Genomic DNA, 139,543 nt, shown 5'->3' with positions numbered 1-139,543 from the left:
ACCCCAATCACAGGATCTGGTGTAGTGCTCCTTTTCTGTTCTCAGAGGAGGACTTGGTGTTCAAAAGGAAGTGCACTGTGAAATCCATCAGCACACAAGCACTCATCCACTGCACACAACTCATTCTCTGGTCAGTTATCTGTTTTCACTCTTTTGGGGTGAAGATAGGTCCAAGCACCAGCTTGCTGAAGTCGTTAACTCATTGGGTTTATCTTTCCCCGTGTCCCAATAGCAGCCTGAACAACTGTCACAACATATGACACTATAGCAGAGGTGCAGGGACTCCTACTCTGTGACTAGACTCCTAGAAGGACCTGGTCAGACTTTCAAGATCAGGCAGGGGTATTATTTGTTGAATGCTCTTCAGAAGCTGCATTTTCAGCTTCTGCTCAGGAACTAAAGTTATCACACCTAGGGAGTAGTGCTAAGCACAACAGGTCAGGAGCATTGTGTGGTCCCTCTCCATAAATGCAAAGGCCAGCTTTCCTGTGAAGATATTTAAATAACATTTTCCCCCTGTGCCAGATTGTGAGCTGTATGTCATTCTGTCAAGGCTAGCAATCAGCCTGATTGTTGCAGACTTGACAAACAGGCTTATTTTTAGAACTACTAGATATTACACATTGCACTGGATCTCTCTTTCATGTTAAAGACTTTAATCTTCTGCTGGAGTTTCTTATTGGACATCTGCCCAGAATATAAAGACCGATCTTTCTTCTCCCCCCACCCCCCTTTGATAAGGTGTCAGAGCCTCACTGAAAGGTGTAGATGGCAGTCAAAGGATCTCAGCTGAAGTCATGCCTCTCCCACCTCTCATCCAAATTATATGTAAGGATTATTGGCAGTATGTTGAAATAACTTTACCTTGGGATAATAGCCTTTTGCTTATCTTCCATCTATCTGTCACACTGTCTAACTTCTGTATTAACAGAGTCTACCTTTGGGCAGCTCACACAGTACAGTAGCTGTCATTCTGTCCTCACTCCTGGGTATTTAATGTAAACTGAGCCAAAGTATGTTAAAGGTGTACCAGGAAAGACAGTCATTTTTCCATCTCTCTCCCCAGCAAAGTGAGAGGTAGCCAAAAGAACGGCCCTGCAGCACTCCAGATGTGAAGTAGCATAGTACATATCATTACAGAAGAAACATTTTCTGCCTCAGGGGTCTATTAGTAATTTTGACAGCAGAGGCACTCTAATCCCACACAGAAGAGAACAAGGCTAAAATAAGCTGAGACCTAGTGAGTTCCCAAAATTAAGCCCCAATTGAGTTACCCTGGCCCTGCTGTCAGGCCAGAGATGGCTGCAGACTATATTCTGGAGTGGAGGGCTCAATATTGCCTGACTGTGATGGCTGGGAATAAAGTGAGAGTTAGAAGAGACAGGGAACTTCACTTAAAATGCACAACTAGGTGGCAAATGTCCTACAAGGACAATGTTCTCAGATGTTGAGGCCACAGCAGGCATGTGCACACCCCCTTAACCAGGACACTTCCCTCTCACTGCAGAAGGTACTATCCAAAAACAACAAGAGAAGGCAGAAAGAAGATTACCTAAGAACATAACCTGACTGGAACACTAAGATGAGCCATTTCTGAGAAGCAATAATCCACATGGCTTAGCATCCTCCTCCTGTTCACTTCTGCTTTGCAAGCCTGTGCCACAAGCTCAATCTTTGCCTTGCCTGAAAGTTAAAAGAATAAAAAAGGGTACCCAAATAGGAAAAAATGTGGTTCACATAAGAACAAGCCAAGATGCTTACCACTTAGCTTCCATAAGTTACTTTTTTCTTTCCCCTATTATTTCTGATCTCATTTTTTCTTAAACACCATTCAGACATTGTTCTATTTTTTGATCCATGCCCTTGTTCCATGGGGGTGATGGCCTTGAGTTTTGATCCCATTTAACTGATTTTAATTTCAAAAGTCAAGAAGCACAAGAAGCCTGTGGCATCTGAGTGAAAATACAAAGCTTCCATGTTCAAAAGAGTCTAAAACTCATGGCAACTACTGTCCAAACATGGCATAACTTTTCCATGGGATAGACTATGTCCAGTGCTTCAAAGAAGAAATATATGGAAATATCCTTAAAGGCGAGTCATTATTCTTTTACAAGGTATATAAGCTTGAGAACTGCAAAGCTAAAGCCCCATAAGCCTTTGTGCATTTAATCACATCTAAACCTCACCACAAGTGTATTTGTCACTCCTAGCTGACAACACAAGCTGCTAAGGACATGATCAGTGGCTAAACTCCACACAGAACAGCTATCGGTGTCATTGCCTCATGAGCAAGTGTGAGAAAAGGTAGGAGAGTCACAAACAAGGAACTGGCCTAAGGCAGTTCAGCTTCTTAGCAGAAAGAGGAGCAGCCCTGAAACAGATGTAGCCAACACCCTTTGTCTTTAGTCACTGTACAGTTCTCATGTCAGGAGAGTCTGGGCAACATGAGAATCTCAACTGCTGTCAACGTCCACTCCATGAGAAAACAGAAGATGTGGCAGACTTCCAAGCGCAGCTTGCCTTGAAGGTCCAGCAAGTTAGTGCTATCCTGGAGAGACACTTGCTTTCCAGCTACTGATCTCAGAACCACTTTTTTTTTAGTGACAGATGGGGATTAGTGTAGCTAGCCAATACCCTTAATCTCTGGAGAACAGGAAACATTTCATGCCACTCAACAGGAGGCTTTACGGATTCTAGGGGTCAAATTCACAATGATATCTGAAAACCTAAATCCTGTAGGGGCACTTGACTTCCCTCTGGCCTCGGTGGGAAATTAGCCATTGGAGAGTTAGGCCTTAAATACCCTTGGGAAACTAAGCCTAGACAGCTGACATTCAAACAGTTTCTTCAGGAGCTACTTCTTGAAACGTTATGAAGTTTCAAGGATCTCTTCTTCAGCTATAAAGCTGGAGGGGCAGAACAGATTACAACAGTATTTAGTGAGTCAATATTCCTGTAAGTAGGAAGACAGCTACCTGCTGTAGAAAAAGTATAGGCAAGATTGCCTTTTTAAGCATAACATTAGCCTTTTCCCATTAACTGTATATCTGGGAAACTGTTTGTGAATGATACAGTGGTAGTCACAGATCCTGAGAGGCTTAACATGCCATTCATTCTGTTTACCTAGGATGGTATTGGAGAATTTTATATCTGACTTGTCAGTAATCCCACAGCTGGCATTTTTCCACAGAGTACAGTGCCTCTCTGCTACACCACAGGCATCATTTTAAAACATTTGCTAAGTCACCTCACCTGCACAAAAAAAAAACCCAAGCCCCTGGATTTCACTTTGAAATCTGGATGTCCAATATGTGTAAAAACACGGTGCTTCTTTTGTTAATTCCTTCCCATAAGCATTTCAACAGCCACAGTTTCAATTAAAATTCATGAGTGAAACATCTTAGAATAAAGGTTTCACTGGTACCTGCAAGGACACTGTCCCTTTAAGTCCTTGAAGCCAGCCTCAATTAACATTCCACTTTTATTGCATCTACCTGGTCTGAAGAGAATCAGTAGCCACTGGGTGTAGCATAAATTGTTGGCCTTCAGCAAAATGAACAGCTGAAATGCATGCAGTACCTGACCATGCTTGTTAGGCTATTTGCTCTTTTTATCATCCACTGTACTCATGAATGCTTGCCATTCAATTACCTTCAAACTTTCCTCGTGTCACTAGACAACAAAACGTGACAAGGCAGGTACTACTGTGTAAAGGTCATCTGATACCTAGAAGTGTCTCATTATTCCCTTCAGTGATTAGCTACAATTACTGGTTTAACCAAAGTATTCAAAGCCATAACAAAGTGCTTCAAATATTCATTATCATAAGATACCTTACAAGCTGAAGTGGTCATGGAGGAACAAGTGGGTCCTAGCTGGCTATCCCCAGAACGAGCCACCAAAAGTATTTTGACTCCCAGTTTGCACCCAAGACAAAGCACTCACTAGCCTAAGGGTAGATAAGCAGCCTACATCTTGCCTGTGCTGATTGCAAGTGATATCAGACCTTTTGGGAAGGATCCATGTGCAAGACTGACCTTGAGACATCTTTCTTGCACTAAATCATTCCAGGCAGAGCTGACAGGATAGTTGGGAGTCCAGAGATTAATCTGAAGCACTCAAAACATCTTCCACAGAAGGTGCCACAGAAACCACCACAGAAGCCATTGGAAGGCTGCAGCTGTGTATGCAGGTTATGTTAGCCCCAAGGAAGTAGTGTTACCAGTCTCTGCTAACACCAGCATACCTGCCCCTGAAGTTACTGCAGTTTCTGTATCTCAGTTAAGAATGTACTATTAGATTCAAGATTAGGTTTATTAAGACAGCGCAGTTCTACCCTAACAAACCCCCTGCAATCAATTTAAGACTGGGACAGATTTTTGTTCCTGACATCAGCAAGCTGTAAGAGTGAGAATCAATAAAAGATTACACAATCCCACATTCCTTGAGTAAATTAGGTAACTCCTTCAATTGAAATTCTGGTTTTTCCCTTCAGGCCACACCATTTATGGTGAGCAACAGGCAATGGAGAGTTCCCTCCAAGAAGGGAGAGTCCTTGAGGAAAGCAGAGGTGAAGAAAGCAGGGCTGGCATTTGTGCAGTAGGAACACTGCTTGTCAAGGAGAGATGCAGGGTTTAACATTTCTCAGTAAATAACTGCATCCAGCATCAAACTAAGGCTTCTTCTCTCCTTCTCACCCTGCCCAGCCTAAGTCAAACTCTGTTGGAGGTGCGAATTTGTCCTGATCTTAAAGTTCAAAGGCATGATCCACATTTCACAGCGGTGCTGCAGGAGGCAGAAACAATACCTGCATGAAGCAGTAAACAACAGCAGCCAGCCTTTTACTGGGGGAAAGGCAGTTTTAAAGGCACACTGACAATCAAATACTTCCCACTGCAGCTCACAGTGGTCCCAGTATTCACTCTGCCTTTCACATTGTGTTCAACATGACACTCTAATAACCACAGCTGGCACTGCTGCTGGCAAAGTCAGCAATTACCTCAAGCAGATGACTGGTAGAAATGGCAAAATAGCTTTTGTGTTACCTACCAGCAGAGCCCTGGATAGTCAAGTAAGGGAATGTGGCAGATGTCTCATCCCAATGGCACGGGAGCAGCAAGCCTGGCTCTCCAGGACTCACGTCTGTTCCAGCCCTTCCTTTGTCCTTCCCCATCCAACAGCAGGACAAGACTAGTCCTCCATCCTTGGGATTTCAGTCCTGCCAACACCCCCGAGAATCTCTGAGCCGGCCCTGCAGACAGCATGGCTCATTGCAAGGGAATGAGTTGCCAGTTTTGTTTCTTGTGGTACAATGAAACTTATTTAAATAAAATCCTGATTAAGACCAAAAGCCACGGACATGATTCACAGCAGGGAAAGCTGAAAACTGCTTGCTGCATGCCGTTAAATTGCCGATTTCTACCATTTTATTTTGAAAGCAGAGCGCTGCTGCTTTGATCTGGGAACAACACGGCATGCACATCATTGTGGGAAACGTGCATGCAAGGTCACTCTGTCCATCTGAGGTTATTGAGCCCAAAAGTAAGAATCAGAGAGGATTATTGCCTCTCCAGTTCGGTAGTGTCTTTTGATATGTGGAAGTCAATGACCCTGAGACAGGAGAAGATCTGTCAAGGGGTACAAATGGTAACAAAAGATGGCCTGCTCCACCATGAGGATCATGCAGCTTTCACCAGTCCTTGTCCTACACCAGGGATACATCAATGAGGAAAAAACAAACTTTGTAGCTCTGCCCTCTGTTCCTCGTGTTCAAGTCATAACTGCTACAGGGCACAGGTAGCATTTGCAGATCATTGCTTTCTGTCTCAATTACAGAGGACCTGTTACACATACTAGGAGCAGCTGGCAGAAGTTCAATTAGAGACACATTAAGATAGCCTGTAACAATGCAGCAAACATTTAATGTAGTGCTAACTGAATAAATTGGCTCTTTTTGGCCCCATTTCATTCTAAATCTCATTCACCTACTCTCATACCAACTTTTTCATTGCCTGGCTGTAACTATTCTGTTAGTCCATGCAACTCTGTTGTAGCTGATCATTTCCTATTGGGATAAGCACGAGAGCAAATCCTAAGCAAATACTCAAATGTACTTCATATAGATACCATATCTAGAGACAGGAACACAAGAACTTCCACAAGAGTGGCTATAAACAGTGTCTGATTGTGATAAAGAAAATACTGGAATTCATACTTGCTCATCCTTTGAGGTCTTTTCTTAGATCTTTAAATAAATGGCTTCTCTCCCACCAGCTAGTCCAGGTATGAGTTTAGGGCACTGTATCAGCTTACACCATCTGAGAGAGAATCTGATCCTTTTATGTACTGTCTGTATTCAGCTACAACAGAAAGTCACAGAAAGCATGTCCAGTACATAACTACTTTGTTCTGCACATCACTGGAATGTATCACACATTAACCAGTATAAATGTTGTTTGTTTTGTTTGTTCTTAGCACCCAGACAGAGAATTAATGGCATTGATTTTTAGGAATCTACATTTTAGATGAGGGTGCACTGCACAGCACAGATGAGTTTGCATCATTGTGAGAAAGATCATTCAGCCATTTTAGAGCATCCCTTTGAAATTTGTCTCTGGCCTTCTATAATGGCAACAGCTTATAGATAAAAATTCTCAATAAAACCATCTTCCTTCAGCAACGCCCAGTTTTTAGGGATCTAGCTAGGTTAACGACATTCCCTTCCTCTGCAGAGCTACAAGGGAGCAGTGATAGTTCACTATCACTATTCTGCTGCAATCCCACTTTAGGCTGTGATGGAGAACAGTCAGCCCTAGCAGCTGCTACCAGGATAAGCTTTCATGTTTCAATCACATTAGATCTTTCAGCAGCTATACCCAAGGCTGCCTGAACATGCTGGAAAAATCTAAGGCAGGTAAATTAGGAAGCTCAGTGCTGAAAGTGTTCCTGCTTATCAGGTGGTGGTTTTTTGAACTGGATTTTGAGAAGTATCTGAGAGTCCATTCTCTGGTGCAAGGCACTGTTGCCTTGTTAACTGCCCAATACACATCCCCACCCCTCTGCCCCAGCCTTTATCTCCAAGCAATCTTACATAGCTGTCACTGTCATTTATTCTACACCAAAAGTGCTCAGGTGGCATGCAACTATATATCCATCATCCTCTCTTCCTCACTCAAAATGCCTCTACATTTGTATAAGATAGACAGATGGAGGGATGAGAACAAGAAGTTGACCTACGAAAGCAGAGAGGGTGAGGTAAAGAAGACAGATTAACTTGCTAATGCATTGATCTATTAGCCCAGAGGCCAATACAGCATTGAAAAGCCTCCAGGTCCTTCTAGACACCTGGGCATAGGTCACTGCTTAGTGAGAAAAGTTGTTTTCAGATGACTGCACTGTGTCTTCTCCTCTTTACCATAAACACCAGTATAGTAGCAGCAGTGGTTATGAGTAGATTATTTCAATATAGAATAGAATAATATCAGTTATTTAGTTTCTGTGGCCAGGTGTTTGGCCATGATGAACCTTGTGTTTTCTGTACCCAGCTATCTATATGGTCATACGAGCTCCCTGGACAGGCTGAATCACAGAATCAGCCATGCTGGAAGAGACCTCCAAGAACATCAAATCCAAGTGATCACCCAACCCTATCTAATCAACTATATCATGGCACTAAGTGCCTCATCCAGTCTTTTCTTAAAGACCTCCAGGGACATCAACCCCATCACCTCTTTGGACAGCCCATTCCAAAGGGCAGTCTCGCTTTCTGTGAAGAGTTTCTTCCTAAGATCAAGCCTGTGCAGCTTGAGACTGTCCTCTTATTCTGCTGCTGGTTAGCTTCCAAAGCAGACCACAACCAAATTCATGCAACTCAGCATGGGTAAGGTTTACTGAATTCTTTGTTATAGTAGTCCTTCAGTGAGACCCTGAAGCATTAAATGATACTCAGCTATGGACTCTGCTTATATGTCACTACTGAGACTTGTATTACAGTAATCCATTGGAGATATTATTCATTGTATGTAATTAAGACGTTTGTTAACCATGGCCTCCAGAATGAGCATTAGAGCAAAGACATTTTGCTAAATCTGCAGCAGTATTCCAAGCCATCAAGATACCACTTTGATTGGCAGATTGGATAATCTTTTCCATAATGCTCTGAATTCTAAACACCAAAACCCCGTAAGTCATCATCAGTTAAGATTATGTTGCAGTCACACTCTGCAGTAATGGAGAGTGGAGTTTCAGCTGGCTGAGTTTATCCACACACTGATTGCACACAGTTCTTAGGGTGCCTCTGTTTCAACATACAGTTTATCTTTAACTTTGCTAAATCCAGGCTTATTCATTAACATCCATGACACATCTTTACAGGGGTTCTGATTTTTTTTGTTGTTTTACATGTCACTAATGAAGTAATAAAGATTAATTAGTGTAAGTTATAGAGTCTGAAGTGTATACCTTCAAGCTGTTAAATGTATCAGTGGAGATCCATTATGACAACAACAGGCATATTATTCTCAATGGGGATTGCTCTATTTGCCAGTATGAGATGCACGCTCATTACTAAAACAAAACCAGTGAGAAGAGCCCAGATTTGGATGCAGCTGAAATAAGAGCCTTTACACAGCATGATAAGCCTTGATTTTGTAAACACTATTACTTTGCTTTCATTACACATGCATGCTGGTATTCCTTCCTTCATGGCAGCAGCTATTTCACAGGCTTTTACTTGTCATCACACAAAAATCAGGCCAACAGATTAGCACTTTACGGCTTAGAAAAACAAAATCAACTGGCTGATACATGAAGGATGAGTATTTATGTTTCAAATAGAATCTGTGTATCCCTATCAATACCTGCCCAAGTCTACGTGGCCCATCAGGTGGAAAAAGTTAAAGCACACCAAGTTTCCACAATAAAGAGCACACAATGGATTGTTGTGGCTCAGAGCACATCTGTGTCCTCAGGCATCCTTTTACCTGATTAAGCAGTCACACTCCACTCACTACTGGATCAGAGAGGAATGGTTACCCCAAAAACCAAAGCCCAAATCCATCTATGCCTGAGAATCCATATTGGCAATTGAGAGATTCTTCACTTCACTATCTCTTTAGCATGCCAAAAGATTTTAATTGATTTTAAGGCCACTATCAATGTCTTTTGAGTGCATAAGCCAGTTAACAAAATTCAGTGTTTGGTATCTTTTTCAAAAATGCTTGTAGTAAAATGGGATGGGCAAGTCATAGGACGTTAGGGGTTGGTAGGGACCAACCACTCTGCCAGAGCAGAGCCATGAATCTAGCAATGGTTGCGTCCAGTTCTGGTCTCCCTAGTTCAGGAGGGACAGGGATCTGCCCTCCAAGGGAGGGTTACAAGGATGAGGAAGGGACAGGAGCACTGCCCTATGAGGAAAGTCTGAAAGACCTGGGGCCATTCAGTCTGGAGAAGAGACAACTGAGAGGGAATTTAATAAGTGTTTATAAATATCAGAGGGCTGGATGTCAAGAGGGAGGGGACAGGCTCTGCTCAGTAGCACATGGTGATAAGACAAGTACCCCAGCAACACAGAGTATCACTTCATCCAGCAAAGGATTCAGTGACCAACAGCTCAGAATCATATACCTGTGGGAGACCTACAGAGCACCCAGCTGCATCAGCTTGGATGAATCCAGCAGGATCCCTCTGCCAAATGGTGACATGAACAGGCCCCACCGGGTAATCCCCAAGCTTACCATGGAAGTTGGGAAGTATTGCTTCAACTTCATAGTCTCCTTTGCAGATACCTCATTGTCCAAGTGCAACTTTGCCAGTGCCACTGTGATACCAAGCAGGCTGGTGCTAGTCATTGATGTGGGCTCCCACTGGGTGTGGTCCAACACCCAGGACTGGAACCTGGATGGGAAGAAGTCCTATAACCCCAACTTGGATGAAGGTGAACAGACTCCACTGCTGTACGAGTGGTCTTGCACCTACTCCTCAAAGCTCCTGCTCCACCACCATTCTTGAACCCATCTTAGAGCCTGAGACAAGACCCTCAACCAGCCAAGATAACCACACAGAGGAGCTCAGCCCCAGTAAGGAGGCCCAGACAGCACCCGTGGATGATATTGGATTAGTCATCAACTCTCTTCCTACCTAACCGGGGGGCCACCAGGCCCCCCGGCCTTTGTTGTCACCACCACCATCACCCAGTGTGCACCAGGGAGACTGGACTCACCAGTGATGAGAGGAGGATCCCTCAGCCCAGATGGGCTCAGCTTAGAGCTTCTGCCTTTCCTGGGGGGCATTAAAAAGGGGAGTGGGTGGGGAGGGCCAAGTGGCCACACCTGGGGTGGGAGGAGACTGCAACAGAGCCCAGGTGCTCTGGGATTTGAGGGGAAAAAGGGGGGAAATGGTGTGGGTGGGTAGAAAACTGGCAGATATGTTGGGAAAGGGGAGGTGGTGGTGAAAGAAGGGGATTTAAAAACAACTTTATTTTCCATCAGACTTCCCTAATGCACAACTGCAGTTCATGATTTGCTTTGCCCCCATGCAAAAAAGAACAAACTCATCAGTACTTCATAAAATAAAGCACAATGGTGGTTATTGCAATGAAACCTTTCCATAAGTTATCATTTTGCCTGGCAGGAAAATCTGTGCTTTTCAGATCAAAATAACAAGATTTAACAACAACCACAACAACAAAAGAAGTTCTCCAAGAGTGAATTTTCTCCCTGGATACCAGCAGAAAACACCAGGATGATGAAGGGACTGGAGCATGTGCCCAGTGAGGAGAGGATGAAAGCCCTGGGACTTTTTAGTTGGGAGAAGAGAAGGCTGAGGGGAGGCTTCATAAATGTTTATAAATATCTGAGGGCTGGGGGGCAAGAGGGAGAGGTCAGACTCTGCTCAGTTGTACCCTGGGATAGGACAAGGGGTAAGGGGTATAAACTACAGCACAGGAAGTTCCACCTTGATATGAGGAGGAACTTCTTCACTGTGAGGGTCACAGAGCACTGGAACAGGCTGCTCAGAGAGGTGGTGGAGTCTCCTTCTCTGGAGACTTTCAAGACCCATCTGGATGCATTCCTGTGCCAGATTCTATGGTCCTGCTCTGGCAGGGGAGTTGGACTCAATGATCTCTGGAGGTTCTCTTCCAACCCCTAACATCCTGTGAGCCTGTGATCTTTCCTTCCCCTCCTAAACGTGAGTGAATGACAGTGCTGAACCCAGCCCACAAATGGTCACCTTATCCACTCTGGTAGACAATTCATAGTCCAAGGGGACTTTTCAATAGATTTGAGGTGTTCACAGCACCCTGCTTCTCTCTGAAGTCCTTTTCTCTTGCAGTCATTGTGGTCTAGACCTGAACTCAGCTTCCCACCTGAGGAGTCAGCTGGCATTGAAGCAGCAAGAAGATTGTTCATAGCTTTGCTCTGATCCTACAAATCCAGAGTAATGCCTCTGCTTAGCTTTCTTTATCTGGAACAGAATCACACATGCATGTAATATCAGAGCCTAAGCAAGTCAGTAATACTGGCTAGCACACCAATATCTGTTTCCCAGTGCTGTCAGGGCTTGAAATACTAGTGGGCTATGTCTCAGGAGAGTCATGAAAACCCAAAGCATTGTCCATATATCACTGACAGATCTGCTTCTTTGATCAAGATCTCAAAATTAAAGTTGGATAAGGCAGAAAATCCTTTCCACAAAACCTCTACTTTTCTCAGAAACAAAGACAGTATTCTGCCCAATATCTAATGGAATCACAATTTCCTGAAACAACATCACATCAGGGCAACCCATCCTCCAGGAACACAGACAGCTACACTGAGAGAGCATCAGCTTTTGTAGCTGAGGTAAGGTTTTGCTCTGCATCTTCAGTCACAGCTCCTGCTAATGACCCCTGTTCTACAGAGCAGGACTACTACTTAAGTGCTGGTGTCTGGTTTTGCCTTCTGTGCATAAAAAACAATACTAATTACCACAGTCCTGATGATCAGCATCACATTTCACAGAATCCCAGAATCACCAAGGTTGGAAGACACCTCAAAGATCATAAAGTCCAACCTGTCACCACAGACCTCATGCCATGTCCTATCCCCTCTTGAACACCTCCAGGGATGGTGACTCCACCACCTCCCTGGGCAGCCCATTCCAATGGCGAACGACTCTCTCAGTGAAGAACTTTCTCCTCACCTCGAGCCTAAACCTCCCCTGGTGCAGCTTGAGACTGTGTCCTCTTGTTCTGGTGCTGGTTGCCTGGGAGAAGAGACCAACCCCCTCCTGGCTACAACCACCCTTCAGGCAGTTGTAGACAGCAAAAAGGTCACCCCTGAGCCTCCTCTTCTCCAGGCTAAACAATCCCAGCTCCCTCAGCCTCTCCTCGTAGGGCTTGTGCTCAAAGAAGGAGAACTAAAGACCCTCTGCTTCAGAGGTCTGAAAAAAAGAATGAAGACTAAGCAATCATCAGGTTTTTTTAACTGGGAATCCTAAGTCTGGAACTTAACACATCTAATCCCCAGCTCATGTTATCGTCCATACATTAATCATTCCTAGGGCTCAAAATATGTTCATTTGCTTAATATGAATCCATTAAATGTGCTGTATGTGCTTGTATTTAGTGAAGATCACATGATCACATCTGTGTTTTGGCATATTTATAATTAGATGCACAGTTTATCAGGCAAGCTACAGAAGATGTGTATCTGCTGTGGCTCACTTAAAGATTCCAGACATGGGGGGGAGGAGGGAGGGTTAACTTTTATTTTAAACTAATCACTGATAATGTTTGGAACTATATATTAAAATACCTCAATTATGTGCATTACACTATGAATGAACCTTTATGTAATAACAACACTGCTCCTGAAATAATGATATAGCTGTAGGGCTTATAATCACAACAGAAATTGAATTCTCAGTTGACATTTTCAAAGGCCTGTTGATGGAGATCCCTACTGATTACGCTCCCTATTGATTGAAAGTGATTTTAATCAGTTCAGTTGTTTTTTTAGAGGATTGACTACAATATAAATAATCTTTTCCCATCTGAGAATATTTGCATTACCAGGACCCATACAAGGATGAAGCTTAAAAATCAGTCTTGGTTTCCTTTGCCTAGCTGTTTCCCCTTGAAGGACAAAAACAACTCTTGTTTGAAGACACTCAGCACCGTAATTTTACATGCATGGGCATATGCATCTCCTGTGGATAAGGCATTAGAAAGCTTTTTGAATTCCACATCTGATACTTCCATACAGCTCAGCCAGGTCAAACATCTACTTTCTGGGGTTCTGTGCAAGTGTGGGAGTAATGTTTTCCATTGTTCATTCTTTCTTTCTTTCTTTCTTCCTTCCTTCTTTCTTTCTCTTCTTTCTTTCTTTCTTTTTTCTTTTTTCTTTCTTTCTTTCTTTCTTTCTTTCTTTCTTTCTTTCTTTCTTTCTTTCTTTCTTTCTTTCTCTTTCTTTCTTCCTTTCTTTCTTCCTTTCTTTCTTCCTTCCTTCCTTTCTTTTTCTTTTCTTTCTTTCTTTCTTTCTTCCTTTCTTTCTTTCTTCCTTTCTTTCTTTCTTTTTCTTCCTTCCTTCCTTCCTTCCTTTCTTTCTTCCTTCCTTCCTTTCTTTCTTCCCTCCTTTCTTCCTTCCTTCCTTTCTTCCTTTCTTCCTTTCTTTCTTCCTTTCATCCTTTCTTTCTTCCTTTCTTCCTTTCTTTCTTCCTTTCTTTCTTCTTTTCTTCCTTTTCTCTTTCTTTCCTTCCTTCTTCCCTTTCTCTTTCTTTGTTTCTCTTTCTTTCTCTCTTTCTTTCTTTCTCTCTTTCTCTTTCTTTCTTTCTCTTTCTTTCTCTCTTTCTTTCTTTCTCTCTTTCTCTTTCTTTCTTCCTTTCTTCCTTTCTTTCTTCCTTCCCTCCTTTCTTCTTTTTTTTTCTGTCTTCCTTCCTTTTTTTGTTCCTTCCCTCCTTTCTTCCTTTCTTTTTTCCCTGAGGTATATAAACCTTATAGCAAAGTTAACCAGTGATGTGGAATAACTAATGTGATCCATTCAGACTGCCTCAGCCTTCGCATGGGTTATGGTCTAGGATTGCTCAAACCTCATATCAATGGCAGCCTCAGCCAGATCGTGTAGGTTTATCCATGATTCCACCCCAGAGTGGTTATTGCTATTTTACCACAGATTTGAGTGATCTAAAGGAGAATTTCAGTGGGGATGACATGAGCTAGTGTCTCTAAAGGCATCACTGTGGCCTTGCGCAAACCAAACAGCTCTCTGGGTAGGGACTGAGAGAAAACCAGCTACTGTCTTCACTCCAGAGGCACGAATTTCACCCCAGGAGTAGAAGTCCTACCAGCAGCCTGCTTTTTCAGGGATGCATCGCAATGACCTGTATTAAAATCATTACAGACCCAACACTGAAGTCTCCATCCTAACAAAAATTTGACTGCAAGTCCATCAGGTCTGCCCTGTGGAGCATAAGAGCATAGTAGCTGAGTCTATATTGTCCTATACTACATCACCTTCCTAATTTTTACATGACCCATCAGAGCATAGTCAAGTCAGAATTCCATCACAGCAGGGAGTACTCACTCTCTTTCACGCCTAGTATGGAAAGGCTTACCAAAAAAAAACCCCCAGCTGTAACTGGAGGCATGAATGCCTGAACTTCAATAAAAAGCAACTGTAAAAATGATTGTAAATTCATCATCCAATCCAATATCTTAAATTGTTCCTTTGCACGGGTCCCTTCCAACCCCTAATGTACTGTGATGCTGTGAAATATCCTTTCTTATTATTATAGTGTACAAGTCTTCCTAGAAGGCTCTAGGTCAAGATGAGCTGGTGTTCTACCTTTTGATGGTTTAGCCCTTTGACTCTGTATGTTGCTGTTTGCCACTTCCAGAATTCGGCAATATTGTGACTTCACCTCAGGTGGGGGATGCTCTTTGTTCCCCTGGCATTGTGATGCTATAGCCTGAGAACACAATCTATAACACCTCCAAGTGTTTTGATAACCTAAAGATTTTTTTGGGGGGTTTTAATTAAAAGTGTGAATTAGAGATAAATTATCGAAGTAATTGCAACACACAGAAAAGATTCAGGACCCAGGCTCCGGCAATTTCTTTAGAATTTCACACAAGTCGAGATGATAAACAGATGGCACAGTTAAGAAAATCTAGAAGGCAAAAATATAGCCCCCATGTCACTTTAATGGCACCTCTGCTTATCACAGTCTATATTTTAGATCAACTTATAAAGTATTTTTCTAAATCATGAAACTCTCTTGAGCTCTATTTTCTAAAGACAAACTGGCCTGTAAAGATGCATCAGTCAAGCAGAAGATTAATTCCCCTTGTACCAAGTTGTTGTTTTTGGCACAGAAGTCAATATTTATAAGACAGAAAGCAGCTGTAGTACGCAAGTTAGGATAGTGCATAAATCTTAGCAGCAGGTTATAGCAAGATGATGATGCTATCCACAGGTAACACGATGGAAGCGCTGCCACAACAGAGCCTTTCTAATGGTGGTCATCCATTTACCAGTGTGAGCCACACTAATGAGGTCACACTGATTCACTTCGTGTCATTTCCCCTTTGGAAGCAATCAGCCCAAAAATAAACCAGTAATACATTAGAAGAGGTCACCCAGCGCAGTAGCTCTGTAAAGAGTGAGCTATTTGTATAGGACTCGGAGCCAGATCCAGCCCTGCCCAGAGCAACAGGACATGCTGCTGCTGACAACAGGGCCTGGGAAGAAGATTAACCCCCTGTCCCCTTGAAAGCTGGCTGAGGTAAAGCACTGCTCTCAGCTTTGCCTGCGGTATGGTACTTCATCCCACCTCTCTCATCACCCTGCCACATCAGTGTAGGGGCAGCAGGGAAGGCAGGAGGCTAACTCTCAGTTTTCCTTTTGCTGATTGAAGCTTTTGCCTCCTGCGCACTGATGTCAGCCCCGTGGCGGCTCTGAGGAAGCAGAGAGTTCAGGGCACAGCACTGCCAGGAGCTGTGGCAGATGTAGTCCTGTCTCCCTGGCAGGGGGACAAGAGACTTGTCCTCTGACAGACATACTACCTCCCTTCCCCATCTCTCCATCTCTTTTGCCCACCACACCCGCAGTTTAACAGCTGGAGGCATGGAAATGTGTTGCTAACCAGGCTGTTTTGGGATTGGAGTTTTTTTTAGGAGATAAAACGTGATATGAGGCCCATTGAGGCAAACAGGACCATCCCCTTTCTTGCAAAGTGTTTCTCACCAGTTCCAGAGCTCCTGGGTGCAACCAAGCAGCTTGGCAGGGACTATGAGGCAGTGCACTCCTCCTCAGTGCAGACCACTGCCTCTGGGGCAATGTGACACCCATCCAACCTTTCCACCACATCAGAGACCTGGTGTGATTAGCAGCAGGGTCAGGGTTCAAAGGTTGATGACTGACCAGCCAAGTGGCTCAGGCAAACCCTTTCCATTCTTAGCCTCAGCTTCTATGGCTCCAGCCCAGCAATCATTCCTTTCCATGATATACAATGAGTTCAATGAAGGAGATGCTTAGAGATGATCTAATTTTTGATGCACAAGGTTATCCAGAATCTCCATCAGCCTTCCCTTATCCCCACCTGGGGTTCACCCAAAACCCCAGGGCTCTTTTTTTACCCCCTCATCCCCCATATTGATAGGCTGGTTTCAGGCTGGCCAGGCCAGAACTGCCCCCCACTTTTACCCTGGCATTTGGCCTAAATAAGCCAAGATTGCACAGGGGAAAAAAAGGTTATTCAGGCCAAAGAGGTCTGGGATACTCCCCCATCATTACCAGATGAGAGAGGGTCTATATCCCACGTGAGCAGAGAGGGAAGATAGAGACAATAACTTTGCAGACAGATTTATAAGGATGCAGGATTTATGGGTAACAATACACTGTTGCCTGAGTCCACCCTCTGGGCTGGACACCCTAAACACTGGAGGTCGTGACTCTGTGGCTTCTCTGTTTGAAGGCACCCAGCCTAAATGGCCACACCTGTGTTGAAATGGCAGCTATCAGATTCTTTGCCACAGTGTTTTCCCTGAACTAGTTGTGAAGGAAGTTCAACCTGGAAAGGTACTTGTGTTTTTTCTTCCATCTAGAGAGACATATCACACCTGGTTTTGGTCTCCCAGAGCAGTTCACATGAGTGCACCTACTCACATACAGGCCATATAGGATCAGAGGATGTTAAGTGTTGGAAGAGAACCTCCAGAGATCATTGAGTCCAACTCCCCTACCAGAGCAGGACCATAGAATCTGGCACAGGAATGAATCCAGATGGATCTTGAAAGTCTCCAGAGAAGGAGACTCCACCACCTCGGTGAGCAGCCTGTTCCAGTGCTCTGTGACCCTCACAGTGAAGAAGTTCCTCCTCATATCAAGGTGGAACTTCCTGTGCTGTAGTTTATACCCCTTACCCCTTGTCCTATCCCAGGGTACAACCCCATCCCTCTTGCCCCCCAGCCCTCAGATATTTATAAACATTTATTAAACCTCAGCCTTCTCTTCTCCCTACTAAAAAGTCCCAGGGCTTTCATCCTCTCCTCACAGGGCACATTCTCCAGTGTTTTCATCATCCTGGTGTTTTCTGCTGGTATCCAGGATCTAGGTATCACTCCTGGAGAACTTGTTTTGTTGTGGTTGTTGTTAAAACTTGCTGTTTTGATCTGAAAAGCACAGATTTTCCTGCCAGGCAAAATGATAACTTATGAAAGGTTTCATTGCAGTAGCCACAATTGTGTTTTATTTTATGAAGTACTGATGAGTTTGTTCTTTTTGCATGGGGGCAAAGCAAACCATGAACTGCAGTTGTGCATTATGAAAGTCTGATGGAAAATAAAGTCATTTTTAAATCCCCTTCTTTCACTACCACCTCCCCTTGCCCAACATATCTGCCAGTTTTCTACCCACCCACACCATTTCCACCCTTTTTCCTCTCAAATCCCAGAACACCTGGGCTCTATTGCAGTCTCCTCCCACCCCAGGTGTGGCCACTTGGCCCTCCCCACCCACTCCCCTTTTTAATGCCCCCCAGGAAAGGCAGAAGCTCTAAGCTGAGCCCATCTGGGCTGAGGGATCCTCCTCTCATCACTGGTGAGTCCAGTCTCCCTGGTGCACACTGGGTGATGGTGGTGGTGACAACAAAGGCCGGGGGGCCTGGTGGCCCCCCGGTTAGGTAGGAAGAGAGTTGGTGACTAATCCAATATCATCCACGGGTGCTGTCTGGGCCTCCTTACTGGGGCTGGGCTCTTCTGTGTGGTTATCTTGGCTGGTTGAGGGTCTTGCCCCTGGCTCTGGGATGGGTGCAAAAATTGTGATGGTGGTGGAGCAGGAGCTTTGAGGAGTAGGTGCAAGACCACTCGTACAGCAGTGGAGTCTGTTCACCCTCATCCAAGTTGGGGTTATAGGATTTCTTCCCATCCAGGTTCCAGTCCTGGGTGTTGGACCACACCCAGTGGGAGCCCACATCAATGACTAGCACCAGCCTGCTTGGTATCACAGTGGCACTGGCAAAGATGCACTTGGACAATGAGGTATCTGCAAAGGAGACTATGAAGTTTGAAGCAATACTTCCCAACTTCCATGGCAAGCTTGGGGATCACCAGGTGGGGCCTGTTCATGTCAACATTGGCAGATGGATCCTGCTGGAGTCATCCAAGCTGATGCAGCTGGGTGCTCTGTAGGTCTCCCACAGGTATATGATTCTGAGCTGTTAATCACTGAATCCTTTGCTGGATGAAGTGATACTCCAAGTTGCAATTTGTAATCCAAAAGGTAGAGGCTTTCCCTAGCATGGCGTTCTCTCTAACCCCTCATTCTGATATTTCCAGCCTCACTTGACCAAATTATATGTGTTTTTGGACAAAGATGTTAAAAATTTAATGTTGAATAGAGGCAGATTGAGCCCACATGGGAAGCAGGAAATACAATGGAAATGTGCAGCTCTATTATGTGAATTTATCAATGTACATTCTGCATGCTTTATAAATTTCACTAGCATGATCATCTATTTCATTCCTAGAAGACAAAAAGCTTGCAAAGAGGAATGTCTTGAAATAGGCAGCAGAAAGAGATTGACTTGAAATAAACAAAATAGTTGAAATTAAATTTTCTTGGCAAGATTTGCTTGTGTTCTTCATCAAATAAATGTACATTATGTCTTGCACTGTTACTCAGCTGTGATCCTATAATGTGTTCTCTGCATCCTGTCAGACATATGATCCTTTGTCCCATAATAGACCCGACTATCTCGCAACCAGCTGAGCTCAGGGTCATCCCAGGGTCAGGCTGGTTAAAGATGGCTGTCAGTTCCCTGCCTGACTCACAGATGCACTTTAAATCACCTTTATCTTACTTGTGCTGATGCTTTCCAGCCATCACTGTAGCAGGAGCTGTAGCATCTATGTACAACGCGGGGGAAATGCCTTGTAGCCCCTCTGAAAATTTCTCTGTGGATATGAGATGTGCAATGTACCAAATATAAAGATAGTGCAGCTTATGTAACATGAAATGAGAACTGTTTCAAATACCTTTATGCATAGATGGCTAAACAACGTGGTTCTCATCCATCTTGCAAATGAAACAAAAATTCAGAGGGTGAAATATCGCCTCTCAAATCAGAAATACAATTATTACTGAGCCTGAAATTCCCAGAAAAAAACAGCATTTGCAGAAGAAGGACAGATAATCTGGGAAATGCATCACCTGATGTTTTCATTGTGATAAATACCTCCCTTCAGCTCCTGATGCTATGGAACTTCTTAATGTTTGGCACTAGTCTCCAAGGTATAGAAGAAAGACAGGCCTTAATTGTAAATTTACACATGCTTTATTGCCAGTGCAATGGCATGAACACATTTAACAGGATTGTCATTCCAGTTAATTATGCTGATTCTGACATGTACCTATCATGTCTGAAATTGATAGTGCTTTTCGGCCAGTTAGTAGCATCGCAATGCTGTGTCTTTGTCTCTAAGGTTAAGTGTGTTGGAGGCCAGAGAATGGCAGGAGGAAAGAGTCCCTGCATACTAAGTGCTGCGAGCTCAGCAGCCAAACCTCCTGTTAAGAGAACTGTAAGTAGTTCAACCCAAGCACATGTTCTGCATTTCTGTCTGTGCTCCAGTCCCAGGCCACCTGCCCCAGGCCAAGACAACAATCTTCATTATGCTTAATAGTAAACAACACTGTCCCAAACCCTCAGAAACTCTTAGCCTTGTTCACAGCGTGAGATACCAGGCACCCAAGCAGATGGTAACACTTATTAAAGATATTAAAGCCAAGAAAAGAGGGCAGAGAAGGAGGCAACTATTAGAAAACACTTTGCAGCAAAGGAGGAAAAAAAAAAAACATTTCCATGTTTTCCCTGCAGCAGAAGTCTGAGTCTGTGAATTCCAGAATGGAGAAATTGAGGGAAGACTTGAAATCAACAGCAAACCACAAACAATTATCAAATGAGAGTTAAACACCATTCTTACCCTTAGCAGAGTTATTGTTGCCTAGATCAAAGCCTCATTTCAAAACCTCACTCTGAAAAGGCAGATAGAAATCTAGGGAAACAGTACATCTCCTTTCCTTCCTACACATCCCAGTTTAAATCTTGTGGAGCACTCCAGAAGGAAGGTGGAGGTACATATATCTTGCAGTCACACCTGGCTGACGAGGCTAACATTTTCAGATTGTCAGGAAGGAAGCAAGCAAGGGAGGAAGGATTGCCTTTGGAGGAAAAAAATAAATGGATTTGAATATCTTCAAGTCATTCATTTTCTATCATGTGAGCCACATACCTCTCAAAGAAAAGCAAGCTTTTGTGCTACACCCACCTAAAAGCATAGAACAATGGGTGATGGGATCCAAGCTAATGTAAACAGTGCAGCAACCTAGAAGAAAGAACCTGGAGGAATTATGAAACACATAAAGGAACAGCAGTCCTGTTGGATGGTCATGCGAGTTGTGACCTGGAATAACTCTCCATGCATTATAGCAATTCCACATTGTGCCCAGGAACCAAAGACATCATCACTGAAATTTCTGCGTTGTCCCCTGCTCCTGCCCCACCTGGGCAGCAGTCTCTCCTTCCAGCTACCCCACTGTCCTGTGCCAAATACCTTCAGGGACAGTCACAGTAATGGTCAGCAGAGCCCCTGCAATGTTGTCCCTCTTCTTTCTGTACATCAGCCTTGCCCTTTTGATCACCCTAATGCTACCCTGGATTACAACAGAAGGGCTGCAGCAAGGGTTGGAGAAATTAAGATCACGAGGTCTGGAAAACTGGAAAGGCTTGGAGCACCAGTGAGCAGATCCTGAAGAGATTGTCTTGTAAAGGTGGATAAGCATCTGGAAAACATCTAGATAAAGCTTTATTTCTTTAAATTCTTTTAAATAAGAGAGTAAACATTGTGCAAGGAGGAATTCCTTACCCTCATTCTAGTAAGAACTTTTTCACTTGTGACATGCTGGCTAAGCACATACTCTTAACTCACAATTAAAGTGATGTCCTTCAGATACAGCTGACAGAATCTCTGGTGCAGAGCGTGGTGCCTGCCTTTGGACAAATTCACATCAAGCAGATATATCTCAAGACAGGACTGCTGACAGACTTAATTCCTTTCTCCCTTTTCTCTTTGAGCTCAAATATCTCTCACCCCACAGATAGTGACTTCTGGGGCTACTTCAACATTCCTTTCTGATAAACTCCACTTTGAAACAACTAGGACACTCCATATAGCAAAAGTATAGCATGAGTTAATACATTTTGTGATGGAAGAGGGTTTTCTATTTGATGTCTGCTGGCATTTTTCTTACTTTAAATGTTTTACTATGTTAATAATGAATTTTATAAAGTCATACCTTCTGAGATATGAATGATAAATCTTTGATTATTTAATCCTCACTTCAGTGGGGAGTGATATTTTTATTATTATTTTTCCTAAAAGGATAAAATATATATATATTCCTTAACCTGAAGAATATTTGGGGACAAACAAAGCTAATTTTAAGGCTCAGGCTGGACTCCATCACCTTCAGCGCCGCTGCCCTGAGCTGATACAGAATTGCACTGAACAAAAGATCTACTTTATGATTTAAAACATGAAAAAAGTGTGCCTCATCCTCATGAATCCTAAAGGACACACCCCTGCACCCATAGATCACTTTCTTCCTTCAATATGGGCATCTCGGATTCATTAGCATGAAGGCAGCTCTCAAAGGTGAATGGCTATTTGAATTTCCTATATGAGGTAACAACATCCTTCTCAAGCTGAGGTTACAGACTGAATGCAGCATTAGAGGTACAGGAGACCCTGTACAGCTGTGCAGGACCACCATCCCACGTGGCTGAACATGCTTGCTGCCCTCGAGGAAGGGGCCAGGTTCCTTTCTCCTCTCAGCCAAACACACACCTGAATGCAGTTAATATTGTTCAGCTCTTCCATTCATCTCCTGTCTGTTTTGTGGGGATTTTTTGGCTCTCAGAGGAATGGAATTTTATGAAATAAAGATCTAAGGGGGAGTGTGACAAACCTCATGGCCCATGTGAGAGGTTGTTTTGCCTCTAGACCAAAGGGGAGGAGACCTGATCCCGCTCCCGTGCTAGATAAGCAGATATCCTGCAGGCAAGCAAAGCTGGCAACAGGCTGAATTCATGGTGAGAGTTGAAAAGCTTGTTTTTCTGTATGCACAACAAACCAGAAATGTTGACAGAAAAGCAAAAGAACATCTGCTCATGCTGATCTATGAATGCTTTCCCTGGCTCCATTAACCTTCCTTCTTTTTCTCTGGGTTGCTTTTTTTTTTCCCCCTAAACTGAAAATTATCATTTTAAATGTTCAAGGCTTTCATTTCTCTATTAATCAAATTAAATCTCCTTAGCCACAGTTAAAATACCGTGTGAGGTGCTTCGACCAAAGATCATTTGCCTTGCAATTAGAACTCATTTTTAATACAATGGGGGGTGGGGGGGAAAGAGAGAACCACAGCTTTAGAATCGATATCGCTATAAATTATATGGAAAAGGAAACAGCAGCATCCTAGCTTGAAACAACAGATTTATTATCCAAGTGGGTAGTATTGTATCGACAGAGTACATAAGTTTTATAAAGAAAGAGAGAAGGAGATGCACAGAGAGAAATCAATGTTAACATGGGCTCACTGTTGCTTTAAATGCTGCATTTGTGGTAACTAATTTTCACTTATTATTTTAAATTGCAAAATGTCACACTGAAAAATGGTTAGAGGCTTAAAAAAAAATCCTGTCTGCAGTATCTTCTAAGGCAAAACTCCACTGTTTTTAATGAAAAATGCCTGCAAAAGGATTGTTCCGTTTCGCGTCCTGTATTAAATCCTGGTTAAGAAGGGTTACTAAAGGATCTCCTCCACTCCTGTGTTTTGAACAGAATCGTAGTTAAGGTTTCAGTGAAATTATTTGCATCGTTTTTCATTCACACCTACTCGATAGGGTGAGCAGAGCTGTTCTTTCTGAAAGCAGTAAATATTTTTAATTCATCATATCTCCTTCCACAAGCAGGATTTCCTTGTGGTTGCTTACATATGCTACACACACAAAAAAAAAAAAAAACCACTGTTACTGTTTGACCAGAGGATTTCTTGTTAGATTTCCACTGCTTTCAGCATGCAGTCTGCCGTGCCATCATCTCAGTGAAAAGCAGAGGGGAAATTTTTGCCCATTGTTGAGTAGAGAATTTGCAGTTAGGGCCTGATCCGGAGCCCAGGGTACTGGGTGTGTCTTCTCCTGTTGAAGCTCCAGTGAAAGTGGGAGTCAGCCTGGATGGTTGACCTGTCTCAAAACGCATCATTGTGCTAAAAAAAAAGGGTGATTACATGCAGATTATCTGGATTTCTAGAGTCTCTTGTCTGATTTGCAACCAAACCAGTTTGGTAGAGCAACCTCAGCAGAATTTCCAGCATTTTTTGTCTATTTTCTTTATAAGATTTACTGTGTCATCCAGACCCTCAGCAGAGAAAGGGGAGGGGGAAAATATTTTCACTAGTGGATTACCAGGTTTAATGAGCCTAATATTTTCATTTGAATACCTGTGGGTCTATAGTGAGCTGAATCTCTCAGGGAATGAGTCACAATAGGTCCTACTCAAAGCCGATGCATGTGTGAGGTCAGGTGCAAGTCTCTGCTAATGCTCAAATCTTTCAGTTGTGAAAGAAGTGGATAATGTCTCTTTACATGGATTTAAGTTCTGGGGAAACATACATGTTCCTAAGGCTGAAGGCATTAAAGGCATTGCATATTTGCTGTTCAGTGGAAGCTGAAATGCGTTATCAGGGGTAGGTCTTCACACACCCTCTTATTTTCATGATCATTGCCTTGCCTCCTAGCATTGTCAGAAAGACTGGGGGGGGGGGGGGGAGACACGGAAATAAAAGGAAGGTAAAAAGGTTCTGCCTGTCTGCAATGCTCACTTCCATATCTGAACATATTGTTCATGCCAATATTGATTGCTGGAAAGTGTTTCTCCAAGATAACATTTTTACATAGTGAAGTGTGTGCAGCTCTTCAATCGCTCACCTCATCCGGGATCACCTTTCAGTTTCTAGAGAGTGGTTTGTTTGGGGTTTTTACTTTCTTTTTCTTCCCAGGACAGCATGAGGAACAGAACACTACTCCAACCAATGCATTTTGGTTTGACCCATCTGTCTCTCATCCATGCATGGATGTTAAATCCACTGATACCACAAAGCAGTGCTGCAGGGGTACTATTTCTCACAAAATAGACTAGTCTGGGACTAGTGGGAATAGACTAATCCAAAGGTTAGTTCAGCTCTTTTGCTGGGGACTAGTGAGAATTTTTTACAGACACACCAAGAAAATAAACTGGGGTTTAGATGGCATTTCCATTGCAACTGATGCTTTGCACAGGAGTTAGTTGAGGAAGTAGACCCACAGCAAAAGCTTTGCTTTGCTGGTACAGAGGAGTTTCAATTAAAACTGCAGAAATACCCACCACGGTGGCTTAGCTCCTTCCATAATCTTCACTTTCTCATGAAGGCAGTGAAAAGTCTGGACAAATGGTTATTTTCTGAGGCTCCTCCAACGTTCTACCCCGGATCTGTCCCCAGATGGAGTTTGTGGTTTACACAAATGTGCTTTGAACCTGAAGGCTTAGTGGTGTACAGTGAAGAAGAGATACCTACTACCCACTATCCTGGGATTCCACTGTCAGCCTCATCCTCACACCCATCTTTTCATTACTTAACGAACCTGCTCTCCTGTGTTTTCTCTGCTCTTCATTCCATGTCACTGAGGCTGAGTGGCTACTGAAGATGAGAGGGTACAAGGGGTGTGAAGAGGGAAGCTTCTGCCTTTGGTCTCAGCCTGACGGGGAATGATGAAAACCACATGGGCTATGAAATAGTCCAGTCCAACTTTCTGTTTACTGAGCTCCCTACAAACGTCAACATCTGTCACCGAATTACCCCTAAAAGGGGCACCCCCTTGCTACAGAACCCCGATGGCAGGTCCCATCCCTCTTGCCCAGCACCGGCTGGAGCGGAGGGGTGTTGACAGAGGAAAAGGGAGGTTATCCGGGATTTGATGATGGCTGTATCAGTAGACAAAGGAGATCAGAAGCGATAACCCTGGCTCAGGGCTGCAATGCCACCACAGACGCGGCCAGCCGACCCGCAACCTCTCTCCCCTCATCTCGCAGCCAACCTGCAGCGCTTGGGGTCCTCGGGAGGCAGCCCGGGCTGAGCTCGGTGTCTGCCCTCCCTGCAGCCGGGGCCCCTGCGGGGCAGCCCGCAGAACTGGGTTCAGAGGAGTGCAGCCACCGGGCACCGCGCCCCCGCCTCACCGGACTAGGCGCGGAACAGTGCGGAGAGCAGCCCGGAGGCCGCAGCCCCACTTTGCAGTTTTTACTATGCACACAACGAATTTTCCTCGTATTACTCATTTCCCAATGATCAGACACGAAGACAGCTGCGAATGCAATCGATTGCTATAAAATGCGTTAGCGCAGCGCTCAATCAAAGTAGATATTTCCTTGGATTTATTTCCCTCTTTTATTTTAAAATAATCGATAGCATATTACTGTTGCGTTTCAGCTCTTTCTTTTTTTTTTTTCTTTTTTTTTTTTTCCCTTTTTTTTTTTTTTTTCTTCCATGGCAGAGGGGGCCCCCTCCGAGGTACAGCACGACGTAGACTAGAATTAGAAAACGTATCAATACTTATGAGCAAAACCAAGCGTACAGAATGCAAAGAGCAACCTCTGCGCAACACCGGGAAGCAGGGCGTGAGGGTCCCCAGATCCCGATTGCTCGGATAATTCCTGCAACTGTTGCAAGCGAAACGCTCCATGAGTCCCTGCATTTTCCTAATCCCTCTGCTTCCCACTGGCTACACCACATCTCAGACCCATGTGAACATAGGCAAAAAGAGTTATGTCTGAGATGGGTTTCGGGTCCTCTCGCCTTCCCTCTTTTGAGCTTCTCTTTGATTTGTGGGGTTTTTTTTTCCCTTTTTGTTACTTGTACTTTCATGGACAGGGAGAATTTTTGCAATACGTCGAGTTCATATTTATAAACTGAGCAGTGGAAAAGTCGTGAGCTGGATCTTGGTTTCCCCGTGATCGAAGTTCATCTTTATTTGGCCACATTTTAATACTAAACGATACTTCCGATCTAACTTTACAAGATAGACATTTTCAAGGGAAGTCGATCGGAAAGCAAAAATAATTGCAAGAGTAGCTGAAACATTCTCCTTGTGGAACAAATGCTTAAAATATGTCACTGCCCCGTAAAAAAAATTAGTGCGGAAGCATTTTTCCGCGCCAATTTCTGCTCGTGTTATTGAAATGTGTAAATCTTTTGAAGTTTTATGGCAAAGAGGACTCTTCGCATGGTCAAAATCAACAAAGTTTTCCCCTAGATTCTTAGGCACGAGGGAACACTTCGTTTCCCCAGAGCTCACATTTATTTCAATGGTCTTTCTGAGCTTGCAGCCAGGGTTAACCTGTAATATTTTATGGCACATAAACCATAAAAGAATGATTGTTAACAGTGAAAGTCGGCCAAGTGACATGCCTGGGGAAAAAAAATGCTTGACTTGGAAAGGGAGAAAGAGAGGGGGGAGAAAAATAAGAGAGAGAGGGTGAAAAGGGGAAAGATAGAGAAACAAGTGAGAAAAAGAAAGAAGAAAATAAGGAAATGCTTTGGTTTGGCTTAAGATATGATGCTGCTATTTAATAATATATTATTGATTTATTCGTGTGTTCACCAATTTACTGCGATCTCACAGAACTAGTTGCTAAAAGAAAACAAACACGAGATGCCACTCCCAAACTTGCGCGGGTATGCATTCCAATACGATCATTTTCCCCAAAAGGGCTACAGCCCCTCAGCTCTCCGCCGGGCCCCGCTGTGCAGCTGTCAGGGAGCGGCCTCCCCTGGGTGTCTTACCCAGGGCCCCCCAGGTTCTTCCGCGACGGCCCCGAGACCCGGCCCAGCCCAGAGCCTTCCCGGGTCCCGGCCGGTAGCTCATCGCCTTGCGGGCCTGGGGTCCCGGCAATGCCGAAGTGAGAGCGGGGTAGCTCTGAGAAGCAATTTGCTGCTGCAGAGCCGCTCGAGTCTATAGCCTAAACGTGAGCTGTCATGAAAGAAGTGCTAATAAATCCTATTGAGCATGCATTTATTCACTGATTGCGTGAACTCTGGCCTTTGAAGAGTCCCTGCAATTAGCAACGACGTTCATCGCGTCTTGCCCAGATTTCTCTCTAGTCTTTTCTCATGAAGGATGTAGCAGAGGGTACAGCCCTGCTGCTACGCCAGCACCTCCAGCTGTAGAGCGCGTCTCCAGCCGCTCCGGGCCATCCCGCATCGCTGAAAGCCCCAAGCATCCTTCCCTTTCCCCCGCACACTCCCTTAGAAATGCCGGATCCCTTGCGAGAGGGTTCGTTCCCTTCACTCCCGGTACCTCTCGCCGGGGCTACCCGCCTTTACAGTGGCTTCGGATGGTAGCGCGGTTGTGGGGGAGATCCTGGAGTTTTGATGTCTCCGCGAAACAGAGGAAAGCGATTAAGATTTAGTAAAAACTGATGGGCAAAAATGAGAGTAAAGTTGCCGATGCTGGGGAGACAGCGAGAGGGAGAGAGGGAGAAGGATGACTCTGTAATTGTTGCCTTTACCAAGGCTGTGAGATTAACCACTGGGACTTATTCTAAAGCGACCCATCACCGAATTCATTTCTGTTTGAACTTTCGGTGAACCTGAGATTAAAGAGGGGAGAGCAGCTAAGCAGTTTGTTGTTAGCTGCCTTTTCAACAGCCCTTTCAGACTGAGTAAATATTGATCGGTTTCAATCTGATTGCCCCAGAGGAAAACACCAAAGCATCTCAATAGCCTCCAAAAGTAAACTTTAAAGGTGAACAGCAGAAATGGCCTTAAGTATGATAGGAAGATGCTGAACTCGGTTTGACATTTGGACGCGGTTTGGGTTGTGGGGTTTTTTTTTGGGGGGGGGGGGGAAGAGGTGTTTCTTCATGCTTTCCTCTTGAGAATCTAGCCAGAAAAATCAAAACAACTTTTACAAAGTGTAGAAACAACAGAATTTCTGCGAGATGAAGGCCAAATTAGTGTCTCAGTCGGACCAAAGCAGTCTGTGATTTTTATTTCAATTTTTTGCCACTTTTTAATGTAGAAACTCTAAGCTAAGGGGTTTCTTTTATCTTCACCACAGCCCTTGACCCGAAAAGCTGATCGTGTCGAAATTATAACAACGGCAACAGAATAACCCAGGATCGGGAGGTTTGCAGTGTCTTTAGTGTCTTTGCTAGAAATCGATCACGGCCTCGCGGGGAGAAGGGAAGGAAGGAAAAAAAAAAATAAAGGGGAAAAAAAAAGATTTTGGTTTGGAAGGAGACGGCATTCTTTGCCGATGAATCGCTCACCGCAGACTGACGCACTGACAAGTTGTCTTGTCTCTCGCATTTAGGCTATAATTTATGGCCACTCTTTCTAACACATTAAGTCAGCACCGGGGGAGCCGGGTTGCGGATCCGGATTTCAGCAATGTTTAGATCCAGATTTCGATATTGAAATGCCCTCATTGGCATGCAAATGCCACTTTAACACATCCAAGTCTCTGGAAGAAGGCCATCTGTTTTGCTTTGTGGCTTTACACTAATAAACAAAAGGTAAAGTATATGGCAGGCGGGAAAATGAAAGAAATAGAGGCATCGGCGGGAGCCTTTGGAGACAGCCCTGTTCCCTTGCAGATAGCTTGGCTCTTGATATGGCCGCCGAGCCTTGCAAATCAGGGCTTGTCTCTTTTGACACCAAAGTGAAGAATATTTCGTTGATTCTCTGCGGATCCCGCAAAGTAAAGCCTGACGTGGGCAGCCCAGCCACGGGAGAAGCCCAGGAGTGCTCCCCCGCAGCTAGACTGGGTGAAGGAGATGTTACGCATGTTTGTTCTGAAATTTAAGAGGCACCAGTGACTTAAGACACCTCCATCCAGCTGATCATGTATCTGCCCCGTCCTGCCACCTGGTTTCTACACACACAAACACGCCATGTTCGTTTGATCCATCTTCTAAATCTTGAGATATTTGCCTGTCACAACGTGCTCTTCTTCGCGATAAAGAAAGAAAGAAAGAAGAAAGGAAGAAAGGAAGAAAGGAAGAAAGGAAGAAAGGAAGAAAGGAAGAAAGGAAGAAAGAAAGAAAGAAAGAAAGAAAGAAAGAAAGAAAGAAAGAAAGAAAGAAAGAAAGAAAGAAAGAAAGAAAGAAAGAAAGAAAGAAAGAAAGAAAGAAAGAAAGAAAGAAAGAAAGAAAGAAAGAAAGAAAGAAAGAAAGAAAGAAAGAAAGAAAGAAAGAAAGAAAGAAAGAAAGAAAGAAAGAAAGAAAGAAAGAAAGAAAGAAAGAAAGAAAGAAAGAAAGAAAGAAAGAAAGAAAGAAAGAAAGAAAGAAAGAAAGAAAGAAAGAAAGAAAGAAAGAAAGAAAGAAAGAAAGAAAGAAAGAAAGAAAGAAAGAAGAAAGGAAGAAAGGAAGAAAAGAAAATAAAAAAATAAAGGAAGAAGAAAAAAACAAACACCAAAGGTGGTGGTAGTGGTGAATGGGCTGGGGTTAACGCTAGTAAGCACACTACCAAGAGTCTGGGAGCCATCTCCCAGCTGCTGGCACCCATCAGCCGCTGGAGATGGCAGCCTGGAGTGGGTTGAGGGACAGAAGCTGGACCATCTTAGTGCCGGGCTGATTAAACGTGCAGAGATTGTTGAGGGGCCTGGGATGTGAGGAAAGACTGGCTGAAGACAGTTTCTGCTTTTGGAGGGTGCTCTGTTTATTTAAGTGTCAGTATCTACCCCGAGGTGAAAAGGTTAGCACTTGACCCAGGAAGTTCTCGTGTTTGTGCTTCAGAAATAGATCAGGATCATAAATTCCTCCCAGTTATGGAGGACTGAGAGAAGTGCCTTGTGTCTTCTAAAAATAATATTAATTGAGCATAGGAAAAGGAAGAAGCTTTGTGTTGAGTCAGGCTGGGCAACCGGAGCTCTGACCCCAGCAAACAACGCATGAAGAGTAATGTTGGGAGACTCTTCCTCCCTTTCCCCCCTGCAAAGGCACCAGCAGTAGAAACTAAGGGAAACCAAGCTACTGAGCCCAACCTGTGACTCAGCGCTGACGTCACGCAGCAGTAGGCAGAGGAGGGCTACATGAATGTGGGATATATTTATTACAGACATTGTAAGGACCCGTAAATCCTGCCCTGGCTTCCATCACCAGCGGAATCCCAGAGCCTTTCATGATTGTACAGAAAATCAGGAGGACATTTCGCTCACACACGACAACTGATAGAACTCAGTGTACCTGCAGTACAGAAAGCACGGAGTGTCATGCAATGGTCCGGACACCAACCACAGAAATTATACATTCATTTGGCCATTCGTCACATTCGCGAGTAGGTTGAAAAGACATCGAGTCTAAAGGAAGTTTAATAATATGAAAATAGGAAGAGATGAGGTCTTTTGATGGTTATACTCTTCTGCTGAGTATAATCCAGCACAGCTTTTGGGAGGGGGAGGGAAAGGGGGTGTAGAGCACACCGGGTAAGGTTTACAAAACCTAGTGCAATTGAAGCCTTGTTTGTCACATTTAAAGAAATAGCGCCAGTTATTTATTTTTACCTTTGAGGTATCTGCTTGATCTTAAGATATTTGCATGATACATCAACTTTACCAATATAAAACTGGATCCACTTTGGCGAATTGCGCTCACCCTGCTTAACCAGATAATCGAAACATCATTTCTAGAAAATTCTGTAAAAAGATAAATCTCTCGGACAAAGTATTTACAAGCAACAAATTCATAGACAGGAACAAAGAATACATTAAATTAAGGGGGTGAAAGTCCTATAGGTCGTGTAAACACTGGCAATAGTGCATCTCTTCGTGAGGTTATGTACCCTAGATGACTTGTGTTTCACTCAGGGATACTCAGAGGAGCGTCCTTGCAGCGGAGGAGGGAGACCCTTACACTTGTGCCAACACAGCTGCTCCAGCAAAATTTTTTTTGGGGGGAGAGGGAGAGTGGGCGCGCAAAAGAGTCCCCTGGCAGCAAGGTGCCGGGACCCAGCGGCTGAGAGGCTAGCGGGCGCAGAGCCGGAACTCCCGAGAAGTGGGGAGACGGGACGCCGGAGTGCTGGGACCTCTCGGGGACCGACCCAGGGACCAGTATAACCGCGGAGAACGGATGCGAGCTGTGCTGGCGGGAGCATCGCGATGGGCGGACGTAGGGAGGGCCGGGGCTCAGTTCGGGGCAGCGAGGGTGTCCGACGTGGAGGATGCGGGCGAGGCGCTGCAGGGCGACGAGCAGGACTTCTCCGAGGAGTCCTCTGCCTTCTCCTCGCAGCTCGTAGGGGTGGAGGGGGAAATAGGCAGAAGTCCCTCTTTCTCCCGTTTCTTTTGCTTCATCCGCCGGTTCTGGAACCAGATCTTCACCTGTGTCTCGTTGAGCTGGAGGGAGGCAGCGATTTCCACCCTTCTGGCTCTGGTCAGGTACTTGTTGAAATGAAACTCCTTCTCTAGTTCGGTGAGCTGCTTGGTGGTGAAGTTAGTTCTGACAGTATTGGGCTGTCCCACGAAGCCGTACTCGCCAACCTTGCCTGCAAGGGGGCATGCAGAGGTAAGTAAGCGCAAATGATTTATAGGCGACGTAATCAATATGTTCACACCCGCGAAGCGATAGTGAGCAAGAACTTCTTAGGATAAGAGGGAAGCCCCAGCAGAGTGAATGATGGAGTGCGAGGTGCTAAACCGGAGTCAGCCTCTAGTGTCAGAGGAAACTTGATAAGTGGTTTATGAATTACAAGAAATATGACTGCGGGAGAGGCGAAGAGGGGGAGTTCGGAATACGCGGCGCTGGTTTCAAGTGCTGCGGCAGAAGGCTTGCGGCCGCTGCCAGAGGTGCGGGCCGCCCGACCTGACCAGCACCCTGAGGGGCACCGCGCCGCTGCCCCCTCGCCCGCTGCAGAGAGAGAGAGGGAGGAGCGGCCCCCGCTCTGGCCCCCGCGCCGGCCACTGACCTGTTTTGGGTGGGTTTCTTTTCACTTTCATCCAGTCAAAGGTTTGCGCCGCCGGCGAGGTCTCAGCGGAGGGAGAGCGGGCGTTTTCCCGGTGGCTGGCGTGGAGGGGAGACAGGGCATGGTTATAGGTGCTCAGGGGCAGGTTCTGCTGCTCCTGCCCGTAGTGGGGAGGCACGTACTGAGCAGGACCCCCCGCGTAGCCCTGGTGCGGGTGCTGAGCAGCGGCGGAGGAAGAGATGCTTCCCGAGTACACGGCGGGGGCGCAGGGGGGGAAGCCCCCGCCCAGCTCCGCGTCCTGCCCGAGTGGGTAGGGGCTGTACGCCGCTCCGAAGCCTTGCGCGCCGTAGGTCGGGCCGCAGCCAGGGTGCGCGTAGGACACCCCCAGGCCGCCGTGGTGCTGGTAGGTGGCAGGCTGGGCCGGGGGATGGTGATGGTGGCGGTGGGGGCTAATAGGCACCCCGCGGCCCCCGAGGAAGCGGTCCTCTCCGCTGCAGCTGCCGGCGCTGACGGCGCAGGGCTGAAAAGTTGTAATCCCGTGCTCTGGGTGGTAGGCGCGGGCGGCGCAGCCCCCCGCCTCGCCGCCGAGAACGGGGTACTCGAGGAAGGAGCTCATCCTCGCCGCGTCCCTCTGTCACGCCGCCACCGGGTCTTCAGCGTCCGGCGGGGCCGCGCCAACTTTCCCACTTCCTCCATGGGGCCGGCAGGAAAATGACACGAAGGTGCAGGCAGCGGGCAGGCACGTGGGGGGCGGCAGCCAATGGCTGTGGCGCCTGCGGGACTTTCCCGGCTCCTGCCGATGATAGATAGATCGTCGCGTCGGGGGCATTTAAACGCCGAGCGCTCCGACGGCGTGGCACGGCAAGGCGCTGTACCGTGGGGCAGGGCAGCGGCGGCCCCCCGTGGGGGCAAGGGGGGACGGGCCAGGCTGTCGCGCTGCCGCCGAGGTCCCGCCCGGCGGCTGAGAGGGGAAGGCAGGAGACACGCGGAGGCTGCTCCCGGCCTGCGGAGCCCGCTGGCCCTCCCCTTCAGGGTGAGTGCTGCTGCAGACAGAGTGCCCCGGCTCCTCCCCTGCTGTCGGCACTGCCAGGCCGGTGCTGGGCATCTCCGCCGTCCCCTCCCCTCATCCTCATGCCATGGTAACGAAGGGGCGGCTGGATCCGCGTTACGGATGGGGGGTGTGGGGGAAGACGACAGGAGCAGGGCTGAAAGCATCAGCCCTGGGGGTCGGGGATGAGGGTGGGACCGCGTTTGCAGCTGCAGGCTGCTGTAGAGTCGGCGATGGAGACAAGAACAGGGATGAGGATAAGGCGGATAATAGGGATGGGGCAAAAGACACGGATGGCGATGGGGATGGGAAACGGATGGAGCTGCGATTGGGATTGCGATTGGGATAGGGCCGAGGGATCCCGCTGCTCCTACCCAGCCACAGTCTCAGCGCGACGCCAAGAGTTAAAGGGGCTCGTCCAGGCGCATGACCAGGCGGCCGCGGGCATTAACATGGAAATGAGTCGCTTTGGGGACTGACTGCCATTGTGCTCACCCAGGTCCACTGGCCTCGCCCTGGACCGCATCCCTGCTCCCCCCGCACCTCCACCGGGCTCACCCGCGCCAGACCAGGGCTGGGGTAGGGGGGGAGGAGCCGGAGACAAGGGGACGGATGACTGGGCGGAGACCCGCGAGCTTCGCAGCCCATCTGCTGGGTCCCTGCCGTGTCGCGGCCAACCGCCCGTCCTGGGACCAGACGGGGGAAAGGCTGCCCAGGGTGCCGCGGGTTGCAGCCCAGCGGCCCGACGACGCGGCCCGGGGCAGGGGCGCAGCGGGAGGCACAAGGGCCCGCTGCCACAGCCCCTTTGTCCGTGCACTCCTCCACCCGGGCTGGCAGTGGCGGAAGGTGGCAGATGGCCAGTGACAGAGGAGGCCCAGGACCCTTGGGAGCGGAACTGAGCATCGACTCAAACCTACCCCTCCCTACCCCAACGGAAAAAAAAAGAGTCCGTGGACAGTGAAGATGGGAGAGCAGTGGGATGTGGGCGGCGAGCTCATGGCAGGTTTGCATCTGTGGAAAAGCAAAGGGAGGGTAAAGACGGTATCCGTCCATCCCGGGCCACGGCTCGTCTGCAGGGAGAGAAGACAGCACCAACATACTTCCAAGAGGCATCCTGCAAAACATTAACCTTGGGGATACATGGATGGAAAGGCACATCCCCTGCCACCAGTCCCGGGAGGAACTGCCTTCTCCATTTCTGCAGGTGCATTTCCAGGCTCGCCTAAGTCATTCTCTTCTCACACTCGGTTCTCACTTGCTTTGAAATCCAAAAGGTTCTTCTACCCCTCCACCTCTTCTTGCTCACGAACAAACAAACACACACAAATCCTCAAGCTCCTCCCTCCCCCATGAACTACAACATCCTCTCCTGGGGCAAAGCTCTCTTACTGCTAATTCAGCTCTCATTCCATGTCACCTCCACAGCATTTCTACTGCCAACCAAAACTGAAGTGCTGCTCTCTCCACCACGCATCTCTCCATACGTCCTCTGCATTTTAATTTGTTCCGATTTACTACATAGACACAGCTGGGTTTCTTAAACTCCAGGGAGGCAGGGTGGAGGACAAGAGCAACACTCCAGAGGCATTTATGGCATTATGCTGCACCAATTTTGGCTATGGATACAGATGTAAACACATCTATTTCATTATCGTAACACAGTTGTGGTAAATACTGCAAAAGGCAGAGGAAAAAAAGGCAGGTCGCTGGGACTGTTTAATAACAAAAAGGCTTGTACCTTTTCGGGTTTGTCAGCCAGCCAAGAAAATAATGTATCTGTTCCTATAAATAGGTCCAGTTTACCCGTAAAATCCGCCGAATCACAGCGCCTCTCACAGAGTCTGCAGCATCGTGGAAACCCTTTTTCTCTCCCTTTTTCGTGCCATTGTCTCCTTTGTTGCATTGTCTTTCTGGCGAGGCATTGGGGTTTGCTGCCTGTACTGTGCATGGGAGCAGCACCATGAGAAGGGCCGGAGCAAAGGAGAACACACCGCCCCTTCCTTCTGTCCACAGGCAGGTCTGGCCCCTCCGCGCTCATCCGCGGCTCTGCTCCGCGTTTCTTGGCCCTAATGGCGATTCCGGGACTTTTCCGTGGGAGTGCGCCCCTGCTGTGGCCTCAGGGCTCTCCGGGAGACTTGGAAGCGGCTCCTGTTCACTAAATTCCACCATTTATTTAAATGGAATTTAAGATAAGTTTAAATCTAACTTCCCCCCCCCTTTTTTTTCCCCCCTTTTTTACGCATTGTCATCATCCAAAAATCTGGGCACACAAAACAATCGAACAAAAAAAGTCTCAACCCGTACGTGCACGTTGCTGTCCAATTTAACCCGGTGGCCGAGGAGTTAAAATGCCAGTAAGGCGGCTCACTTTCCACAGGGACAAGGCTGGGGCGGAGAGAAGAAGCAGGGCCGAGATTTCCCTGCGTCCGCAGCTCAGCCAAGCTGTTGTTTTAAAAGAGCAATAAAAATGAATTATGACTAAACGCCTTCTCACTTAATGGTTTTAGACGGGGATCCCCAGCCCTGGCAAATACGTAAGAGGATTTTTATTTGTGCATGTGTTCCTGCAATTGATCTCTTTGATGACATTCTCATTCATAGAAAGAGTTTGATTTATGGCTTTCGGAAGAATTGCGTTCAGCCCTTCCAGCTATAACCCACGCATCCCAGATCCACAACGTGCTGCAAGGCTGAGAGACCACAATTCTCACACGGACGGACAGCAGAGCCCAATCCACAAAACCTTCGCTCAAGCTCCGCTCGCTTCCCCAGGCTCACACGCGCTAACGCTCACTGGGAGCCGCGATCGCACCGGCCCGGCACTCCTCGGGCCCGAAGCGGTAGAGCCCCGCTGGCATCTGTTGCTGGGTTTTAACCCGAAGAACGGGGCTCGCCCTCTGCTTTGGGGTCTGGAATCCCGCTAGCCGGGTTACAGGCAATTTGATGAAGATTTCTGAAAGCCCATCTTTGCTACCACCAGCAGAGTAGAGATCCGGGAAAAATAATACCTTCAAATATAGTTTTCCCTTTTCATTATCATTCCTTCACCCCGTAAAAAAGATTTAAAGAGAAAAATATCTCTGTGCCCCCGCACCACCCCTCAGAAGGACCGAGTGGAAGGGCTGATTGCTTCCTAAACGCTTTTTTCCCCTCTGCATTTCTGCTACCCTTTTGATTTTACGGGCACTAACTTCTCCATTTCTTCTCCTTCTAGGGCTGATTTCTTGGACCTCTCAGCACGTGAGAAGTAACCCAGACGCATTCTCTCTGAGCTCTTGTATTTTTTAAGATGTGCTTTGTGAGACAGCTTGCTGGCTGCTAAGCACTACTTTCTAGAAAAACAGGATTGGTCTTCCTTCTCCACCAAAAAAATAACGAAATCAAGAGCCTTTCGTGTATGTAACTGACTAGCTTCTGCAGGAGACCCTTATCCTACTGAGTCTCTCTCGTTTGTCCTATAACAGAGAAAGTGCTTTTGTTACAGCTCAGCATTTCCAAGCTTTGTATCCTCACGGAGAAAAGAAGCTACGTTTATACATTAAAGGAAGAGATCTCCATCAAAGCTGTGAATGGTTTTGGTTTCTGTGGTTTGTTGTTGGTTTGGGGTTTGTTTTGTTTTGTTTTGTTTTTAACTTGTGAAAACCCATAAAATAAAGCATTGGAATGTGGTTTTCCTCTGTAATAAATGCCCTAAAATGCCAAAAGGGCAGAGACCGTAGTCAGAATGCTGGATTTTGATTATTAGTACATTAAGAGTAGAATAGAGGAGGAGAAATACCCATCGTGTTATCAGTCTTGGAAGGAGAGAAAAAGAGAGAGAAACAGAAAAAAGAGAAAGCTCCTTGTAGCAAACAAGAATTTATTCTACCAAAAATACTTATGACAACGCATCCTAATGCAATACAAAAATAAAAAGAAAGTGAAGATACAATTCCTATATGATCACTTTCTTACAGACCTCATATATTGCTTTCATAGAAGAACCTAGGATGTGGCTAGGTTAAAATTGAACACAACTAAAACTTCGTAAGAAATGACAAAATGGCACAGCAGAGGGAGGTAATAAACAGAAAATACTGACCAGGAAAAGGGAGGGGGGAAATTAATTCACAGGAAAATTAAAGAAGAATAAGGAGAAGAAAGCAGGACCCTTGATGAGGACGTCTTTACTTTCTCAGTAATTCAGATGCTGCAAGTCAATTGTAGTGAGTGTGTCTGTAAAAAAGTCAAAACTGTCAGCAGAAATATCTACGGGACTGTCCAGAGATCCTGGCAAACTGGGGGAAACTGCATCCGAAAGCTGTAGGCAAGAATCTGTAGAGAAGACGCTAAAGTCCTGTAAAGAAGGGACATCTAGGGCCTCAGGACTGTCATTGTTCAGGCCAGCTGCACAGTTCTGGGCCATTGTTGAGAGGCAGTTTTGAACAGTGGGTGACTGGTGTTGAAAATGTTTCAGATTTTTCTCATTGCTCGTTAAAGGCGAAACGGGGAAAGTTTGAGACTCGCCATTGTGCGTATTCTGTGCCTGCTGCTGGGAGAGGGCATTCTGCTGGAAAGCGTAGCCTTCCCGCTCCAAGAGAGCGCCGGAGACGTTGTTGAGGGCTTGCTCGAAGAGGGATTTCTCTTCCTCTTCCTCCTCCACCGATTTCTCGGTGTCCTCTAGGCTCTTAAATTTCCCCTCGCTGTTTTGGTTCTCCTTGCACTGGGTTTGTCTCTTGTGCTTCATCCTTCTGTTTTGGAACCAGACTTTGACTTGTCTCTCAGTCAGATCCAGCAAGGCTGCAATCTCAACCCTTCTTGGTCTACAGAGATACTTGTTGAAATGAAATTCTTTCTCTAGCTCCAAAAGCTGGGTGTTGGTGTAAGCCGTCCTCAGCCGCCTAGATCCACCGCTACTGCTATCAGGGATTTCAAGGGGATCTGTTAAAAAGAAAAAAAGAGAGGAAAAAAAAAAGAAAAAACACCACCACCATACATACCCCAAAGCACCACCACCAGAACAGCAAAGGCAAAAACACACACACGCACACACAAAACAGATAAATGCATGGATTGAATTTCAGCACCGAGCACATCGCATCCCGCGGGGTGGGGAGGGTGGGGGTGTGGGTGTAGGGGGGAGTGCTCTCTGTGCGCGTATGTGTCTATATCTATATGTCCATATAGCATAAAATAGCAACTGCAACAAAATGGCCGCCTTTGGATGCAGTAAACCCATTGTGTTGCACTGCTGAGTGCCCGGTGCTGCGTGCCCCTCGGCCACCCTCGCAAAATTACCGCCTCCAGCTCCCCAACCTCCCCACACCAGAGCAAACTTTATATTAGCCATACCGCAATTTATAATTAATGCATCAGCTGCTTAGCTGAGCGGGAGCAATCTATCACTCTTCATTACTGTCAAATATCCCAACTCTAGGACGGCGAGACAAGAGAGGTCAGCTCCAACTCAAATAAATCATCCCGCATTAAGCAAGTTTGGGGAAAGTTTGGGTTTCCAGAGAGCCCCGCCAGCTCCGTCCTCCCTGCCCGCCCGTCCCTCCGCCTCGTCTCTCCGCGAAGCCGGGGGAATGTGGGCAGCCAAAAAAGCGGCCCGGCGGGGCCGTCGGCAAGTCTTTGGACTGACCTTTGTGGCTGAGGCAGGCAGGTCCAGCGGCTGAGGCGGAGGCCGAAGCGGGCGGCAGCGCGGATCGCTTGGACGCCTTTTTCTCTTTCATCCAGGGGTACTCCGGGGGCGGCGGGGCGCCGGCGGGGCCCGGGCTGCCGCTGCGACCGCGGGGGCTCGCCTTGGGGCGACCGCCGCCGCTGTGGCGAGGGTGGCTGCCGGGGTTCAGGCTGGGGATGGTCTGCTCGAAAGGAGGTGGAATCAGTGTCGAGTGTGAAAGCGTCGAGTTCTTGATTGATGAACTTTGAAATGTATCACCGACAGGGGGAAAAGATGTCAGGCACTCAGCAAGCGATGGCTGGCTATTGATAAAACCGATCTCTCGCTCAAATGCGAAATTCATGGCCTTCAACTGGCAGCCCCCGCGGAGAAAAAGTTCCCTCGGATTCAGGGGGCTCGGGGGGGGGAAGGCCCAGGAAAAAGGAGAGAGAGGAGAAAAAAATATAGCATAGAAGATCGCTGGTGGGGTGTTTTTTTTCTAATTCACTGATTACAGCCGTATGGGGACCGTGCTACTATTAAACTATTGAATTCATGGAGACAAGGTTGAAATTGGACCGAATTGCCTGTCACATGATTGCCTCTGCCCAATGACAATTTGGGCTTTAATCAAAAGAAGCCACTGTCTGTTTGATTGATCCAAAAAAGTCGGGAAGGAACGCCTCATTGGGGGCCAGAAAGGCTTTATTTACACTTTTTTAAAGAGGGAAATGATATCTCGAGTATCTATCCCCTCGGCGTCCTAATCTGAAATGATCTGGGCTAGGGGGGGAGGGTGCGTGTGCGTGGATATGTTTGTGAAAGAGGCTGCGAGTGTGTGTGTGCGAGTGTGTGTGTGAGTGTGTGTGTGGCTGCTTGTCCTGCAGCCTGCTGCCTCCCTCTCCTCCACCCGCACACTCTTCTCTCATTGTTTGGGACTGTCAGGAAAACGCTTTGCACCTCACAAATCATTTAAGCACCTCAATCTGACGCCTTGAGTCATTAACAAAGTAATCCATTAATCTTCAAAGTTTTGACATCGCCAGGCCCTCGCATAAGAAGTTGCACCCAGGCAGGATTCTGAAGCAGAGAGTCTTGATTTTTTCCCTAGGAATAGCACTTCCTCCAAAACTAGTTTCTCCTTCCCGACTCAGCCTCGTGGGTTTCTTTCCTTCCCTTTGATTTCCGCTGTTTTCCTTTTTTTATTTTTCTTTTTTTTTTTTTTAATATATTTTTTTTTTCTGGCTATCGAGTGTACAGTAAGGAGAACAATTGGCCGCCGGTGCCGAGGCATTGTTTAACAGGATCTTCCTCAGCAACCTCTCTTCTAGGGGAAGAGTCACATAGGCAGCAGCCCTTGTGCTTCATGACTTCCCTCTCCAGTTGGCTTCCCGGGATTGGACCATAAAACATAACCCTAGGAGTACCTCTCTGGCCGAGCCAAACAGCGAAGCTTCAAAAGCGTCTAGCTCTTGCCTTTTTTTTTTTCTTTTTCTTTTTTTTTTTTTCCTTTTAAATAAACCAACAAACCCCAAACACACCACCACCACCAAAAATCCCGTGCCTTAGCTTGCAAACGATACTCCTGTCTGCTGGCATAATTTGCTTAATAACCGTAGTAGACTGGGTCTGGTGAGTATTTTCGATTACCAGGAAATATATGGGCTCGTAGCGGGTTTGTTTTCACGGGGCCAGGCAGAGCGAAAATGGTGCGGGGCTACGACTTGAGAGACGACACTCGCCTCCGACGCTTGGCTCATGCCGCCGCCGTCGTCTCCAGTCGCCCCGGATAGGTCGAGGCAAGTCCCGAATTTGGATGCTTTGAGCACAATTTTCCAAACAGACTGAGGCGAGAGGGAGAGCGATGACAATGGTGGCCGCAATCAGCAGCCTGGTAAATCCTGTGGTCACAGCCGCCCAGAGCAGCCCGGACGGGGCTTGCCTTCGCGCAGAGCCCGGGGTGCCCGGCGGGGTGGGCTGCGCCTGGGGCCGGGGTGGGAAGGCGCTTCGAGCTGCTCTCCGCGTCCTCAAGGAGTCCGGGACCATCTATTTCCAGCGTGATGCCATGCCGTCTCTCTTTATTTTCCCAGTTGCCAAAAAGGCTTCTCCGTAATTAAAAAAAAAAAAAAAAAAAGGAAAGGTGAAAAAAAAAAAAAGGGGGGGGGGGGAAGGGGGGGGAGGGAAAGAAAGAGAGAGAAAGGAAAGAAGGACAGAACAAGACCCCAAGCACTGAGCAGACCATTCTGCTTCCAGACCGGAGGAAGTGCATTTTTAAAATCGGGTTTAAGTTAATGCACCCACAAGATGTAACATATCTGCGAAAGCATTGGAGAGAGGGGGAGGGGCCGGGAGGCTTTAAATGAGCTTTTTGGTGGTCGCTTGTTTAAATAAAATATAGAACGAGAGTTGTCATTTAATCCCTCAAAAGGGATGCCTTACAAATATCGATGCTGCTGGAAAATGCGAGGGGTTTAATTTTCTTGCTTTTAGTCCAAACAAAGCTCTGGTGGTGTCTGGGCGCGATCAATCTTGGCCGCCAAAAGGTTTGACAGCTACTGGCCCTTAAGAACACATTTAAAGCTTCTTGCTCTTTCCAAGATCAAATGTGGCTGAGAAAAGAGGCAGAGCAAGAAACGCAAGTAAACAAGGAAAAAAGCTGCTTTTAAAATATGCTGGCAGAGGACTAGGCTGCCTGTGGGAAAAGTCCGGTTTTATTTTGCTTCTCACTGACTACCTTAGGGTCGGGCTGCCTTTTTTTCCTCCTTTTTCTTTTCTTTCTTTCTTCTTTTTTTTTTTTTTTTCTTTTTTCTTCTCCCCTCTGGAAAATATTGGGACTAACAGCAGGCTGGCAAATAATAAAATGAGAGCTTTGGACTTTAACCAGGCTTTGTGAGTAAAACCTGTGTGGGTGTCTCTATTCTGCACATTTGTTTCTTGTGGTCAGTCTAATACAAAAACCACCTGGAACAAAACCTTTGGAGAGAGGAGGCAAAATTCTTGGGCAAATCAATCACTTCTGCTTTCAGTGGGATCTTTTAATCGGGTGAATCTTAAATGTATAAATACGAATTCTTATTTTCAACATACAGGCTCGAAATAAGGGGTTGAGTACGGTTTCCGGGAAAAAGTTGGGGAAAACCGCATGTATTTTTCTTTATTAAGGGTGGGAGGGGTGTGAAACGCCAAATTCCTTCTCTTTGAACATTTCCTACATGTAATTCGTAGCGTTAAAGGAGCCACACAGTAAGAATCATCGACTGTACCGTTACCTTTTGTTGTATCTAACCTAGCTGATGCGAGGGGGGGGGGGGGGGGGGGCGGCTTGAGTTTTATGGGGTGGATTATTTGAATCTAGCAATGTCTTCCAATGTTGAAAAAATGTTTCCTTCACCTACAAAATAATAATCAGTCGGTTTGGGTCTGTATTGAGTAATAATCAGGTTTCAATGTAAAATATCAGACTACATAACATTCCTTCCACAGTTACATATCTATATATACAATAAACAGCACGGTATAAACATATTTGCAATCCCTTTCTTTGAGCATGCTTTATCTATTTATGCAGAAAAGCTCTATATACTTTCATGGATGCATGGCAATGTTTCAGCATCAGGCAAGGATGGTTCTGGGAACAAGATAAAGACCAGAGATTAATAATATTTCAGCATGAGACCAAAATGGCGACATTTTTTTTTCCCTGTGTTCTAAAACATACAGATGGTGAACAGCGTGTGTTATTATCTACACAGCATAGGAATATGTCTTTATAAACGTGCAGGGGTATATTTTACCTAGTCTATTAAGGTCCATTTTGATTTATCTTTCAAGTTTCAATCTAAAAATTACGGACATTTTGCCTGAAAGTAAGAAAAATCGGATTTAAGCACACGCATGCGGGTTTCTGCCTTCCACCTCTAGCTGGTTCAGAACGAAGACCCCCGCGGGTGCCCATTTGGGGTCGGAACAGTCGTCTTTCTCCCCCACCACCACCACACACGCACACACATCCACACCCCCGCAGGAGAAGGAACACAAGGCTCCCCTCCCCCACAGCTTCAGGATGTCGTGCGGAGGGAAGGCGGATCAGGAAAAATAAAGCTGACCCAAAACAAAATACACAATTATATAAAAACCAAAATCAAATTAAAAAAAAAAAAAAAAAAGAAAAAAAAAAAAAAGTGGAGGGGACAACATGAAGGCAAACCAATTAAAAAAAAAAAAAAAACACAAAAAAAACACGTAAGATCTACCTCTTAAAGGAAAAAAAGTGCAGCGGGGGCGCGGTGTGTGGAAAGAGCCGTGTTCACAGGCAGCACTGCTCGGCATCCCCTCAATCCAGCCACATCTGGGCTTTGGTCGGGGGCCTTCTCTACCCTCTTTGCTCCCTACTGCCGGCCTGGCTGTCGCCCGCCCTCCAGCCCTGGGACGAGGCAGTCCCTCTGCGCCCACGCGGGGCTTGATCCTGAGATCCCATGTGCTGCTCCCATGTGCTTCACATACAGACCGGGAGGCCTGACCGGGAGCCGGGGACCGCTCCCTGCGCTGCTTCGCGACCAATGCCACACCGGGCCTTTAGGCGGGGGCGATTCGAGCGCGCATGACCCCCTCGAGGGGCAGGCAGGATGCGGGTGCCATGAAACCCCGATGGTAAATAAATAAATAACATAAATAAATAAATAAATATCTAGATAGATAAATAAATAAATAACTCCATCCCTCTCCCTGCCTATGAAATGCTGAAGAGGTGTTCTGGGGCCCTCGGGTGGGTGAGTGGATCCTCATGTGAGTTTCCTATCTCCCCACACCATGAAGGGCTCTGCCTTCCCTTCAGCTGCAAAAAACATGTTCTTAACTCCTTATTATTCAGAATAAAAACTTTATTTTTTGTTTTTTTCTTTTTCAGAATGTGAGCAGCAAGGAATGTATAACTTTCAAAACAAATCTAGCCTTTTCAGCTTCACACGCTTTCCCACCTAAGCTGGATCTTACAAGCATAAAGTATTCAAACCATTACCTTTTTTCCCAGATTTTATTGCATCATCATCATCATCATCATCATCATCATCACCACCATTTTTAATAAAAGGAGTTATAGCTTCCTTTCAAATGAGATTTCCTATGCGTGCCGATATGCCATCTAACATATGGCCAGGTAAATACCTCCTGAATATTCAGGGTACAGGGTTTATTTTTTATATATATATATAAATATGAACAAATGGGGATAAATAAAATTTTAAACACTTAGATTATTCAATGTTTGCAAAAAAAAAAAAAACCAAACAAAAACAACAAATATAAATAAATCTGAATGTTCACCAGCATACACACATTGAAAGACTTACACGTATTAATAATTGTCCAGGGAGTCCCTGTCCAAGAGCTCTTGATGTCTTTCTCGCTATTTAAAAGAAGTGCAATAAAAAAAATTGCTTCCCCATGGGATCAATCATGTACGAACAAATTCACATTTAAGAATTCCCTTTATAGAAAATTTGTTCATATACCCTGTTTTGTTTAAAAGCGTAGAAGGTAAAGTATAAAGCCTCTGCATACTCTCAAAGTGAGACACAAGGCTACAGTTCGAGAAGATAAATATCCACTAGTGAAACTATAGAGCAATTCAAGCAACAAATATTGCTACGTCACATAAACTAGAAAACGCTTTTACCAAAGGAAGGAAAACAAACCAAAACGAACAAAAGAAACAAGAAGGGGAGGTCACATGGAGGGAGAAGGAGAGAATGAAGGGAAGGAGAGAGTACTTTCCAAAAGTTGGGGGGCTTGGTGTTCCACTTAGTGACTACTGTCTTTTACAGATGGGTGAGTTTGGGTGCTTCCTGAATTCTTCCCTGAGAAGGATGGTGAGTGGTAAGGTCTGTGTATGTTGGGTGTGGATCACAAGGTCCATGGTGGTGATTGTTGGCCATTGGCCCAGCCCCACTGTAGTCCATGTTGGCAGAGGGAGGATGAGGGAGATGAGTTAGACCAAAGATGGAAGGCCCAGAATTGGTCATGGTCTCCACGTAGTTGCCCCCTACATAGACGGGGCTTCCCTGTATATGTGGATTCCCATAACCGTTGCCTTGAAGAGGATGAGTATCATATTCAGATGTCACAGTTGCTGTCCCCGTGTATCTTTTTTGAGGAGGTGGGCAATTATTAAGAGGAGCGGTATACGACGCAGGGATGCCATAGGTGTTTTGATGAGGCTTGTTAAACGGTGGAGGTGACTGGGGCTCATAGGGAACGCTGTTTACTAAAGAATGCATAGAGTTTAGATATCCCCCAGCAGCTGGTGGGACAGGGCTTCTGCTTGGGGACTGTCCTCCTGAAGAGGTCATCATGCCCTTGCCCTTTTGATCCTTTTTGTATTTCATTCTGCGGTTCTGAAACCAGATTTTGATCTGTCTTTCTGTGAGATTGAGCAAATTAGCCATCTCTACCCTTCGTGGTCTGCAAAGGTACCTATTGAAGTGGAACTCCTTTTCCAGTTCTACCAGCTGGGCACTTGTGTAAGCTGTACGAGCTCGCTTAGAGGAGGCTTGCCCCGGAGGGCTTTTATCACCAGCACAACTCTCACCTATGTAAATCACACAAAGAACACAATCAGCATGGCAAACCCAGACACAGCAACCAGAATCAACAGCCAACAACACCAGCACCTGGAGAGTTCAGCTCTCAAATGCGAGATAGATGCTCATGTAAGCGAGGAGTACTCCCTCTTGGCCCAAACTCAGTCATGCTAAGATATGAGCCTCGACAGACTTATTTCACGTCATTAGTGTCACTGTAAGACTATACTTACTTCCTTTAAGAATGACAATGCACACCATATCCTGAACTTTGCATAAAGGAATAAGCAAGGTTCAGAGAAACGCACTGGAGTTTAGAAATTCTGAAGATCAATCTATGGCTCTGCTAACACACTGAGACCAGGGTCTTAAAGAATTAGCTGTTTGCCATTGTTGTAAAGATCAGCAACCCCCCTTTTCTGAAAACCCTTATATATACACATCGGTTAGAGATGCCTGAAAGTTAGGTATCTACAATATAACATCATAATTTATAAGCAGAGAATTGGCAGTACTGTGTGTCTATCACATTTAGCATATAATACAAACATGTGGTAGTGATTGGGAAGTATAGTATACATAAGAAGAACATGCAGTGCCTAGGTTTGTGTATAAGCATACAGATGTATTTAAATGTTACTGCTTTTTAATAAAATAAATACACCATATGGGAGGTTGTAAACAGCAGTGTTACCAGGTCTTTAAAAAGCAGGCTGGCAAAAACATTTGCTAAAATTTTGGACTTTTGTTTCCAAGGCACATTAAGGAGAAAAAAAGTAAAAGCTTAATACAAGCCCGACTCCTGGGCATTGGAGCTAGCGCTGGTCTTATTGATTTGGGTTTCTTCGAGTAATAAAAGCATTAATAAATACTTCCATCTCTCAAATACTGTTTTATGGGCCAAAGTTTATGGTATTCCAGAACGATTTTTGTTTACTAGGCTTGTAACTTTGCCAATCAGATTGTTAAAATAGGAAGAGCTTTTGACTGAATGCAGGTCATTGATCCTGCCTGCACATGATTATGAGCTATTTTATTCCTGTTACACTTCAGCAGAGATAGGTCACTGTCTTATTAGTCTAACAGCACCAACAAAGTACTTGGGACAGGCCTCTGGGTTAAGGCCTGGGCTGCTCCGCAGTGTCATGATACACTGGAAGGGGGATTACTTATGAAATGTGATAGATGCAGGAGGGCCCAAGTGCTTTAGCCATGAGGAAACAAAATCACTTTGGACCCGCCCTGCAAGACTGGGAATGTTTTGTAGGGATTGATTCATTCACTGAGTTCCCCTTGTGAGTGCTGACAGCCCCTTTCCAAAAGCTCAAGAGAAAAAGCCCCCTCCCTCCCCAAAGTGAAGGTGGGTAGCATTGCCTTTGTCCACACAAGATATGTGGCTAGCTCAGGGGTACCCAGGGAGAGGGAGACTGTGTTTCATACCTGAACTGGAACTGCTGTTTTTCTGCTTTGTGTTTTGCCGAGACTCTTTCATCCATGGGAATATCTGTTTGGACATAGTGGGCGAGTTAAGAGCCGGGCTCTTGGTGGGGTTGGCTGGGGCAGGGTTGTTGCTGGCATTTTGAGATGGTGAGGCAGAAGACGGAGGTGGAGGTTGCGCCTGCTGGGCTGGAGGTGGCTGCGGTGGGGCCTGTGTGTCAGTGAGGCCAGGGGTCTGGAGAGGCTGGCTGGGGAGGGTCCTCATGCAACTCTCACTGATGTCATTGGCCTTGTGGTGGGACACAGAGCTGCCAGGGGACTGGAGGGAGCACGCAGGGCGGTGGTACTCAGTTTCCACAAGTGATGAAGATGGAGGATATTGCTGCTGACTTGCATTATAAGTGAAACCATTTGCTCCTTGGTAGGGGTAGGCACCATAGATTGCAGAGCTGTCGTAGTAGGTCGTTTTTTGCATTTCGTTGTTTCCCAATATTTATTTCGCAAACTGACAGGGTCTTGACACCCTCGGAGAATAACATTGGCACCCCTCTGTCACGTGGCACTCTTCCTCCAATGGCCTCTCCGGGCAGACCTGGGGTGTGGGGAGAGCAGAGCAGGGTGAAGAAATGGTACAAATCCATCTTACTTTCAATAGCTAAGTGACATGAAAGCCATAAAAGAAAAAGTGGTCAGCAATATTTAGCAGCATGACTTGGCCTCAGGCACAGAGCATTTCGATATAAGAGCTGCCCGGACTTACTGGCAGCTACAAATACACAGTTTGCTGCACTGGGATAGGAGCTTTCCAGGTTTTTTTCTTTATTTATTCTTAAGAAATAGAGCAGGGCACCACATAGCAAGGGGGTTGATGGCTTATCACTGAGAGGCTGTTTTAATACCAGCCTCTGCAATAAGGTTGATAGAGGGACAGGGAATGTGAAGGGATTGGGCTGCTCCTTCAGATCAAACCCTTCCCTGTAAGTGGCATCATTTTATTTTTAGCCTTTCTCTCCGGGTTACAGCTCTCCATGCAACTTCAAAGGAATACATGAGATTGTTCCTGTCTACGTGTGGCAGGGGCAGGAGCAGGGTGGAAAGATTTCCTAGCCATGGATATTCACACTCCCCGATCCATTCAAGTGATGGATTTTAGCTTGTTTATGAAATTCTCGATAGGAAAATAAACAAAGCCAGCGCCTTCTTCCCTCTGCGCTCTCACACCACCCCGAGCCGCCCAGGTCACGCACCCCTGAAGAAGCGGTTTCTGACCGTGCAAGTCCCTGCCGCTGCCCTCAGCGTCTCCCACTCGGCCCCGCAGCGCGGCCGGGGCCGCCCCACGCAACCCCCGCACCCGCTTCCCATCCGCGACCCCAAAGCCCCTTCAGCGAGGCCAGCAGGGGCGAGCTAGGTGCTTTGGCGGTTGTTTGTTTGTTTTTATCAGGAGTTCTTTTCAAGACACTAACTTTTCGTGGAATCAGCCAGATCCTACCTGTTAAAACATGATGGATTGGGAAAAAAAAAAACAACACACCAGGAACCTGAAAAACCAGCGTTCATCTCCATGACCACGGCTTGAACTTTCCTTCCAACTTAGCGATAATAGGTTCTGTCTTGGAAACTGCTATGTAATTTGATGTATGAGGGTCACTTGGCTGGGGAGAGGGTGGACACAAACCCAGAGAATGCTTCTCCTGCTAGGGCGAATCCTTTTCCTCCCCCCCCTTTTTTGTCCAACATCCTTACTTCTTTCTGAGTTTGGGATTTGTTGTGTTGTTGTTTTGGTTGGTTGGTTGGTTTTCCGATCAAAGCTACTAATCACTTGCCTAAAAACAACCAGTTCAAGAATCGCCCGCATTAATGACAAATGAGACCCGTGTGCAATCTCCGATCTAGAAGCTATTTCCACACCCACTCACATTGTCCTCGGAAATTAAAGTATGTTCCTCAACATCTTCTTACCCCTTGCTGACAAACAACCGTGTCTTTTCGAAACAGAAGAGCTCTCGTTTCTTTTGCCACTTTCCTTGTACTTAAGCAATTGTGTATTCCCTCCAAAACATTTAAGGAGGACAAATGTTTAGGGGCGGAAAGCCTTACACAACATAGGCACCAAACGAGCTCGTTCATTGCCTTTCAAGTTACACAAGTTCTTAGAAAACACTATCACTTTTGTTCGATCGTAACAAAATGAAGGTAACACACCTACAGCAGGGCGGCCGCCCTGTTATTGCACTAATCAAGCTGCTTGGATGTTATTAAGCTAATAAGGCAATGGAGATCTGAGGCACGCACACAATTTCCAGCTCCTCGCCTCCCCTTCCTGAAGCTGTCGAGGCCTGGTGTGATTTTTCTCAATTCCTTTGAAAGAGAGAATATAGACACCACTACCAGAGGAGAAAGAAGAGATAATGAGGCAATGGTGATTTCACAAAGGCATCCGCCTTTCATGATCGCGACATCAAATATTTTGCCTTCCCCTGGCCACTTGGAAGTTTGCTAGGATGGGCAGAGCTGTGCAGGGATGCGGAGCTGGGATGCACACGCAGCCGGCTGCCCGCAAACAATAGGCAACTTTGCTCGGAAGGCAAAATATCACTGAAGCTTCGGCCGACTGCCAGCAAGTGAAAAAAAAAACCAAAACGGGTACCGCTTTTAGCTTCTCCAAGTTAATCACTTCCTACAAAGTTATGCAAAAGCAGGGGCAACCTCCGGAGCGCCTGTCCATTCCTGGTGGAAGTGGGAATAGCGGGATTAAGAGCGACCACAATCAGGATAATAAGAGTGTCCTAACGAGGGAGGCGAAAAAGAAAGTTTCCCACCTCAACCGATGCCTGGGGTGGGAAGAGCTTTCCTCTCCCCCCCTCGAAGACAAAAAGCCAAGCCTCATAAACACGGATCAGCCCTCAATTTTTCCAGTGCCCGTTTAATCGACTCAATTTCCACTTGTGCACTACACCTCTATGCCCTTTACCAATTTCTCTCCCCCAATCCAGACAGCCCGGAGACAGCAGATGAAAGGTACTAGAGGAGGCAAGTCCCCTCCTCTCCGCTTACCCCAACTCCACATCAGCTCTCCCCTACCCTGTCCTTCCCCCTGCACCCTTCCCAAGCACACCAGATCTTTGCCCTATAACTCCCATCTGAGCCCCAAACTCTGACGGAAGAAAATCCAGGCAAACCCCCCCCGAAAGATTTCCTGAAAGATAAAGACAAAGCTGAGATAAAAGGGGGGGAGAGGGGGGAAGGCGGGGAGGGGGGGTGGAAAGAGAGGAGAGAGAGCTGCCTGAACACGAAGTGTAAGGGTATCATTCACTGCCTGGAAGGAAGCCCCAGCTTGTGAACTCTTCTTGAACCGACATTTAAGTCTACGGTCATAAATCACTGGGACATAAACTCCACCATTCACGACTGATAGCAGCGTATTTGTGGCCTGCTTACCTTAACTTCTGACGACTGAGGCGGAAGCCAGCATGCTCTCGCGCTCTCTCTTTTTTTTTTTTTTCCCTTTTTTTTTTTCTTTTCTCCTTTTTTTTTTTTTTTTTTTTTTTTTTTGAAGCGACACAACCCAGGGCGCAGGGGCTGTCTGTCCCAGCCCAGTCCCTGTGCCCGCGGGGGGGGCACTGGCTCAACTCCTTCGGACCCAGCACCCCTCGTCCGGGAGGGGCAAGCCCTGTCCCGCACGGGATGGAGATGGGTTCTCCGAACACTCAATTCCCTGGCTTCCCCCCGGCTTCAGGCTACCCACCCTGCCCCGAAACAGTCCCCGGCGTGCCTGGCTCCCCCTGCGCGGGGCACGGAGGACGGGGATGTTTCCCAGGGCTGCTCTGGGAAGGAAAGGAGAGAGACGAAAGGAGAAAGGGGGATGTGGGGGTGGGGTGGAGGGGAATTAAAAAAAAAAAAAAAAAAAAAAGGGAAAAAAAAAAGAAAGAAAAAAGAAAGGCGGCCGCCTGAGGAAGCCTGGGGCAGAGTGGGGGCTGGGGAGGGAGCAGAGGAGTGTGGCAGTGAAGGAGTGAGCCTCCTTCCTCCCCCCCTCCCGCACCCGGGCGTCACCAAAGTCCAGGAAAATTATGCTAATGAAGACAAACGGCGCTCACAAAGGGTCGCTCTCACCAGCCTCCGGGGGTGCTGCTGGAGGGGGGCTTGGATTTGTCCCTCTTACCGGTGGCCTTGGGGGGCAGCTGCGGAATAGCCCCTCTGCTGCTCCCCGCCGCCGGGAGCCCCTCAAAGTCCCGGCTGAGTCCCGGGAAGGGAAGCAAAGCCCTGAGAGCCGGAGCTGGGTCCTGAGAGCCAACCGAAGCCCACCAGGATCCCCGCTCTGGGCAATGCTTTCAGAGCCACGCTGGAAATCATTAGAGTTACTAATTATTAACTCATGCATGCGTGAGCGCACACACACACAGATGTACACACAGGCACCCCTCCGCCCCCCAGATATCCCCAGCGCCCGGGTCGGGCACAGGGGCTCTCACACACGTATGTGTGCTGCATAGGAGGGTCGGGGTACCCGCAGTCACTCGTGGGGACAGGGGTCCGTGGGCAACAGCCCCGCGTGGACGCGGGCCCGCTGCCCCCACAACTCTCCTTCGCTTCTTGCTCCTCGGCAACGCTGACGAAAGCACTCGCCTCTTTCTGCAGGGGCCTGGGCATTTCCCCCCCCCCCCTTCTTTTTTCTTTCCCGGGGTGAGGGGGGTGTCTCCCCTTTTTCCTATAACAGAAACATATCTGCGACCGTGCAAACGAGAACTTAAATAAAGTTGCATCTCTTGCCCCTGTGGCAGACAGTAGCTGGACTATGGGTTCCGCGCATTAAGTGGAGGCTCTGAATAATGCCTAGGTGTAAATTTGACGTTACTTCGTTAATTAAGGCATTAAAAATATAACCAGTCCGTTTAAAGCATGAGGGAGCCCGGCGTCATCTCAAAGCACAAACAAAGCAAGGCGAAAGAGAGAAATAAAAAGCACTCTAAGGCTGAGGTGGCCTCTTACGCATACCAATGGTTTTTGTCATTTATGGCTATGCAAGATTTATGACTTCATGCACCAAAGCTGTAAACAGAGCACTAAAACAGAAAACACTTGCTCCTTATGGCATAAGTGAGAAGGCACCACATGAAAGGGGAAGCGGGCAGCGTAGGAGGAGAGAAGAGGCAAAAATCCCGCGTATGCGTTTTGCTTCAAACAATCCCTTGAATGTTGCATCGGAAGGGAAAAAAAAACCACCAAAGTCTTTTTAGTCAATAATCAACCCCACACTTTTTTCTGAAACCGCTGATCTGCCAATTCCCCCTCTTGTCCGACCAAATAGTGAGAGGCAGCGCTGCGCCCCGACGGAGCCCCCCGGACCGGAGAAGAGGATTTGGCAAGAGAGAGAGAGATGGATACTGCAGGAGCCTGCGGACGCCGAGGAGCTTGCTGGTTTGGGAAGCCCTGCCGAAATCCTGGGCAGTCTTTTCCTAGGAGTGCCTTTTAAATTTTGAAGCAGTGTCCAGCGGGATATTCTGACTACATGTCTGTATTTATGAGCGGGGACTGGGTCGGGGGGAAAGGATCTTTTAAAAACTGAAGAGATTTGCAAAGGACTTTAATTATGAGAACCGAAGTGGTTCATAGGAATACTGAAGTGTTTCCTCTATTCGTCTTACCTCCTGCAAAGAGTATTTTGCGAATTTTTGCCTGCTAGTCCCGTTTCCCCACGCCCCCTCTCTCCCCAAAGAGGTCATTTTAAACAGGAGATGATATTTTTTTTTAATGTCTCCTATGATATTGGGATAAGTGTCCCAGCACACAGAACCCCGCTGCTTTTATCTGTCTTTTCCTCCCAGAGGCCGAATATTTTCTTTCTGCTCCATTCCACAGAGAGTGATAGAACTTAGCTCGGGGAGAGACCGTCAGCGTTTGGGGCTGATACCTAGGTCAAAATTGAGCTGCCTTTTCTGCCCGAAGGGTTCCACTCTGCGGACTCCTCCACTTTCCTGGAAATATTATTAGTTTTTGAATAAAATAATATCTGTAAAGCACATTGTCCTTGGATGCTCCGAAATTAAAGCAGGCAGCACCATAATTCAAGGCTGATTTGGGGGAATCTCTCAGGGACGATATAACAAGGCGGGGAGTGCTGGAGAAAGGGACCAATTCTGAAAGTGATGCCTGTCCAAGTCGTTAGAGAGTTAGGAGGCAATAATAGCTGCCTTAGAGAAGGGCTGGACTATCGAAGAGAACCGTGGTTAACGTGAATCACTGTTTATGTTCTCTAACACTGAAAAATGGCAACAGAGTCTTTGCTATTTGCTCAGAAGACTGAGATTATTTAACACGACTCACCAAAATCCCTCTCTCCTCCAAAACTCTTCTTGCTTTCTTCTGCTCTGGAGCAGGACTATATTATTTATGAGTCTTTTAACTGGGTCAATATGCATCCGAACTGGGTCATAAATCAGAGAAAACGCTGCCAAGTAATTGAGCTGCAATTAAAGCTTGCACTTTATTTTCGAGGTGTGTTTTGGCCCATTTCGAAATACAACAAAGCCAGTCTTGGCTTATAGACACACAGCTGGGAGCGAAACAGCTCTCCTCCCCTCGCCCAAGAGAGTCTAGGAAAGGACAACGTGCTTCAGTATGGAGAGAAGGGGAAATACCATTTCTTTGGGTCAGTTCTGCTCTGAGAGCAGCTTAAAGAGCAGGAAAGCGAGAAACCACATCCAACATCTCCTCCCTGTAGGTCTCTGCAGAACGGCCGCAAATAGCTCCGAGTGAAAAAAATTTTGTTTTTTGTTGGTTGGTTTCAGAGGAGTTTTTGATCGTCGTTCGCTTTTCTTCCTCTCTCCCTCTCTTTCTGACCTCAGAAGACGAGTCATTACAAGCACCCGCTAACTGGACACAGAATGGTATCGAAGGAACAGGCGAGACGCGGAGCGAACAGGAGGAAAGAGCCACACCAACAAGACCTTTCCCAAAGCCGAGACACACCAGAGAAATGTCGTTTTATACAGCCTTTTGCCGTCCTTGGATGGCCAAATAATCACTTATTTTTGTCATGTAAAGGGCTCTCTTTATATATAGCTATGCACACATATTTGTAAGTATATGCAAATACTTACATATGTATACGTACCTATATATATATATCTGTATTTATGTAGACGACGGTATAGATATGGATTTTGGAATAGTATATGTTCTGCTAGCAGATAATTTCCACTCCTCCCCTTTTCACTCTCGCTTTCCAGATCCCCAGTCAAAGAGAGAAAGAGAGAGAAACAAAACCAAAAAGCCCCAAAAACCACACAATTCCAAGGCTGGTTTATTGTTAGAAGCCATACCCGGCTCTTGGTTGAGCTCCTTCTCATCTCGGAGAAATAGAGGAGGGTCTTGGCTCATTTGGGAAGGGGAAGCTTTGCCACATTGCTGAGTGCTCATGAAGCCCTCAGCGAACAGAAAACAAAGTACCACTAAAGCTTCATAAATAAAATGGCAGCACAATCGCACACTCATCGATTTACGGAGCAGCAGAGGCCGAGCAAACACCCATAAAACAACTACCGCGGCCGCCACCGCACATTCGAGCACGACCCCGACCAAAGAGCTTCCCCCCCCACCGCCCCCCGCATCATTTTCTCCGTCTTCCCCAAAACCGTACATAAATAAACACACAAATAAAATATAATAAAACAATAACATCGTGGGGGGAAATCCAAACACGACAACAAAAGATGCTTCCCATCTCTAGCCGATCATAAATAATGATATAGATGGTAATCGAGGGGCCGGGGTGGAGGCAGCCGGCCATCAACAGCAGTATGGGATCTCTATGGAGAAAAATAAATAAAGAAGCAAACTCTCCTTGCTCTGCTCGCTGAGAGGGGAGAGTTGACTATTTACCGCAGCAAATTGAAACAAAGGGGGAAGCAGCCTGGCTCCGGGTGCGCACACACCCGCACACACACACACACGCACTTACTCCAGCCTCTGCTACTGACCTTTGCCTCGAACAGCAATAACTCACCACAGAAATGAACAATCAACGGAAATACCTTAAAATAAAATCCATCCTTTCTAACGAAGCATCTCGTCCTCTCGGCTCGACAATAACCTTTCCATAAGGAACGAAAGCTGTCAGCGAAATGGCCAGCTCTTGAGGGGATGGTGATGGGGGTAGGAGGAAAAAAAAAATAAATAATAGAAAGCAGTGCTTGCTCTGAACAGAAACTGGAAAAGCGTAATCGCAGACGGAGCCAGACCGGGTCTCCACTCCAAATGCCACAATAATGCGCTGTATTATGTGCTCACGTGGTCATACGTCAACTTAAATCCTTTTATTTGAAATAGGGAATCACTGAAGAAACAGGGTTTCTTAGTGCGAGCCTTTGCTTTTTAAAGCCTTAACCCAATACGTTAAAGAAGAGGTGAAGGGGGGGGTGGGGATCCAAAAGATGCAGATGACTAGGAGGGGAGATTGGTTTGATTCTTTTTCCTCCCACACCAATATTTCTTTAGACAAAGCCCATTAGAAGGTAAGAGGAATTTTTATAATATGGGATTACGCTGCACTTTGATACTTAGCCTAATTAACCAGCATTTGCTCCCCAGGCCCGCCACTCTGCTCCACGTCGCATGTCCTCTGCAACCCCCGAAGAAAGCCCAAACCTTAATACTATTATTTCCAGTCCCCTTGTAAATGGGACAATTACCAGCCTTCCCCCCACCCCCAGATGCCTCTACCCTACCATTGTACAGGGCTTGCTCAACTCCCACACGCTACATCAGGGCTCCTGTAGAAACTAAAAAGACCCATAATTACCTGACAAAGGCCAAAAAAGAGTCTCTTCTAAGAAGCTAGTTGATTTTTATCCTTGTAACACACTTTGAAGAATACACCTTCCTTCACTGGCGTGTCTCTGAATTTCGCAAAATCTTCTGGGACCTTGCTGTTAAACCTGTGCTTACGCATTTCCTATACGGATAGTTTGAGTGATGCACAAAATTATAGGTTTCTAACTATGAGAGGGGGAAAAAAAAAAAATGAGGAGGGGGAGCTCTTTGCCTAAGGAAAAAAAAAAAAAATATGGAGGGAAGGAAAGGAAAAAAAAAAAAAAAAAGAAAAAAAAAAAGGAGCAAAGTTGTATGTGGCCCCCAAGCCAGGCAGCTTCGCTATGTGCGAGCAGACCACATCTTCCCTTCAAGATTGTTTAACTTGTCCTATTGACACAATAAGCTAAGCAAACAAAAGAAAACCTCAGCTCACATAACTTTTTCTGGAAGGAGTCAAAGAAAATCAGGTAGTTCATGCTTTTAATGTGTTCCTGGTCCAGTTTTGTGACTCCAGCATTTTGCAGGGCAATACACATGCAGCTTTGCCTAAATTTTTTTCACCACCCCTCATGAGCTCAAATGAATTTTTCAGCTAACTGCATATCCTATTTACTGTTTCACCTGCAATTCATTGAACAGAATGGGAGGATATTTCTTTTTAAAGATGATCTTTAGTGTCAGGAACAAACTCTAATACTCTATACTGTATACTCTATACTCTATACTCTGTACTCTAATTTGGACTGCAGAAGTAGGCCAGTTGAATTTAAACCCATCAGAAACATTGTACAGTGGTGGACATCGCAACAAAGCCAGCATTACATTACAAAAGAGGAGGATTATACAATATTTCACATAGAAGTCACTAAACTAGTAGCAGGACATACATAAATGATCCCTCTCACTAAGAACTGGAATAAAACCCATAAAGCTTTGAAAAAGAGAGTGCATTAGCCACACACAACGTGCCCAAGTCTGCAACCACCATCACAACTGGTAGCTCCACAGCCCTCGTACTCAACGTAAACTGAGACTGATATTTACTCGAGATGGATTCACGACTCTTAAACAGACCCCATGAAAGAAACACATAGAGAAGTTCTTCTGCAACAATGAAACCGAAATTAATGGGGAATGAAGCAGATACTGAAAAAAACAGAGCAAGACTTCTTGGGGCTGTTGTAAAAAGTTATCGACTGCTTTGTGTCAAAAGCAGAAAGATGGCTTTAGAAGTTACAGTCCTGAGCAAATAGAAACTACAAAAGCAATAAATCACAATCATAAGTCAACTTAAATGCCTTAACGCTAGCTATGGCTATTGGCTTCAAAACTGTGTTTCTATGAACATCTTTATTAGTATTAATGGTCAAGTTAATGCTAAAACTACTGTTTAACAATTAACTTCATGTATGTAGTGGGGAAACTAATTAATTCTTAAGAAAAGTAACTTCTTGACGTGTAAATACCTTCCACAGGGTGTGCTTTGGGAGGGCAGATGGGGGAGTCTGCCTAACTTTATGCTGTCTGGGATCACAGCTGTAAATTATTCTCTTCCACCGATTTTGAATAAAACTTACTTTGGTTTAGTATCGTGATTACAAGTTTTCGAATACAGATGCAAATGATCTTGGGAATCACAGAAGCTAGATTTCCCCCACCACACCATATATTGCTTTGTTCCTGTTCCTGGATATTCAACATTGTGTTTTATTACCTCCATGATTTGGAGACCTGAAACACGATTTCTAGCAGAAAAATGTGGAATTTATCAGCAGGTCTGCTACTGATTTTCCTGGATTTTATACATGTGTCTTCGAGCTGAAATTCCAGGATCAGTAACAACAAACAGATCTGAATTCATAACGTGCCTTCATTAAGAGAGACCCTTTGTGCCATCTCTGGCACTAATAGCCACTCTTAGAATTAATGCTATTAAAAGTTACCTTCAGTATAACCAGATATAGAATTTTTGCTGTCTTTCAAGCTTACTTTTATGCCAGTTGCTAAGAGGTAAACCTATCACTCCCATGTGGAGAAGAAATGGGAAATCACTGTACGATATAAGTATTTATTTCCTCTTTCCTAGCTTCCTCAAAAGATCTGAAATCTGCTGGGACACAGAACAGTTCACCTACATCTGTGCAACTGATTAAGATAAAGCTTGGTTTTGATAATTTCCAAACAGATACAAGAACAGAGGCTGTGCCCTTGTGGGAGAAGTTCTGCTCAGAGTCAGCTGAGGTTTCCAGTATTAGGTCTGTTTAGGAATCCCAAATATCTCCGCACGCAGTGGTGTGGGTGCATGCCGCCGGAGGAAGGCTCACTCGTACCGTATTTTCGCTTTTAATTTCCTAACACAAGCATGAATAGACATTTGCAGCCCCTTTTTGTAGTTAAGATTTAAGCAGCTCATTAAGCCAACACAAAGAGCCCTTGTAGTCCAGTAATTTATGGCCGCTTTTAAAAGGTAGTAAAATACACTAATTGTACATCAGCGTCCAAAAATAAGCAGGTAAATCTAGTAGGAATTTAAGACAATTCTCTGTAATCCTTCCCTCTCGATGGCCAGCATAAGAAAACGGTCACTATGAAAAGCACTGCATTTCTGTTGCCAAAGAACCAAGAGCATGAAGGAACTCCAACAACTCTGACCCACCAAACACAGACCTCCGCCCAGTGGAAAGCAAACCAGGACAGACAAATACCCGAAACTTATTCGCGAATCATTCTGGTGCATGCACTCGGACAAAAATCAGGTTTTGCAGCATCCCCACACGCACTCCATGTTTGCAGGACTGGCTGGGGGACTCTTAAATGAAGAGGCAAACAAACAAGCCCGATAAGCCATTCAACACCGACATGGCTCCAAGCCGCTCTCCCTCGCCTGACTCCTTTGGTTTGGGAAGGAGCTAAGAATGGACAAAGAAATTCTCAACCTCTCTCGCTCTTCAGATGACTTTGCATCCTTCCTGTCCCCAATGCCTTTATAGAGATGGCGATCACTTAGGTCCCATACACTCTTTGTCTGCCCAGACACGCGCATTCACTACCCACGGAAGATGAATAGAGCCACTTCAGCGGGGGGAAAAAAAAAATCCAGCTAGGTTAAATATTTATCACAACAACAAAAATCCCATTTCAGAAGTCTTGTTCTGCATGCAGGTACTAGACAAATGGCTTTCCTACAGCTGCGATCGGCGCAAAAGCAGCTTCCCGGATCTTACCTCCTCCAGCAGCGCAGAGTTGGGCTGAGTGCTCCCAGCTTCCACCGCCCCAGCCCAGCGGCTTTTTTTCGGGGCTCCCTGTAAACAAGCAACAAACAGTGCCTTACCGGGGAGTGAAGGGGGAGGTATTTTGCTTCTTCATAGGCAACACATGGTTTGCCGGGTGCGCTGGGAGAGCCCCTGAGCGGGGCGGGAGGGGATGGAGCGGGAGCGGACTCCCGGCGCAGATCGTGGGCTCCCACTCGGGTAAAGAGCACGGGGAGCTGAGAAATAAGTGTGTGGTTGGGTCGGTGTTTTTTTTCTTGCTTTCTTTTTTCCCCCCCTCCTCTCTTAGACAGCTATGCCTTCTGTCTCCAAGTGTTTGGAAATATTGTCATTCCAAACTCTTGTTACATGAATGTCTGCTTTATTTTCCTCTGGGAAACCTTTGTTTAGGATCATTTAATCAAGAACAGGCATTAAACACAAGTCGTGGTGTTCATCTCTGCTGAATAAAACGCGGATAGGGTTCCAGTTTAAAAGCAGGGAGTATTGTGGTTGGGCTTTTATTCAAACGGTTAGCCGGGACCCGATCCTGCCACCACGAGCGCAATAAGAGACTAACAACTGACCTCACTAATGTGAGATCGGGCCCAAAGCCTTTTTTTTTCTTTCTTTCTTTTAACCCTTTTAAAACACAAATGAACAAGCAAACAAAAAAATCCAATCAACCTCTACACTGTAGCCCGTTGAAGGGGGGGGGGGGGGGGGGGGGGGGCGGAATGGACGACTTCTATTCCCCTAAAATAAACAATATTACACAATCCGAAAAGACAATAGATTACTCGCATGCCACTTACTGAATCACGTTTACTATAGGCATTTGTCAGATATAATAATGTAACCCCCGTATTCATTCTTGCTAATAAAAGCCTTCTAACGCATCTTAAATTTGTCAGTAAATGTAAATGCTAATAATTAAATAACACAGTTCTTGCATAAGGGTGTCATCTGAGCCTTGGAAATATTAAGTCTGTCTTGGGAGAACTTTTCTAGCAGAGACTTTGCTTTGGTAATTTAGTAGTTCTATAATTACGCTAATAATTTTAAATTTGGTGTTGAACTCCATTCTACATAAAATCGTGCAATAATAGCCCACTAAGCTGTTTACTGCCGTCTCATAAATTTGAGAGCGCTGACTGGCAAACACGAAAGAAATGTAAGTTCAATCTGCAGTCTCAGAGCTGCTGCCTGGAGTTATTTTTTAACTCTACCTTTCCTTCCATTCTGCTTCAGCACAGAGGGAAACCCTTGGCATTTTAGGCTCAAGTCGTATCTTAGCCGTTTTGATCCCTAATCAATAGTCATGTTACAAACGGCAATAACAATTGATCAAGCGTGTGGTGACTGGACTGCCCCACTCGTGTTAAATATGGAGCGTGTATCTGAAAACGGTGCCAGCTACTTTTAGTTATTTATTTTGGAGCTATTAAGTCACGTCACCATATTTTACACTGACACAGTCCTTTAAACTATGCTGCTTCTTGAAAGAGTTGCTAAGTAGCAGTAAAGCACTTTACAAACGCTATGACTTTTTATTGTTATTATTATTATTATTATTATTTGTTGTTACCCCAAACTCTAATATTCATTGCGGCACTTTAAGTTCGTACATAAATCGTTCAGACTAATGAGTCATGGAGAAATTCGCCCATGACTTTTCCTTTACAATGCTCACTGCCTTTCCAGCGCTTTTTTGGCCCTGCTTTAGGAGCTGGTGATTTATTAACGCCACGAAAATTGAACAAAGCAGGTCCTCCTGCACTGTGGCACCCAGCCTTCCACAGCGTGAATTAGAACATTATCAACTGTGTTTGCCTCGGTAACACTTAATCACCAAAAGCAGTAATGTGACCACAAGGCAGCTAAAACAAAGATTTAATATTTCTAAATATTAAACTTGTTAAGGAAACGCTCATCAGACAAAGCAAGCACAAACAATTAAAGTCATCAAGCTAGAAATACACACTACCTACTTACCAACACAGACCCTACTGCTTGCTTAAGGAGTTTAGAATCTTTCAAGATAAGTCAGGTGGGCTTTTTTTTTTTTTTTAAAGGGAAAAAAAAAATAAAAGGAAAATAAAACCAAACTCCAGTAATAAGGAGTTGAGTTTCACTTCTGAGAGAATCACTCCTAGTGAGGACTGACGGCCACAGATCCATTCCTGACTATCTGCATTAATTATTTAATGAGTCACGTGACTCTAAAGATTAAAATTTCAATATCTCCCCAGAACAGACGCAACACCTTTATCTGCGAGAACAGGGATCCTCGTGCTTGTGTCGCCTAATCTTTGCTGGCTTTGACAGCTCCTCAGTTTCTGCAGAGAGCGTTTGGGCATTAATTATATTACTTGCTCTTTACAGCGAGATGGGGCAGCTTACACCCACCACTCATCCCCCCCAAAGTAGACAGTTGAATCCAGATCCCCATTGTCTGCAGCTCTGGGCGCTTCTGGCAAGGGAACAGGGGAGCATCAGGGGCGGCATCCTCCGGGCTGCCCTCCAAGGGTCAGTACTGCTTGCCTGCGGGCCCGGGCGGAGCTAGGAGGGCTGCCCGGAGCCGGGGGGAGGCGGCCACAGAGCTTCCTCTGCCCACGCGGGAAGCCCCTGCCCCACCGGGACCCGCTTGGGCCCCCGCGAGATGGAAGGGACGGCCCCAGGGCGACCCCCGGGGGTCCTACCCTGCACGTCGCGTCCCGGTCAGGCCGTGAGGCTCCCGTCACAGACAGAGCCTCCGCCTCTCTGGGGCCGCGGCGTGCGGGGGCCCCCGGGACCGTGGAGGTGTGGGTACGGACCTCATCGCGGGGCGGGGAGGGGAATTGGAGAAGAACTGGAGGGGCTGGAGTTTCACGGCAAGCCTGTCATGATCTCTGCCTGTGTGAGGGCTCCCCCCATCCCTTCCTAGTTTACAAACACTGGGTGAGAAGGCCACGGGATGGCAAGAGCCCTCAAGGGGGAAAAAAAAAAAAAAAAAGAGTCCCAGCACTGGGTCATCTTCCAACGCAGGGTGGCTTTGGCTATTAAATACCACAAGACGCTTGTCACAGCTCAATTCCTCGTGTAATGAAACACCAGGTATAGCAAAAGCTTACAGGGGGGTTCTTGGAAAAGGGGCATCTTTCTTGGTGGGTGGAGGGGCGGTGGTGGATAGCGGGGTTAACGCCTTGGCGTTCCCTGCGGCCAGCAAATTGACTCTGAGGTGATTTAGCCTTTCTTTGAAATATTGACAAACTTCCACATCCAGCGTTTTGGGCCGCGCTCGCCTTTGTGGCCGGAGCAGATAAATTCGTGTGTGAGAGACACCAGGAGAGGGAGAGAGAGGGAAGGGGAGAAAGAAACATTTAGGTCCAAGTGCCGGATTAAAAAGAATACTGTCTTTAAAGGTCAAGGGTTTGAAGGGTCAGTCTGCTCCTCTAAAAAAAACAATTAATGGGATAGAAAATTTGTCCTCTCGGTGAACTCCCGGTTGCCTTAGCAAAGGGAGCACAATGCGAGAATTTAAACTGGACGGTGTAATTTTTGAAGTTATTGTAAAGACTGGCGGTATTGGACGGGGAGCAGAAGGCTCCCAACCCGGGAGCAGCATCCCGCTCCCAGCACAGGCAGAAGGGGAAGGGGGGGGTGGGGGTGGGGGGAAAGAAAATTTACCTTAAATGACGATAATCTGCCATGGGGTATTTTGCAGTCCGCCGTTCAATCTCCAGCGAGAGAATGTACATTTTTTTAGCAGACAGCCAAGATGTTGTGTCTTTACACATGATCACCTTTCTTTTCTTTTTATTTTAATGTTTTTTTTTTCCAACCAGGAAAATCCTTTGCGTCTTCACAGACTTTTCCAAGAGAATGCCTTTCAGAACCGCTGTTGAATTACAAAGAAGTATTTATTGTAAGAAGTGATTAATGATTCTCCCTAAAATTGCTATTTGCAGCGTGATTTCATTTCTCTTTACAATGGGAGAAAACCAGGTTTATACACATAGGCTGCACATAAAGAAACCTTGCATCGCCAGTTAATATGTTTCAGCTGGAATTTTGCTCGGTTGTACTAATTTTGGACCTAAACGTATTGCGGGCTTCTCAAGCAATAAACCGAAGAGTTGCACCCTTGTGGAGAGTAGATGCCTCACTTCTAGCTGTATTTTTTCTCCCTCTGTAGGGAGGCTGCTGGTAATTCAGGATTTAGCAAGCAGGAATATGTGAGTGGAAGGCGGTTTTTTTAAGCCTGCTGCTTGACCAGGCTTGGACACAGCAGCGTTTGCTGAGGGCATTTACGGCCGCCGCCTCCCTGATGCTGAACGTACTCTGCATTTTTCTCCAGTACAATCCATGTTCCATGGGCAAGCAGGGGTGCTGGCAACCAGACAGTTGGGGCCTGGTACTACCTCACTCAGGGGCTGACGATGCTCCCGATCGTGACAGCCTCACTCTCGAAAAGAGAAGCACTGACTCCAAAAATCACTGCTGCATGTATTTGGCCTTAAGGCTATCCCTGGAATATTTACTGGCACTCGGACTTCTTTCGAAGGCTTCCCCTACCCTGCCCGGTGCCACTCTTTCGTGTAGAAGCCCTGAACAAGGCTCCCAGTTAGCAACTCCGTTTTGCCTGAGCTTCTTATCTGCCTCGAAGCAGTGAGATTCGCAGCCTTGAGCTGGAACCACTTGAACCCCATTTTGCTATAGTCTTTTCGACAATCTGGGTCAAATAAACCTCTTGACACGTACCCAAATTCGTATTTCTGCAGAAGCTTTCTCAACGCATTTCGAAACAGTCTTAAAGAGAAAAACAGAAAGAGAAACAGAAACAGAAAAGGGAGCTTGAAGAAACTTTAAGTTACCGCCCATGTATTCCCTTTCAGAAGTGCTAGCCAATTGAGAAATCATAATATGGCGAAAATGAGTAAATAAATCACAAGTGCCTAAAGATTTAAAGTGTTATCACGCAAAGCATGTGTGACTTCTCCTCCAGCAAAACCCGTCATGGGAGCTTATTGGTTCCTAGTAGAAGCACAGTTTCTCTGTAACGTATCTGAAAACAGTCTTGCAGACATCGATGGAGAGCTGGACTGATTCTGCCATAAATCCGCTGAAGCGAATGCCATTCACCTATACAATGAAGCAAGACCTTTCCTCGTCCTACAGTGGTGGGGTTTTGTTGGTTGTTTTGTTGGTGGCGGTGTTGGTGGTTTTGTTTTTTTCTTCCCCAGTCAGGCAATTAGGAATCAGGATCTTTTTCAAGATACTTAAAGCAATCATTACCTTACTGACAAAACGAATCCAAGTTAAAACAATACGTTAAACCATTGTTTTCCATTCCTGGTGCAAACACCAGACAGAGCACAAGGTGGATGAAACAGCACTAAGTGGACTTGTGTTTCAAACATTTAATTCTTTTGTACAGAATAACCTTTATTACCAACAGTTGGCACTGTTATACATTACACCAAAAATCCACAAATTGTACATGGTCCCAAACGATTTAGACGGTGCCAAATATGAAGACAGCAACAGCCTTTATAGCAATATTTCTTTACATAAATGCAATAGGGAACATGGAGAAAAACTAATAGAACACAGCTACCGCAGGGTCTACACTTAAAACCAGTTAAGTTACCTTTGATACATAAAATGTTTTCCTTTAGACGGCGTAAAGGGGGACATTTTTCATGTCTTTAACCTCCCCTGGACGTGAACGTTCTCTCTCCCGTGTTGGTGTGTGTGCATACGTGCATGTGCACCCTCACACACACACACGGGAATCCACAAACACAACACGCAACAGCGCTGTTCAAGTCAATGCCTTACACAAGCGTCTTACGAGGTCTTTGTTTCAACCGTCCTTTATTTTTAAAGTGTTCTAATAAAAATAATAATAATAATAATAATAAAAAAAAAAAAGAAGTCCGTCTTAGGTACAGAGAATTCGTCCATAACAACATCCAGCTCTCTCTTACATCGAGGGCAAGAAAGCGTTTCCATAAATAGAAAAAAAATGATGGGTATGACACCATTATCTATATACAATGTAGACAATCGTCCGGCTTTTGGTTTAAACATGTGCCCGTTCTTGGGCACGTCTCGTCTTCGTCTTCTGCTCCTGTTTTGTTTTACACAGTTGTTTGGTCCAAACGGCCAGCCTCCACCACGGGGCAGCTGGAAAACCCCAATAGATAGGTAAATATATATATATATATATAAACAAAGAAACAAACAACAAACCCGTATTTATAGAGCGGCCGCGTTGGGTGTAGCCCCATCGAGAGGATGGGGGTGGCCCTGTGTCTGTGCTTTGGACTGCTGGCTCAATGTGGACTGGTTTGAGGAGCGCATCTTTGTGTTAGGCAGTTTATGGTCTTTCTTCCACTTCATGCGCCTGTTCTGGAACCAGATCTTGACCTGGCGCTCGGAGAGGCAGAGGGTGTGTGCGATCTCGATGCGTCGCCTTCTGGTCAGGTAGCGGTTGAAGTGGAACTCTTTCTCCAGCTCCAGGACCTGCTGTCTGGTGTAGGCAGTGCGAGACCTCTTGGGCTCCCCTCCGTTGTAATTGGGATTGACTGAACGTGCACACACAGGCACACAAACACACGCGGAGGGGAAAGAAAGGGAGGGAGTGGGGGGGAAGCGATGGAACATAATCATTATATAATAACTTGACACCAGGTTCACATAAGATACTTAGACGGCAAGAAAAATTGTTTAACAGCCTATCGAAAGTGGGGACAATCGAGGAGCAATAAAAAATGGTGATGGGCATTTGGGTTAGAAGAAAAGCTTCAAAGACACATGGCCCAGAGCCACTGCAGGGCAATTAAATTTATGGGGGCTATAATTACTGCCCTAACAGTTTGGCGTCTCGTAAATCTTTTGATAAAGGACCCCGGATACAAAAGGTTTCTCACTTTTTCTCTTTTTAATTTTTTTCCCTTTAAAAAAAATAAATATTTATTTATTAGGAAACGTGGAGCAAGAAGGAGGGGGGGAAAAAAAAAAACAACCGACACATGCAAAGACACATCCCGGCCCCGGGAGCACCCTCCCCACTTCCGTCCTCTGCAGGCACATCCCCACCTCCCCCTGGCAAGGGCAACTCACCCGTGCTCACATGGATCTTCTTCATCCAGGGGTAGACCACCGGCTCCTTCCCCTTCATCCCGGGCAGGGTCTTGTCAGGCAGCAGCGGGCAGCCGGGCCCGGTGCCGGCCCCGGCGGCGGGGGCCGCTTCGCAGCGGCGCTGCAGGGCATGGCCTGGTAGCAGGGGCTGGGGCGGGCCGGGGTGGCCCTTGGCGGGCGGCGGCGGCGAGGCGCCCGGGGGCGGCTGCTCGGGGCCCGGGGCGGCGCTGCCGGCGCTGCTGTAGCTGTAGGGCGCCTGGGGGTAGGAGGGTGCCTGCGCCTGGTAAAGCGTCTCGGGAGGAGGTCCCGGCGGCCCCGGGGGCGCCGCGGGAGCCTGGTAGCCCGGTTCCCGGCGCGGCCGCGGGAAGTACTCGGGCAGCGCCGGGCCCGGGTGCGCGGCGTGCAGGTGCGGCGGCGGCGGCGGGGCGTGCGGGTGCGGGTGCGGGTGGTGCGGGTGGTAGCTGGCGGAGCTGCCGGTGCTGCCGCTGTGCTGCGTGTACTCCTCGCAGGGAGGGAATTTGGGCTCGATGTAGTTGGAGTTTATCAAAAACGAACTCATGGTCATTAATTTGTGAAGTGCAAAAATACTAATTTTTCTCGCGTTGTCGTTTTTCTGGGCTCGGCGAGGCCCCTCCCCTTCCCCCCCTCCCTCTCCTCCCTCCCTCTCCCCCTCCCGCTGCTGTCAAGTGCTCGCCGCTGCCAAAGTTTGGGCCTCTAGCTTCCCCCTCCCCGCCGCACTCCCCTCCCTTCCTCTCTTCCCACCCCTGGAGCGCCTACAACACACACAACACACACCCGCACCCCCCCGCGCCCCCCGCCACCCCGCCACCACCTGACCGCCAGCGCCAATTACCGCGCGGGGCCGCGGACCCCGGATCAGGAAATGGAAGGCGGGCGAGCGGCCGCGGGGCAGCTCCGCGCCCGATGACCCACCGTGGGGCGCGCTCCTAGGGACAACTGCCGCCGCGCCTCCTGCCCGAGACGCGGCTTCTCGACCACGGCGTGCCCTGTCTGGAGATGCCGGACGCCCACGTCCGCTCCTCACCAGCATCCCCGGCTCCCTCGAGCCGCGTCCGGCGGTCGCGGTGTCAAGCGAGATAAAAGTGATCCAGCTCTGACAGTCTTTCTCCCCCCGCCCCCACCTCCAGCACTTTTTGTTCCTACGTTCCTCCGCTGAGCGCGGGGGAGGGGGTGAAGCGGAAAGCGGGGCGAGGAAGCGGAGCGCAGCCTGGCTGCGTGATCCAGAGGGAGGCAGGCATTGCACAAGGCGTTGCACAATCCTGTTAAACAAGTCCATCTCCAAGTGCCTGGAGCCGGGGCTGCTCGCAGGCAGAGGGCGGCGGCAGCTTCTGGGCACAGGCCACCGGCAGCCCTCGGGGTCTGGCCCCCAGCGCCCCGCCGCTGCGGACCGCGGCCGGCAGCTCTGGGCTTAGCCCTTGGCACGTTTGAAACCGTCCTGACCGGAGGAATAGATGAAAAGTTAGTATGGAGGTGGTGGGGAGGCCGAGGAGGGTCCTCGAGTGGCGCGCGGGATGCGATAGCTCTAGCGAGCCTGAGAATAACGGGGAGGAGCGGAGACAGGGAACCGGGGAAAGGCGGACACAGCCGCATCAAATACTTCCTATCGACGTTCGCAGGACTCGCTGCGAGCATCCTTCCCCTGTGGGGAACGGTTTCCAAACTACGAATTTAAGTCCGTGGTATTGGTGTGCCTCGCCTTGGGCTTATTTCTTAATGTTTCTGTTCCATGATAAATTATTAGAGTCTTCGCAGAAGTCACTGGCAAACCCTGGCGTAGGAGGGAGAGGGCACTCGGGCACTTCTGTCTTGCTAAAGCTGGGACTGTTAACGATAATTTGCAGCTCAGAGGGAAAAGAGGCAACCGCCCTGACCTTAGGTAATTGAAATTTGATGGCTAAACTAATTACACTCTTATTCTAAGGGTGGAAAAACAAAACAAAACAAAACAAAAAAAAAGCCAACAAACCCAACCACACAAAACCAAACAACAATACACCCCAAAAAATCAAAACAACCCACAAAACAAAACAGAAAAACCCCACCCACTTAAGTGGATGTCAGATAATCTGATACACTCTGAGTTAGAAGCGAACTTTTGGGATGATTTCCACCCCCCACCCCCACCCCCTTTTCAGGAAAGCATATAAACATATAGAAATGTTTACCGCACCCTCCGAGAGTATAATTGCTGAGTGGGTAATCTCATCTGCTGGTATAGGAAAACACATCTAATATATCAAGCGTAAATAAGATATATTTTAGAACTTGCCCTCCTAAAGATGTTACATTAACAGTTGCCCTGGTTTAAATTCAGATTATTGTCTTTTGCAGTTTTATAGATAATGGATACATGCAATAAAATTCTATTTGAATATATATTCTATCTAACAAGACACACATAGTATCGATTTATATTTTACCCACACACACAAGCACGCACATTGCAGGCGGCTTGTAATATGTTAGAACATTTCCAGCACTTGGGTATACTGGAGTACTTATCTAAACAATCACTCATTTCCTCCTCCTATCGAATGTCTAATTTGTAAAGAGAGTTAAAACACATTTACTTACTCATTTCCAACATCACCTCTATGGAACTCTTTAACTGGGGTAATAGATAAGTTTCTCTATTTACTTTGCATGTAGAGGAAATGCGGTTACACACACAGACAGCCGCAACTGTTCAACAGCACACATTTGACAGGAAAGGAGAGACTATTTTATTTATGTTTAAAAAAAAAAAAAAAGACTCAATTTAAAATAAAAAGGAAAATAACTGCAATCTATATTGTAAAAGAATAAATCTCCCATCTACATAACTGTAACAAATAAAAGATTGCCAAAGCCCACCACAAGCAGAAAGCAGTTTCCCGGCGTGAAGAAACACATGCATACAGACAGACACATACGTACAAATACCTGCCGGCCAGCACCAGATGAATTACACTGGGTTCTCGTAAATATTATCCTCGGCATAAGTCCTGAGACACTATGGACAGAGCACTACAGCAGGGTGCCCTGCTCCCAAACCTCGGTAAAACACAACGAAAAGTGGTGTTCCCTGTTTGAGTGCTCAGCGCTATATTGGGCTAGCTGATCGTGCTCTGGTTTGTATTATTTGTGATTAGATCTCAAAGTATACTTGTCTCACTACGCCTCGCTCTACCGTGGGACTCTGGCACTTGGTTACAGCGAGAAGGATGCAATTTTTATACGACTGTAAATCTGCAAGGTGACCTGAGCTGCTCAGCTGAAGTCTGTTTTTTTGGTGTGGTTCTATTAGTCTGCGAAGATGTGCTGAGGCAGGACCTCCAAAAGGCCTGTTCCATGTCTTTGTGGTTTTGTTATCATAAACAAGAACTCAGCCAAGACCACCAAGTGTTATCTTGCACACGGCCATTTCGACATTTTACTGCAAGATTTATGACTGTAATAAACAATCTCCGAAACCTTTTTTCCCCTCGATACTTCCCTTCAACCAACTTGTAGCATCATCCTAAGATCTCAAAGAAAAGGAGAGGAAAAAATAGGCCAGATACCTTTCTTCTTTTTTTTTTTTTTTTCCCCCTTTCCCCACCCCCCACCCCCACCCCCCGACCTTTTTTTCTTTTTTTTAACCCCCAAAAGGACCAAAGGCTCGATTTCACTGGAGGAGACTTTAATCAGCTAATAAAGGAGCAAAAGTTTCCTGGCCCAGGCTAGCCTAGGAGGAGGAGATGGGGACCCCACCGGTATTAAGTTGAGAGGGAGAGAGTCAATTTTCATGCACCAAGAAGAGGCAAACTCATACATACCCAAAGAGGGGAGGAAAGAGAGATTTCCCCTTTTTTCTTGTGAAATAAGCAAGCACTCCTGATAACCCTCCACACGCGCAGCTAAAACGTAATTATTCCGAAAGGACAAAAAAAAAATCAAGTCAATCTTTCTCGGTGCCCGTGCATCCTCCACCGGGAGCGGTAGGAAGAAGAATCGCACTAGCAGCCTGGTTTGAATTTGATTTAAACCATTTTGAATATGTTTAGCCCCAGCTTTCTCTCTTGAATGCGAGGCTGTCCCAAGTTTCAAAGTGACCGAAAAGTGACACCGTGTGCATTTTGTTTCTTATTAATCTTACACATTGACAGTCTTTGTTAAATAACAAGGCGTGCCCTTCACCAGGCGACATTTTCATATTTGTTAGACGCGGTGACCTGAAGTTCACCTCGGCCTTGGACTTAGTTTTTCTAAAAGGTCCATAACAGTGTCTTTTAGATAGCAGGGTGCTTTGCCCAGGTCACTACTTCTGAGGGAAAATTAAGAAAAAATCGCGGGAAAATGTAAACGTTATGGAATGTATGGACTGTATTCCATCCTTTGTTCCTGGGAATGACAGAGCCTCGAGGCTGCTCCTGCCTCCGCGGGCGGGAGCGCGCTTTTCCAGCGCTCGCTGCCGGGGCACGGCTCGGGGTTTCGCCCCAAGTTCAGCTTTCAGCAAAAGTGGGGATTTCTCCGGCACCGGGCCTCCTCTCAACAACGGGATGATTGGCAGGATTTTCTCCCTCTGTCCTGGAGCGGTTAAATAAACAGATGTAAAATGTGCCCGGTTTTATAAATGAATGGTCTTTCGAGCAGACCATCCACACCAGAGAGCAGTGTGCTGGATGCAGAGAGTGTAAGGACAGAATGAGTTCGTCTTAGATTATTAACTGTTCTCTAGGTTATGACCTTTTTATTTCTCTTCTTTCTAAGGAATTCTTTAAACAAGAATTTGGAATGGTCAATATTTATTGAAGTAAAAATTTCAACCTTCTTGAAAACGTTTTCACTGCTGTTATTTATTTATTATTCTAAATTAGACTGAAAATATGGGATCCGAGACACTAATTGTTTTGGTGAGAAGGCAAATGAATTTCAGGCACCTAGTCTTGAGTAAGCCAGTTACAGAAACAGCTTTCGTTCTGGGTATATGAAAGGCGCATTGTTATTCTTGGAAACAATCTACCTCCTATTCTCCTACCACGCTGGCTACGTTTTTAAGCTTCATATCAGGCTCAACTCTTACATCAAATAAATAGTCTGGGTGTGAAAGGTTATGCACTATCTCCAGCGAGGGCAGGCTCCCCAAACGTGCAATGCCAGGTCTTGCTACAAGTGAGCGATAGGAGCAGCTTTGAACAACCCCGACACACCGAATAAACGCTTGCATCACAGGCTTCATCAGGTACTTTAAGCAAAATCTCCAATAATCGCTTTGGCTAACCTTACATCTACCGTCTCGCATATCTGTTCTCAAGAAATAGCACTCGCTTGCTACGATCCAGCTGTGTCTTTGGCAAATAATTCACACGTACCAGCTACACAGAGGCCAGTGTAGCCTCCTGCCTTGGGGAGTGGAATGGCAGCAGTGCATAGATGGGAGTGAGGTGTGCTCTTTCATGGACTTCCTCGTAGCCTTGTCCCCTCCTCCACACATTTTACATCGGCTTATGAATATTTGAGACTATCCTTTCCCCCTTCCATTGACCTCTCATCCTCATAATTTCAGGCTGAATCCCATTTGCAGTTATGACCCCCAGAATTAAATGCCCTGAGCAGTATTGGCCAGTTCTCCCTAAACGCCTGACCCAGGAGCTAAAAATTCGGCGTGGACACAGCACTGGGAACAAAAAATCCCAGCGATGTGGGAAGAACTGTCTGCTGAGGGGGGAGGAGGGGTGAAAATTTCCACTAAACTTTTTCTTGTGGACAGTCGGTTTGGTGGAGGGAGGGAAACAACTCTCCCTGCTCCCCATTTCGCTGGGAACACTGCTGCCTCGGGTAATTCCAGCAGGCTGTGAGATCTTTCCAAATCACGGAGCGGTGAAAGGCGCCAGCTTCTCCGCAACATTTTCCATCGGTAGCAAAACACGTCCCTGCCACTCCGCATTTTAAAGGAGCTCCTTCTGACCAAACATATAACCCATATTATCTCCAGCATGTCCTGTTTAAGCACAGTTTACCGGTCACTACAAAAATGAGAGTAAAAACAAAGACGCGACTAGGATCGATACACGCGTTAATAGCTTCACTACTATCTTATCTTCCTGCCATTTTGCAAAGTGAGGAGGCTTAACACTAAACCTCTTAAAGCAGGTTATTATATCGTAAACAGGGATGAAGCATTTTGCTACCTGACTCTCGGAGGAGGCAGCATCCGCGGCTACTGTGGGGGTAACACTCCTGTTTACCTGCCGCGGCTGAACCCGAGATATTCAGACGCAAATGTGGTCGATAATTCAAGATGAAATACAACGTGTATTACTCTTGAAAAGAGGAATTTTCTATCCTTTCCTCGGTAATTGAGGTCATTCAGCCAGCAGGGTTCACCTGGAGTCCATACTGTGATACACACGTAACTCAAAGCTATTTTATCTTTTGTGCTGATAGTCAAGATCTCGGCTATAACATTGACATCAAACTCTGTCTAGGCGAATGACTAAGAGTGGTGCAAAACGTAAACTTTTGACCCTCAACTTTTTGACCTGCAGTTGTAACGCCCTTAACCACAAAGATATACAAAAGCTATGCAGCTTCTTTTAGGAGTAAGAGACTCGCACTGTTTGTTTCAATAGTTCTGCCGTTTTCCCCAGCTATTTCTAAGGCTTTTTTTTTCCCCCTTTATTTTGTTTTCATTGAGAAATCGGATCCTTTTGCATTTTTAATTATTGCCTTGATTTTTTCCCCTTTCTTTCTTTTATTTTTTTTATTTCTTTAATCTCGCAGCATTGTAAAGTGCTGTTAGATCAGTTCGCACAGCCTTTCAGCAGCGTTGGAGGAAAGCCTGTTACTCAAAGGCGCTATATGGTTACAAATGCAGGTGAAATGTTGGGTAAGTTCTGGGCGTGAGGCTGGAAGGAATGTAGCAATGAGCGTTGGGGGGAAAGCTGCAGCTCTCTGTTGCGAGGGTCTTAGTCATTTCTCCTTGATTTAAGCATAAAGAAAGAACTCTAATTGTTTGCGAAGCCTTGCCTAGGCAAACGAGTTGACTGTGAACTTGGTCTAAAGCGAGCTCTGCTGGTGATTCCTAGGGTGTGCAGATTTATCTTTTCTGCATTTACTTAACCTGGCAGTGAACTGCACGGGCTGCCATTTGTTATCCAGAGACAGACTTCACCTCAAGCAAGGACTGTTCCACAAAATTGCAATAATTACCCAATAACCTTCATAGCAAATATTATTATTGAAAAGACATTTTTTTGGGGAGGGGATATAGGAAGGATTCCTTATGTGTGCTATAAAACGAAATCCTTGCAAATTTTACACGCTCTTTGTGTTGGGTTTGATATTGTTGGTGCGTGTAGCTACTGGAACATGTGACTACGATGGTCCATGAGTATTTGCCTTCCAGAGACACATTAGTGAGGTGCTTTAATTTGAAAGGGATAATATTTTCAAAGATGACCAGGCGGCGGTGGGAGCTGTGTTTTTGCGCTCTAGCTAGCAACTCTAGCAACAAAATCAGGGAGATTTTAAGGGCAGATGAGAGAAAGAGATGAGAAAGCAAAGGTATTTCTTAACTTGTTCAGAAGATTTACTTATGTCTGCGATTAATGCGTTAAATATGTATTGGCGAGGAGGGAAAAGGAATTGCTCCAGTTTGAAATCAGAACCTCCTGATCCGCCCCTCCTGATCTGTTCCATTCAATTTCCCATGCAGCAGATTGTAAACCCCTCTATTGTCACCCTTCCACAAATACACACTTTGTAAATGTAAGGGAATGGCAGAATAATAATTTCCCCTTAATGTTCTGCAATTAGGGGTTTTGGAGGGTTTAGACAAGACGGCGGAATTGTAATTTACGGTTGACTTTCCACTGGATTGTTATACTTCTGGTTTAGAGAAAGTTATGCCTTGCAAAGTGACTAGTTACACGCATTAAGAGAGTTGCCTAATCTTTAATTGGCCTTACGCTTAGACATGACACACTACACTCAAGTATTTCTTTCAAAGGATTAGGTAAACTGTATTTCAAACTGCAGAATGCCACTTGCCGTGCCTCAAGTAAAACAAACTCGCATGCATTAATCCCCCTAATACAGCAGGGGGAAAAAAAAAAAAGATCGCAGATACGACCTCTCTCCTGAATTCCCAGCGATTATCATCTATGACAATTTCCCTCGGAAAACAATTAGGACCTGGAAATATTATGGTAGAGTTCGGCAGTCCCGGGTTGTTTGAATTTCAAATTTCAAAGCGGATTAGAAAATTATAATGCGTTTCCGGATTTAAATGCCTTCAACTGTCCTACTCAGGACAGGACAGGACAGGGCAGGGCCAGAAATATGGAGAAGCTGTCATTTCTAGCTAGCGTTTTTTTGGTCGTTGTTAGAAAGTTTCTTGAAGTACAGGCAGGTTTGTGTGCTTGTGGATTTGGGGATGTTTTTCTTTCCCGTAGTTCTTGAATCTCTGTATACTGCTTTAGGTGGAAAACGCTCCAGAAGCCTCATTTTAAAATGTGGAAATAAGCGGTAGCAAATCTTTTCCCTCTAGACAATGAAAAATTACAGTTCATGACGATATCCAGGTATGTGTCTGTGTATTCAGCAGATAACTCAAATAATGCAGTGTTGTTGAATGCTGAGTAATATCAAACTCTTTGTGTCTGGTACCATTCCGCTTTTCAAGCAAAGGGTTTTCCTTGGGAAAGGACCCTTATATAAATGAAGCCCAAACTTTCAAAGGCTTTTCATGCCTTTGCCTCAGCCTATAAAATTTTATGGCACAGAGTATAATACACACACCTATCATATATAACTTTCTGCTGTTCCAATTGACAAAAATGTGACAGCTAGTGGACTCTAAAATCCCCAGCTGTTTATTATGGAAATTATTTTCAAATGTGTGTATGAATATGCACTTTTAACACCTTTCCTCCTTCTTTTTTTGTATTTTTAATTAATGTGAAATAAATGCATATGTGCTTGCTTAGTGTTCCTAGGAAGGGTACACAGACACAAAGGCTTCAGACTCCATTTATCTTATGCAGCAGGCTGACTCTAAATATTAAATATTTGTAAAACTCTGAGATCTTTGAACTGGGTCAACCTTATGTACTAACGTTTCTTTAACACTGAAGGCAAGTAAATATGAAATAGGAATCAGGCAGCAATGCACAGACCTTGCAGAGGTACACAACAACCTCACCCTCCTGTAAGCCTCTGCCTTTTTCTCCTTTTGGCTTGCAGCAGCAGATATAGCCTAAACTGCAGGATTCAGGGACAGCACTAGCACAATAAAATAAAGCTCATCTCCCATTTCACATCCAACCACTGTATTCTTTTGCAAACCTGATTTGTTGACACATGAAGGAAAACAATACAATCTGCTGAAGCCCTGCTGTTCCAAACCTGCGCAGAGTAAGAGATACTCACACCTGATTTGGACAAAAATATCTATCTAGATTATAGAGATGTTTAGGTATATTTTGCATGCAATTCTCATATCTCTTCTCTAGCCTGTGACTAGATCTTGGTCTACACTCCCCTGAGATCCATCGCCTAAGTTACAGCTCTGAGGATAAGGATCAGGCCTTAATGCAACCTAGAGAAAGTCAGAGCTCCTTTCACCCTTTCATTCAAGTCCTGGAAATTCAAAGACTAAAGTTAAATCCGGCCATAAAGTTTATTGCTGAGTAATCACACTCTAGTGAGAACAGTCCACTTAAAGAAAAAGAATGTTGAAGTAAACACGCAGCTGGGGCCTACCCCACAATGGCAGCCAGCAATATAAGGCAGAGAAAGAGAGCAGAGCTAGGGGGATATTTACAATCTTCAATAAACCAAGCTAGTATTTCATAATTTGCAGCACTCTAACGACCTGTAGTCTCTTGTATTAATGCTACAAGTTACAGTCAATTGGTTCGCTTAAAAAAAAAGAGAAAGAAAGAAAAAAAAAGTCACAAGAACATATAGATGTATACACACATGCACACCCTTTGTATACATAAACATACCACTATTAGACACACTTATGCATGTGTACAGCTTTCCACGGGCGCATTGATTGATTTTTACATGCATGCACACACGTACGTCACTGAAATACCTTTATCTTTCTGTAATTACATATAGGAACCGAAAGAAGTTACAGCAGCGTTATCAATGCGCATACCCAAAGCACGCCACATGCACTCACAGATGGACAATACACATAGCTGAACTTTATCAACAGCCCAATGCAGAAAATAGGAATCTTCAGCCTTTCAGTGCAGTTTGTACCATTTTAATACTGGCGCTGATGTGCAACATATTTCACCAACCCAAAGATTATTGCCATATCAGCACACCTCCAACTCGATATCATGCCTGCAGAAGACACTGCCCAGATAGTATCTACCCCTCTCTATTTTGTTTCCCCCCTTTTTTAAATCTCCTGCAGTAACTACTCTGCTAAACAAAACCTCTCCAAACTTGGAGAGTCTATTGGAGCAAAGGAAGTAATTATTTTCTGCGGTAGTCAAAGTGATTAAAGCTAGGCCCCAAAATTCATCTCTGCCAAAGTCGCTTATTGTGGTTTACTTTGATTTGATCGTTAAAATAGAGAGCTATCTGCTGCGAGTGAAGGGATTGGGGGGGATTTGCAGCGTAACCTGGATCATGTGTGGTTGATCCTGCTTCTCGGGCTCGGTGAGGCCGTCCTGAAAAGCCCCAGGCGGAGAGGAAGGGAAAAAGAAAGAGAAGAAAGAGAAAGAGAAAGGGAAAGGGAAAGAGAAAGAGAAAGAGAAAGAGAAAGAGAAAGAGAAAGAGAGAATGAAAGAGAGAGAGGCGAGAGGCAGCAAGAGCGAGCGGGAGCCTCGGCTTTCCCACTGTACAAATAAACTTTAAGGAACTTGTGCACGAAACTTACCTTTGACTTGCAAGGAGTCATTTTTCATACAATATTGAGAACTTGTGGTTTGGATACTTCTGTCCCTAAACCTGACAATTTGAATGGCCAGGAGGCACACGTAGCCTGCAAAAGAGTCAAATGAAGTCCAGCGTCAGTGAGATTATATGTTATGTGGTATATAATGTTGGATGTCAACTCCCCAAAACCATAAAACTTACTTTAATGGCACCACGTGACTTTTTATAGCCAGTGAGCCTATCTGTCTGTGCTATGGATGATTTTACGATCTAATTCATAGACAAAACCCTATTCATTTGGCACCCAAATGTCATATAGCCGGAACTGAGGCTTATAAAGTTTACTGTTTTATAACTTTTAAGGGAAGGCATCAATGTAACCAGTCAGTAAATGTGCAAATCTCTAGTTGCTCTTAGAAGCTCAGAAGAGTTAACCATTCAAGCTCTGATGGGGTAAGTAACATTACGTTTATAGAAAACTAGTTGTAGCAAAGAGAACCAAAAATCTGTAAAGGGTGAAAAGTGGGAATGTGGCTAGCGAGATTTACTAAAAGACGCAGAGGGCTCGGACGTGGCTGTCCTGCAAATATACTTAATGAAACCACAGGAGAAATTCTAGAGCGATGCAAACACCTCTTGGAGTTAGCCGAGTGTTTTAACAAAGCACATGTTTTGTTTTGGTTTATTTTGGGGTTTTTTTTTCCAACCATCAGCAAACAACTAACAGTTGATTCACCCACAAAGGGTGTTAATTGTGGTTCCTGCGAGGCAGCTTTTCACCTAGCGATAAACCACTAAGGAGGAACTTATGGTCAAACTTCCAATTAAAAATACTGGTAGTGAACCATCGCAGCATCTACCACTTGCAACGTGCAGCAGGAGCCAGGTAAAATATTATTAAACACATTCTGCACGGTTGGTTTTTATTTTTTGTTATTGTTTTTTGGTTTGGTTTGGTTTGGTTTGGTTTGGTTTTTTTTTTTTTTTGCCCAAAGGCAAATCAGGAAGCACAACTTCTTGCTTTGCACAAACCAGATCACGAATACTTTACAATAGAAAGTTTATTTTTTTTTTTTCTCGTTGATTTCCAGTCAGTTTAAAAAAAAAAAAAAAAAAAAAAGATTAAAAAAAAAAAAATGATCACAGTTTGCTCAAACAGCCAGACTTTGACTATATTTGTAACTTTGTTCACAAAAAACATACATCACAGAAGCTGCGCTTAATAAGAGCCACTTCTAAGAGTTCGTGCAAAGAGTCATATACAAAGGCACAGCAAGGACATACTGCTTGGAATCACAGTTTTCGTCACAGATCCACTATTCACTACACGTAGGACAAGTTCAGTTGATTTCATCATTTCACTTCTACAACAGCATTAATTACACAGGAATTATATAGGTAGTTTGAATAAAAATATTTTTAACAGCTTGGAGCTATACAGACATTAACACTTGACCACACATGCACAGTTAAGCAGGTTGAGTGCAACACATAACATTTGTACTAAACCGGGGGAGGGTTTCTTTCTCTCTCTCTCTCCTTTTTTTTTAACCTTTTTTTTTTTTTTTTGTTATTTTTCCTTAGTTTTGTTTTGTTTTAACAGTTACTTCAAGTAACACAGCTCGCTTCATATAAATAAGTTAAAACATCTATTATTTTTTCAAGACAAAGCCATTCAAGACAAAGAAATGTACGATAAAAGCAGATCTACTTATACACGCGAGAGAATGGTAATAAACAGGCTCATGATTAAAAGATGAATAAGGGCGACAAGAACAGGGTTTCTTCACAGAAGTAACACAAGGAAGTTTTAGAAAGTCAACTTAGTACTGACATGAGACGCAGGGTCAGCTAATACTGCTCAGTACTTTTAATTGATCAAACGCTTAGGGACGGAATGCCCCTCCTGCAGCTGCCATGCTCATACTTTTCAGCTTATTATCCTTTTTCCATTTCATTCTCCTGTTTTGGAACCAGATCTTTATTTGTCTCTCTGAGAGGCAAAGAGCATGTGCTATTTCAATCCTTCTTCTGCGGGTCAGGTATCTATTGAAGTGAAATTCCTTTTCCAGCTCCAGGGTCTGATAGCGGGTGTAAGCAGTCCGAGCCCTTTTCCCTTCTGGTCCCCCTATGTTGTCTGGAAGAGAAAAGTACATTATTTAGACTCTCAGCAGCCACTTGGTGCCCTCGTGTCTTACTGCAGCTACCAGCGACCAAGACCGTTATTCTCAGTCCTGCCTGGTTTTGTTTCTGATTTGGATAAGCGCTCAACAAGTTTCCCCTTCCAGCCCCTTTTAGGAAAGGCTTGGGAGAGGAGAATTTGGTGGTCTCGGTAAGTTTTCACTTGGATTTGGCGTTCGATTTTTTTAAAATTGAATTTTATTTTATTTTTCTGAAGGCTAATCCTCCCACCACCACCCTCCCCCGCCTTCCTCAGATAAGCTGTTTTGGAGGATGCCTCAGCTGCTGGCTGGGTTTTCAGTGCTGGGAGAGCAAAGCCGAAGCGTGCAGCCGTTTCCCACGGCAGAGCTGGGGAAAGCTCTGGGAAGCAGCGACCCTCCGTCTGCTCCCCCAGCACAGAGAGCTGGGCAGGTACCCGGGGCTAAAAGTTGCTCCGCTTTCCCGCGTCCCTCAAGCCCTTTCGCCGGAGTTTGGGGCGACTCTCCTCCCCTCCCCCACGGCTTCTCAGCAGTGCAAACTGCCCTCCTCGCCCTCTCCTATTCTCTTTTTAATATGGCTCGGCAAAATAAATGGGGTCAGCCGCGCCGTTCCCACTGGAGGATCCCCCTTCCAGGAGAGAGCCGGGAGCAGCCTCTGCTGCCGATTCCCCTTCGGGAAGCCTCTTTCTGCTCTCCTGCTGCCCGTCTGGAACTGGGCCGGCTGCCCTTTTTTTTTTTTTTTTTTTTCTCCCTCCTCTCTTTTTCTTTTCCTTTTTTAAAATATTTTTTTCTTTTTTTTTCCCCTTGTTTTTTTTCCCGGGGGTTGCCCTTTTTTTTTTTTTTTTTAATCTGTTTTGGGGGAGCACTCTCCCACAGAAGGCACAGTGCTTCCCCGCGAGCAGAGTTGTGCTGTGCACGGAAGCTGCCTGCTCTCACGCCCTCTTCTCCCCCTCTGCCCGACCTTGGTCGGCGCAACCACCCGGTTTACATTAAGTCCTCCTTTTCCTCCAGAGAAATAAAGAAAGAACAGGGTATTTGCTTTACCATGACTTATGTGCAGTTTTCGCATCCAGGGGTAGATCTGGGGCTGTGAAGGCTGGGCTGTGCTTTGGTCGGTCGGGGCACTTGCCTGCTCGCTGCTTGCTGGAGTGTCTTCCTCAGTCCCAGACGAGGTGCCAACCCCGTCTCTGCTGATGTGCGTGTTGCTGCTGGAATTGGACGAAGTGCTGGTGGAGTTGGCGAGGGAGTTTTTCACTCCGTGGTGACTCTCGCTGACAGGCGAACCGGCCACGGCGGTGCAGGGCAGAGGGTCAGGGGGAGGCGAGTGGGAAGACGTCGCGGGCTGGTTGTACCTGGGCTCTGTCGAAGCAGAGGTGGTGTTGGCCGGGTAACTGCGGGGTCTCTCATTGGCACCAAAGTGGGTGGAAGCAGAGCGCCCGACGCTGAGATCCATGCCATTGTAGCCGTATCCGTACCTGCCGGAGTGCATGCTGGCGGAGTCCCTGTATTGCTCGCTCACCGAGCTGTGATCTCCATAATTATGTAACTGGTAGTCCGGGCCATTTGGATAGCGACCGCAAAATGAGTTTACAAAATAAGAGCTCATTTGTTTTTTGATATGTGTGCTTGATTTGTGGCTCTTGGTCGTTTTGTGCGTCTATAGCACCCTTGCACAATTTATGATGAATTATGGAAATGACTGGGACATGTACTTGGTTCCCTCCTACGTAGGCACCCAAATATGGGGTACGGCTTCACATCACGTGCTTTTGTTGTCCAGTCGTAAATCCTGCCTGATGACCTCTAGAGGTAAACTCGTGCACTGGTGGGGGAGCTGGGAGGGCGCGGGCGGCCCGGGGCGCGCCGCCGCTGCGCGCCGCCGCCGCCACCGCCCGCCCGTCCGCCGGCCTCCAGCGCCACCCGCTGGCGGCGCGGGGGATGGCGGCGGCTCGGCGGGGTCGACCCGGGGTGACGGCCCCCGACGGCGGCGCGGAGCGGCGCGGAGGAGCGCGGAGCTGAGTTGGGCGCGCCTCCACCACGCCCGCATCCGCCAGCGGCACGGAGCCGCCGGGGAAGCGGCGGGACCGGCGGGGCGTGCTCCCGCACCACGGCCGCTGGAGAGCTTCGCATGCAGGAAGTGTTCTGCTTTGTGCCTGTTTTGTCCTCTCAGCGAGGCTTATTTACACCAGTTCACAAATCCTGTAAGATCCATCCTCGGGCGCTGGCAGCGACTGTGTCCTTTTCATATATAGATATACATGTAGAGAGAGGGAGTTTTTTTTCCTCTCCCTTTTTCTCGTGCCGGAGATTTCGAGAAGCACCCGGGTCCTGCCGATGTGAAATGGCAGGTACCTATGAAAGATAAATACCGTGCAGCGTTTTTCCAACTAAGGGGTCAAATTCCAGGCGGCTTTATGGCCGCCGTTATTTTTCTGCCTCTCGGGATAAAATAATAATAATAAATCAAAACAAACAAAGAAACACAAACTCTAAATGCGGCAGTAGCCATTTTGCGTTAGTATCTTCCATACTTGGCTTTTAAAATACTTAAGAGGGGTAGTCCAAAATGCGCTGCTTTCCAAAGAGAAGAGCCTCGATGCCTATACCAGTGTATTTACACACAGCTTCACACACACACACTAATGCACACACAATATAATATAGAGAGATATAATGTATATATTAATCAATATTTTTGCTGCGCTTCTTTTGCTTAAACAGAACTCGAAGTGGAAGCATTTTATGGCAGCTACTTTTCCTTAGAGTATCTATTTTTGTTCTAGTGCTCAGAAACACGAATGTGAGTTAAGATACCACAAAAGCAGCGAAGAAGATCCCCGAGTTAATGTGACAGACACTCTTCATTTACCGAAGCAATAATAATAATAATTTTAAAAAATTAAATAAATAGAGATCGACCCAAGCCCACAAGCCCCAAGAAATGTAGTTCATAATTCAAAGCCCCTTCAGTGTAGAGCTGAGCTCATTGAAATCTCCGTGGAAGCTCAACAGAACCACAGAAATTCACTCTCCCCAAAACCTCTTCCCTCGCTTCCCTGGAAGTTTAAGGTGGAGTTTCTGTTTTAATGCTAGTGGTGCAGAATAGGCAGTTTAGCGGCATTTAAAAATTCTCCCTGCAGTTCATCTTCGTTTTAACTGTAAGTTTACGCCCATGGCTTTAGACAGTAATTATTTTCTTTAATATTTTTTTCTTTTCCATTTTGCTATTCAAATAACTTACACATGCGGGAAACTTCCCACCCCCACCCCCCTCCCCTGTACACGATATGCTCCCAAACACAGCATAACGGGACAAAACGGTGTAGTGGGAGTTAGCAAAAAAAAACATAACCCCGAGATTTTATAAAATTTCTCTCCTATTTCTACAAAATGAACGTTTTTAATTTAAAAGAAAATAAATAAACTTTAAAAGGGGTTGGGCGGGGGGAAAGACAAAACAACCTCTTGTTTATCCCTTCTTGCACAGGCACGTCAGGGACATTCACCCACACACAAATGCTCACCTCAAATATTTTGAAATCTGGACCATTTCTCTAGTACTTTAAGCAGTGCCATCTGTGCTTGGGGAAGGTGGTTATACACATGCATGCCTGTAGCTCGAAAGCTGGGACTTCCACATATATTAAGAGAGTCACAGATGATTGCAAATGTACATATTTTAACCAAGCCTTTTAAGAATTAATAGACTGTGACAAACCTATAGGATTTCAGTAGCAGAAGGAACACAAAGTAAATAATAACAATAATAATGAGCACTAAGGAAAGACCTGGTAGCATTTATTAAACGTGGTTCTACTCCCCTGACTTTTCCTCTGTTTCTTCGCTGCTGGGCTGTGTGGAATTTATGAATTTGTTTTCCTTTTTCCATTTCATCCGCCTGTTTTGAAACCATATTTTAATCTGGCGTTCAGTAAGGCAGAGAGCGTTTGCAATCTCAATACGTCGTCTTCGGGTTAAGTATCTGTTAAAATGAAATTCCTTCTCTAACTCTAGCGTTTGGTATCTGGTGTAAGTTTGCCTCCCTCGTCTCCCATGAGTTCCATATACTGTACCTGTAGAAGTAAAGACAAAACGATCGCATTGGACAGGGCCCAGTGACTTCAGACCAGAAACAGCGACTAGTGTATTCTGCCTCCTTTTGCAGGCATGATCAAGGGTGAGGGGAGCTGCTCTGGTTTCCTGACGCCTTTTTTTGGTCCCTCTTTTCCTATTCTCCGGCCTGACCAGACGTAAATGTTGATGTGCTGCGTGCATACGGTGGTGGGGAGGCTGGGATACAAAGAGGCTTTAAGGTGGATCACGAGAAAGTAGAGTAGGTAGCACTGGTGTGGCTGCTGAGCAGAGGCTGCCTCCCGCTTGTGCAGAGCCTCTGCGCGCAAACACACACACACACACACACACGCATCACGCACACGCGTGTGCGGTCCTGGGAGCAGCAGCCTCTGTGTGTGCGTGTGTGTGTGAACTCATATGCAGCTGTCTTTACACAAACACTCTCCATTGCCATGGCTGTGACTACGGAGGGTCTGCAATTTAAGTATAATTGTAGACATCAGCTAAAGATCATAGAAGAGCCTTCCCCATTTGCTCCGGAATTTATTGCCCTCGAATGCAAAGCAGCATCATAATGGTCTTGCTAAAAGTTAAACTTCCAACCTCCCCCCCCCCCCCCCCCAAAAAAAAAAAGAAGAAAAATAAAAGAAGGGGGGAAAAAAAGAGATGCGACCCAAAGTCCAGCAAACAAACTCGTGAGGAAAGGAGAGGAGGAGAGTCATTATCAAAAACTGTAAGAAATCGTATTAATAACGGATTATCAAAAATAAGTACCACCCCAATAAAACCCTACCCCCCACGCCCAGCACCACTCCTAGATAGAATAGTTAAGTTATGTGAAATTCACTTGTAAAACAGAAAATCCGCAATGCCATGGAAGTGAGCCCACGGCCCCCGAAAAGTGCTCTCAATATCCAATACGTACAGGCTAATGAGCTTGGGGGGGGGGGGGGGGGGGGGGGAGGGGAGGCGAGGCGGAATGTGCCACTAACGCATTGGATCCTCAGTACAGAGGGCATATTCCCTGCATCGCTCTCTGACAATGAAGAAGCTGAGCAGAGGCTTTGGGAGATTGCTAAAACTGCTCTGCTCCCTGTTTTATCGGTTGTTGGTTGTTGTGTGTGGTTTGTTTTTTTTCTTTTCCTTTTATTTTTTTCCCATGTTTCCTATGGATTCCCCGGTAGCTTTCACCAGTGGACCCACAAGCTGAGCTCACGGCCACTGTTCCCTGGGTGCCAGCGTCCCAGGTCTAAAATAACCTGGGAGGGTTTCATGTTACACATTGTCCTGCAGGAACCACCTTTCTCTGGCAGTTCGGACTTTATCTACGAATCAAGGAAGGCGGGGGGGGAAATCTTGGGGAAAGAAACTTTTCCTTCCTTCCCACTTCCCCCCCCACCAACCCCCTCCCCGATTGTACTGAAATGCCTTACCAGTGCAGGAGTTCATCCGCTGCATCCAGGGGTAAACAGGGCTCGTGTACTTCCGGTCGGTGCCTTCGTCATTTACAATTTTGGCTTGGACGCCGCTGGATTTGTACTGTTGATCGGGAGAAAGGTGCAGGTATTCCCCGTGCCCCCTCTGCTTGCCACTGCCGGAGGTGCTACTAATTTCCTTGTCCGAATAAAAACAAGAGGCTCCGTACTCATAGGAAGCCCGATTGCAAGCAATGACGGTGTTGGACTGTTGGTAGAAACAAGGTGAGGTGTAAGTCTTGTCCTGCAGGCTGCTTGCCCCGTACGAAGACGGAAAATGCCTGAGAGCATCATATCCCGATGGGTAAAGGGGGATCTGACCGAGGAAAGAGTCCTGGCCCCCGGGCAGGCTCCCCGGGAAAGTGGGATTCACGAAATAGGAACTCATTTGCTCTCCCCCTCTCCCGGACCGTGATTTGTTGTGTATTAGTACATCTGGCGATAACTATTAGGAGTCATCGAAGTGGTTTGTTTCTGGATGGCCGAGCGCCAAAAGCGACAGCAGAAAATAGGAGCAGCTGACGGCGGGGCGGCCAATGGGAGCTCGCGCGGCGCCCGCTCCCCCGGGGCCGCCGCCACCGCGCCGCCAACTTACCGGCAGCCCCGGCCCCGCCGCGCCGCCCCGCGCAGCGCCGCGTAGTGCCACTCCACCCGCGGGGACCGGCCGCGCCCCCGGGGTGGCACCGCCCCTCCGCGGGAAAAATATTCCAATAATAATAGTGGAAATAGCAGTCATAATTTCCGGCAGGAACAGGCAGCAAGGACAGCATGACAACGGCGAACGGGGACCCTCACCTCCGGCGGCTGGGGGTCGAGAGTGAAGGAGAGTCCTTCAAAGTTTGCGGCCCCACGACAGCGTTTCACCCCGAGAGAATCGCTTAGCCCCGCGGGCAGAGTGGACGAGCCGCCCCCAGCACTCCGGTAGAGGGAAAGTTTGGAGCGGAGGGGAGAGGAGCTCCGGGGGGGCCCCGCCCGGCCTGTCTCCATTTCCCACCGCCATGCCGCAACCATATCTAGGAGGTTTAAAGCTACTTGTTTCCTTTTCTTTTCTTTTTGGTCGGAAATCAGTTCTTCACTAAGCCTTTCTTTCTGGAACTAGAGGACCCCGCCTCAGCGCCGAACATAGCTATTGAGAGAGAGGCCAACGTGTCCTGCCTGGAAGAGGTTTTCTATCTTAACGAACACCCCCACAATTAATGCGGAGGTTGTTGTCGCTAAGACAGGAAATGGTGGCCTTCTGAAGAGGTGGAATTTTGTTCACACCAAGAGCCCTAGAAGGCCCCAGGAAGGACTGGGCGGGCTCCTGGCACCCCCCGAGCAGCCCAGATAAAGTTCCATGTGTCTCTTCTCCCCAGATTCCCCCGGCCAAAGTCGAGCCGAGGGAATCAAACATTCAAATTCTAATTAATACACCCTCGCTAATGAGTCAGCAGAAGCCAATCGGTTTCGTTGTTGTTCAGAAAATTTTGATTAAACGCCGATGTGTGTCTTTAGGAGGGGGGGAATAGTATATAAACCAAACATTTCCACCTTCATTTTTCAACATGGCTGTTATCCCATAGAGAAAATATAATTCTTGGCCCAGGGCAGGGACAGTAACAGTGCTGATGAAATTCGCTGAGGCGCTTTAAATTCAGCCGTAACCCTACAGTTCCTGGAGATAACATGAGGTTATTCATTCCAAACTGTGTTTACTCATAATCCATGCCCATTACACCAAATTGAATAGCCTAATTTTAAACGCGCTCTGACCGAAAGTGACATTCACGCGAGCCCCGTTTCCTAAAGTAGATTTCAAAGGAGAATTTTGTTGTTGTTAGGAGACTATTTGTCTCATTTCCGGGGGTAGATTACGATACCTATAAAACAGTGGCGAGTTAAAACATCGCTCAACAATAGTTTGTATTGTTCACAGTCTCAGCTGGACTTTCACATTCAGATGTTGATTGCCTCCAATTTTATTCCCCCCCAACTTCCTCAACTGCTTCAACCCTGTTAATCCATAAACACACCTGGTAGAATTACAGATCACTAGCTGCAAGTGATGGGAAGTTATGTATTTCCTGAAAGCCAGCCTTCTTCAGATAAAAGTGTTCTTTATTCAGTGCCAATAGAGTTTTAAAAAGGAGGGAACACCACAAAACAAGGACACAGCATGCTAAATGCAAAGAGATTTTTAAAAGAGGAGATTTTAATCAACGTGGGTCAGGACGAAAACGCACCTTAAAAGAATGAATACTCGGGGCAAGCAAAACCCACCAATTGTACTTCAGAAAGTTGTGGCCAGGCTGTCTTCACTTTTAATCCATCACACAGACACCAAAATAATGATAATTTTAAAATGCGACAAACTTAGTTGTATTTGCATTTTATAGCATCGGTTACACACTGATGCATTTTTTCTTTCTTCTCTCTACCCCCCCTTCCCCCATCCCCATCGCTTTTTTGTTTCTTTCCTTTTTATCCAAGCTACTGTTTGCGTCCAAACCAAACCGTCGAAAGCTCAACCGCAGGCAGGGAAAACATTTCTTCATTAATTCCATAGCATAGAAAGGAACTAAACGAGCACGTTTGCCTTACTGGGTAGTGTTGGAAGTAGTTACAGTGACAGCTAAACAATCTGCACTGCAATCTCCGCTTCAGTCATTCAGGCGTCCTCTCCGCTCCTCCCCCTACCCCAGAAAAACCCGAATTACAATAATCTATTGCCCCCCAGCTCTGCCGGGGAAATGCCCTGCCCGGACACATTTCGCAGCAGTTTCCTTTCACCATTTCCCCCCCTTGGAAAACAGAAAGTCAGCAGCTGCATTTTGCCACCGCAACAAAGTCACACTCTGCGATACCCGTGTATTTAATCCGCCTTTTATTTGTTTTTGGAATTCCCGACACCCCAGCACCTCCTCCACCAAACTCTTCGCCTTCCTCCTCCCGTCGAAAACTCGTCTGCAGCTCCAGCCACCCTCGGATACAGGTGCGGGGGCAGTTATCCTCTTGAGCTAAAAAGCCTCTTTCTCCTCACACAGAAAACCACTTACAAATCCTTCTCATGCTCGGCAACTTCACCAAAACCGACCTCTAACTAATAGCTCTTAATCCAAACAGTTTGAACAAGGCGAACCGTTGTTTAGACTGGCGGGGGTACCGGCAGCCTGGCCGAGGGGACACGGGCGAGTCCTCCCCGGCCAGATCCTATCGTGATATTTTACTGTTGACACACAGCGAGGTGCAGAGGAAAGGGAGGGGGCAGAGCAGGTCCTGCCGGAATACCTTGCCCGGGGGTGAGCTCAAATCCTCCCGTATAAAAAGGTAGGCCAGATTTTATTCCCCCCCCCCCCCCCTTCTTCTTCCCTTGTCTTTCATTTCTATTTCTCGCGAGCAGAGCAGTTTCCCAGGGCTGTCCTTCCCAAGGGCTGCGGGAGCTTCGGCGCTCCCGCCTCCGCCTCTCGGCCACGTCGTGGCAGCACTGAGCACCAACGGGCCCGTAATAAATAATCCGGCGGAGGCTGCAGCTCCAGTCCGACGGATACCGCAGTGCAATGCAAATGCCGTGCTTTATCAGTCCGGCAGCGCAACCAGAGCCGCGGTCAGCGCTCAAAGCGCTCCAAGCCGCTCGTTCGCCCTGAAGAGGCAACAGAGGAGCCGGACGGCGGCGGCCGTCTTGGAAGCGCGGTCCCCGGGGCCCCGCTCCTTCCCCGCCGGCACACACGGCGGGGGTACCGTGCCGCCACCCGCCGCTCCCCCCGCTCTAGCGCAGCACTGTAATAGTCACAACAAGGAGAGAAAAGGAGGGGAAAAAATGCTCCATCTCTGGCGCTGAAATTGGTTTAGTCGCTGCAGAGCCCGCTCCGCGTTGCCGGGGCGCGTAAAATACCCACGCCGGCAGCGCCGGGAACGCGGCTCCAACGGATCCGCGCGGGGATTCTGCAGACAGCGCTCGATCTGATAAAGAAATCAAAGACACACTAGCGCTGTTTCCCCCCATCTAGAAACAACCTTTCTTCTGGACATGCCAGGGGACACAGAAGACACTGTGCTGACTGCTGGCTTGTAGGAATTTTTTTTTTTGGCTTGTTTTTTTGGTTTCTAGTATTTTGATTTTGTGTCTTTTTTTCCCCCCCCTAAAATGCTAAAAAATAAATTACATCTAAATTGCAACTAGCGCAACTTTAATTTAATGCTGCGAAATAATACTTTTTAAAAGGACAAAAAAAAGCCAAAACAAACGTTCGAGGTTTTTAATTCCCCCTCCCCAGCCCCCCCATATGCTAGGAAAAAAAATATCCTCGGATTTATGCTGCAAACCAGAAATATTATAAAATAGCCAAAATGTTGCAGCAAGTCTCTGGCAAACACAAACAGAAACAAATTGCATTAAAAAATTTTAAAAATTAGAAATCCACATCTTCGTTGCTAAATAATAGAAATAAGACATTTTGTTTAGGCATATTTTTGCATGCACTAGTTAAATCGGAATCAACTGAGCTGCAGCCACTTCTGTTTTCTTCCGGTAACATTTCCATTTGGTTTAATTGCACATGTCTAATATTTAAACGTATCAAACAATGCTTCCCTGCTTACAGTAGTGTCATATACATTTCTCACCTTTTAGGTTCTGGCTCAGAGGAGCCCCTGCGACTTTGACAGCTGTCGCTTTGGCTGCACAGGAGACGAATCGCCCTCCTTTTGGTGCCAGAAGAAGCAGGAAATTAGCCAGGTTGCGAGTTGAAAATCTGCCACGCCAGTGCTTTGAATCCAATATGCCACACCTTCCAGCGGGGGAACTGGAAATTGCCATCCCGGATCTGTGTTCTAGGCGGCTGCTTATGCCGAACCTCCGCACACTTTGTTCACTATTGCCTTACAAAGAACAAATGAAATGGGGATTGAAAGCCAGAGAGATCCGAAGCAGGACAGAGCTCAGCAAAAGAATGCGGCTCTATTCTCGCAAGGGAAATTATAAAAAAGTTCATGTTCACGGTTACCATCCACATGACCGACAACGACCAATGGAAAAACCGAACAACTCATAAAGTTGTATTGCAAAGTTGTAAATTTTCATAAACAACAACGGATTTATGGCCTTTTCCTCATCACTAAGAAGAGGCAGGTCTTAGAGAGGCGCCATCTTACCACAGAGGCAGCCCTGGAGTTTTTTTAAAGACCAGGAGTTTGTACAAATTTTATTAAAATTACAATTACTATGTTGACCAGGAATGGAGCACAGTAGAAAAAGGGAACTTCTGCGCACACGGTGCTTTGGTTCTACCTGTATTTGCTCGGCTGAATAAACGCACTTTTAGGGGCGAGCTTTTTTATTATTATTCGTGGAGGGGTTTTTTAAATCACTATTTTAATTTAAAAATTGGGAAAAAATATTAGATCTCTCTGGCGTTAGCAGTACCTGGCAAAAATCGTATGTTTTCTTAAGCGGGGTGATTTTTTCTCCTTTTTAATGCCACCCTGATGCCCCTCGCCTCCCGAAAACTGCACACACACAAACCATACGTGTACCCGACCAGATCATGCACACTTGAAAGTTTCTCATCGCACTTTCTGTTTGTTACTAATTATTATTTCCCTGCGTGAGATTTCGGCTGTATTGACGGCTGCCAGGACTTCGGTTGCGACTGCGAGAGGACACGGGAATAGAGTGGAAGAAAACCCTCCAATAAAGCTTTCTGCTTTATTAATCAACTGCGCTAAAGACGGGGGTGGGGGGAGAGAAATCATGAAGTTGAGATAGAGAAATTGACTGATTCGTATCAATTTGTCACCTTGGATTTATTTTTTTCTCTGGCCGGGGAGTGCGTGTGGGGAAAAAATTATATATATATATATATAGATATATATATATATATATATGTATATATATATAATTATTATAGGATCTAATTTTTTAATTTGTCTGTGTAAATTATTATTTGATGCTTCCTTAATAAAGAAACACGGTTCATTGTCGACAAGCATATTTATTTTCTGTGTAACATAAAACACATTTATCATGGGAGATACGTGTACACGAGATACCACTTCCAAAGAGAGTTCACAGACATTATTTTTTTTTCCACTTCCAATACTTACACGGCATATCCAAATGTGCACAGCGAACACATTGAAACACATTGTAACATACAGTTATTATTTCTTTTTTTTTTTTCTTTTTAATAAACTTTAGCCAAACCTTCAGGACGGATTTATACAGAGTTCTTAACAATACATCACGCTACAAAGTTTCCAAATTAATTACATACTTTCCGATGGACATGATCTTACAAATGAACTCCAAGACGAATATAAATGACCAAGAAAACCAAAGAAAAAAATCGGTCAAATATACAGTATCTGCTAGTGTAGGAAAAATCCGTGGTATTACATATTAACACGTTTGGACACAAAAAGGTCTTTTTTTTTGTAAAAGGTGGTTACGTGGTATTTTAAATTCATTTCACAAGTAATGCTTTCCGCTATATTAAGTAAGATCAGCCTAGAAAATGGGCTTTAGCAGAGGCAGCCGAAGGTAGTGGCCAATGGGAGATATTAAACCGCTTTGTACAATATTGGCGTGTGTTTGCTTCCTCACTCGCAATAGTACAGAATCGAGGACAAGGATATATTGCAGCATATGGTTTTCATTTATAATTGCTTTGGAATAAATATATTATTTTAAATTTAAATATATTCAGCCTTTTAGGTACCAAATTCAATACCAAAGCTACTGATGCGTGCTCTTCGAACGACTACATTTACATGTCTAAAAGCATTTTGCGATTCACATTAGTATTGTTATCTTCTTTTGACTACTAAAAATACAGTATACTTTCGAAGATAGGTAGGCGGAGCAAAGATATATAGGTAGTCTGGCAAATAGGTAGTACAAATAATTGCTGTAGATTGTAGTGGTTTGTGGGAGATATTTTCTTTCCCTTTACTCGCTGTTTAACCTTTTGTTAGTGTAGCTGTTAGTTATGGTACTTTTTTTAATAATAACTTTTAAAAAAACAAGACACACACCCCCACCCCCACCCCCAAAAAAAAAGAGAAGTGCAGAGTTACTTATTCTAAATTAGGTAGTTTCTCTTAATGTGAGCCTAATGCATTTTTCCCCCCTTACACATGATTTGAACTATTGAGTCAGGTAGTTACTTCGGAAGGTCATGGTTTACTATCTCTGCAAGCAGCAGTTCTCCCACTGAAATGTCCCCTGGAGAAACCCACCCAAGTCTGGGTAAACAAAAGAATAAATTATTGTAGGATGCTCTTAGGAAATATTACCAAAAGAATCGGCAAAGGGCAGGTTTGGGGAGTACGGGAGAGTGGAGAGAAGGCTGGAAAACCACCTCAAGAAACGTTTTCATGTTTGCAAACGCTCGCTTGCAAGATGGCTATTAAAGGGAACTGATTTTTTTTTGTTTGTTTTTAATAAAAAGTGAGACTCTCTCTTTTTTTCCTTTTTCTTTCCTTTAAAGGGAGATTTTCCAACTGTCATGTGCATACATTATACTAAGATCGCTTCCTCGAGTGGGACTCCTTAGTCCTCCTCCTCCTCTTCGTCGTCTTCCACTTTCTCAACAGAGGCTGCTGCTGACGTGGGCTCGTTGGGAGCCGGAGTGCTGGAACTCTCTTCCTTGTGCTCCTTCTTCCACTTCATCCTCCGGTTTTGGAACCAGATTTTGATCTGCCTTTCCGTCAAGCAGAGGGCATGGGCGATCTCTATCCTCCGTCGCCGAGTCAGATAACGATTGAAGTGGAATTCCTTCTCCAGCTCCAGGGTCTGGTATCGAGTATAGGTCTGGCGCCCTCGCTTCCTATCTGGACCTAAAAGCAAGCACACACGGCCAGGAGTGAGGCAAGAAGAGAGGTGGAAAGTTTTCGCTTATTTATTATGTTGCAGGGTTTTTTTAAAAATATTATTATTTTTTATAAGTAAATAAATAAATAAATATGCAAAAAGCGACCAAGCGAGAGTGAATGATCCCTTTTTCTCACTTCCACCCGCCCCCCACCCCCTTGCCCTAACAAAGACATTTCAGCTACACGACCTGCCCTGCTTAGGCAGGGCAAAAATTAAGTTGCTCGAGACCTAGAAAAAGTGGAGATAAAGCATTCAGGAGAGGAGGTGGGAAAGGAAATTGCATTTGGGAGGAGGAACTTTTCCCCCAGGCAATGTATTTCCCTAAAACCTTCCAGCCTTTCACATTTCGCAAGGGGAAATAAAAAAATGGAAGGCTGGGCTGTATTTATTTTATTGTAATGTCGGGGTCTCCCTCCACTTCCCCCCCCCCCCCCCCCCCCCCCCGCCTGCATCGTAAACAATACATCGCATTTAGCTCCAGAAGAGAGGTCTCCTTTTCCACACACTCTCGCCCCCAGCCCCCTCACACCCCCGCCCCGCTTTCCTGTTTAGTACATTTCTATAGATCCTTATCTCCGTGGAAAGGGCGGGGGGGGGGGCGAGAGTGGCACGTCTCGGCAACGTGGGTTGGCAGCCCGTCCCCCGCTCCTGAACGCCCCTCTCCCCTCCGCCTTCCGTAGCGAGCGGGATTTTCTTGCCCAACTTCGGCAGAGGGCAGGGGAGACGCTTACCCGAGAGGGCTCTGGGAGCCCGAAGCCAAATGTCCACATTTCTATAGCAAACAGCGCAAATCAACTCAATGCTAAAATTCCATAGCAAATGGAGTTAAATAAATTTACGAGGCTAGAACCCATTAATTGGGCAATAAAAAGTTTTATGATACTCATTTACATACAATGCCACGGGCTTTCTACGCAATGGCGCCTCGGCTATAATTAAAACCATAGAGGCTGTGCTGACAGTAATTCTGGCGACGCGCTTTGCCTGGCTGCCACGGCTCCGAGCCCTATCCGCTTGCCCCTACCTGAAGACCTCATCCAGGGGTATATCCGGAAATTAGGCTCAGCCTGGTTGTGCAGGTTGCTTTCCTCCGCTTTCTCACAGCTGGGTTTGGTTAGCTCATTGCAGAGGACGGGAATGTTCTGATCAAAAGAGGAACAATGCAGGTTGTAGGCATCAGAGCCCAGGCTGTATCCGGAAGAAAACGGGCTTTGATATATGGTACTGTTCACATTGTACAAGCCAGGCATGGAGGAGGCAAAGGCACCCGCGCCTGGTCCATAGCCGCTTCTCTGGGAGTTGCTTGCAAAGGAGCAAGAAGTAGGCTCTGCATTTTGGAAAAGAGAAGCCCCCGCCGTATATTTGCTAAAAAGCGCATTCACATAATACGAAGAGCTCATAATTTTGACCTGTGATTTGTTGTCCGGCAGGCTTCAGTGTCGGTTTTACGAGGTAGCGTGATATATGATAACATTACACCCCCAGATTTACACCAAACCCCATTTTCTTTTGGACTGAGCTGCCTCGAGCACGTGACCAGTCATATGACGCCTCCCGCCAATCCCCGCCCGCCTCACAGGTGGTGCCGGCCGCGGCCCGCCGGTGCCCGGCCATGGACGGGCCGGGGTTGCCCGGCAGGGCCCCTGCAGCCACCGCCGCCGCCTCCTCGCTCCCCGCCGCCGTCGCCAAGGGAGGGGGAGCTCTCCCCCCCAGGGAGGACGCGCACACCATGTGGTCCTTCAGACAGATCGGGGTGGGGGGGGTGGGGGGAAGAATGTTGCGAAAAATCAGATCACGAAATATAAAGTTTAAAGGAGGTTACTCGTCACCCTCAAGTTGTTTTTCCCCATGGAAGAATAAGAGATCTGTGCGGGTCTCCCCTCGACCACCAGACTCCACCATTCCCGGCCCTTGCTGCAATGCCACTGGCCCTGAAGAGCTGCCCGAGCCCTGAAAATCAAGACACCCCCCTTGAGTGCGCCCCATCGGTTTCCTTTCTAAGAAAAAAAGCCATGATCACCTGTCCCGGGAAATAAAAGAAAAAGGAAAAAATAAAAAAGCTAGGAATGGACTCAACTTTCTGAATGTCTCAACAAGAAAGAAAAATATAAATAAATAAAGAATCCCGAGGACTGAATAAATTGCCTACAAATGGCTTAATGGCTTCAAATCTCAGTCGCCTGTTTAATACCCCTTTTACCTTTCCGTCCTTCCTACCTTACCGTCCTAAGCGCGAGGCGGCGGCGGTACACCGAGATGCCAGGGAGCGTTGCTGCTTTTCTAAACACTGGGCTCTCCAACAATGCGAATGGCTCTCCATTGAGAATGCTGCACCGTGCCCTTCCTTTAAACGGATCGTAAAATGAGTTTCCTTCCCTCAGACAGGGAGTCCTGGTAAAGACAGCTTTTACTGCCTGCCTGTATTGCACATCATAAACTGGAAGGAGCACAATAGAATTGCCCCGGAAATTCTCCTTTCAATTATAGTTTGGTGCCCCATGTACAAAGACTTTCTCACCAGCTAAAATTGTTCTTGGCGATATTTCGCACGGATCCTAAACTTTACATTTTGTAAACGTGGGACACCCTCTCCCCCCCCTCACACACCTCTCCAACACACTTATGGACACACACACGCACCCTTTAGGACTCCATGCACGGTTATTGAAGCCCCATGATTATAGGTTACTGACAGAAGCAAGTAAATTCTCTAAAGCCAGATGTCTGAGATATTGGCGCTTCAGACTATGCAAATGTGGCGGCTCTACGTAGATATTTGCCAGTGTTAATAACGTGATAACGCAGTTATTAATCGCTGGCAGAAGAGAGTACTGGAAAGAAATAAAGGCCCAAGAAGTTAAACGAATGCGGTGCAAACAAGACGACGACCAAGAAGATCAAAGAGGCTGAAGGAGATGACATTAGACCAATAAATTGCTCCTCTGGCGACAACATACTAAGATGCAAGAAGAAAGAAACAGCAGATATAACCAATGTCTAGACTTAAATATGGACAGTGTAGGACTGCATAGCTTAACCGGGTGTTTGTATTTCGGGCTCTCTGCTTTTGTACATTTGGCAGGTTTATATATTTCAATTTGTATGAGAGTGTGTGTGTGTTTACTGCTCAGACCCTTTTTCTACACATATACATTTTTGCTTGCTTTTATTTTTGTTTTCCTGCCAACCCCTAAGCTTATTACCAAAAAAAAAGAGAATGAAAAAAAAAATCACTGAATACATTTTAAAAGAACCCCCAGACACGAGTGCCCGCCACCTTATTTGTTTCCCCCATCCTCTCCTTGTTAGGCACTTCCACTGAAACAGCCTTTGAAATGTCTCATTTTGCCCTTTATAAATCCAGGCAGTATCATCGTGCATGAAAATGTACTGTTCTTTTGATTATTACTTTTTTTTTTCCAGTCGACGAAACGGCGAACGGGTGCAGATTGCAGGGTTTCAGTCACCACAATATTCTCACGCGCTTTAAAAATAATCCTCCAGGCGGATTAACTGTGTTTATTGTTTTCATGTGAGCTCTGGACTACCGCTCTTTGCCTTCTGAGCTTTTCCTGGAAGTAAAAGGTAGTGATAGAGCAGTGCTTAGAAGTTATAAGCGACCTGGGAGCACTACATGATTATGGCTTTTGTATTAAGCAGTATCTTGATGTGGTTCATACCAGAGAAGATTTTGTTGTTTTGGAATCTGTTCTCGCTGTAATTTATTCACGTTTATAATGGAGCGTGCTGTGCCAAGTTATTACTTAGTATGACAACGCATAAACACTTGTTTAAATTTCAAAATAATTTTACTGCCTAAGGAAAAGAAAAAATTAATCATAATAAATTTAGCAATCCCGTTGTAGACAAACATTTGATAGGAAGGCTTTTGTTAGAAAGCGGGGAGTAGCTGTTGCACTTTATTCCTGGAAAGAATTAAATCTTTGAAACAGCGCAGGGGGAAAGGAGCTCGGCATTTACATTCTTTCCCGATGCTGAATTTCGATATAAAGGGATTTGCTTTGATTTAAGGAAATGTAAATAAAACGCAGAGAAAGTAGCTCTGTCATTAAATACTGTGCAGAGATTTGTGTCCTCGTCTAGCTTAAACTTGAAAAAGACTACGTTCATACTTCAACCCATATTTTATGCTTCCTTCCCTCCTGCCTTCATTTTCCTTACAATTACTTTCCCCCACCTCTCTTCTGGCAACTGATATCTGAAAATACTCCACATTTCCCCACTAAGCCTCATTCTCAAGCCGCGAAAGCAAACACAAGCAAAATGGGGGGAAGAAATACCAAAACGACTTAAGGAAATCAAAATAGACGGCAAAGAGAAGTTAGAAATGACTTTGAGAAACACGTCAAGTTTGCAGAGCATCATCCTGCCCGCATCTGTATCTTATCATCAAAACGGGTCTCACAGAGCTGAAACTGCTGGGGACACAAGAAGGGCTTTTTATTTATATCAAAGACAGCTGTTGAGGAATTCTACTCGCCGGTAAATAATTTCCAAACGAGAGATTTGCGGCGCTGCCGTTTTCCCGCATGCTGTGCCTCCAGCTACATGAAACGGAGGACATTGGAAAATACGTTGATTCGCCCCCCGCTACGAGGGTGAAGCTCTTCGGGGGGTTTCCTCCCGTACTGATGCGGGGGGAGCCTCTTCCACCTTGTCCGAACCCTTCAATCGCCTCTTTCTCCAAATATTTAATTTCTCACCAGCCCTTCGGGAGGTCAAGACAGCTTGTTTGCAGGCTCAGAGCTTCACCAGAGAAGGGTGAAGAATGAGGCAAGGGAAAGAGAAGCTGGCAGTTCAGTGCCCGGGCTCCACCCGTCTCTATTAGCTAAGAGGAAATGCCTCGGTGTTTGGAGAACAATAAATACAATGTATGTCCTTGGTGCAGCGCAAGCTTTACTTGTGCCATGAGAGCACCGAACCCACGGTCGGCGGCCAGACAGTAAATACCACCCTGTCCGCGCCCGCTGGCAGCGGGGCATCCCTCACCGTACTCCCAGGATAAGGGACATCCCCCAGCCAACTCCCCCCAAATCTATCAGTCTTTGTTAAAACCAAACCAGCGGTTCCAACGTCAGTTATGCTCTCATAAAGTCGACATTTTAGGAGCTTTCGGGAGGTGGATGAGCGCTTGATGGCGGGCGAGCTCTCTTTCGCGGGCTCATAGCGCCACCTGCCGCCGCAAGGCCGCCACCACTGCCCCGCCACTGCCGCCACGCTGGCCCCGCGGAACCAGCGCCTCTGCCCGCCAGCGCACGGGAAGATAAATGTCCACCTCCCAGCCTGGATTTAAGCAGGGGAAGGCCAATAAAAGGTTGTTATTTCCGCTCGCCCGCTTTATCTAAAACAGCCAGACAAAACAAATGAAAAGGCTTTTGTAGAAAATCTTAATTGTGGCTGGACAGTTGTAAACTCATTAAGAGCCGAATTCCAGACAGTTTGCAGACCCGTCATTTATTACACACTCTTAATGCTGATTCTTTGAAGTTTCCTCTGTCTGCAACAACAGAGGGCGTCCCAGCATCCCCAAATACTGGCTCAGGGATCAATTAGGGGCTTTTTGTGTGTGTGCGCAAACCAGAACGAGCTCACTTTTGCTAATTAGAACTCATCAAATCTTACCCCGGATTTTTTTTTTCTTCCTTTAAGGTAAAGCCGAAAGCATGGATTGATGTCTTTCTGATTTTTATTTCTCCAGCAGTTCTGCACATCTGTAAACTTCTTACCGGTTCCCTAAGTTTTGTCCTCAGCCCTGCAGCGTTTTACACCCCATAAACGGTTACAGCAGTCATTTTCTTTTATTGCGCTCTATGGCTCTGAATTTTCCTAACAACAACTTCTGCCAAGACCATAAGTGTGTTCCGTCTTATTTTGCTTTAAATATATATATATGCGTGTGTGTAAGTGTACCTCCCAAAAACCAGAAGGGGTTTTATTGTTATTCTACATATTTGCAAACGAGGCTCGGTGTGGCGCAGAAGTGTGCTGCGGCGGCTCATAGTATGGAGAATGTCTACTCAGAGCAGTAAGATGTCTGCCCCCCCCCCCCCCCCAAGAGGGTAAATTTCAGCAAGCTCACAGACTTGGCTATTTTCTTTTGTTGCTGAGCTTGCTTTGGCTTCGGGCGGCGGGGGAGGGGTGCGTACAACGGGGGGGGGTGTGAAAATCTTCCATTCCAAATAAACCTTCTTTTTGTTTTTAAAAATAAATCCTATTTTGTCTTCTCCGCTCCGGCTAAATCAGCGAGCAAAATTCACACTATAAATTCTACCTTCATCGTAAGGAAAATTTTCTCTGTATCTGTGTCTATCTATGCGTACATACATATACACGCCAGTAAAATGCGACGCTTTGTTTTAATTTGCCGCGAGACATTTAAAAAGGAGGACGAAAAATGCCAAACGTGAAGGCAAGGGAAGGGGGAAAAAAAGGTGACGTTTGGAATAACATATTTTACACTCGCAATTATCTCTAAAAGGGAATTCAAGACGAAGGCACTAGTGAACCTTCTCACTGGGCTCGTTGAAGTACACATAGTACTGGATATTTTCTGGTGGAGGCTAATTAAACATCTCAGCTTAAATGTCGCTGCCTGAGCTGATTTACATTATTGTCCGCACCAAAGATCGTCAGACATTTTGGTTTTGTCCTAAATCCCCCCACATTGCCAGGCAAACTTTTTTAAACCTCGTTAACTTGGGGCTGTGCCCCCGCTGCTATCCAAAGGGGCTCCCTCCTCGCACTGCTGGGCTCCAGTTTATCAAACTGTATCCGAGTGGGGGAAGCTGAGCCTCCCCCCCCTCGAAAGCAATGGTATTTAGTACCTGAATCTGCCCATTTAGGACGAAAATAAGCCAAATTTTTCATTACCTGGGGTATACATCTATAGCACCGTGAGCTTGCCTTGGCTCAAAAACAATACACTGCTGCTTGCCTCTGCAGCTGCCCTAGCACTGCCGCAGATTTGATGTGCCATGGAAGAACCCCTCCTTAATAATGTTAAACCATCACAAGATATAAAAGAATCAATCTCTTTTATTCGGCAAAAAAGTTAAATATAATTTCAAAACAACGATTTGGTCAGTAGGCCATGAGGTAACTATTTCAAAACAGACAGTGTACGTTCTGCATCGAGACAACCTCCCAGACTTTTGTTGTTGTTGTTGTTGTTGCTGCAATCAATACAAATTTACAATAACCAAATGTAGGGTTTTATAGTGTATAATTTATTATCAATAAAATTCACCTTCATTACAATAACCATCAAATAATTCAATTAAAATTAAAATGTAAACCATAGGTAGTTACCTTTTTCACATATACGTATAGCTCCGAAATCTGATAACTGCTCACTGGTGCAAAAACAATATTTAAGCTATTCTGTTTATTTACCTTTTTTTTCCCTTTTTTTTTTTAATATATAGATTATATATACAACAGACAAAGACAGTACTCTCTCTCTATATATATATATATATCAACTGTGCATACTAAAATGACTTGCTTCAGTATTTTGAGAACCATAATTCCCAGACGAACTTTTTTTCCCTAATTTCCTTCTTTCTTTCTTTCCATTGGGATATATATATAATATATATTTTACAATCAAAGGTTAACTGTCTAATTATACAGAAAAGACTTAATACACTACAGAGCTATACTCTATGCAATTTTTATAACAAACAACCTGAGTTCAAATTGAATTCTAGCTTACACCATTACATCCGGTACAGCACCCAAGCACATAAATTGAGTCACAAACATAATTACCACAATAAAACACAGTGTTCAAGTATTAGAGCAGAGAACTCTCTGCCGTTGAAGAGCGAATAAAATTAACTATGTAGACTAAACTATACAGTCCGTAAATAGTTGTGCATGATGAAAAGGTAGTTTTTTCTTCTTCTTCTTTTTTTTTCTTTTTTAATATATTTTTTTATTATTATTTCCATAAGTGAAGAAACAGGTAGATTTATAGAAGCCAGCTAAACAGCCTTTTTCGTGCTAATGCCCCCTTTTTCTTTCCTATTAGAGTATTAAAAGTTTTACTGTACCTGTCCTGGGAAACTGGCCTCTGTGACAATCAAAGTACAGTCATAATCAGAATTTGTCAAGGGGAAAATAAGAGGCCTGGACCCAGACGTATTGTGTGACAGGGCTGGAGGAGAGGAATTTTTGTGTTTGGTTTTTGTTTTGTTTTGGGGTGGGTTTTGATTGTTTGTTTGTTTGGGTTTGGGTTGAGGTTTTTTTTAGTTTGTGGTGGTGGGGTTTTTGTTTGTTCAGTATTTAACTCTTTGTTTTTTCTTTATGCATGTTCAGTGTAGCCCGCTTGTCACCATCATTCGTCCTTTGCTCGATCTTTGTTGATTTTCTTCATTTTCATCCTTCTGTTCTGGAACCAAATTTTCACTTGTCTCTCAGTTAAATTAAGGAGTCTGGCCACCTCGTATCTACGGTCCCTAGTGAGATACATATTGAACAAAAACTCCTTCTCCAGCTCCAGGGTCTGATGCTTGGTGTAAGGGCATCGCTTTTTCCTGGTGGACCTTGCGTGGAGCCAGTTTGCAGCAGGATTATCTACAATGAAAACAACAGAAGTTCAGGCTCGGGGAGGAGGGGGAGCGGGCAGCAGGGGAAAAGGGGGTTGGCTGAGGAGGGAGACCCATGCAGGACCAAGCAGCGTAGGTGTCCCGATATTGGAGTTTAGGACAGACATGGCTCTTGCTTCCCCAGGCACAGAGGATGATGAGGCACAATGGATTCCAAAATACAGAGACATGGAGAGGTCACACGCAACCGCATGCTGCAAAGACCCGCCGCCCCCACCTTCACTTGTTGTTGTGTTTTTTTATTGTCTGTAGAATGCACTTTTGAAATACTCTTTCCAGTCCTCTCTCTCTGTCTGCTCGCTCCCTCCCTCATCCCTGGCCTCCCCTACGCACAACCCCCTCATACTGCCAGCCCGGGGAGTGACCAACCACACCAACATGTAATCGAAAGTTTCCCTTTTTAATTTCGACCTTCTCCCATGTCATCACTGGCAAGACCCAGGATGCTGGCGACTCAGTCTACAGCTGGCACAATTAAAACCTCACCCACTTAGCACCCTTTTTTTTTTCGTGGCGTTAATCGCGATGGCAAGCCCGAAGTGCTCTCCCACCAGTCCCTCAGCCCTGGAAGCATCCAGCCTGGGGATTGCCACCGAGGAGACGAAGGGGGCAGGGAGAGGACCAAATAAACGGCGAGATTTCTGCTCTCAGCCCCTCAACATCCGCCTCGGCCTGCGACCCATCTCAACAAAGATCAGATTCATATCCAATGCTTTCTAGGCACTCTCTCATCGGCGGCTGCCCACGCTGGGAGCGTGGCGAGGCAGTAGGATGCCAGCATGTCCTGCGGAGTTGGCTGGGGCAGGGATGGGCAGCTTCTGCCCTTTTTTTTTAAAAAAAAAAAAAAAAAAAAGTTGCAGTTGTAGGGTGGGGTTTTGTTTTCCTTTCATCCTGGAATGCCCGAGTCATCCTAGATTCCGTTCGAGCCTGAGAAAAGCAGCGCTGTGTCCTGCAGTCCACAGAGCCCGGCAAGCTGGAGCAGCGGCGGCAGCAGCCGGTGCTCTGCCGCGTCATTAGCCCGAGCGCCTCCACACCGCCCCGCGGCCGCCAGCGCCCTGAAGTCATTGGACTCCCCCGCAGTCCCACTTACTTGGATCGATCTGCGGTTTCTCTCCGTTTGCCTCACTTTCTCCATTGCTTTCAGAGAATGCGCCTTCATGGCTTTGCTTATCCCTATCAACTGGAGGAGAACCACAAGCATAATCAGAGAGAGACAAAGTGTGAGTGTCAAACGTGGTACAGTCAGCCCTCCTGGCCGCCAGCGGTTCAGGTTTAATGCCGTAATGCCTGCTGGTAGGTAACCCGGGGAAAGACAAGGAGCCCGGCACAGGCTCAAGCCACGAACGCATGTACCTGCCGTCGGGCGGTGCCACGGGCGCCTGGTGGTGCGCGTAGGGGTGGTAGACGGCGGGGACGCCGCTGGCGCCGGCGGGGTGCGCGGGGCTCCAGGGCGGGCCGAAGACGGGCGCCTTGGGCTGGAAGCTGCAGGGGGCCAGCTCGGGGTGCTCGGCCAGTGCCGCCGGCCGCGGCGGCGGCCCCAGCGGAGCGGGGGCGTAGCGGGGCGCCGCCAGCTCGTCCCCCTCCGGCACCAGGAAGGAGTCCACGTAGTAATTGCTGAGTGTCCCGGGAGCGGACATGGCGGGCGGGCAGGCGCGGGCGGCGGACCAGCCGCGGTTCGGGGCTGCGGGTTTCACGTAACAACTTGGTGCTGGTGGGGAAGTAGAGTCAGTAATAAGTTGAGGGCAGCCCGGGAGCCCATTGGCTGCCCCGGTCACGTGGCGAGGGAGCAGAACAATAAAGTATAAATCAGTCCGCGGGCTATTAATGGGTCAGTGTTTTCCAGCCATAATTTTTATAGCAAGGCCATATGTTTTTATGCAAAGGGATATTGGAGTTATACAGCGGGGTTTGTTTTAATTGCGGCCAACTGAGATTAAAAGATCAGATCCGTATTACAGCGTGTGTGTGTGTGTCCCTTTCCTCTTCCTCTCTCTTTCTTTTTATTTTTTATTAATTTAAGCGGACTATTTTATATCATAATTAATCATCTTATCAGTGAGTCGTGTTCCCCACCAAAAAAAAAAAAAACACACACCAAAAAACACCAACCAAAACAAACCCAGCCCAACCCACCACCCGTGTGATCGCAGACCTTCATATAAAATTATACAATAATTGAAGCAGTAAAAAAAGGCAAAATAGCAATCGCGGAATAGTGTATTTAAATATATATTTATTATATTTCATAAGGAGTTATTGTTTCGGGAGCCACGGGGTTGTTATTGAGTCAGTAACTATGAGCGCGCTCATTTGCATCGCTGTGTTTCACAGCAGTAAAAATTTACGAGTGCTTGGAAAGGTTAAATTATACTATTGTGTTTAGTTTGGGAACTCACTGTAAATAATACCCTTCCTTTCGTCTCAGAGTCGGCAGCGGAAAGTCAGATCCAACGTATCCCCTTTCCGAAACCGCGTTGCCGAGATGGACCTCCCCGTCCGGACGGAGGAGGATCGGGGCAGTCTATGGCTTAATATTTAGTCTGGCCCACATCAAACTGCACTTCACCACACCATGCCACTCCACCCAGCCACAAAGAGCTCGGCAGTGACCGAAACACCCTCCTCGTCCTCCCCGCCGCATCGCTGCGACCACACGCCCCTGCCCTTGGACGGGGCCGCGGCGACCGGGGACTCACTCGCCAGGCCGGGAAGAGGAGCCGAGGCTGGGCGGCGCTGCGGCGGACAGAGCGAAATGGAGAGTCCTGGTCAGGAGGGAAGGAGCGCGGGCAGAGCCGTGCTGCGGTATTTATCGCGACGATTAATTCTCTAACTATGTAGAGAAGCAGCAGGGGGAAAGGGGAGAAAAAGCCTCTTCTCCCCGCTGCCGAAAGGCACCCTGCCTCTTAGGGCGGCTGTCAAAGGGGCACTGACAGTCGGCCGTCCCGCATTCTGCTGAATCAAATTTATGTGCAAATATAGTTATTTATTTGCTGGCACCTCCTTTGACTGCAGGACACACACTAGCGGCATCGGAAACCCAGCGGAGGGTTACGGTCCTCCGCAGAAGGAGGGGAGGGTGAGCGGGGGGCCAGATCCAAGTCCAGTGTTAGGAATTAAAGTCTTGTCTGAGCGCTTTGCAAATCTGCCTGTGACTCCCGGGTTTTTGTCCGGCGGACGCTCACCCTGTCACTGTGGCTGGCAAAAGAGCTGAGTCAATGGTATGCAGGGGACATTTAAAAGTCGCCAAAAGAGGCTCAATTTACTCGAAATAGCATTTATTTATTTATTTGTTTATACTTGAAAATAGAGCCCAGCAAATGGCAGGGGCGGCTGAGTAATAATTAAAATCACGTGTAAATATTGTGCATGCGAAAGTGTGGTTCTAATTAGTTTTACATTGCTATGTGGGCTCTCTCCTTCCCATTTCTTCTCTCTTGCCTTTTCTTTTCATGTGTCCCCCACGGTTTAACCCGAAATCTTACAGAGATCCTATTTTAACAACGCTCTCTCCCTTCATTCAGGATTACAAAGGCCCATAATGAAATCATTATCCCCCATTAGAGTTCAAAAATTATGAAACAGTTGCAATATCTCCACGAATAAGGAGCCCGTTATTTTCTAAACAAATATAAAAATGCAAATAACGCACTCCGTTGCTATTTGGTTTTTTTTTTTGGTGACCATTGTATAGACGCGCCGTAATAGAAAAAAATAATTGTATTTCTTTCCTGGAAAGACGGAACTCAACGTCATTTGTATTTGTTATTAAGAGTCAGCTGTGGTGAAATGTGATTGTAGAACTTCCTTTTTCCATTCACAAAAAAATAATCTTAGCTGCAGGAGTCCTGCTTGTTTATATTCGAATTTGGGTTCTCAACTTGCAGCGGGTTTCATTTTTTTGGTTCCTCACCAAAAATAATAGCAAATTAATAACAATAACACTAACTTTTATAAGAAAACGTGTCTTCATTTTTATTTCCCTGTAAAATACTGCATTTGTTCCCTGCCAGCATCCCAGCGGCAGGAGAAGGTATACAGAAAACAAGACACAAAATACAGCAAATAATTACAGACATTTTTCACGCGGCCACATTCAGCATATTAACGCTGGAGCATTCGCCTCGCTTTTCGTATTTTTATGCCCAGTTTTCCCCCAAAGTACATCTTACACATGAGACATGTACACAGGGGCAGCGTGGTCTTCGTACAATTTGAGTTGCAAATTATTGTAGGTTTTGGTAGGTTCCACACTCCAATGCAAATGACTCCCTAACTATGGCAGAAACAGACGTTCACATAAAATTGCGATACGAAATCGGAGTTCCTACGAACGAAGCACCGCTGAATGAAAATACTTCCTGTCTTTTATCTCGGTATAAACAAATTAGCTGAGTTGCCATTCCGCTAGCTCTTACGCCCGGCTACAACGAGCCTGTTTTAGCGAGGGCCGTTTGCAAAGCCCTGCTTCATTAGCCACGCACCGCGGAGGCGCGGACAGTACGCTGGCGCGGGGCAGGAATCCGCGGGCGTTGGCGATCTCTCCTGAACGGGAAGTTCAGGATCGCCTTGCCCCAAGGTTTCCTGCCACTGCGAACCTCTCTTAACAAACGCCAGTGCCACGAATGCATGGAGGTGTTTTGGCACAGCGAAGAGAAAAAATGATTCATAATTTGGAGGAAGCAGTCTAAAATCAGGATGATGTGATTCAAGAGGGAACCAAAGGGCAGAAACAAACCCACATACAGACGCCGTACAGGCACGCACAGACATATACATTGCAAATACACCCCCTGTACGTGTGCAGACCCCGCGGACAGCCCGTCAGGCGCACACTATGCAGAGGCAGGCACAAGCACTTAAATTTGGCTTCTATGCGCAGCTCTGCTCCTGACTCAGCCGAAGACGTCTCCTTCTCTAAGGAACCGCTTAGGATGAATCTAGCTAAAATCCGTTATCCAAATTCCATTGAGTTCCTGTAGCCCAGCCTGGAGTTTCGAAACAAGCTTATAGTTTGTTGGTTTGATTTGGTTTTAAAATATTATTCTTCTTGGGTAACAATAATCACGGGCACGGGTGGGGGGGGTGGGGTGCGGACAATAGAAATACAGCCCCAAGGAGTGAGTTTTCTGCGGTTTTCCCTGCCTGCATGTCCGCTGCCGAGGGTGCCGTGCCGGCGCAGGCTGCCGGGCGAAGGGCCCGGCGGGAGGCCGCCCCTGCCCGCGGTCGTTCTGCGGACACAAAAGACGGCGGCGGTGGCGGGCCCGGAGAGGTCGCTGTTGCCTGTTCCGCCGTCGCGGAGAGCTGCCGCTCTCGCACCACAGTCGTGATCATAACCGAGGCCTTGCGGGTCGCGCATCAGCCGGCGCCCCCGGGCAGCTCCATGGGCCTGGGCCCGACGAGCGGGAGCGCGGTGTCGGCAAAACCCAACAGCAGGCCCCGGCGGGCATCGACCACCACCCACGGGAGGAGAGAGCTGCCGGCGGGGCCGGGCACCCCTGCCGCGTGTGGGGTCCGCCTGGCCGCGGGCGCTGAGCTCCAGGGCTTCTTTTGTGAGGGCACTCCGAGACGGCTGGCAGCCTTGATCTCTCCCCATCCCCTCCCCCAGGCAGGCTTTGGGGAATCTGCTTTTTAATAAATCCAGACAGAAAAATAAAAACAGTAGCCCCCCACCCCCCGACCTCGACCCACGCCGAGCAAAATGCAAAAACGCACCTGACCTTGAATTCAGCCTACGAGATATATTAAAATCCCGCAAGCAGGCAGGAACTCGCTTAGGAGCTAGCTAACCTTGAAGAACTTGTCAAGTTTCCCCCCTCGGCTGCCTTGTTTATCTGAGGAATCAAAGGAGGCTCCGTTGCAGATGGGGAACAATGGCATTGGAACTTGACGCCTACAGATCACTTCAGCGCTAAGATTTCTTCAGGCAGAAAGGACACTCGCACCAAGCATACCTGGTGATGATATCAACTGAAGTAATTAAGGCAGTTTCGTGCTGTAGAGAGAAAGGTGGAGCCCCAACAACATGAAACTACCTAAACCACAGAGCAGTTCTCAGGCGCTAATTATTACTTTCCCCATTGTCGTGGTCCTTAACGCAAGGATCCCGCTACGAAAATAAAACCAGAAACGTGACTAAAACATCCCTCTCGCCCGCCCGCCCCGCTGGCGCCCCTCCGTGCCCCACGGCCGGCCGCGGGTGGAGCAATGAATACAAGAGAAGGGAAAAAAAACCAACAAAACCAAGCCCCCCCCCAAAAAAACTCCACAACCCTCCCCACACAGACAGCTCTCGTCTCTCCGTGCAAACTCATTCGGGAAGAAAAAGGCCGTGCACGACAATGTTACATCATGAAAAGCTAAGGGCTCACAGTAAGCTCGGGTTCAAAGTCTGTCTGCCCTCCTCCCCCCCCCCCCCCCCAACACACCCTGCAAAGAAGCATTAGCCCTCCTTTGACTTCCCTTTGTGCAAGACTCTGATAGCTAAACATGCTATTTAAACATGCTATTTAAAAAACAAAACAAACAAAATAAAAAACCCACCCAACCCCCCAACCCCACCCCACCCCCCCCAAAACACCGGCCTGTGTGAAATAAGCTCCCCCACATGCAGCTAGACAGGGGATAGTCTTGTCTTGGAGGGGTCCACTGTCGGGGTGGCGATGATGGGGTGTCGTGTGTGTGTCCCGGCCATGCGCTCACCTTTGCGATTTCTTCTCATCTGTGAGATACAGCTAGAATTTTGTCACCATCCTCTGGAGTTAAAGATTTCTGCACATTTGTGGGTGTCCGATTAAAAGTAATAATAATAATAATAAAAAATGCAAACAACAAAACCAACCAAACAACAACAACAACAAAAAATCGTTTCCCTACCCCTAAGAAATAGTAATTTGCTTCCTCAGTCTATGCAGCTCCTCAGTCAACTGAAACCACTCGTTCAAGACAGCAACAATCCAGATATACTAGCAAGTCATAAAACTGAACAAAAGCCGACAAACCTTAGAGCACCATCGCTATATGGCCCAGACAAATTACGACCGTCTAGGTAATATTTAAATAGATTCCTAAAGTAATTGCAGGGGGTTTAGGCAACTATTCCTGTTGTAAAAGTTCTCGAAGACATAAAGTAGAACCTGAGGATAAACAGTCACAAAAAAAAAGAGGTAAAATTAAAAGGATTCATTCCACTTCTCTTTTCTTTTTTTTTTATTCTTCTTCTATGAGAACATAAACATCGTCTCTTTCACGCACAGCAGCATTACAATATTAATTTATTCCGATTTAAGGTAAGAACTAGATATAACTAGAACTAACATTTATAATAACGTTAGAATGCATTTGCTTAAAACAGTATCGGCATTTTAATAATAATAGACATCTATACATATCTGCATTTATAGCTTTTTCCCCTCCTTTTTTTTTTTTTTAATCTTTTTTATCCTTTTTCTTTTTTTCTTTCCTATATGTTTGACCTTTAATGCATGGAATTTCACAGTATAAAAGAAGACGAACATATTCTCCCTCGCAATCTCCGACTCTGGCTCAGAAAGTCCTTATGAAGCTCAGAATATATACTTTCTTTCAGTGAAATTAGTGAGCAATAAGTGAGTACTTTCTTGTCAAGGGGGAATTTCTATGTGCTTGTCATACGTTACCAATGGTAACATAATTTATAGACCAAAAAAAAAAACAAATAAAAAATCACTAATTCCACATATTTAAGCCAAACTACCTTAAGTAAATATCTACAACCAGAAAGAGCGAGAGAAATTCAGAGGTAAGCATCATAATTTAGTCCATGAGCAACACGAATTCTTTTATACCTTTAAAGAGAAAATATTCATTTTCCTGGCCAATTTTAAAGCTGTAACTTTTAAGGTAAAGAGAAAAGAATCGCTCTTCACACACATTCCCATTAAGCCCTTTTTAAAGGATGCCTGCATTTCATTATTGTAAGTCCTGCTTTTCGAAGGGAAATTGAGGGAGGGGAAGAAAAGAAAACGGGGGGGGAGGGGAGGGGGGGAGAGGAAACTCCCAATATATAGAAATATGGCAAGGCTTAAATTCTTCATTCTGCAGCTACGTACAGTGCAATTTACACCGCTTATAATTGAAAAGAATGCGCCTTTAATCAAGCCTGTTTACTTTTCAGAGAGAGAGATAGGGGAAAGATATTTGCAGCTCCTGAAATGGTATTTCTGTGTTTCAAAGCTTAAAGGAACAAATCGGCCCCGGGGAAGGTGGAAAGAAACGGTGAGGTTCACGCACGGCATTTTGTGCTTTAGCGTGGCTTTAGTCGGCCCCCCCACCACACACACCCCAAAGTAGCTCTTAGGAGGTTAAGGACATATTGAGAATGTCTAAAATCTTTAATCCATACAGGTGCGGATGACTACAGCCTAGGAAAATGATACTGTCTCTTTAAACCATAAAGATGTGTTTATAGGTTCATCAAGAGAAATTAAAGTTGGCTGTGAGCTCCCGAATCCTATTCTCTCTGTTCATTTTCTTCAGTTTCATTCTGCGGTTCTGAAACCAAATTTTAACTTGTCTGTCTGTGAGGTGGACTGTGCGGCTGATCTCTAGGCGACGCTCACGAGTCAGGTACATATTGAACAGAAACTCCTTTTCCAACTCGAGAGTTTGATGCTTGGTATAGGGGCACCGTTTCTTTCTGCCACTTTTAGCCGTGAGCCAGTTTGCTGCATTTTCTCCTTTTGAATTGCCTAGTTTTGAGAAAGTAAAAAAGGGATGTTACCAGCGGGTAGAAGGCAAAGAGCTGGCGGGGAGAGGGTGGAAAGAGCATCTCTGTATATGTGTATTTGTGTGTGCAGAGGACTCGCTCCACCAGCTGCAGGGAGGTGGAATGCAGGGTATCCTTGTGGGAACCGAGAACTTCAAAGTCCAAGAAAATTCGCCTCTGCTCAAAACGTTCAGGGCAACCTCTGGCAGGGCACCGTGCCCCGCCGTCTAACTCATCTCCGACCCTCCAAAACAGGTTTTTACCCTTTCCACCTCGGCCGCTCCGAGCCCAGGGTTACTGGGGGGCGGCTTGGGGCATGTCTGGAGTCTTATTTCCCCTCTCACCCGCCCGCCTGACACCTGCTTTAAAAAAAAATAAAGAAAAGGAAAAAAATCCTGCGGTTCTGGACTTCGTAAATGTGCTCTGGAGGTGGAAAACAAGGTGAGCTGAGGAGCTGGAGCCTCTCAGCCTCTAGCCCCTGCCCTCCCGATAGATTTCGCCCCGGGCCCTTTCTTTTCTAACCATTTTGGGGGCGAGAAAAATAAGAATAAAATAAAAATCCCCTGTTGCAAGGTGTTTATTCCTATCGGTGAAACTGGCAAGGAGAGAGGTAACATCGATCCCTCGATGGCTCACAGTGGTTCGTGGTTTGAGGTTGGTTCTAGTAGTTTTCCGCCTTTTTTTTTTTTTTTTTTTTTTTCCCTAAATTCTATTACTTTCCAACGGGATGCCTGAAGGAATAACAGGGAGTCTAAAATACGGCCGGAGAAAAGCGCCTGAACAGTCTGCCGCCCAGAGAAGGGGAGGTTTTGGTGTGGGGTTTTGTTGTTGGTTGGGGTTTTTTTGTTTTCGTTCTGGGTTTTTTTGGTGTTTTTTTTTTTGGTCATGGAGACCCGAAAGGGAAATAAATAAGCAAATTAATAAATAACAACCCTGTTATCTAGTGAAGACGCTGAACGATATTTGCTGTGCATTCATCAGTCTAATTTGATAGCAGTTTGTAGATGGCACATTTCAGCGCGGCTGTTATTTCGAAAAGCATTCTGGATCGTAAAATATAACTTACCACGTTAATAGGTTTATTTATTGGCACCGCCTATTGCTTATTTTGGATGCTTTACAAACATCTCTGTTATCTGGTAGGCACCTCCACATCACAGGGGAAAGATTGATCTTGTTTTTCTATATGTTTAAGCAGCATGCAGGATAAAGTTGCCCAGAGCGGAGGCTCTAAGGGTTTTAAACTATAGGATGGACATTAATTTTTACGGCAACCCCATGCCCGAATATTACAAAGTTCAGAAGGTCAGGCTGAGCAGCGCTTCTTGGCAGCCCCGCGGGGCAGCTGGGATCTTCCTTTTGCATCGCGATGCCACTATGTTCCTCAGCTGCCTTCTTTTTTCCCTTGCCTTTTTTTTTTTTTTTTAAACCACCACCATCACCATCGTCATCATCATTCGCTTACCTACGTGCTCTTTCTCCGGAGAGGCTTTGCTGCTCTCTGACGGAGCTGGAGAGAGCTCCTCTGCTGTGGAAGATGAAGCATGAGTCTCGTCCTCCCTCTGGGAAACACATGCCAAGGGGCTGGGAGAGCGCTCCTCGTCCTCCTTCCTCCCTGCGTCCGGGACGGAAGGCAAAGATGGAGGCGTCTGGAAGGGGCCGGGGGGCTGCGGAGGGAAAGGGGCCGCTCCGGCTGGCCCCGCGCCGTAGCTCTTGGAGGTGCCATACGCCTGGGAGAGGCGGAAGTAGCCCGGAACGGGGACCCCGCTGCCGCCGCTGCCCGGGCTGACCTCGGTGCTCAGCCGGGGGAAGGAAGCGAGCTCGGTGGCGGTCGAGCCTTTGGGGCATTTCTCTGAGTCATAGAGGCAGTAGGAGCTTTCCTCTTTAATGCTTGGAGCGAAGGAGCACGATGTGGCCTGCTGGCTCTCCGGCTCTTCCATGCGACAGGACCGGGGGGGATCTAGCCAGACTTCCATCCCTGACACGTAAGGGTGCGAGCCGGGGACCATGCTTTGAGAAGTACCTTCATTGCGTTTGCTCAAAACGGGGAAAAGTCCGCAGCTTTGCAGCCCGTAGGACAGATCGGACGCTTGTGGCAGGTAGATACCACTGTTGGGATAGTAGCCGCCTCCGCCTCCGCCTCCTGATCCCGCAGCTTCCCCTCTGCCCGAGCTGATCAAAGAGTCTACCAAAAAAGAGTTTGCAGCCGGGCTCTCGGAGCATGACATTGTTGTGGAATAATTTGGCGAAGGGAGCAGATAGCCCTTTCTGGCTGACATTTCTTGTGCAAAACATGCTGAATATGATTAGAGATACCCCCGCACCACGGCAGATGCTTGCAGCCAATGGAAGCCCGGGCCTCCCAAGCAACCCCTCCCCATCTGGTTTCGTATGCACCGAGCTGCTCTCAGGTCGACCTCTGAATTTGGGAGATAGATGTATATTAATGTGTAATATAGATTTCTATACACACAGGCGCACACACTTCGTCCACATGGGCTAGTGCCCGGGATTCTGGGCAGGGGAAGTAGTGGGCTTTGCTACTACTGGCTCCAAGTTTTTCTCTCCTCTTATCACAAGAACTGCTATAAAATAGCCTGGCAGTCTTGATGTTTATTATACCTAGGCTGAAGCGGTGTCCAGATGAAGCTTTTACTATCCCTCCTCTCTCCCAGCGGTTGGGCTTTCCTGCAGCAATGCCTGCTCACCTCCCTCCACAGCCTATGTGTCTCACGAAATTAATAAAGCCACGACTCACACGGTGTTTTATGCTCAGGCTCTGCTCATTTTATTTGATTGTCTCGGTTTTTAAGAAACAAAAGACGTGTTATTGTTTATCACGGATCATTTGAAACCGTAAAGGGGCCTGGTGCCTCTCGAGTTAAACTACCGAGGAAGAGGGCTGCTTCCAGCCTAACATTACCACTACGACGCCAGGCCAGACTTAAATTTCCTGGAGATAAAATGCTTGCTGCTGCGCTGAAAAAATTCTTAGGGAGCAAGGCCACTCTGGGAGGATTGATTGTGCGGTTGCAGCTCTTAATGCTTTAGTTAACACTGGATTCTTCCCGAGGTCTGATTACCATGTAAAATATAAAGCCAGACACATGCCATAGAAAGAATCCAGATGCGATCAGTTCAAATGGATCATCGCAGAATGCTGCACACCCTGTTTATTGGTATGTTTATATTTGGGTGATCATTTTTATGTATATGCCCCTCCGTATGAGTCATTTACTTTTTGCCCCTTCCAAAGCACTGTCTCTTTAATAAGCAACATACTAAATAATAGAAAGGAGAGTAAGTAGATGAATTCTGAGATACTAGACAGCTCTGTCCGGTCAATATGTAATTGTGGCGGAGGTAGCAGACAAACAGCAGGCAGACAGGGGCGCAGACAGAGAGACATTTTCTAATGAATCGCTTAATGATGGCTGGCTTTCACTTCCATCATCTCTCGCTTGTGCCATTTTGAAGTCGCCTTACTGCCTGGCCCACGGAACTGAGGGTTCTTTAGTCCAAGGCGGAGTTTGTCCGGTGCTCGCTGCCCATTCCCGAGAAGCAGGGCTCATTTCTCCTTCTTCCACGGCTCCCGGGGAAGCAGCGGCTGGAGCAGGGCGGGCATCAAGGCCATTCCGGAAGAGAGACGATGCCTGGAACCCTGCTGCTGTGCCCGGGAGTAGTGTCCCGCTGCCTGCCGGGCAGAGTGGACGCCCAGCATCCCCCGGCACCTACACTTGGCGTTCAAACGGCCCCGGGGAGAAGTGTGAGGCAGGGGCTGGGGCGGCCCCTTCCCTCCCGTCCCCACGGATCAGTCAAGCCCCATGTGGTCTGGTCCCACAGCCTGGGCCTGCCACGGGGAAATGCCTTTTCTGTGGCGTGACATTTCCCCGGAGGAGACCCCACGGGCGCACCGAGCCAGCGGGGCCTTCCCCAGCCTCCCTCCGCGCCTGCTGCCAGCGCCGGGGCAGATAGAGACTGATACAACTTCGCAATACTCATAAAAGCTTTATGGAAACCCTCTGGTTTTCCCAGGGTTTGGGGGCGAGCCTCACAGTGCGGTTTCCTCTGACCATCCCGTGGGATGCCGTGACAGGGGCATTCGAATTGGTTTTGGTGGTGTGTTTTTTTGTCTATTTGACTGGTTTTGTGTTTGTTTTTTTGCTGGTGTTGTTTTGTTTGTTTGTTTCCCTCTGCTTTTCTTCCAGTGATATTGTTTATATTTCTCCAACCCAGCTAACCATGCGATGTGTTAATGTGCGATGGACAAACCTTTATCATATTCCTATGAGGGCCATATCACTGCTAACACAATTAATACCATATAAGGCACCGGTTTATTGGCTGGTTTACAGGAAGGCTATTATCAATAGGCTTAGCATTATAAATGCAGATCTAAATAAAATGAAACGTGAGCCCCTACGCTGCCTTCCAAATACATTTCTCTACACAAGTCAGGTATAAAAATTACTCTGGGGAAGTCCGCTCTTGTGGTATGTTTGTTTTGCATTTGCCAAATTAAATAGAAATGGATTGCAAACCTAAAAGCCATACGGAACCGAGAAGCAATATTTGAAGTACCTCCAAAGCTGTTTTTAAAATAAGCAGCTCCCTTAAAAAATTGGATTAAAGGGGCAAAAGACCTATAAAAGTGCGTTGCAATCCTCGTCAGCCAGAAAAAAATGACTCGAAACACACTGAAAGAAACACGAGTTGGCTCCTTCTCTGTCCTTGCAAGCAGGAAAATGGGACAAAAGGCACGGAGGCCAGCGACTATTCGGGAGGTTTAAAGTTTTCCTTAGCCTACCCTTTCAGGTTTAGAGGCAAAGGCCGGAGATCTGCCGACCCCCCCCCCCGTGACAGCTCCTGAGGTAGCTGCAAGGCTATGTTGTGCTGATCGCAGCGAGCGGTGCCTGTTTGATGGTCAAGGCACTTAGTCTAGATCATGAACTCAGCTCGGCGTTGCATTATCTCCGCTTTCTTTAATCGCTAACAAGGCCAAGGCAAATAGTAACCAGCATCGTCAAACCCAGTGAAGTAAAACTAATAATGTTCACTTGATTCGTAACTATAAAAGATAATGGTCAATTCTGACTAAACTGAGCTAATTTGGCATGCGTTTGCTGTAGCTACTGCATTTCCAGCGCTTAACAATACATCCCTTGGAGCTTAACCCCTCTTTAAAAGAAATTTTAAAGAATATTGTGGACGCCAAGGGACAAGAAATACTTTATTTTAAATTCTACTTCTGTAAGTAAAGCTATCCGAGGGTCTATAAAACGGAGCAAATAAAATTCTGATAAATATCAAAACCTGCGAGAAGGTGCTTTAGCCGGGAATCTACATTCACAGCGTGCACAGACAACATTATCAAAATAAAACTTTATTGATCTAAGAATATATAATAGATACATTAATAGCGTCGTTAAGCCGTTTTATTGGCCGGACTAAAATTAAAACCAAAAAGGGAATAAATAAAAAACGACAGCTCAGCCCAAGTAAACTCTGACTGGAAATCTCAAAAATGTATCCTGTTAAACTATGATTTATCTTTTTATTATTGCCCTTTATAACCCAAAAGATCAGCGCTGTTAAGCCAGAGACGCATTTTGCGAGCTAATTAAAATATGCTTTTATTTGTAGACACAGGCAAACTGCAACTTGTGAAAGCGTAAATGGCCTTTCAGGCTGCTGCAGGAGTGCATGCTCTGCCTAGCCGAGACCATAGCTTGGGATTACATACGATATAGCTCCAAAAATGAGTGCAATCAGTGTATAGTTATTTCATATTGGAATTGTCAGTTGTCAGGAACATGCGTGTGTGCCAGATTCCTCCTTTTATATAGATTTTTTTTTTCCTTATTTTTTTCTTCTATATTTTTTTTTCCCCTGGATTTGCTCCAAAGAAGGCGTATTTCAAACAGGAGGTTTGGGAACTGCGTCCGTGCCAAGTTAGGTGACAAATGACGGCCTCACTAATTTTGTCTTTACTAGAAATTCTTTCACGCTGGTGGTGGTGGTGAGGAGGTTGGCTTGTTTTGGCGGATTATCCTGTTAAAAATTAGGCTGAGATTTAATTTTGTTCCAGCCGTCCAGCGGCTTGTTCCCCTAACTGTGCTTTACAGAATACGTGTATCGTTTTACTCATTTGGATTAGGAACATATTTTACAAGAAGTTCTGAGAAGCTCCGAATTCTAGCGTGCGGCAGGACAAAATACACCCAAACCAATTCATTAGGGCTTTATCTCCTCGTCATTTCTCCGGCACTGCGAAAAACAACGGGCGCTTTCTATTGTCCGGAGAGCCCCAAACACCACGCAGGAGCAGCAACGCTATCGGGTTATGTACGTGTCGGGAAAATCCTACATAGCCAAGTCGCTCTTTTAAATGTACTCCTTCTATTGCGAGAGATGAGACTCACAGCTGTATTAAGGATTTGAAACTGGATTCGTACACAAGTATATTTTTTTTAGCTGCGGTATAGCTTGGCTCTAAGACGCACACGTTGATCTGAAGTTTCGATTTCAGAGCATTTAATGAAAATATTGTGACACAAAAAAAAGAAAAAGAAAAAAAAAAAAAGACAACAAAACATAAAACCGAAGAGCCTATGAAAAAGCCTCCCAGGGGTTTGGATGTGGTATGTGAGCTGAAGTTGAGTACACGATTAATTAAACACAGTTTAGACACTGAGTTGGCTTCGCCTCTTCTCTCCAAAACATGCAAACCCCAATCATGTGAAATAATAAACAGTTATTGTAAGAAATAAGCTTGTTTTCTTAAAATATTATCCTATGACCGCGGCCGTCAGTAAACAATTGGTAACCAGAGGGCGCTTTAGCTTCTGCTGGGGTCTCTGATTTATTCAGCCCAGCATTGAACGAGGCAGGGGAACAACAAGGGGAAAAATAAATATTTGATAAAATATGCTGAGTTTATCTTGACTGGTATAAAATGAAATGTTGCAAAGGGACCCTCAAATCACCCTGCTGCTTCCCGACAAGTGGCTTCTCACGTCCTGGTGTTGTCGAGGAGGGGTCAGAGGAGATCAGCATCCCCGAGCTTTTAATGGAGCATCTTTGACGAAATCAATAGGTTCCGATAATAATCTAAAATCTGGTCTTGCCGACTGAGCATGTGTTTTTAACTAGGCTTGCCACTGTTCCCTGGAAGCGCGATTTTAAAGGCCTCTTGCTTAAAAAATACTGCAGGCAAGTTGTATTACTTTTCATACTAGAGCAAGGACAAAATTATTTTACTTCTCTCCCCCACCACCACCTTCCCAGACAGATATTAAAAATTTGAAACATGTGGATTAAAATATGTAGCCAAACCAGTATCTGTTCCTTATAATACCAACTTCCTTCCTGCCCTTCTCAAATGGAGACATAACCAAAACATGTGAAACTTTTATGGGCAAGAAAAGTAACCTGGAGTTAAGGATACTCGTAGCGAGGATAGAGTTTCAAAGCTACAACCCAGAGCTAGCCTGAGCACATGAGAATGTGTGACTATTGTTTGTTTACAGCACATGTGCTGGTTTAGAAAGATTAGATAGATAGATAGATAGATAGATAGATAGATAGATAGACAGACAGACAGACAGACAGGTAGGAAGAAACTCGAATCTGGTCTTGAGTGAGCACTGACTCAATATGCAATCATATAAGCAGTTTTTAGCGTTAGTGTGTCAATAGTTGTTTAACACAGTCTGTGTCTGAGTGCAAGGAAGCAGACTGGCCTTTAAATTACCAAACGACCCTACCTAAACTGCAGTTTATGTCCAAAAAGATCGTCAGAATTTTCTGTCATTTGCAGTCTGTGTTACCATAGATCTATTTGATTGAAGACACCTACTGTTCCACACATAAATGTCAAGTTTCATAATATTTCCAGTGCCTTTTTTTTTTTTTTTCCTTAATAAGTAGAGGAAAGCTACAAGTTACTCTGAAAAAGTATTTCCAGATAATGTGGATTTTCCACGCGGCTGGCCAAAACTTCATGAAGAGAAAAAACAAAAGGTCAACTGCAACTTAGAAAGTCCTTTCTACGTTATTTCACATCGTAATCACCAGCTTTTTGCTACGCTCCCCCTCCCTGCAGTTCTTTTCCGCAGGGCTCAGGGATGATGTTCGGGGCCATCCCAGCTCTCTAGGTACCACTCTGATCATCGCACACTCCTCGCCCTTCTCCACGCAGGCTATGATGTATAAAACACTTACCTTCGCGCATTTCCTAATTTTTTAGGGAACTTTAACTCCATCGAGAAGCCCCAGCAGCTCCCCCAGACATCCCAAGCGGCGTTTTATAACACGGAGCCCAGTAAGTGTAATAATTACCCGTGCTGCTCCAGAGATGCAAAATGAACAAAGGCCATGATTTTTTTTTTCCCCTCTAGGGCTGCTCCCCTCGCCCTGGGCGGCTTTGACATTGATCTGAAGATCGCCATCTTGTGGCAAAGCATCCTCCCAACCGCCGCCACCGCCGCCACCGCCGCCTGCCCGTCGTCTTGCTGCGGGGCCCCGTCGAGGGCGGCGGCGGAGGGCAGTGGTCTCTCACCTCCCAGTGTAGGAACCTCCGTGGCGAACATCCGCAGCCTTTATAGGGGTTTATTTCGGAAAGGCGAGTGGACAAATCACAGAGACCTTTTTTTTTTTTTTTTATGGCCACATTGTCACAGGAATACTGAGGATGCTGTTTTATTGGGCTAGGAAACCAAAACCCCAATCCCAACGCCATGGCTTCACTGTTTCGAGGATTGGCTGTGAATGCCAGTTAATTTTTAACCAGGAAAGGAAGCTCGCTGGCTTAACTTTCATTGCCATTCAACTCTCCATCCATCCCTCTGTCCCTCTCCAACTGCCCATCCATCTGTCCATCTCCTTTTAACTGATGTTCCCCCTTGCATACTAGACAAACAAATAAACAAAGTTCCCCTTTTCCCCCTTCACTTTTTAACATTTCCTTTGGGTAGACGTTGTCTGGCTGGGGGGCAGTTGTCAACAAAGGCCCAAAGTCAGTAAGTCCTTCACTTCAAGGTTATGGGTGATGTCCAAGCAATACAGAAGTTCAAAGCCAGTAAACAATGCCAAAACAGAATGTACATTCTTTTCTCGATTAGGATAAGGGTCAACATTAAAGGTTCAAACACTCTTCCCAAAACACATTCCTATCTCAGCTATTGTTTGGAGTTTGGGTTTTCTGTTTCCTCTCTCCTAACTTTCTCCATCCAGCCATCCTCGCCCAATCCCACCCACCCCACTCCACCCCCTCCCAGCCTTGGAGATCAAGGACAATTTCAAACAGTCCATTTCCAGCACAATGTTATGCAGATTTTTTAGGTGTTTTTTTTTTTTTTTTCCCCTCTCCCAAACACCAACATTTTCTTAGGGCTCTCACACTTCTGGCCACATCCATTGCCTGTCTTGGATCTTCCCTTATGTGCAAGGCTTATAAATCCTTCCCCAAACACTACCGACACCACAAACATTTCCCAAGCAGTTCTCCCAGGCACATGTGGTGGGGAGCAGGCAGCAATGTCACATCGGACCCTCAAGCTCAGGACCTTGCCCGACAGTGTGGGCAGGATAAGGAAAAGGCCTAACACGTATCAAGCTATGATCACACTTCTTTTCCTTCTCCTTTGACCTGCTGAAAAGATGCTTGAACAAGCCTAGGTTCACGTGTTCACTCCAGAGCAGAAGATTTAACGACGAAGCTCACAAAAGAGGAATAATTCGCCCCCAGTGACTGAAGGAGATCGTGAAGAATTTCAGATCCCAGAGTTACATCAATAAAGGAACACACAGTAACATGACACCAGAGTAAAAATATAAAGTTTCTTCTCTTTTTTTTTTTTTTTAATGTTTTTTTTATTTTCCTTGTGCGCTGTTCCACTGTATACATGCAACCAAATACTTCCTCATATTAAAAGAAAACTGTATATACATACAAATGATACATACTGAAAACAGTGATGCCTTAGAAAGATCTTGCATCCTTGTGAACCGTGTCAAAGAAATTACATCCATTTGGCAACTTTATTAATCAAAACACATCCTTATCACCACTGTGTTGCACAAGTAAAGGATTCTCCGCACCCTTTAGCCCCAAAGGAACAAAATCGAACAGGACAAATAATAATAATAATAATAACAATAACAGTTAAAAAAAAAAACAACAACAAAGAGGCATTTGAACAAAATAAGTCTGGTTGGTTGGTTGTTTTTTTTTTTTTGGTTGGTTGGGGGTTTTTAAAGTATTATTTACAAGTCTTGGTAAAACACCGTTCCTGTATGAAATATACATTCAGATGCTCTCAACAGCAAATTACCTTAACAATAGAACATCGTATCTTTTGTAAACTGATATAGAATTTTAAATATTTTTTCTCTTTTATTTTTTAAATTGCTTTTTTTCTTTGTCTTTTCCCTTTTTTTTTTGTTTTTAATGTAGGGTTTTTTTTTCCACGCTTTGGTTCCTGCAGGGAAATATATATATATATTTTTAATATATTTAGAGATATTTAAAATAATTCCGCACCACTCTTCATTCTTTGCATATGTCGACAGGGTGACAAAGTAGAGCTCGTGTCATTTGAAGTAGATAGCGACAAATTATTTGTATTTACATTGTTCGGCTTCTGTTTCAACTCCTCACTAGTCAACTTTAAACGGACATGTGATCGAGTTATTTTAATGATCCAATGTTGCTGCAGTGCACAACTCCAACTTTCAATTAAGTGTGGTGTGGTATTTGCTAAACTGTCGTTCTCCACAGGTATTTCCTGAAGAAAGTTTGTGAGCCAGAAGCCAGAAGGTTAGTTTCCTTGATGGAGTTGTGTCTTTTAAAAGGCTGCATTTCACGCTCTTTTTGCAGATTTATTTTTAGTATTTAAATATGATTTGTCTCAGAAAAGATGGCAACACATAGTTGTCATAAATAAACCAAGAGCTAATTAAATTTTGTTATCTTTTTTTCCCCCAACGATTGTTTCTTTACAATATATGGCGAATTCATACCTGATTTTTAAAGTAAATAATTAAGTCTTTCATGTAGTCCTCTCCTTTCCCCTACGCCCTCCTTCCCTACACCCCCAAAGGAAACACTATTACACCCATCACTACATTCATAGTACAACTGCTAGCGGTTGGCCTCGTGAAGGTGTAGGCATGTCATCTCCCCCTCCCTTTAACTCTCTGCGTGTGTATATGTCCCTTAAATTCTCTTTTCAGACCAAGGGGCAGTGGAGCACTGCCTCTAACCTAGATATTTTCCTCGAAGGAAGGACAAAAGATTATTCCTTAGAGTTCCTATTCTGCAGTAGTCCTGTTTGGGTGAGCTCGACCTGGCAGTCTCCAGACAGCTGTTCCGCAGCAGCACAGGGGCGAGAGAGGGCCGGGGGTGGGCGAGTCCGGGGACGGAGATGTGCCGTCCCCGCCTGTGCCTGCCGAAAGCGGTAGCAGGGTGATCCGCAGTGCCTGGAAAGGTAAGAGGTATGGATTTTGCACTCAGAGGTGACGTGCACGTTTAGAAATGGATGCCATGTGTGTCAAAATCAAATCGATTCCAGTTGATCTCTGTATATATATACATACACATATGTATATATATATAAATAAAATAATCATTGACGTTCCAGAGTAGGTTTACATGTAGGTAAAACCTTGGGTTCTCCTAGTCCCATCAGATACACACCTCCTTCCTCCATGTAACCCTGTGACTCGACCTTGTCAAGGGTGAAATCTGAATTTAATCTAGTTTTGAAAAATGTTATGAGTTTTAAAGTAGTGGATTAGCTGAGTAATATTGTAATCGGTCCCTGTTAATTTTTTTTTCTTTCATTCTTCTGTTCTGAAACCATATTTTCACTTGGCGGTCGGTCAGATTGAGCATTCGAGAGAGCTGGAGGCGTTTCTCTTTGTTTATGTAGACACTGAAGAAGAATTCCCTTTCTAACTCTCTAATTTGATATTTGGTGTATGGGCATCTCTTTTTACGGGTACGTTGTCCACCTGTGGAGTGAAGAAAGGCAGAAGCGTTTGAGACTCGGCGGGGGCCGGCGGCAGGGGCTGAGGAAAGGTGTGGGGGGAACATCCAGGCATACACTAATATGGAAAAGATGCCTTTTTTTCCCGCTCAGGGCCCGGGGCTGGTAGATCAGAGGCTGAGAGCCAGCCCTTCTCCTGCGCGGGTGCGGGCAGCCTGGGTCTGGGACCCGCCGGGACCAGCCGTGTCCTGTAGCACCACGGCCCCAGGCAGCGGGCTGAAGGAAACCCCCGTCGAGACGCAGGGATATGGCCTCTGCCTCCACGGGGAGGGCGGCAGGAGGAAGGGGTGATGGCGGGGGGTTCCTGCAGATTTCACGAGCTGGAGGAAAGCTTTTGTAGGCTGCTCCGCCGGGCGCCACGCACACGGAGCTGCTCAGGGAACAGCCATCACCTGGCTGTCTGCCCCAGGCAGCGCGGCACCGGGCAGGGAGATCCGGCGCCCAGAGCCCCTGACCGCTCGGATCTCCCCCTCATTCCCTAGACTAATCCCAGCTCCACATTCCCAGCAGAGGAACAGCCCTTGAGCTCAAGGTTAAGGCGCCTGAATTTCCCCCAGTTGGCTTTTTTTCAAGCACGCTCTCTTCCACCGCATGGAGGTATTCTCCTTTCGATGAGGCATTATGGTTTTAAAGTTCATTAAACAGAATATAAAAGGTTTCAAGGTTCAGGAGCTTTTTACATTAAACTTAGCTGCTACCCCTTTAAAAACTTCCTTTTCTGGTACGCTTCATTGTCGAGGTATTTTTTCTCCCCGAACCCTGTACTAGCTTTTGCCTTTTAAAAAGCCCACATAAAAAACCCAGACTTTGACAGACTGAATAACAATTGTAAGTAACAAACTGTTGGACAGAAGGCAACACGTAATTGCCTCAGTGCCTTAGTAAAATGGCTTCCTTTAGACAAAAAGGCCAGCTTTAGGTTAATTTGTTTATTTTAATATATTGGTCCGGTTGAGGCGGCTACTTTATCTGTTAAACGCTATTCTAGTGCAATCGTTAAAAGGGCGAAGGCTTTGAATTCAGCTTCTAACTAGACTTCTGGTGCAACACATGGCTTTTATAAAATCACTGGATTACACTGATATCAAAGGACTCGAGATCTCCTTTTTTTGCTTAATTTACAGGCACCGAAGGTGCGTTATTATTTTTCGAGAGCTGACCACTGAGTTATTTTTTATTTTGATTATATATATATAAAAAAAAAGGAGAGAAAAATTATAAAGAAGAAGAAGGGGAAGGAGAAAGGGAAAAAAATTTAAGTCATCCATTGCCCGGTGGGTATTTCACGGCCAATTTCAGCACTAAACACGTGATCTCGCCTTTTATAACAAAGTTTTGTTGGGGGAAATCTAAAGGCCCTTCATAAACCTTATATGCTTATAAAACAGCATATAAAAATTTAACAGCGGCGGTGCGCTAGGTTTCAAGCTGCCTTTCCTAAAAGCGCTCGGGCGCTGCCTTTATACGTACTGGAGCTGCCGGATTTCTCCTCATTGTTGCCGGAAGATGACTCGGGGCTGCTGCTGCTCTCCGGCCGCCTCCGCCTCTCCTTCTCCGCCGCCGCCGCCGCCGCCCTGCCGCAGCCGCCCTCCGAACTTGAAGTTGCCGCCGCCGCCGCCCCGGCGGCCGCAGGCGCCTTCTCGCCATTCTTGTCTACCGGGTAGTCCGCCGAGGACAGGTTTTCCGCCGTACCATAAGCCGTCTCGAAAAACTGGTCGAAAGCCTGGGGTAGGACCCCGTTCCTGCCCACCGTGCTATAGAAATTGGAGGAGACGTTGGTGCTGGGGTGGTAGACGTTAGCTGTGTTTTTGCCGAACATCTCGCCCATGCTAGCAGTGTTGGTGGCAGGCAAGCAGTCTCTGTGCATGATCTCCTCTGCGGAGTAGCAGTGGGGCAGATTGTTCCTGGGGTGCCATTTACTGGAGGGATCAATGGCATATTCCCTGAAGGTAACTTCTCTCACAGGTTGGACCTGGGGTAGGTTGGAGGAGTAGGAGTATGTCATAGGGCGAGAAGACGGGGTCTGGGGCAAAAAAGAAGGGAGGCTGGAAAAATCAGGACCCGAGACGTAGTAAGTACAACTTGGCAAATACATGTTAGAGGAACAAGGAACACGCTCATCAAAATCCATCATTAGGGCTACCTCGGCTTCTCCGTATTAGCTGAGCTTAACATGATTCTGTAACGCAGCTGCCTCTTTGAAGCAGATCCGTGAAGTAAGAGATGGGGAGACGTAAGCTGACGTGGAAAGCTCTCCCCGGCGGCAGGGAGGTGCGGTCACGTGGCCCGACGTTGACATTGACGAGCGGCGGGTCCAGGCCCCGCTCCCTTTGTGGCCATCGCGGGGGGAAGCAACAGCTCGTCGCCAGCGCCTACGGGCGAGCCGAGAGCAGGTTGCCCAGGGGTAGCCCGGGGGTGGGGACACGCACCCACCCGGCCACTGCCCCAGGCTTAGCTGCCTGGGCCATGGCACCCGCTGGCTCTGGAGCGGAGAGACTTAGCAGTCCCCCCCGGGCTAGGTGAGACCGTTCTGTCTGTCTGTGTGCTTGCTGGGGCGTTCGGCTGCTCGCTGGCAGGCTCCGAGAAGGCGAGATGCAGGCATAGTTTCTTCTGTAAAGGTGCTTCCGAGCAAGAAAAACTCCTGAAGAAATCGACTGTGGGCTTTATTTATTTATTTATTTATTTATTGTTATTTTTTGTTTGTTTGTTTGCTTTCGTGTTTCTTTGTGTGTGTGTGTGTGTTTTATTATTATTAATTTGGTGTGTTTTTCTTTTATTTTTCTTTTTTCTTTTTTCTTTTTTTTTTTTTTTTTGTTGGTTTGGGTCCGTTTAGACTTCTCCCACTTCCACATACCCTCCCACCCCTCCACCAAAAAAAAAAAAAAAAAAAGGAAAAAAAAAAAGGGAAAGCCTTCTCCCCGCAGGGTTTTTCTGGAAACCTTACTAGGAAGAATGTGCCAGGGTCAAGTCTGCACTGATTTTCATGGTGAATAGATTACATGCTTGCATTCATGTTCACTTCCGAAGCGCTCAGTGTCTTCCTTCCCTTACTTACATATTAACCTCAAGTACCTCTCGCGGCTTCAGACAAGCTTTGCTGGGGGTGGTTAACAATGTCGGCTTCTCAGGACGCAGGGTCCCTCTCCTCACCCTCTCCAAACCGTTCCTTGAATTTGCAACGCCAGAAAGCACTTTAAATTGCAGACCACGGAGCTAAAGAGTGTTTGCAGATCTCTCCGTCTCAATACTGCCGCTAAATACTTGGAAAACCAGTGGATGTTGGACTGCCTGGCTTGACAAATACTTCTAGTTTAATTGCCAGAAGCCTAGTTAAAATTATTTGACATACTGTTAACCCCTAGAAACAAACTTGCCGTGCCGAGATACTTTCCTTGTTGCTTCGTACCGTTGCTGAAGGCTGAGACCCAGAGAGACCTATATTAAAAACGTGGTTAAACTTTTACTATTGTTGCTTGAAAGAGATGATATAGAAAGAGAATTGTACAGGGCAGTGACTAAAAAGTACTTCTCTGCCAATAAAAATGCACACCCCACCGAATGAACAGAGCCAAAGAAAACAGAGAAATACGCCAAAGAATACAGCACCTTTTGAGGCACGAACATCCCTAGGCTCTCGGAAAAAATATTTTTTTGCTATTCTGATGCTCGATTACAGAAAAGAAATATTTGGGTTCCGGCTGGATTTCATCAAAATAGAAAAACAGAACAGCAAAGAGCTATTGTGAAGTCGGTGCTCTCAGAAATGTAGGTGTAGTTCAAGATCCATGCCCCCATGGACTTCATAAGTTAATGGAAGAGAAAGGAAAGTGCTGGGGAATGAGTATTTGGATTTTGCCCCCCTCTTCCTCTGCAGTACTGTGGAAGTATTTATATATCCGGATAAAGTTCTCTAGTAAATTCTGGAGATCTTCGGTATTTAAATGTCAACATCGATTTGTTTATTTATTGCTTAGCTTATCGTAACTGACTCAATAACAAATCTAATCATGTTGTGCACAGAGAAAATATTCTCATTATGTATTTTCCTTACATTATAGTTAACAATTGCGTTTGAATTCAAGCTGTAAATTCAATATTATCAAGTAATTACTTTGTAGCGGAGCAAACTAATTTATTAGCATTAATGTTTATATGCCTTTTTCTTATTTTACAAGGGTTACCATTCACAAATCAAACGCTTTGGACGTATCCCTTTAATGAACTCTTTATTTTGGATTGCTGGAAGAACTTCTTATGCTTGCTGCGTGTCTGCAAGCTGAACTTGAAATTAATGAATTAATCTTCTAGCTTGACATATTTGCTAGAAAGTGGATGGAAGGAGGTTGCATGGCGTCAAAACCACTAGCAGAAGACTGCAGTGTCGTTTAGGGATTGTAAAAGGATTTGGGGGTTTTCCCTATATTGCTGCTTTTTGTTTGTTTGGTTGGTTGTTGTTTTTTGTGTTGTTGTTCTTTTTCCCCTTTGGTCAACTTGGAGTTGCGGGTTAAAGAGCCCTAGTTGCTTTTTTCTTAAGGCTATGTTTCTGCTCCCATTTACGTCCCCCCTAGCTTTTGCAGAAGGGTGAGTGGGGTGAGGCTGGGGAGTCGGAAGCCCTCTTTCACTACTCGAGCTCTGTTTATTTTCCCTTTGTCCCCCCACCCGTGAGTTCCGTCGATGAAAAACCTCTCCCCACACCCTGTACACACGCAGACACCCCTCCCTTCAAACAAGGAGGAATGTATAAGGATTTCAGTGACTTTGAGATAACAAAGGCGCCACCATTGCAGAGCCTCGCCCCGCCTCTGTGTGATGGCAAACAAATTCTTGCACTTGTATTAGGGCTTTTAAGGCTATAATTGAACACGGCGCGTCTAGGAGAACGAAAACAGTTCTAGACTGACCTGGGGTTTTATAGCACTTTGGCAGTCAACTTCAGCTTGTGTCAGCGCAGACATGACAGAGCTGCCCAACGCTTAATCGCTGGACTCCACTTCCTCGGACTCACTGCAGCCCCCCTCTTGCATTTTAATAAATTTCAAACCTTCGGGCTAGAAATGGGGATCAGAGCTGGTACAGGTTTGTATGGGGGTCTTTCCCACTCCTCTCTGCGGCCGGGGCTGTGGCGCCGTACGAGGCTCCGCCGTGCCAGAGGTCGGGGCAGCCTCTGGGAAACAAAGGGAAATTAAGACAAGAGGGGCGAGAAGGCAGCTGGAAATAGGCGTGTGTGTGCCTGTGCGTGGGTGTGTGTGTGTCTGGGCATATGTGTGCTTGCACAGCATGCACACGTGCAGCCCCGATGCCTACTTTCGAATGTGTTCCCCCCTTCCCAAACCAGGCAGCCTATTTAGTCAAGTGGGTTTGCAGAGCAAGGGGACTCCAAAATGCCTCCCTCCAACTGGGGAGGCTGATAGAGAAGGCTGCGAGGGGAGCAGCTTGTCTAGGAGCGAGTAGACACCCAAGGCACAGTCTGTTCTCTGCTTTATTTGCTGTTAAGTGAAACAGAGATAATGTACGCTTAAAGCTCCGGAATGTGTGGGTAATTGCAGGGAGCCTGCTGTTAAGTTGGTGTGTTCAGCGCAATTATCAATGTTGATGATTTGGTCTAATGTTGAATTGCTCTTTTAATACAGTAATTGCGACTTCCGCGTTGAGGAAGGGGGAAAATCGAGCCTTCCCCTTGCTAACCTCACTGAAAACAACATAAACAAAGGCAGGCATTTCGTTTGGAGAAGCAAAATGCATTCGTTACGCCTTCTCATGTATTTCGGCCGGATTAGAGAGGGTAAAACCTCTCTCAAATTGGGAGCTCTGCTGCAGGACGTTTTTGCAAAAGACAAGCGTGGCCAAGACGTAGGGAGGCTGTGAGCACATTTCACCATAGCTAGGCTAAACAAAGAGAGGGAGAAAAGCTACCTCTCTCCTTTGGAGGAATATAAACAGAGCTGGGACGCCACGATAGCCTAGCTTTCGTATATACAGAGGGCGTGCAAAGCGAACTGTTTAACTCAGTACCGCTCGTCTCTGAAAGGTCAAGTTCTATAGTATCTAAACTGATGTCTTTTGTACCTGGTTTTGCTTGAAAACCAAAATTAAAAAAATAAAGAATAAACCAATCATTTACCTTGCTAGCAGCATGGATATCTGTAATTAACAGGAGAAACGTGTGCTAAAAGGAATTTGCGTCAAAAGCAGCCAAGCCAAATATTACACGATCCCTGGCTGCAAACGCTGCTGCTCCTCTCGCATAGGAAGGGCAATCAGTGTTCCACTTAGAGCAGGAGAAAGTATCTCAAAGATTTAGGACACTGTCTTGCAAATTGGCGAGTAATATTAGGGAATTCATGACGCTTTTCCCAAGAAAATGCGTCCCTCTTCCTATCTTTTTTCCAGTGAAAATAAAGCCAGAAAGGGCAATTCTTCACAGAATTTGCCAGGAAGGTAGCTTCAGAAAAACGGTACTTATTGTTTGGATTTTAAACATTTCGGGATCAGACGTTCTTAACTGGCGTTTCTGCTTTTCTGTTTATCTATTTTTGTCTGGAAATGAGCCATACATAGCCACCTATTTATTAGTAAAACAAACGAGCAAACAAAACCCCGCAGCAAACAACAGAACAGAAAGGGCACCAAAGGGGGAAAAATAAAGTCCCAACAAAATCCACAATTAATTATGTTCCCTTAACACTTCGATAGAATCTAGTGTTATAATAGCTGCTTTTCAAATAATTTAAATAATATTATACATATATATATATATACACCTCGGTGAGGTAGAAGTCCCGTGCTGTGATGTGGGAAATGTTACCTATTGTCCAAAATTTGAAGCGATATGGCTGTAATTTTGCTAGAGAACTGCAGAATATGTATAAAGGACAGATGTAAACATGAATCAAGTAAAAGTTATCCTGACTTTTTATTGTTGCTGTATTTAATTGCATTACTTTGTTTAAGAGCTTGAACATATCCAAAGACTTTTCTTCTCTGGGTGTAGAATATTTTGGATTGATTTTTAATATCAGTTAGCAAAATCTTTTCCTCCATCACCCCTCTCTACGTTAAGTCGCTGAGATGGAAAAGCTTCGAGGAGTGGTGGTGGGGTTTTTCAGTTGGTGTGGTTTGTTTTGTTCACCACCACCACCACCACCACCACCACCACCACCTTCCTGCTCAATATTACCAGTAGGATTAAATAGTGACATATGTACAGAGATCTACCCGTCTTTGGCGACCAGTCATGATATTTTGCATCCTTTTCAGCTGATGAACATTTGAATATAGACTCTGACTCTGATAGCTGCAACAACTCCAAGTATAGAGAGATGTTTTTTTTTGTTTGTGCGTGGGTTTTTTTTTTCTGTGGTTTTTTTTTTTCCTTTTCTTTTTTTTTTTTTCCCAACTGAGGAAGCTTATTCCTTTTTCGACGACTATTTTCTTGCCCTTTTGCAGCCAAACGATTTGCTACTGTGACGGACTCCCGGCGCCTGCAGAAGCTCGGGAAGTTCTCTCTCTCCGTGTCCCCCCCCCCCATCCCCAGTTTTAGCCCCATCTTCTCCAGTCCTGCACTCCCCAGGTTCAGGGACGTGGAACCGCTCTAAAATTTGGGTTGTATTTAGTGCTCCTAGATTGAGGGTGAAAGAGAACGGAGTCAGGTTTGAGGGGAAAAAAATAATTTAAAAAGGCTTAAGTAATTATTTTCTCAAGCGGCCAAGTATATCAGAAATTGAATGCTACCATAAATGTCTCCTTTTCTTCCGTTTAATGCTATCCGCGACTGCCTCGACACGTGAAAATGCACATCCAGTCATTCGTATTTGTCCCTGCCTATCCAGATGCAGGTGGCAGGGACTTCTGGTAAAAACAAGGTGCAAGAGAAGGGTGTCTAGACTAAGCGGTGGGTTCGGAAAGGAATGCAAAAGCAAATGTTCTTTGTTATAATCAGCCGGCACAGAAAAGCAAGCACCACCGGCTGCTATCCTGACCCACAAAGAACTGGGTCGTTAGCACTGTTTGTAGTAAGCAGGTACCAGTCTCCTTTCCTGGTGATGTATTTTATGTGGAATTAATTAGAACGGTTTAGGGAACATCACCAGCAATTCCTTGAAAGTGTGGCGCTATTAAACCCTGCGTTTATCCCTACGGAAGCCCACACTCAAAGGATGCTCCCATGCAAAGTTCATCCGCAGCCCGGAATGCCGCTCTACCCGACACGTTACTGGGGGGGGGGAGACTGCCCAAACATTCCCATGTCGACTTACATTTAAAAGTATTGCTACAACTCATGCCTTGAACTTGACCTTAGATTTGTTAATCCAGGAAATATATTCGGTGAGAAGAAAAAAACCGCCGCTGCGTTGTCTCTGACAAACGAATATGCTTCTGCCTACCATTTCAGGATGCAAACAACACACCAGAGTTATGAGATCTATAATGTACCTTCTGAACTAAGAGCAGGAAGCTACAGAAAGTGAACTGCCTCAACGTCGAGACAATGTCGCTGTAGCTTCTTGTTCCTGTGACGCCAAGATCCACACTTTGCCATAGAAATTCAAGTCGAGGATATCGACTCGAATTCTCAGTTAAATTTAATTTCATAGAATGTAAGGTTCTCTCTAACGCACATTGAATTTTAACATCGATTTATAAAGGCTTTTTCCCCTTCCTTTTTAAAAAAAATTGCCTAACTCGCCAAGAAACACGTTAAATTTTATTGAACAACGTTGCTAACTTTATAGGAGAAGCTTATTAACATATCGTGAAACCCAACGAAATAAAGATATTTCTTCATCAAGAATTGTTTTAGGGGTCGGGCACACGAAGTATCACTGTACTGGGGCTGTCAGTTCAACGACTTCAAAGCCCTAACTTCATAGTTTGTTGGACCCTCCGAAATGCATTATATTGAAGGTAGCTGTGTTTGTGTAACCTTTATAGGGAGTTATTTGTCTGGCACGAGCTTGAAGTACATAGTTGAAGATGCAACTATATGCCCACGTACAGCTCAGACCACTTCTTGTCTTTTCTCTCATATGTCACGCAAAGACACCCATAAAAAAAGCTATCCCTCTAAGCCTAATATGGCTGCTCTTGCCTGTGCCGTGGTGGAAACCCGCTCACGGTCCCGCTGATTTCCCTTTCTTGGCTCTTGGGAAAACGCCGATACCGCTATCACTTCAAATAAATTGAGGCTCATCAACGCGACAAATCTACATCGCAAAGGCCAGGGGAATTTGGGCAAAATTCCCCGAATCAGACCAGGCGGAGTGTGTGGGTTACTCGTCCTTTCTCTTTCGGTTTTATTTTCCCATCTAGCGTCCACACAGCACGGTATTTGCATGCTGTAAGTCCGAACATATTTCAACATAAACAACTACTAGCTGGAGAGGAAACCCATACAAGATTATTTCGTATTAATATATATCATTTTTTATGCCTACCCGAGGGCATCTCGTAGGCTAAACTCGGGCTTAAAACACAGTGCTCCTCGCCCAAGCCGACTATAAGGGTCGATTTATACTATCAGGAATAAATAAAAGAATTTTCTTTGCTGCATTAAAATCAAGGCGAGTACAAGGAATTTCAGATTAATTTAAATTGACAGGTTACAATGCCCGGCTGGCATTTTTCTCTCTAAATAGACACAGGCAATGGTGATAAGCAGACAGGTTAAGCATCCTTCCTTCTACTTTCTACCAGACAGAGCCGTTCACCCTCCTCCCTGGCTCCTGAATGATTAAAATACGTTGGGAGGCAAATATACAGGAATAAAACAACCGGGAATAAAACCTGAGAGCCACTTTTGCACGCAACCTGACCTAAATTTGAGAGACACCCCAGTACAGCATAAAGCCAAGTAACCAGCAGCTCTATCTGCAAGTCTGCCCGCGCCTTGGGCTCTGACCCCATCCTCTCCTGGCCCACATTCCTACCAAGAGCCTTCTTTGCTTTCCACCTATACTAGGGTGGAAAGCAGCATCTCTGGGAAAGGTGGAGCCAGCAATCAAGCTAGAATAAGCAGTCTTACTTTTCTCAGAGGGCTCTTCGTCTCTATTAGCATCAGCATAGGCAGCTTTTTTTCACCCAGGTCCCCCAGTAGGCACTTCGTCCTCATACAGCATGCGAGAAAGGAGCAGGGTGGGCGGGTGGGCTGAGGGGAGAGCGAGGGCCTGGGAAACCCTTTACAAAGGCCTTCCAAATGACTTTGCTCCAGTCATGCAGGGGACTTTGTGGAGGGATCGAGTGGATGTTTGCTGTTGGTTGTTTGCTTGATTCACCACCGAGTGAGGGGAGAGGAGAAACATTCATCCACTTCCAGGAAGAGCATGAAAATCTTACCCCAGCATCCAGAAGTCTCTCGCCTGTGCAAAAATATATCCCCACGGAGACTGACAACTAGGATCCCTCGCTGGGCTGTAGATCTCCAGATCAATGAGGATGGTTTGCACAGTTTTTGGTTTCCTTTCTTACAGATTAAATATACCCGGTCCACAAAATAATCCTTCTTGATCTTCGAGTGACTTGGGTTGCTGTTGATCTAGGATTTTATATATATATTTTTTTGGTTCTAGTTCTTGGTGCCTTTAGTCAGAGAGAAATCTAGCCACTAGGGCACAACGTCCTTCCTGTCAGCTTCAGGCAAAATGCTGCAATATCACAGGCTAATGACGATGACTGCTGTTATTATTACTACTACCATTGCTACTTATTCTTTCCTCTGTCTCTCCTGGTCCCCCAGGATTTCCGATGGCGATTTGTACATAGGGTGGCTGCAGAAGGCTAAAATGCTGTCCAGAGATTCCCATCTCAAGAGAAGGGGGGGAAAAAAAAAAAGAGTCCCAGTGTTTTTGATCACGGGACACCCGGCAGTTCCTCCCCAGTACACCCCGGGTCACAGTACAGTAATGACCGTGGGTTGTGCGTTGTAGGACTTGACCTTTCCTACGTAGAAGAGGGCGCTTTCCTCTACGCTACGGGGAGGAGAGGGAGGGGGAGCGGTGGGAGGAAGAGAGATGCTCTCTTTGGGGATGTTTAATCACAGTTCAGATCTAGGAAGAGGCAAAGCTTCTGCCTTTCAGCACGCCATGTTGAAGCTATTCACTGGATAAAAAAATTACTTTTCTTTCCCCCCCCCCCCCCCGCCCCCCCTCCTTGGAGGGGGTGCGGAGGCGGGAGGAAGGCCGGAGGGAGGTGGGAGGGAGGAAAGACTTAATCAACATTTGCATTTCGTACCCTGGCTCATGAATCAACTGCATTCAAGGGGGTGGGGGCCCGAGGGGCAGGGAAGGGCTCACGGAGTGGTTAAAACACCAGCGGCCCGACCCCTGAGGCCGCAGCCGGCACCCACCGCCCCACATCACGCCGGCTCACGCGGAAAAGCTCTCGGACCCCTCTTCCCCCTTCTTTTTGGACTCCTTTACCGACCGAGAACCATCTCCTGGAAGGCCATCTCTTCAAATCATCATTAAAGTGCATTAAAAAGCATCTAAAAATTATGAATGGCAACAAACGGCCTTTTAGCGCCTGCCAGTATTTTTTTTTCTATTTAACGCTGTATTGATTTTATTGCTAATGCTGCCCACGGAGAATGCTGAAATGCACCAGGAATGGGGTTTTATTTAAGTTTGGTGGTGGGGTTTTTTCATTTTTTTTTTTTTAAATAACTTTAATTTATTGGCTAAAGGCCGAGGTACTTACTCATTCGTTCAGACACATGCAAAATAAAGTCGCTGCTCTAAAAAGAAATTGACAACTTTGTTTCTGAGCATTTCGATATTGAGCACCATTTTTTGCTGTTTGTTTCCCTGAGAAGCCATCTCAGCCAGGGAGGGGTTTTAAGCGAGAATCTTTCTGAACAAAAAGCTGCCGAAAAAGATACGGCTTTGCCGTTATTTATTCCCCCCTCCCCGGAAATATGCTCCTGTCAAGGTTTGTTTCCCATAGCAAACCACCTTCGCTAAGCCACCAAGAGCTCGAGGTGGGGACATATTAAATACTGGATTATTCTCTTGGTGAGAAAGAATACAAAACATTTGCTGTACCAGTCCACCCGCACCAAAGACTTACTGTCCATGGGAATTTCAAATCTGAGGGACCCAGGACATGCAGAATTAGGTGATTATAAACCAATATGTCCAGACACTGGGAATTAAAGTATATGTAAGAATTAGTTGAAGTGAACGCAAACTAGTATATATTTTTAATCCTTCATTATGTGTTTCGTTCTACACAGGGAACAAAATACCGTTCTGACATTAACGTTTCAACAAATATGGTAAATACACAGTAATAATTTGCTGCCTCCATCCCTTCTGTCCCCCAGCACATCCGCTAAAATGTTAAACCTAATATTTTAATTTCTTGGGAGCTGAGAAAACAGACACCTACTTTGTTCCTGTACGTTTTGGTTTAAAACGTTATGTTTTGGTTAGTTTTCAAAGATTTCTTCCAAAACTTTATTTTTTTTTAACGTTTGCAAATAAAACTCCTTGCTCGTATAACCCTACACAACAAACCAAGCACAATAAATTTTCCACCACCATTTAAAAATATTCTCAGTTACACGGGAAATATAAATAATAATTCTCTCACGCGGGGAATATAAATAATAATTATCTCCGAGCCGCGTGCAGGGACGGATGTCGTGGAGTAATGTATGACATTGCTTAATTATTTTCGTTGGTGATATATTTACTTGCAAGATATATTAGGGATGTATTTTAGGACTCTGGCGGCAGATTGGTGAGAGGAGAATATGTAATACAACAGCAATTTGTACTTGAAAATGTATGTGCCAACAGCTTTTGGACGGTAAATGAAGGTAATAAATAACGCCAGCACACACACCTACACCCATGCTCTCCTGCACGCACCAGGACCGCATCTACCCGGCGGAGGGTCGGGAGTGCGAGGTCTGCGGAGGTGCACCCGTGGGGATGGCCGAGGCGGGGGCGGGTTGCCACACAGGCCCCGCATACAGGGAATCCTTCGCGACTCAGAAAACCGCAAATACCCCTGTCTCGGTGCCCTGAACCGCTGCTACGAGACGGGCTCCGTCGGGCACAGCCGAACCCTGCAGCCTTCTTCCTAGTGATGTCCCGGTGAGCAGGGTTCTAAACCCGGGCCTTTACTCACCTGACCGAGACACTCGCCCCCGGGAGACGTTTCTCGAGCGGAGCTCCGAGCTGGGCCCGATCAGTACAGACAGTGACAGGCCTCAGAGGAGCCACCGGACCCTAGGAACCGGGCATGGAGCTGCCGGCTCGACCGCCACTCAGTCGGGTGCCCAGGAAGAACCCCCAGCGGGGAGGGGAGTTCTGCCGCAGGCCTGATCCCAACCCCCGGCCGCAGGGACGGGAAACACGACCTCTTCTGCTGCCGAAGCCTCCAAGAGTGTCGACTCTGACTTACATGGTAGCAGGGGTCCGGTCCAAAATGTTACCTTACTCCTGCCAACTACCGCGAGTCAAACGCTCCCCTTTTTACCCTGTGAAATACATCTGCGGCAGAGCTATTTGAACAGTAGTGGGAATTTAAATTCGCTAATCCACGGTCAGTCTAGAGACGCTTAACAGATTTGAACGGTAGGTAGCTCAGTGTGAAAACATGATCTTCAAACGCTAGCTCCGATTAAAAGTTACCTAAAAAAAAAGGGGGGGAGGTGGGGGAAGGCAATTATTTTGCTAATGTTGGCCATGTTCTCTTTGTGGGTTTCTTTCAAGAAGCCCATGAATTAATATATGGCTCTGGGGCGTTCTGTGAAAAGACAATATCTTACCTTAGATACAAAAGATTCGAATCCTTCTATCACCCTCATCTCCGTCCTGCAACACAAATATTTTGCGGCTTGCCGTGCAGTAATTATACAGGTTGCGAAATATAACGGAATAAACAGAATTATTCATCCGTAGCGAGAACAAGTGTAATTCACCAGCGGCTTTTACTAGGCATTTTAGCTTCTTCAAGATAAAGCGTTGTAATGAGGTGGCCGAGAGGAGGCTGTCCGGTGCCTGCATCCGAGGCAGATAGGTAGGTATCTGCCCGTGGCCAGCAGGTACCACCGGTGTAATTCCATCCCCCGTAGGCAGCCCGAAGCCGCATCCCAGAAGAACGGCAGGCCTCATCCCCAGCGCGGAGCTTTGGTACCTGCTCCACCACCGATCAAAATCCTAGGCCGTGGGGCTGCCTCGGGGTTAGTGGTCCCTGCTAGGTCCCAGCTCCCGTCGCTCGTGGGCAGCTGAAAGTCCTGTCCGACGGGGACGGGTTATTGCCCATTGAGTGCTGTAGTGCCCACGGGCAGCAGATGTTGGTCCCTCGGCCAGCAGCTAGGCCGCGGGCAGCCCGGGCCCTTGTCACAGGGGGTTGTCCCCCTACTATCTCACAGGTCCGTGCTGCCACCCCAAAGCACAACCCGGTTGCCCGGGCTGCGCTGCTGCTTGTATACTTCTCCTCCGGTATTTTCGCAGCGGCACGGGGAAAATCTCCCTTAGAAAGTCCCTGACTGTCCTCCGAAGGGACCCAGCTGATATTCCCACGCTCCGCGGCCGCGTTTGAGAACCCACAGCAGCAATGTGGTCCGTGAGTGCCCCGAGAGATGCGGGCGGGCTAAAATCCCTCAAGGAGCACAAAGCTCCTCACACGTGAGCCTTCTGGAAAACAGATCCCGCTGCTGCAGGTACTCTTCATGTAAGTTATTGCATGAATATATTACGGTCAGATCTGAGGCTCAGAAGGTGCTCTGCGCTGATCCCTGCAGAAGTGGTTCCTGCTGAATTTCAGAAATATAAGGCCAGGAGTGCACAGCTAGGGCGGCATATGATACTCACTAAATGTACCGGAAAGGTCCCCCCAATACCTCTAATTAGAGCCACAGACCACCGCAGGAGACAGGCAGCGAATACGAACCTCTTTTTGTGCCCGACGAAGTTCGCTCGCCACCCGCAGCAAGGGCCGGCCAGCGGCTCCACGCACCGCACCGACATCCCACAGCCGGGTACCGCCTGAGCACCTCTTTTCACTCCCAGACCTACCGTGCACGGCTCCTATCACTGCCTGAGAGCGCGATATCGGAGCACGACCTGCTATATATGTTCGGATACACGGGATATGTGGCACGACCACGAGTGGCGGCGCGGATCTCATGCGTATGTGCGGCCGCCCGTGGGGAGGCCGCTGCGCGGGAGCGGGCGCGGGTGCGGGTGCAGCCAGGTGCTGGCGCAGCGCGGAACAAACCACGAGGTGTCGCTGTCGGCCCGCGGATGCCGCCAACGCGGGGAGCTGTCAAAAGTCAAGGTCACAAATCGCCTTTTTTCCCCTCAAGGTCAAGGTTTCAGGCCTTCCCCGTCCTGTCATCTACACGCAGCCCTCCCCCCACCTTCCTGCAGGGACATCGCCAGGGCTGGCCGACAGACTCCATTTCCCGACGAGGGCTGCAGCTCTGCACTAATACCATCCTGCTCTTCCTCCCTTGGCCCCCCAGTCCCACAGTAAAATCACTGCTTGACATTACTGAAACATTTACAGTTTAGGATCACTGCCTATCAGGCGTGTCTAACCCCAGATAAACACAGTCCACAGAGAAATAACCATATATACATAAACTGCATAATGGAAGACAACAGTGTTACAAGACAGATACATTATACTTTTCTCACGAAAGGCAAGTAGGTATGGGAAAATAAAGAGTATTTCTTTCAGCTTTTATTACAGTGACTATTTTATTAACAGTATTAATACTACTATACCTATCTACAGGGCTTGGGTTTTCATTTTTCAGTAGAAATATATATATATATATATATAAAAAAAAAAAAAAGAGGGTGCACAAGTACATTTTCACAGTGCGCTGATTTCTCTCTCTTTTTTTTTTTCTTCTTCCCTTTAATTTATTTACAAGATAGCTTCTTTTAGTGAATAAAAACAAAATAATGTGCTGGTTGAAATAACTGATTGGATTAAAAGGTGCTGTAAAAAAAGAGTCCCTAAACATTCTACTGAGGCCTCATAACAGACAATAAACAAGGAGAAATTACTAATTACTTATTGATCAGAATATAGATTATATAAAATCAAAATACTTCTGGGGAAAAATGTATCTCAGTTCAAAGTTCTTGGATTTTTTTTTTCCCCCCCAGGAAGGTTTTTTTTTTTTTTTTGTTTGCTTTGCTTTTATTCTTTTTTTCCTTAGTGTAAAGAAATGCCAATGTTCACGGGTTTTGTATCCATCCAGAGGCAACTATTTTAAATTTTCAGGGGGACCTTGAATATTCGTTCTTGAAGATTATCTGAGGTTTAAAATAGGCAGAGTCCTTTTTAAAAAAAGTATTGTACAGTCTGCAGGAGAAAAACAAAAAACAAAAACAAAACAACAAACAATAACATATAAACCTCAGTTCAGATGACAAGGAATCATCTGTTGAAATTAAAAACTAAACCCAAAAGACATCTCCAAGTAAATATTCTCCTTCTTATCCCCCCCACCCCTATTTTGTGATGTTTTACGTTTGTTACCAAGATAGATCCTCCACAGATCTTCCTTCATTACTGATGTCTCTGAAATCCTTATTCAGTACCTTCGAGGTTTATTATTACTTTTTGACATTAAATGCATTGCTTAAAAAAAAAATACAGTAATTGTATTCCCCCCCGCCCCCTTTTTGTGTTTTTTCTTGTTGTTCCCCACTACAGTTTACCTGAGCAGTCATTCAACATACAGTTTGGATTTCAAGGGATGAAAACCAGATTATGTGTCCACATCGACCTCCTCGTGTTAACCAGCTCTTGCATCGTGTCCAGAAAGAGTTTTCTCAAATAGTAAGGTCGTAGAAGCACATGCAAGTGTCTCAGAAAATCGTGTCTTAATTGCAAGTGTATCTTTCGGGGTTGGGCGTGTGGGCTTTATAGTCTGTCAGTGGTACTGGCTGGCTGCTTGGGATTTCAGAAGAACTGTCAGTTTAAACCATTCTGCTACAGCAATATTTAAAAAAAATAAAATAAAATAACGTTAAAAAAAAAAAAAAAAAGAAGAAGAAGAAAGAAAGGAAACAAGAAAGCTATAATTCCAAAGATACAGATCTCTCGTTATGAAAGAAGAGGTTCATTGTCTTTTCTCTTTGTAGTTATTATTAATAATTATTTTAATCTGAACACGGGGAAAAAAAAATGTTCTGAAGCTTTTGAGTTGCTGCTTCTCCATTTTTAATCCATTAACTGGTAGTCTTCAATTTGTTAATCACTTTTTTCTCTTTGACCCTTCTGTTTTGGAACCAGA

At 46.0% G+C, this 139,543-nt stretch overlaps 11 protein-coding genes across 16 annotated transcripts in view; all 11 read right to left on the bottom strand.

Annotated features, from left to right (window-relative positions):
* Positions 1-30,662: 30,662 nt before the first annotated feature.
* Positions 30,663-33,320, bottom strand: HOXA1 (homeobox A1). The gene is made up of 2 exons (XM_068152395.1): positions 32,526-33,320; positions 30,663-32,105 (listed from the first exon to the last, which is right to left on the bottom strand). The coding sequence occupies exons 1-2, from the start codon at positions 33,136-33,138 to the stop codon at positions 31,750-31,752; spliced, it is 969 nt and encodes a 322-aa protein (XP_068008496.1). The 5' UTR covers positions 33,139-33,320; the 3' UTR covers positions 30,663-31,749.
* A 4,419-nt stretch (positions 33,321-37,739) lies between these two features.
* On the bottom strand, positions 37,740-41,261 carry HOXA2 (homeobox A2). The gene is made up of 2 exons (XM_068152394.1): positions 39,194-41,261; positions 37,740-38,490 (listed from the first exon to the last, which is right to left on the bottom strand). Exons 1-2 carry the CDS (start codon positions 39,573-39,575, stop codon positions 37,745-37,747), a joined length of 1,128 nt encoding a protein of 375 aa, XP_068008495.1. The 5' UTR covers positions 39,576-41,261; the 3' UTR covers positions 37,740-37,744.
* A 1,255-nt stretch (positions 41,262-42,516) lies between these two features.
* On the bottom strand, positions 42,517-89,692 carry HOXA3 (homeobox A3). Of its 5 annotated transcripts, XM_068152389.1 has the most exons (6): positions 89,608-89,692; positions 77,299-77,403; positions 62,952-63,162; positions 59,259-59,336; positions 47,230-47,818; positions 42,517-45,797 (listed from the first exon to the last, which is right to left on the bottom strand). In XM_068152389.1, exons 5-6 carry the CDS (start codon positions 47,699-47,701, stop codon positions 45,028-45,030), a joined length of 1,242 nt encoding a protein of 413 aa, XP_068008490.1. In that variant the 5' UTR covers positions 47,702-47,818; positions 59,259-59,336; positions 62,952-63,162; positions 77,299-77,403; positions 89,608-89,692; the 3' UTR covers positions 42,517-45,027. The 5 variants fall into 5 exon arrangements, with proteins under 5 accessions (XP_068008490.1, XP_068008491.1, XP_068008493.1 ...); XM_068152390.1 differs by lacking the exons at positions 62,952-63,162; positions 77,299-77,403; positions 89,608-89,692 and adding an exon at positions 61,278-61,449; XM_068152392.1 differs by lacking the exons at positions 59,259-59,336; positions 62,952-63,162; positions 77,299-77,403; positions 89,608-89,692 and adding an exon at positions 56,024-56,120.
* On the bottom strand, positions 65,115-67,050 carry HOXA4 (homeobox A4). The gene is made up of 2 exons (XM_068152397.1): positions 66,393-67,050; positions 65,115-65,854 (listed from the first exon to the last, which is right to left on the bottom strand). The coding sequence occupies exons 1-2, from the start codon at positions 66,973-66,975 to the stop codon at positions 65,526-65,528; spliced, it is 912 nt and encodes a 303-aa protein (XP_068008498.1). The 5' UTR covers positions 66,976-67,050; the 3' UTR covers positions 65,115-65,525.
* Positions 78,249-81,272, bottom strand: HOXA5 (homeobox A5). The gene is made up of 2 exons (XM_068152400.1): positions 80,501-81,272; positions 78,249-79,434 (listed from the first exon to the last, which is right to left on the bottom strand). The coding sequence occupies exons 1-2, from the start codon at positions 81,060-81,062 to the stop codon at positions 79,184-79,186; spliced, it is 813 nt and encodes a 270-aa protein (XP_068008501.1). The 5' UTR covers positions 81,063-81,272; the 3' UTR covers positions 78,249-79,183.
* HOXA6 (homeobox A6) lies at positions 82,748-87,412 on the bottom strand. The gene is made up of 2 exons (XM_068152401.1): positions 84,964-87,412; positions 82,748-83,529 (listed from the first exon to the last, which is right to left on the bottom strand). Exons 1-2 carry the CDS (start codon positions 85,391-85,393, stop codon positions 83,270-83,272), a joined length of 690 nt encoding a protein of 229 aa, XP_068008502.1. The 5' UTR covers positions 85,394-87,412; the 3' UTR covers positions 82,748-83,269.
* Positions 89,693-91,146: 1,454 nt separating the features above from the next.
* On the bottom strand, positions 91,147-94,402 carry HOXA7 (homeobox A7). The gene is made up of 2 exons (XM_068152402.1): positions 93,882-94,402; positions 91,147-92,820 (listed from the first exon to the last, which is right to left on the bottom strand). Exons 1-2 carry the CDS (start codon positions 94,255-94,257, stop codon positions 92,534-92,536), a joined length of 663 nt encoding a protein of 220 aa, XP_068008503.1. The 5' UTR covers positions 94,258-94,402; the 3' UTR covers positions 91,147-92,533.
* Positions 94,403-99,895: 5,493 nt separating this feature from the next.
* On the bottom strand, positions 99,896-103,187 carry HOXA9 (homeobox A9). Its single transcript, XM_068152388.1, has 2 exons — positions 102,578-103,187; positions 99,896-101,455 (listed from the first exon to the last, which is right to left on the bottom strand). Exons 1-2 carry the CDS (start codon positions 103,122-103,124, stop codon positions 101,217-101,219), a joined length of 786 nt encoding a protein of 261 aa, XP_068008489.1. The 5' UTR covers positions 103,125-103,187; the 3' UTR covers positions 99,896-101,216.
* A 4,883-nt stretch (positions 103,188-108,070) lies between these two features.
* On the bottom strand, positions 108,071-112,509 carry HOXA10 (homeobox A10). Its single transcript, XM_068152387.1, has 2 exons — positions 111,696-112,509; positions 108,071-110,213 (listed from the first exon to the last, which is right to left on the bottom strand). The coding sequence occupies exons 1-2, from the start codon at positions 112,507-112,509 to the stop codon at positions 109,939-109,941; spliced, it is 1,089 nt and encodes a 362-aa protein (XP_068008488.1). The 3' UTR covers positions 108,071-109,938.
* A 7,015-nt stretch (positions 112,510-119,524) lies between these two features.
* HOXA11 (homeobox A11) lies at positions 119,525-125,138 on the bottom strand. 2 transcript variants are annotated; one of them, XM_068152399.1, is made up of 2 exons: positions 123,751-125,138; positions 119,525-121,711 (listed from the first exon to the last, which is right to left on the bottom strand). In XM_068152399.1, the coding sequence occupies exons 1-2, from the start codon at positions 124,412-124,414 to the stop codon at positions 121,491-121,493; spliced, it is 885 nt and encodes a 294-aa protein (XP_068008500.1). In that variant the 5' UTR covers positions 124,415-125,138; the 3' UTR covers positions 119,525-121,490. The 2 variants fall into 2 exon arrangements, with proteins under 2 accessions (XP_068008500.1, XP_068008499.1); XM_068152398.1 differs by having other exon boundaries at positions 121,628-122,245.
* A 12,863-nt stretch (positions 125,139-138,001) lies between these two features.
* HOXA13 (homeobox A13) overlaps positions 138,002-139,543 on the bottom strand; it is a 3,068-nt gene continuing 1,526 nt past the window's right edge. The window contains exon 2 of the mRNA XM_068152538.1: positions 138,002-139,543. This exon is cut by the window's right edge and continues 180 nt beyond it. Coding sequence (XP_068008639.1) covers positions 139,479-139,543 — 65 coding nt within the window. The 3' untranslated portion in view covers positions 138,002-139,478.

Source organism: Melanerpes formicivorus, unplaced genomic scaffold (genome assembly GCF_026170545.1).
Source record: "Melanerpes formicivorus ecotype bairdi unplaced genomic scaffold, bMelFor1.0.p_v2 SCAF_23, whole genome shotgun sequence".
Classification (NCBI taxonomy): Eukaryota; Metazoa; Chordata; class Aves; order Piciformes; family Picidae; genus Melanerpes; species Melanerpes formicivorus.
The sequence above is the reverse complement of the archived record's forward strand: the minus strand, read 5'-3'. Positions and strand labels throughout refer to the sequence as shown.

What these genes read in the sequence shown, in the direction of transcription:
- HOXA1 (XM_068152395.1), bottom strand. Translation starts at nt 33,138, where the DNA reads ATGAGCTCCTTCCTCGAGTACCCCGTTCTCGGCGGCGAGGCGGGGGGC. An exon ending in AAGAAACCCACCCAAAACAG is followed by an intron (nt 32,106 to 32,525) that starts GTCAGTGGCCGG and finishes GCCCCCTTGCAG; the next exon opens with GCAAGGTTGGCGAGTACGGC.
- HOXA2 (XM_068152394.1), bottom strand. Translation starts at nt 39,575, where the DNA reads ATGAATTTCGCATTTGAGCGAGAGATCGGTTTTATCAATAGCCAGCCA. An exon ending in TGCCTGCCTCAGCCACAAAG is followed by an intron (nt 38,491 to 39,193) that starts GTCAGTCCAAAG and finishes TCTTTTTAACAG; the next exon opens with ATCCCCTTGAAATCCCTGAT.
- HOXA3 (XM_068152389.1), bottom strand. Translation starts at nt 47,701, where the DNA reads ATGCAAAAAACGACCTACTACGACAGCTCTGCAATCTATGGTGCCTAC. An exon ending in AAACAGCAGTTCCAGTTCAG is followed by an intron (nt 45,798 to 47,229) that starts GTATGAAACACA and finishes TGATTTACATAG; the next exon opens with GTGAGAGTTGTGCTGGTGAT.
- HOXA4 (XM_068152397.1), bottom strand. Translation starts at nt 66,975, where the DNA reads ATGACCATGAGTTCGTTTTTGATAAACTCCAACTACATCGAGCCCAAA. An exon ending in GAAGATCCATGTGAGCACGG is followed by an intron (nt 65,855 to 66,392) that starts GTGAGTTGCCCT and finishes GTGCACGTTCAG; the next exon opens with TCAATCCCAATTACAACGGA.
- HOXA5 (XM_068152400.1), bottom strand. Translation starts at nt 81,062, where the DNA reads ATGAGCTCTTATTTTGTAAACTCATTTTGCGGTCGCTATCCAAATGGC. An exon ending in AAAACTGCACATAAGTCATG is followed by an intron (nt 79,435 to 80,500) that starts GTAAAGCAAATA and finishes TTTCTCTTCCAG; the next exon opens with ACAACATAGGGGGACCAGAA.
- HOXA6 (XM_068152401.1), bottom strand. Translation starts at nt 85,393, where the DNA reads ATGAGTTCCTATTTCGTGAATCCCACTTTCCCGGGGAGCCTGCCCGGG. An exon ending in GCGGATGAACTCCTGCACTG is followed by an intron (nt 83,530 to 84,963) that starts GTAAGGCATTTC and finishes TTACTTCTACAG; the next exon opens with GTACAGTATATGGAACTCAT.
- HOXA7 (XM_068152402.1), bottom strand. Translation starts at nt 94,257, where the DNA reads ATGAGCTCTTCGTATTATGTGAATGCGCTTTTTAGCAAATATACGGCG. An exon ending in CCCCTGGATGAGGTCTTCAG is followed by an intron (nt 92,821 to 93,881) that starts GTAGGGGCAAGC and finishes GCTTGCTTTTAG; the next exon opens with GTCCAGATAGGAAGCGAGGG.
- HOXA9 (XM_068152388.1), bottom strand. Translation starts at nt 103,124, where the DNA reads ATGTCCGCTCCCGGGACACTCAGCAATTACTACGTGGACTCCTTCCTG. An exon ending in GAAACCGCAGATCGATCCAA is followed by an intron (nt 101,456 to 102,577) that starts GTAAGTGGGACT and finishes TTTTCATTGTAG; the next exon opens with ATAATCCTGCTGCAAACTGG.
- HOXA10 (XM_068152387.1), bottom strand. Translation starts at nt 112,509, where the DNA reads ATGTCAGCCAGAAAGGGCTATCTGCTCCCTTCGCCAAATTATTCCACA. An exon ending in TCCGGAGAAAGAGCACGTAG is followed by an intron (nt 110,214 to 111,695) that starts GTAAGCGAATGA and finishes TCTCAAAACTAG; the next exon opens with GCAATTCAAAAGGAGAAAAT.
- HOXA11 (XM_068152398.1), bottom strand. Translation starts at nt 124,414, where the DNA reads ATGATGGATTTTGATGAGCGTGTTCCTTGTTCCTCTAACATGTATTTG. An exon ending in GGAGAAATCCGGCAGCTCCA is followed by an intron (nt 122,246 to 123,750) that starts GTACGTATAAAG and finishes TTCACTCCACAG; the next exon opens with GTGGACAACGTACCCGTAAA.